General features: G+C 42.9%; 4 protein-coding genes across 5 annotated transcripts; 3 read left to right on the top strand and 1 right to left on the bottom strand.

Annotated features, from left to right (window-relative positions):
* Positions 1-39,131: 39,131 nt before the first annotated feature.
* On the bottom strand, positions 39,132-99,703 carry LOC135546466 (replication protein A 70 kDa DNA-binding subunit-like). The gene is made up of 17 exons (XM_064974902.1): positions 99,569-99,703; positions 99,321-99,371; positions 98,918-98,996; positions 97,365-97,473; positions 97,073-97,161; positions 96,848-96,919; positions 93,460-93,589; positions 93,008-93,110; positions 92,847-92,915; positions 92,334-92,526; positions 83,300-83,436; positions 81,316-81,464; positions 71,785-71,914; positions 64,260-64,436; positions 62,748-62,855; positions 62,349-62,435; positions 39,132-40,011 (listed from the first exon to the last, which is right to left on the bottom strand). Exons 1-17 carry the CDS (start codon positions 99,599-99,601, stop codon positions 39,904-39,906), a joined length of 1,824 nt encoding a protein of 607 aa, XP_064830974.1. The 5' UTR covers positions 99,602-99,703; the 3' UTR covers positions 39,132-39,903.
* A 4,798-nt stretch (positions 99,704-104,501) lies between these two features.
* On the top strand, positions 104,502-122,760 carry LOC135546463 (WD repeat-containing protein 81-like). Its single transcript, XM_064974899.1, is given in 13 exon segments — positions 104,502-104,597; positions 107,773-108,298; positions 108,506-111,646; positions 111,648-112,072; positions 114,963-115,070; positions 115,383-115,585; positions 115,832-116,013; positions 117,375-117,540; positions 117,718-117,883; positions 118,044-118,898; positions 119,089-119,234; positions 119,542-119,724; positions 120,727-122,760. Coding segments are annotated over 12 exon segments (6,255 nt in total). The 5' UTR covers positions 104,502-104,597; positions 107,773-107,945; the 3' UTR covers positions 121,054-122,760.
* A 459-nt stretch (positions 122,761-123,219) lies between these two features.
* Positions 123,220-128,166, top strand: LOC135546465 (alpha-2-antiplasmin-like). 2 transcript variants are annotated; one of them, XM_064974900.1, is made up of 9 exons: positions 123,220-123,459; positions 124,299-124,395; positions 124,490-124,564; positions 124,657-124,963; positions 125,380-125,523; positions 126,254-126,442; positions 126,566-126,708; positions 126,988-127,192; positions 127,414-128,166. In XM_064974900.1, exons 1-9 carry the CDS (start codon positions 123,404-123,406, stop codon positions 127,776-127,778), a joined length of 1,581 nt encoding a protein of 526 aa, XP_064830972.1. In that variant the 5' UTR covers positions 123,220-123,403; the 3' UTR covers positions 127,779-128,166. The 2 variants fall into 2 exon arrangements, with proteins under 2 accessions (XP_064830972.1, XP_064830973.1); XM_064974901.1 differs by having other exon boundaries at positions 123,221-123,459; positions 124,322-124,395.
* Positions 128,167-129,338: 1,172 nt separating this feature from the next.
* LOC135546462 (Na(+)/citrate cotransporter-like) lies at positions 129,339-142,408 on the top strand. The gene is made up of 12 exons (XM_064974898.1): positions 129,339-129,602; positions 131,092-131,220; positions 132,206-132,342; positions 132,733-132,950; positions 133,148-133,322; positions 133,442-133,564; positions 133,699-133,911; positions 135,447-135,553; positions 135,697-135,818; positions 139,361-139,522; positions 141,681-141,818; positions 142,073-142,408. The coding sequence occupies exons 1-12, from the start codon at positions 129,501-129,503 to the stop codon at positions 142,196-142,198; spliced, it is 1,752 nt and encodes a 583-aa protein (XP_064830970.1). The 5' UTR covers positions 129,339-129,500; the 3' UTR covers positions 142,199-142,408.
* Positions 142,409-144,179: the final 1,771 nt, after the last annotated feature.

Genomic DNA, 144,179 nt, shown 5'->3' with positions numbered 1-144,179 from the left:
TTACTAACTTTGCGTCGACTTCAGTGCTTTCGAAGAACAGGAAGTTACCAAAACACAGAAGAAGATGAAAATGTGGTTTTCAGTGATGGCTTTATGGGATAGCTAGCAACGTGTAAACAATTGCCCATTCCTAAGTGAATACTATTTTAATAGTAATGTTAAATATTACACGTTGCCTGTTAAGCCAATTACAGTGCTTTCGGAAAGTATTCAAACCCCTTGACGTATTCCACATTTTGTTGTGTTACAGCCTGAATTCACCCATCTACACACAGTACCCCATAATGACAAAGTGAAAACATGATTTTAGACATTTTTGCAAATATATTGAAAATTAAATACAGAAATATCAAATTTACATACGGTGGAAAGACAAAGTATGTGATCCCTTTGGAATTACCTGGATTTCTGCATAAATTGGTCATAACATTTGATCCGTGCTTCATCTCGGTCACAACAGAGAAACACAGTCTGCTTAAACTAATAACACACAAATAATGATATGTTTTCATGTCTTTATTGAACACACTGTGTAAACATTTAGAGTGCAGGGTGGGAAAAGTATGTGAACCCTTGGATTTAATAACTGGTTGACCCTCCTTTGGCAGCAATAACCGTAACCAAATGTTTTCTGTAGTTGCGGATCAGACCTGCACAGCGGTCAGGAGGAATTTTGGACCATTCCTCTTTACAAAATGGTTTCAGTTCAACAATATTCTTGGGATGTCTGGTGTGAACTGCTCTCTTGAGGTCATGCCACAACATCTCAATCGGGTTGAGGTCAGGACTCTGACTGGGCCACTCCAGAAGGTGTATTTTCTTCTGTTGAAGATATTCTATTGTTGATTTACTTCTGTGTTTTGGGTTGTTGTCCTGTTGCATCACCCAACTTCTGTTGAGCTTCAATTGGCGGACAGCTAGCCAAACATTCTCCTGCAAAATGTCTTGATAAACTTGGGAATTCATTTTTCTGTCAATGGTAGCAAGCTGTCCAGGCCCTGAGGCAGCAAAGCAGCCCCAAACCATGATGCTCCCTCCACCATACTTTACAGTTGGGATGAGGTTTTGATGTTGGTGTGCTGTGCCTTTTTTTCCTCCACACATAGTGTTGTGTGTTCCTTCCAAACTCAACTGTAGTTTCATCTGTCCACAGAATATTTTGCCAGTAGTGCTGTGGAACATCCAGGTGCACTTTGCAAATTTCCGATGTACAGCAATGTTTTTCTTTGGACAGCAGTAGCTCCGTGGTGTCCTCCCATGAACATCTTGTTTAGTGTTTTACGTATCACCTCGTCAACAGAGATGTTAGCATGTTCCAGGGATTTCTGTAAGTCTTTAGCTGACACTAGGATTCTTCTTAAGCTCATTGAGCATTCTGTGCTGTGCTCTTGCAGTCCACTCAAAGGTGTGCTCGTCCACTCATAGGGAGAGTAGCAACAGTGCTGATCTTTCTCCATTTATAGACAATTTGTCTTACCGTGGACTGATGAACATCAAGGCTTTAGAGATACTTTTGTAACCCTTTCCAGCTTTTTGCAAGTCAACAATTCTTACTCTTAGATTTCTGAGATTTCTTTTGTTTGAGGCATGGCTCACATCATGCAATGCTTCTTGTGAATAGCAAACTCAAATTTTGTGAGTGGTTTTTATAGGGCAAGGCAGCTCTAACTAACATCTCCAATCTCGTCTCATTGATTAGACTACAGGATAGCAGACCTCTGACTCCAATTAGCTTTTGGAGAAGTCATTAGCCTAGGGGTTCACATACATTTTCCAACCTACACTGTGAATGTTTAAATGATGTATTCAATTTAGACAAGAAAAATACAATAATTTGTGTTATTAGTTTAAGTACACTATGTGTGTATATTGTTGTGACTTATATGAAGATCAGATCAAATTTGATGACCAATTTATTCAGGAATCCAGGTAATTCCAAAGGGTTCACACACTTTTTCTTGCCACTGTAAGTGTTCACACACGAGTAAATACATGTTAGAATCACCTTTTGCAGCGATTACAGCTGTAAGTCTTTCTGGGTAAGTCTAATAGCTTTGCACACCTGGATCACACAATATTTGCACATTATTGTTATTTTTAGATTTCTTTAAGCTCTGTCAAGTTGGTTGTTGATCATTGCTAGACAGCCCTTTTCAAGTCTTGCAATAGATTTTCAAGACGATTTAAGTCAAAACTATAACTAGGCCACTCAGGAACATTCAATGTCGTCTTGGTAAGCAACTCCAGTGTATATTTGGCCTTGTGTTTTAGGTTATTGTCCTGCTGAAATGTGAATTTGTCTCCCAGTGTCTGTTGGAAAGCAGACAACCAGGTTTTCCTCTAGAATTTTCTGTTTATGACAAAGTTAATTTCTTTGACACATTTTTTTTTTTACATTAGTGCAAACAGGATGCATGTTCTGGAATATTTTTATTCTGTACAGGCCTCCTTCTTTTCACTCTGTCATTTAGATTAGTATTGTGGAATAACTACAATGTTGTTGATCCATCCTCAGCTTTCTCCTATCACAGCCATTAAACTCAACTGACTTTATTTTTTTAAATTAATTTGTAAACATAAAAAAAAAAATATTCCACTTTGACATTATGTGGTATTTTTATTTTTTATTTTATTTTACCTTTATTTAACCAGGCAAGTAAGTTAAGAACAAATTCTTATTTTCAATGACGGCCTAGGAACAGTGGGTTAACTGCCTGTTCAGGGGCAGAACGACAGATTTGTACCTTGTCAGCTCGGGGGTTTGAACTTGCAACCTTCCGGTTACTAGTCCAACGCTCTAACCACTAGGCTACCCTGCCGTATTGTGGGTAGGCCAGTGACACAATATCTCAATGTAATCCATTTTAAATTCAGGCTGTAACACAACAAAATTTGGAAAAAGTCAAGAGGTATGAATACTTTCTGAAGGCTCTGTATATTTATTATATGACTGTTGCCTCCCGTTGACGTTTTTGTGATGGTAATGACGTTTGTTTTTGATGATAGGCGGTCGCTAGCTGTGCTGGTATCTTCAACCTAGCTAAGTGACAAAATGGTGTCGAAGCAGAACACTGGCTCTTCTCTCTCTTCCTTCTCCTCTACTCACCTCTCCCAGTGATGCTGCTGTGGTACTCAGGCATGGCTGCCTCCCACATTAGTGGGCAGATCTGCATTGATTTTGTGACAAGTGCACCAGCTCTGCTCTAATTGGCTAAGTACGTCTGCAGTCCTCCTGGCTAATTGTGCGAGGCTACAGCAGCATTAAGACATGCTGCTGGGACCATCCTCACGCTCCCAGCTACAGCCAGACACATCTGCCTTGATTTTATAACAACTTCTCCAGATCACTCTGCGGTTTCACTAAATGACATCTTTCAGGTCAGTGATAACGGAAAACAAGGAAGGAACAGCTTTGGCATGTCAACAACATGGATGTCCATTACCTACCACAGCTCCGGAGGTCCTTTACTTAACACAGCCCCCCCAAACAATAAAACACAGCCCTGGATGTTCATTACCTAACCCAGCACTGGATGTCCATTACCTAACCCAGCCCTGAATCTTCATTACAATAACATAGCCCTGGATGTCCATTATCTAACACAGCCCTGGTGTGTCCATTACCTACCACAGCCCTGGATGTTCATTACCTATCACAGCCCTAGATGTCCATTACCTAACACAGCCCTGGATGTCATTACAGCAACACAGCCCTGGATGTCCATTACCTAACACAGCCCTGGATGTCATTACAGCAACACAGCCCTGGATGTCATTACAGCAACACAGCCCTGGATGTCATTACAGCAACACAGCCCTGGATGTCCATTACAGTAACACAGCCCTGGATGTTCATTACATCAACACAGTCCTGGATGTCATTACATCAACACAGCCCTGGATGTTCATTACTGTAACACAGCCCTGGATGTTCATTACTGTAACACAGCCCTGGATGTCCATTACATTAAAACAGCCCTTATCTCATGATAAGCTGTAGACCACACTATCTACCAAGAGAGTTAACATCTACATTTTTTATAGCAGTATATTTACCACTAGAAACCGATGTTGGCACTAAGACCGCACTCAACGAGCTGTATAAGTCCATAGGCAGACAAGAAAATGCTCATCCAGAAGCGGCACTCCTAGTGGCCGGGGACTTTAACGCAGGCAAAATTAAATCAGTTTTACCTCATTTCTACCAGCATGTCTTTTGTGCAACCAGAGGGGAAAAAAACTCTAGACCGCCTTTACTCCAAACACCGAGACGCATACAAAGCTCTCCCCCGCCCTCCATTTGCCAAATCTGACTAAAATTCTATCCTCCTGATTCCTGCTTACAAGCAAAAACTAAAGCAGGAAGCATTAGTGACTCGCTATATACGGAAGTGGTCAGATGACACGGATGCTACGCAACAGGACTATTTTGCTAGCACAGACTGGAATATGTTTCGGGATTCATCCAATGGCATTGAGGAGTATATCACCACAGCTCCCCGGCTTCAATAAGTGCATCGACGATGTCCCCACAGTGAACAGTACCAGTCAAACGTTTGGACACACCTAGTTTTTCAAGGGTTTTTCTTAATTTCTTACTATTTTATACATTGTAGAACAATAGCGAAGACATCAAAACAATTAAATAACACTTATGGGATCATGTAGTAACCAAAAAAAGTGTTAAACAAATCAAAATATATTTTATATTTAAGATTCTTCAAAGTGGCGACCCTTTGCCTTGATGACAGCATTGCACACTCTTGGCATTCTCTCAACCAGCTTCATGAGGTAGTCACCTGGAATGGAGGCGTGTCTTGTTAAAAGTTCATTTGTGGCATTTTTGTCCGTATTAATTCATTTAATTTCAGCCGACAGAGATGGCCGCCTCGCTTCGCGTTCCTACTAGGAAACTATGCAGTTTTTTGTTTTTTTTACGTGTTATTTCTTACATTGGTACCCCAGGTCATCTTAGGTTTCATTACATACAGTCGAGAAGAACTACTGAATATAAGAGCAGCGTCAACTCACCATCAGTACGACCAAGAATATGACTTTCCCGGAGCGGATCCTATGTTCTGCCTTCCACCCAGGACAACGGAATGGATCCCAGCCTGCGACCCAAAACAACAACGTCATAAAAGAGGCAAACGAAGCGGTCTTCTGGTCAGGCTCCGGAGACGGGCACATCGCGCGCCACTCCCTAGCATACTACTCGCCAATGTCCAGTCTCTTGACAACAAGGTTGATGAAATCCGAGCAAGGGTAGCATTCCAGAGGGACATCAGGGACTGTAACATTCTTTGCTTCACGGAAACATGGCTCACTCGAGAGACGCTATCGGAGTCGGTGCAGCCAGCTGGTTTCTCCACACATGGCGCCGGCAGAAACAAACATCTTTCTGTTAAGAAGAGGGGTGGGGGCGTATGCTTTATGGTTAATGAGACGTGGTGTGGTCACAACAACATACAGGAACTCAAGTCCTGTTCACCTGATTTAGAATTCCTCACAATCAAATGTCGACCGCATTATCTACCAAGGGAATTCTCTTTGATTATAATCACAGCCGTATATATTCCCCCTCAAGCAGATACATCGATGGCTCTGAACGAACTTTATTTGACTCTTTGCAAACTGGAATCCACACATCCTGAGGCTGCATTCATTGTAGCTGGGGATTTCAACAAGGCTAATCTGAAAACAAGACTCCCTAAAATGTATCAGCATATCGATTGCGCAACCAGGGCTGGTAAAACCTTGGATCATTGCTATTTTAACTTCCGCGATGCATATAAGGCCCTCCCCTGCACTCCTTTCGGAAAAGCTGACCACGACTCCATTTTGTTGCTCCCTGCCTATAGACAGAAGCTAAAACAAGAAGCTCCCACGCTGAGGTATGTTCAACGCTGGTCCGACGAATCTGATTCCACGCTCCAAGACTGCTTCCATCACGTGGACTGGGATATGTTTCGTATTGCGTCAAACAACAACATTGATGAATACGCTGATTCGGTGAGCGAGTTCATTAGAACGTGCGTTGAAGATGTAGTTCCCATAGCAACGATTAAAACATTCCCAAACCAGAAACCGTGGATTGATGGCAGCATTCGCGTGAAACTGAAAGCTCAGACACAAGAGGTATGTGGCCGGGTCTACAGTTAATCACGGAATACAAAAAGTCAACCAGCCCAGTCACGGACCAGGATGCCTTGCTCCCAGGCAGACTAAATAACTTTTTTGCCTGCTTTGAGGACAATACAGTGCCACTGACACGGCCCGCAACCAAAACATGCTGACTCTCCTTCACTGCAGCCGAGGTGAGTAAAACATTTAAACGTGTTAACCCTCGCAAGGCTGCAGGCCCAAACGGCATCCCCAGCCGTGCCCTCAGAGCATGCGCAGACCAGCTGGCTGGTGTGTTTACGGACATTTTCAATCAATCCTTATCCCAGTCTGCTGTTCCCACATGCTTCAAGAGGGCCACCATTGTTCCTGTTCCCAAGAAAGCTAAGGTAACTGAGCTAAACGACTACCGCCCCATAGCACTCACTTCCGTCATCATGAAGTGCTTTGAGAGACTAGTCAAGGACCATATCACCTCCACCCTACCTGACACCCTAGACCCACACCAATTTGCTTACCGCCCAAATAGGTCCACAGACGATGCAACCTCAACCACACTGCCCTAACCCATTTGGACAAGAGGAATACCTATGTGAGAATGCTGTTCATCGACTACAGCTCAGCATTTAACACCATAGTACCATCCAAACTCGTCATCAAGCTCGAGACCCTGGGTCTCGACCACGCCCTGTGCAACTGGGCACTGGACTTCCTGACGGGCCGTCCCCAGGTGGTGAGGGTAGGTAACAACATCTCCACCCCGCTGATCCTCAACAAGGGTGCGTTCTGAGCCCTCTGCTGTACTCCCTGTTCACCCACAACTGCGTGGCCACGCACGCCTCCAACTCAATTATCAAGTTTGCGGACGACACAACAGTGGTAGGCTTGATTACCAACAACAACGAGACGGCCTACAGGGAGGAGGTGAGGGCCCTCGGAGTGTGGTGTCAGGAAAATAACCTCACACTCAACGTCAACAAAACTAAGGAGATGATTGTGGACTTCAGGAAACAGCAGAGGGAACACCCCCCTATCCACATCGATGGAACAGTAGCGGAGAAGGTAGTACGTTTTAAGTTCCTCGGCGTACACATCACAGACAAACTGAATTGGTCCACCCACACGGACAGCATCATGAAGAAGACGCAGCAGCGCCTCTTCAACCTCAGGAGGCTGAAGAAATTCGGCTTGTCACCAAAAGCACTCACAAACTTCTACAGATGCACAATCGAGAGCATCCTGTCGGGCTGTATCACCGTCTGGTACGGCAACTGCTCCGCCCTCAACCGTAAGGCTCTCCAGAGGGTAGGGAGGTCTGCACAACGCATCACCGGGGGCAAACTACCTGCCCTCCAGGACACCTACACCCCCCGATGTCAAAGGAAGGCCATAAAGATCATCAAGGACAACAACCACCCGAGCCACTGCCTGTTCACCCCGCTATCATCCAGAAGGCGAAGTCAGTACAGGTGCATCAAAGCTGGGACCGAGAGACTGAAAAACAGCTTCTATCTCAAGGCCATCAGACTGTTAAACAGCCACCACTAACATTGAGTGGCTGCTGCCAACACACTGACTCAACTCCAGCCACTTGAATAATGGGAATTGATGGGAATTTATGTAAAATATATCACTAGCCCCTTTAAACAATGCTACTTAATATAATGTTTACATACCCTACATTATTTATCTCATATGTATACGTATATACTGTACTCTATATCATCTACTGCATCTTTATGTAATACATGTATCACTAGCCACTTTAAACTATGCCACTTTGTTAACATACTCACCTCATATGTATATACTGTACTTGATACCATCTACTGCATCTTTCCTATGCCGCTCTGTACCATCACTCATTCATATATCTTTATGTACATATTCTTTATCCCTTTACACTTGTGTGTATAAGGTAGTAGTTTTGGAATTGTTAGCGAGATTACTCGTTGGTTATTACTGCATTGTCGGAACGAGAACCACAAGCATTTCGCTACACTCGCATTAACATCTGCTAACCATGTGTATGTGACAAATAACATTTGATTTGATTTGATTTGTGACAAGGCAGGGGTGGAATACAGAATATAGCTGTCTTGGAAATGTCCTCTATTTACCAGATCATGAGAGTAAACCATACACAAGTCAGAGTTAGTTATCACAAAGTCCATCTTTAATTATATGAGCTCTATCACAACCCTGTGACTCTCAGATCAATTCAGTGTATATCAATGAATTCTCTGAGAGTCCCCTACACATTGCAACTGAGATCCTTTAATAGCAAAAGACACACATAGCCAGACAGCATTGGCATAACTTATCGTTCAGCTTTGTCTTCTAAAACTATGCTCTCTTCTCAAACTCAGAACCATAAACAAATCCTCCATATCAACAGCCATATATCAAATCCATTCTATCTTGACAAGATCACAGAGACACACTGACTGGCACACAGACATTGTGGAGCCAAGAGATACACCCTTGACCTCTCCCCTCTCTCCGGCCCAAGCAACTTAGTCTTGACATAGAACAGATACTGCAACCCCGCCATAGTATTATACAAAAATAACATTCTGATGAGTAGTAACTTACAAACATATGATGAATATAAAACATCTTACCTATGTTACCAACCAATTCTGATTATTCCCCAACATAGCCCTATTTGGTAAAAGTCCATATTATGGCAAGAAAAGCTCAAATAAACAAAGATAAATTATAGTCCATCATTACTTTAAGACATGAAGGTCAGGCAAACAGGAACATTTCAAGAACTTTGTGCAGTCACAAAAACCATCAAGTGCTATTATGAAACTGACACACATAAGGACTGCCACAGGAAAGGACGACCCAGAGTTACCTCTGCTGCAGAGGATAAGTTCATTAGAGGTACCAGCCTCAGAAATTGCAGCCCAAATAAATGACGGGTGGAAATCTGTCCTTTAGTCTGATGAGTGTTAATGTGAGATTTTTGGTTCCGTGACCGCTGTGTCTTTGTGACGCAGAGTCGGTGAACAGATGATCTCTGCATGTGTTGTTCTCACTGTGAAGCACAGAGGAGGAGGTGTGATGGTGTGGGGGTTCTCTGCTGGTGACACTATCAGAGATTTATTTAGAATTCAGGTTACACTTAACCAGCATGTCTCCACAGCATTGTGCAGTGATACGCCATCCCATCTGGTTTGCGCTTAGTGGGACTATCATTTGTTTTTCCACAGGACAATGACCCGAAACACACCTCCAGGCTGTGTTTCGGGTCATTGAGCAAGGAGAGTGATGAAGTGCTGCATCAGTTGACCTGGCCTCCACAATCACCCAACCTCAACCCAATTGAGATGGTTTGGGATAAGTTGGACCGCAGAGTGAAGGAAAATCAGCCAACAAGTGCTCAGCATATGCGGGAACTCTTTCTCAATTGTTGGAAAAGCATTCCAGGTGAAGCTGGTTAGAGAATGCCAAGTGTGCCAAGCTGTCATCAAGGCAAAGGGTGGTTACTTTAATGAATCTAACATATATTTGGACTTGTTAAACAATTTATTTGGTTACTACATTATTCTATATGTGTTATTTCATAGTTTTGGTGACTTCACAATTATTCTACAATGTAGAAAATAGTAAAGATAAAGAAAAACCCTTGAATGAGTCGATGCGTCTGGTACTGTACATATCCCAACCAGAGGCCATGGATTACAGGCAACATCCACACTGAGCTAAAGGATAGAGCTGCCGCTTTAAAGGAGCGGGACACTAATCCAGACGCTTATAAGAAATCCCGCTATGCCCTCAGACTAACCATCAAACAGGCAAACCATCAATACAGGACTGACATTGAATCCTACTACACCGGCTCTGATGCACATTGGATGTAGCAGGGTTTGCAAACTATTACGGACTACAAAGGGAAACCCAGCCGCGAGCTGCCCAGTGACGTGAGCCTACCAGTCGAGCTAAATGCCTTTTATGCTCGCTTTGAGGCAAGCAACACTGAAGCATGCATGAGAGCACCAGCTGTTCTAGATGAGTGTATGATCACGCACTCCGATGTGAGCAAGACTTTTAAACAGGTCAACATTACCAGGACGTGAACTTAGAGCATGCGTGGAAACAACCGGCAAGTGTCTTCACTGACATTTTCAACCACTCCCTGACGGAGTCTGTAATCCCTACATGTTTCAAGCAGTCCACCAGTCCCTGTTCGCCTTCTTTGGAAGGTAACTTGCCTAAATGACTACCGCCCTGTTGCACCCACATCGGTAGTCATGAAGTGCTTTGAAAGGTTGGTTATGGCTCACATCATCATCCCGGAAACCCTAGACCCACTCCAATTCACATACTGCCCCAACAGATCACGCAATCTCAATCACACTCCACTCTGCCCTTACCCACCTGGACAAAAGGAACACCTATGTGAGAATGCTGTTCATTGACTACAGCTCAGTGTTCAACACCATAGTGCCCACAAAGCTCATCAATAAGCTAAGGACCCTGGGACTAAACAAACAACACCCTCTGCAACTGGATCCTGGACTTCCTGACAGGCCACACCCAGGTGGTAAGGTTAGGCAACCACACATATGCCACACTGATCCTCAACACAGGGCCCCTTAGGGGCGTGTGCTTAGTCTCCTCCTGTACTCCCTGTTCACCCACGACTACGTGGCCAAACATGACTCCAATACCATCATTAAGTTTGCTGACGACACAACAGTTGTTGGCCTGATCACCGACAACGATGAGACAGCCTATAGGGAGGAAGTCAGAGACCTGGCAGTGTGGTGCTAAGACAACAACCTTTCCCTCAATGTGAGCAAGACAAATGAGCTGATCATGTACTACAGGAATAGGAGGGCCGAACATGGCCCCATTCACATCGACAGGAGCTGTAGTGGAGCGGGTCGAGAGTTTCAAGTTCCTTGGTGTTGACACCACCAACAAACTATCATGGTCCAAATACACCAAGTCAGTCGTGAAGAGGGCACGACAACACCTTTTCCCCATCAGGAGACTGAAAAGATTTGGCTTGGGTCCCCATACTCTCAAAAGGTTATACAGCTGCACCATCGAGAGCATCCTGACTGGTTGGATCCCCGCCTGGTATGGCAACTGCTCGGCATCTGACCAGTAGATGCTACAAAGGGTAGCGCGTATGGCCCAGTACATCACTGGGGCCAAGCTTCCTGCCATCTACTAATACTAGGCGGTTTCAGAGGAAGGCACAAAAAATGGTCAAAGACCCCTGTCATAAACAGTTCTCTCTGATACTGCACGGCAAGCGGTACCAGAGCACCAAGTCTAGGTCCAAAATGCTCCGTAACAGCTTCTACCCCCAAGCCATAAGACTGGGGGTAGAATGGCCAGCTGGATTATGACATCCCCCTTTTGTTTTTACACTCCTGCTACTCAATGTTTATTATCTATGCATAGTCACTTTACCCCTACCTACATGTACAAATTACCTCGACTAACCTGTCCCCCTCACATTGACTCGGTTGCTTAGTTATTATTTTATTGTGTTACTTTTTATGTTATTTTTTACTTTAGTTTATTTAGTAGAAAATGTCTTAACTCTATTTGTTGAACTGCATTGTTGGTTAAGGGCTTGTAAGTAAGCATTTCACAGTACGTTCTATATCTGTTATTTTCAGAACATGTGACAAAAACAATTTGATTTGATTTGGCCAAGAGTAGGCGGGCCTAAATTGCATTAGGCTCCACTCAGAATCACTGATGAGGAACATGGGTGGTGCTAGATAAGGAAAGAGAAGGATTGAGTGAGGGAGCGAGGGAGGGAGAGACAGAGCCAGAGACAGATAGAGAGAAAGAGACATTGGGGAAGAGTGGTGACGAGCCATGAACAGAAGGAGAAAAGTTGTCAGGGAAACATATGTGGAAGGAAGCTAACTTGCATTAACTAGTTGGAAGGAGAAGACTTAAATGAGGTTTCAGAGAGTGTGAGTGACAGATATTATAAATGGGAAGATAGAAGGGAAGATTCAGAAACAGATAGAGAGAAGGAACAAACGAGATGGTTACGAAGATGTATCTTCCATCTGAATGTTATGGCATGGGAAAACATCACATTATCTCGTGGAGGCTAATGAAGGTTCGGAGAACGTATGATAAAAATGGCAAAATAAATGTTCAGACTGTGTCCTTTTCCCCACTTGCTCTCTGAGGGTGTGAGATGGAAATGCAAGTTCCACATCACGTCCCCACAGTGAGGTCACGAGGCGGCAGGAAGAGACCCCAACAAAACAAACATCCTCATCTGTGAGGTGAAAGGCTTATTGAGAGCTCCATGAACATGGTTAGATCTTACATTTTTTGAGGTGCAAAACTCATCAAGGCAAAGGGTGGCAACTTTGAAGTGTCTGAAATATAAAATATATTTTGATTTGTTTTACACTTTTTTTGGTTACTACATGATTCCATATATGCTATTTCATAGTTTTGATGTATTCACTATTATTCTACAATGTAGAAAATGGTAAAAAAATAAAGAAAAACCCTGGATAAGTAGGTGTGTCCAAGCTTTTGACTGATACTGTATGTACTCTTAAAATCGAGAGCTTGGGGCTATAAGGATTAGGCAGCATTTTTGTCAAAACTGAGTTATTGATATATCCTTGTTCTGTTCAATGTTATCTAGCTATATATTATTTTATATCAGGGTTTCAAAAACTCCTGCACGTTTAGATTTTTGCCGTAGCACTACACAGCTGATTCAAATAACCAACTCATCATTTTTATTTCACCTTTATTTAACCAGGTAGGCCAGTTGAGAACAAGTTCTCTCTTACAACTGCGACCTGGCCAAGATAAAGCAAAGTAGTGCGACATAAACAACAACACAGAGTTACACATGGAATTAACAAACGTACAGTCAATAACACAATAGAAAAGTCTATATACAGGTGCAATGAGCTGATGCTTAAAGTTAGTGAGGGAGATATGAGTCTCCAGCTTCAGTTATTTTTGAAATTAATTCCAGTCATTGGCAGCAGAGAACTGGAAGGAAAAGCGGCCAAAGGAGGAATTGGCTGAAATATATCTGCTGGAGCACGTGATGTGGGTGGGTGCTGCCATGGTGACCGGTGAGCCGAGATAAGGTGGGGCTTTACCTAGCAAAGACTTATGGATGACCTGGAGTCAGTGGGTTTGGCGACGAATATGAACCGAGAGCCAGCCAACGAGAGCATACAGGTCGCAGTGGTGGGTAGTATATGGGGTTTTGGTGACAAAATGGATGGCACTGTGATAGACTGCTTCCAGTTTGCTGAGTAGAGTGTTGGAGGCTATTTTGTAAAATCATCAAGCTTTGATTATTGAATCAGCTGTGTAGTGCTTGGACAAAACCCAAAAGGTACACCGAGTTCCAGAAACAACGCTCTAAATATCCCAACCCATTATTACATTCCAAAGAATACAATATAAAAAAACATGACACCATTCAAACCAATGAGGGTTCGGAACGTTAAAGCCAATTATCTCAAAATCATCTTCTAGCAGAGAACCTTACAGGCCCAAGCTCACCAAATGTATTTTCTAAGAACTTTTTCTGGAGGTAAACATCTTATTAACAATGCTCTCCATGTTGTGGTAGTGGGGGCTCTGCCCTGAGGGTGCTCTTTAATACCAGACCAGAGAGAGAGACAAGTCCACACCATGCAAGCAAGGGTGACTTTAAGGTCCTTATGACAACTGGGATTTGCCAATTCTGAACTGAACACAAAACTTTCCCACTTCACACATTCCCTTGTATGCTCTTAGTCTGAACCCACAGTTGGTTAAGATGTGTACCCATAGGCCTACAGAGAGTACTGCTAGCTGCCTCGAAGGTCCAGTCTCCATCTGTGCTCTCCTGTCCTGTGCTACTTGCTGGCCCAGACACTGTCCCTCTGAGGCCCTGAGCAGCAAATGCCACTTTTCTCCCAATGTATGTGTCTATCAACCTGCCTTTGTACCTCACTTTATTCAAAACACAAAGGATGAATAGGGGGACAAAGATGGAATCCATCTCTCTCTCTCTCTCTGCCCTCTCTAGCCCCAACCTAGTCAATTAAATGCAGGCTTGTCAGATCAAACAGACTTAGTCTCCCTGCCACACATGCATAACAACCCCCTCTGGAATGAAGGGGAAGGGCTATGGCTTAAATTCATGGTGAGGAGCGGATCCAGAGAAGAAAGCTGACATTTGAGGACAGGCGAGTGTTCTGCCCATAGATCCAATAACACACACACACACAACCCAGTGCGTCCCACACTGCTGCCCAGCAGTCAATTAGGAGCGTACTCTGTGAAAGCGTTTGATCTGCTTTTAGAAGCCCTGGACAGGGCACTCACACTATGCAAGTGTACACATACACACTCCTGCACGTGTAAACATGTCAACATGAGCGCATGAACACACTATATTGTCCCCAGGGAGATGAAGGATTTTCTGCCTGTTTTATGATAGACAGCACAGCGCGTTTCAATAAGTGCACAGTATCTCTTGGAATGAGTCCATGTGCTTCACACATTTTACTGTAGACCTAGATCTATCCCTTAAAAGCTATAAAGAATCATAAAAACTAGAGGAATTTGACAGCAATATTCACAATGCCAAATGCATACACATTTCATCCTGGGTTACTAAAAGGCTACATTTTTTAAAGTGAATACCCACTGTAACCATCTATTGCAACAAACAGAGTCAAGTATAGGTTGTGTGAAATGCATTATTAAACAAACTGCTTACTAAAGCCAATAGAAATGGCTGTGAACTTAGAGTCCAATCTATTCTTGGACCGTCTGAAGAACAAGAGGGCACACTGATTTCACATAGCAACTGTCCAAAAATGATTTTATGTGAACCATGCAATTAGAAGATTCCAGATGCAGTGGAGTGATTAGTGTCATGATATCCAAGCGGTCGGTTCGTTCTATGGTTCTATGGTTTCCTGGGGATTACAGATTCTCAATGCAGCTCTATCTGTGGAAACCCAGACCTTTTCTCCCAGTTCATCAAGTTAAATCTGTGCAATCCGATGATGTTTATAATGTCCTTACCAAAAGTAGGCTGAAACAAAGAGAAGAATGGGGGCTGTGACGCTTTCTCCTACATCTTAAGTACAAGAAGGCAAACTGCTGACAAAGCCTTTTCCTATGTGTTGCCGATGTCTCTTAAGTCGTAGCTTAACGGAATAATTAGAGTTTGAATGTAGTTGTCTCTTTACATGCGTGATTAGAAAGTAGTTGGAAGTGAACAGGCATATTAGATATCACCCCATAGAGATCCTATAATAGATTATTTTTCTGTGACTGCCTCAAAGTGTTGAACCTAGAAAAGGTTGCACTAGGTGTAAGCCTATTCTCTATGACAAGGTTGACTGATTTTCATGACTATTTTCAAAAAAACATTCTACAGTTTTTTTTGAGTGTCCGAAGGTATACCTCAAAACTGGACAACGCCACAGATTATCCAATTTATTGACCAGATTCTCATGTGGCCGCTCCAACAACGAAAGAAATGTCTTCAAAGATGGAAGGCCGGGAAGCAAGATCAGGTGGGACCATTCTAGCCAATGAGATGGCTGATATGCATGTGAACAGGCACAACTCCGATATAAAGTGTTTTTTTTTCAAAGTTGTCAGGATGTCACGCATCCTAATTATATCAGTACACTCATAACAACCAAATCGTTACCAAACTTCTATTCAATCAAATAAGTCACACCTAGAAAATAAGCCATTAAAAATTTTGTTTATCAAATTCAACACTCTCCCATTGACCTTCATGCAAAAACTCTTCGCTTGGTCAAAACGGGTGAGTATGAGAGAGTATGATTTCAAAAGCCAATGAATCTAAATCAGTACTGATGATGACACAGGTGAAATGAAGCAATTACCCGTCTACATTTTTTATTGTAGCTCACTGATATCATGAGAAGCAGGCAGATGCCCCTTGCATATTTGGAGGCTTAAAAATGAATATTTGTTTTTTTGTCAAACTGGAGTGCAAGTTATAACCACATAATTGGCAGCCAAAACAACGGTAGCTCATCTGAATGGAAAGCTTCTCCTGAAAGTTTATCCTCATACACCCATTTATGATAGCATGGTGGTTGCTTGCATAATGAGTAGCACCTGTGTCGCTTTTTAGCTCAGCCAATCAGAACCTTGGAAATATTCCCAGGAACTCCAGTGGCTGCAGAGCTGTCAGATTGGAGTTAAGTGCCACAGATTGTAGTAGGTGGTGAAATATGAAGAAATGAAACCATGTACTTTAAAAACAATTAACTGAAGTGTCCTTGTTGAATATGTTGAAGAGGATAGCCTAACTCATTATATTTTTATTTTGATGAAAAGCAAAAGAATAGGCTATACCTGTGATTAATTGATAGCAGGTAATTGCATAAACCCAATGAGTATAGCTGGGCAATATGGACAAAAATCCATATTGCGATAAATTGCCTGAGGCATTAACGATAAATAGAACGATAAGTTTAACATTAATGTGCACCAATTTGTTTTTAAATTATCCTTTAAACTACTACTACTAGTTTGATGGTTGTAGCCATCAATTGTCCCATTAACAATCACCCATATTAGCAAACATATTTCATTTCAAACTTCACATTTCTCTAGTATAGGCTCCTTGTCATAATAAACAAAATCAGCAAAATGCCTGCGATAAGTCATTGGTATGGTCCGTGTTGATAATATTCGGTTTGTCGTCCCAGCTCTACCCATGAGTCATACATGTTGTTTACAAGGAGGATACATTTTTCAAATGAGACATTTCCACAGCATTCAAGAACATGTTAAGTGCAAATCTTTAACCCTCTTTTACAAGAGTCCATACTCCCTGTTTGTTGTAGGTGAGGTGTATGTGTATACAAATCATTGCAATGGAAAATCTGTTCTCTCTATGGGTCTTTAACTGTTAAGATCAACACAAAACACCACAAGCTGAATGCATATATGCATCATTGCTACATCAACCAGGGTAGCAAGGCTAACACACATGGGCTAAAATGAGTAGACTCCCTGTGTGTCTGGGTTTATCTCTATTCCTCCCCTCATCTACCTCACCCCGCTCCACCCTCCCCAAAACAGGACATGGGGTCCTTGACATAATGACGCATGGGGATGACATAGGGAGACACCCGGCTTTAAAGACATAATCACCCCACTGCTGTCAGAGATCAGGTCAGAACCCCCCCCCCTCACCCACCTCTACTTCTCCCTCCACACGCCTGCCCGGTCCACTTAGCATTTTGTCGGTGTGTCAGCCCCACACACATTATACATGGCAGAGGGTCGACACTTACACTGCACCCCAGTGACTGCGCTCATCCGCTACCTTCACCCCGGAGGTGGGAGGTCCTCGTTCTGCCATTCACCACAACCCAAAATATGCTGTGACTGTCTTTCTGCCCCTCCAGTAGATAAGAGTTCCAGGGGTCGAGAGGAAGATGGTGGTGCTTCGACACAGGAGTTCAGGCCTAATCAGAGAGAGCTACGAGTGACTGAACCTAAATCAAATCAAAGCAAATGTTATTTGTCACATACACATGGTTAGCAGATGTTAATGCGAGTGTAGCGAAATGCCTGTGCTCCTAGTTCCGACAATGCAGTATTAACCAACAAGTAATCTAACAATTCCAAAACTACTACCTTATACACACAAGTGTAAAGGGATAAAGAATATGTACATAAAGATATATGAATGAGTGATGGTACAGAGCGGCATAGGAAAGATGCAGTAGATGGTATCGAGTACAGTATATACAGTGCCTTGCGAAAGTATTCGGCCCCCTTGAACTTTGCGACCTTTTGCCACATTTCAGGCTTCAAACATAAAGATATAAAACTGTATTTTTTGTGAAGAATCAACAACAAGTGGGACACAATCATGAAGTGGAACGACATTTATTGGATATTTCAAACTTTCTTAACAAATAAAAAACTGAAAAATTGGGCGTGCAAAATTATTCAGCCCATTTACTTTCAGTGCAGCAAACTCTCTCCAGAAGTTCAGTGAGGATCTCTGAATGATCCAATGTTGACCTAAATGACTAATGATGATAAATACAATCCACCTGTGTGTAATAAAGTCTCCGTATAAATGCACCTGCACTGTGATAGTCTCAAAGGTCTGTTAAAAGCGCAGAGAGCATCATGAAGAACAAGGAACACACCAGGCAGGTCCGTGATACTGTTGTGAAGAAGTTTAAAGCCGGATTTGGATACAAAAAGATTTCCCAAGCTTTAAACATCCCAAGGAGCACTGTGCAAGCGATAATATTGAAATGGAAGGAGTATCAGACCACTGCAAATCTACCAAGACCTGGCCGTCCCTCTAAACTTTCAGCTCATACAAGGAGAAGACTGATCAGAGATGCAGCCAAGAGGCCCATGATCACTCTGGATGAACTGCAGAGATCTACAGCTGAGGTGGGAGACTCTGTCCATAGGACAACAATCAGTCGTATATTGCACAAATCTGGCCTTTATGGAAGAGTGGCAAGAAGAAAGCCATTTCTTAAAGATATCCATAAAAAGTGTTGTTTAAAGTTTGCCACAAGCCACCTGGGAGACACACCAAACATGTGGAAGAAGGTGCTCTGGTCAGATGAAACCAAAATTGTACTTTTTGGCAACAATGCAAAACGTTATGTTTGGCGTAAAAGCAACACAGCTCATCACGCTGAACACACCATCCCCACTGTCAAACATGGTGGTGGCAGCATCATGGTTTGGGCCTGCTTTTCTTCAGCAGGGACAGGGAAGATGGTTCAAATTGATGGGAAGATGGATGGAGCCAAATACAGGACCATTCTGGAAGAAAACCTGATGGAGTCTGCAAAAGACCTGAGACTGGGACAGAGATTTGTCTTCCAACAAGACAATGATCCAAAACATAAAGCAAAATCTACAATGGAATGGTTCAAAAATAAACATATCCAGGTGTTAGAATGGCCAAGTCAAAGTCCAGACCTGAATCCAATCGAGAATCTGTGGAAAGAACTGAAAACTGCTGTTCACAAATGCTCTCCATCCAACCTCACTGAACTCGAGCTGTTTTGCAAGGAGGAATGGGAAAAATTTTCAGTCTCCCGATGTGCAAAACTGATAGAGACATACCCCAAGTGACTTACAGCTGTAATCGCAGCAAAAGGTGGCGCTACAAAGTATTAACTTAAGGGGGCTGAATAATTTTGCACGCCCAATTTTTCAGTTTTTGATTTGTTAAAAAAGTTTGAAATATCCAATAAATGTCGTTCCACTTCATGATTGTGTCCCACTTGTTGTTGATTCTTCACAAAAAAAATACAGTTTTATATCTTTATGTTTGAAGCCTGAAATGTGGCAAAAGGTCGCAAAGTTCAAGGGGGCCAAATTCTTTCGCAAGGCACTGTACATATGAGATGTGTAATGTAGGGTATGTAAACAAAGTGGCATAGTTTAAAGTGCCTAGTGATACATTACATAAAGATGCAGTAGATGATATAGAGTACAGTATATACATATACATATGAGATGAGTAATGTAGGGTATGTAAACATTATATTAAGTAGCATTGTTGAAAATGGCTAGTGATATATTTTACATAAATTTCCATCAATTCCCATTATTAAAGTGGCTGGAGTTGAGTCAGTGTGTTGGCAGCAGCCACTCAATGTTAGTGGTGGCTGTATAACAGTCTGATGGCCTTGAGATAGAAGCTATTTTTCAGTCTCTCGGTCCCTGCTTTGATGCACCTGTACTGACCTCGCCTTCTGGATGATAGCGGGGTGGTTTGCCCCCGGTGATGCATTGTGCAGACCTCACTACCCTCTGGAGAGCCTTACCGTTGTGGGCGGAACAGTTGCCGTACCAGGTGGTGATACAGCCCGACAGGATGCTCTCGATTGTGCATCTGTAGAAGTTTGTGAGTGGTTTGGTGAAAAGCCGAATTTCTTCAGCCTCCTGAGGTTGAAGAGGCGCCGCTGCGCCTTCTTCACGATGCTGTCTGTGTGGGTGGACCAATTCAGTTTGTCTGTGATGTGTACGCCGAGGAACTTAAAACTTACTACCCTCTCCACTACTGTCCCATCGATGTGGATAGGGGGGTGCTCCCTCTGCTGTTTCCTGAAGTCCACAATCATCTCCTTAGTTTTGTTGACTTTGATGAGTGTGAGGTTATTTTCCTGACACCACACTCCAAGGGCCCTCACCTCCTCCCTTGAACTGACAGAGCACAGCTAGAAACAAAATGGAGGAGCACAAAGAAGGGGTTACATGAGCCCATATCATTATTCATCACTTTGGCTGTAAAGATGGCAGACTCCAGCCTCAGAACAGAAAGATATGAGTGGGTCAAGGGGATTGTTCAGTCATTTCTATATTACCATATGTCTGTCAGTAGGGGTTCTGCAGATAGCCAGTGAAGCATTCTCCAAAGTTCCTACAGAGTATCAGAGAGACAACTCTCTCTGGACCTCGTGGGCTTTTCAAAGAGGGAGATCAACACAACACAATGAGACTCCAGTACACTCCTCCTTGTCTACCCTTTATTTCATGGACCCCTGACTCCACCAGCACTAGGATTAACATCCTCTGCCCTGCGTTCGGCTAGGGGGAAATTACTTACTCAAAACCACTCCATGTTTCTGCTTTCTTCAAGTCGACAGTGGAAAATGAGCCAAAGATCTTTTGTCGTTTACAAAAGGCTGAAGTAATGTAAGGTTGCAGTGATTCATCTTCAATCTTTAAAGATAATGATGAGAACTCATATTACTATTTAACTATTTAAACAACAGTATACTTGATCAGAGGCAGAAAAAGGGAGCTGAATAGAGACAGTGGGCCTTCAGCAGTTGTTCTGCATGGCTAGGCTCTGCTTCAGGCTATTGACTTTCATGAGAGGAATGTAGTGGGGAGGACATAGGGCATTAGACTAATGAGCAAAGTGGCCAATGTCCCAGAGCACTTCTCCATTCCCCAGGGGGATACAGTCAACATACAGTTCATACCCACTGACCCTCAGCTTCTCTCCCCCTCTCATCTCTAAAAAAACAGATGCTTATTCAACACAGATAAACATACACAGTACACATAGGCACTCACACACATAGAAAATAGCAGAGCCACTTAAAAGCAAATCAGCCAATCAATATTAATGATAAACAGCTATGTGCTATGACAGGCCTTTTCTAATCCAGCCTGGTTAATGAGAGGGCATTTAGAGCACAGACACACATACACACGGCTGGGCATATCCAAACAACCGGCGACTGCCAATAAACAATGCCAGGACCAAAGCAGAATTTTGATCAGCCTGGCATGGTCACACAGTCTCCATACAACAACCCTCTGTAATCAAAGGACCAAAGCCCAGGGGTGAGAAAAGGTTCGGGGGGGACCCTGACGCTGGCACTGGAGCTCCATTCCCATTTAAGAGGACATCAGTGGGTCAGTAAGGTTCAAAACATCCAATCAGGAAGGCAATTACAGTGTTATTACAATGTATTAGTTCCGTTGACACTGTTAGTGGTATGGGCTGTCCTGAATGAAAGCAAACGGGTTCAGAATGATAGGATGGTACTGTGTGTTTTATAGACTTGATGCGGACTCCTTGACAGCGTTGTTGTCTTTATGTCAACACAGTGTTCGAAAAGGCTTTTCTATCTCTGTCTTGTTCTTATCTACAGTGAGCCATCACTGTCTTTTTTGTTTACCCTGCCCTCGTCTTTCAACCTTTAACATCTCTCCGACTCTCCGACTCGGTTCATCCAAAATTGACTCCACCCACCCACTCTCTCTCTCCTTCTCCTCCCCCGCTCAAACCTAACAACCCATACTTCATCTTCATCACTATTTCTCCTTAGCCCATAATCCATTGAAAAGCCATTTTAAGACATAATCAATTACAGACAGATCAATAATTGTTGTCAGAGGAGAGGATCTGGTGACAGGGGTCTCATTGAATTGTCAGTTAGACTGGCTGTTCGGTCCTCTCAGGCCACGCACTCAGACAGGGAAAGATCTCTGTAGTACAGCCATCAACAATAACAAGCAAACACTACACACACGTATCTATTAAAGTGTTTTTCTGAAATAACTGTATTCATCTTCCAAATGTTGACTTGTAGGCTTACCACCACTAAAGCTGTTTTGAATAATTCTCACTTTACAGCTCCACTACACATAAAGGTTTATTTCTAAAGGTTAATTTCTTACAGCCACAACAATTTTTTAGGATTGTAATTAAATCATATTTACACTTGTTGTCAGAGAGAAGTGTTACCATGGTGAATAGGAATAGATATATTTTTTAAAGAACGTAGCTCTCGTTAGTCAGCATGGCCTTTTGGTGTTTTGAGCAATTATATTCCATTGTAGTTCATTTTTCAGTAGTGTGTTTGTTGCAATGTCCCACGCCTGCCTGGCAGACAAAGGGGAAGTAAACATAGTTGAAATTCTACTTTTATTTTCTATACCTACAGGTAATTGTTTATCATGCAGTGGAAGTTTACATACACTTAGATTGGAGTAATTAAAATTCTTAAAATAAAGTGGTGATCCTAACTGACCTAAGACAAGGAATTTTTACAAGGATTAAATATCAAGAATTGTGAAAAACTGAGTTTAAATGTATTTATCACCGCAGCATTCCATGGAATGACAAATGATGTGGTTCTGGGGCAGTGTGATTTAAGTAGGAACTTTGGCTAGAGGCTGGAAGCTAGCGAGGTGTCTGCTCCAGATAATTGCCTGATGTCTTTCAGGAGAACCAGGATGGCATCTAACGTCCTGCAGCTTGACAACCTGTCAACTCCCATTCACAGGGAACCAACATATCTCCAGGTTGTCGTTTCTAATAGAAAAGGAGAAGTACAACAAAAAGGTCTGTTCTCCTACAGACCTGCAGCCCACCTGGTTAAGTGGCATTACTCAGTGGCTCGCTGTCCCGGACTCCTTCAGAGGAATGCACAATGTGGATTGTTTGGAGATGGAATGGAATCCCAGCAGAGCTGAGGGACAGTATTAAAGATTCAACATGCTGTCAACTGTGCCAATGTTTGTGTAAGGCTCAGTCTCTAAGAAGTCATGGGGGCTTTTATCCAAATAGACATTGACAACCCCTATTGACTATTCTGAGTATATCTATCCAACTCTGAGAAGGGCTGATTATTGATTTATACAGAATCCAGAGACTGTAGCTTCACATGACGGTCATGCTACATTACACCTCTCATCCTGATTCTAGGAAGATATCAAAGGAGGGGAGTTGAAAGCCCCTGAATAGAGTTAGAAGTTTGATATAATGTATGGCATGCCATCAAAAGACACTAGATGATGATTGGCACCTTTGAAGGCCTGTACGTGTTACAGGCTACAAACCCTACATCTCTATCTGAAGGCTTAATGAGGTTCAACATAATCGCTATGTCTTTTTAAATCTCCAGTGGCAAAGTGCTCAGTTTACCTCAGGCCTTTTAAATTGTACCGGAAGCTCAGAAATATATATATTTGTATTCCTCTCAGAAACACACGGTCACTCTCTCTTCCACTGTTCTATTTCTTCACTGCAGTAGAAAAACAGGCATATCTAATCCTGGGAGGTTGAAGTATTGCCCTCAGTGTCACACATCCTTGGCTGCTCTTCTGTCTTGTCTCTATCTGTCAGGGTACGGTGCTCGACTGGGGACACAGTCACCCCTCCACATCCATCGGAGCGTCCGGTGGGAGGGGGGCTGTCCAAGGCACCAGCGCTGAGAGGCACGAAAGGGGGATTTAGATGTCGCCACACCCGCTGTTCCAGTGGGCTTTAAAAGCCCCTGAGTCAGACCTGGCGTTACATTGCCCTTCCGGCCGGTTCACCGAGGTAAAGTCCCCAGCACGCCTCCGCTTAAAAGACATCCTCACGATCAAAGGTGACATATCTGCCTCTCGCTCGTGTTGCATTCCAGGGTCTCAGAGTCTTAGTGATGTGGGGCTTGTGGCTATACACCACGCTTCAGTAATCTACAGACATCCCCCACGCAAGCATGAATGCACACGGGCACACATACACGTACCCTCACCTCACACACACACACACACACACCACCCGCATGCAGGCAAAAATCCACACACTCCCCCCACACACACACACATCCTACAGGCGCTTCATTAGCACACATCAAAGACCTGCCTGAATACACTGGGGTCACTAATGGTCCAAACAGGGACTTCAATTAAGCAATTCCAATGGGGGGCTAGCTAGCCTGGCGTAGACCAGTGGAGGCTTCAGGGGACAGAGTCCTCCCATGCTGCTTTGCAGTGTTATCTATGTCTATACAGACCTGCATGCAGCGCCTAAAGCCCCTCCGAAGGATAGTTCTGACATCGCATAGCATCCTCTCTTTGTAATTATAGCACTTCAGAGTTTATGATACTACATATTAGCTACATTTTTCCTCCTTAATGTTTGTCACAAAAGCATTCCTCCCTTTGCTTCTCTCCCTTCCTTATTATATGCCCTGAGTTTGTTGTTTTTACTAGGGAAATGTGAGGCACAATGGTTGGTAATTAATGATCTAGAATCATGGCTGTAGGGTAAATATAATCTGCCTAGCGAGAGCAATTGACTTGGCTGAGTTAAAGAGGCATCTGGGTGGTGGGTTTGCTCTACTGCACCAGTTACTGTAGTCTCTGTAGGTTTTCTTCTCTCTCCTCTCTTTGAGTAGCAATAAAATGGTAGTCATTTAGAACGGTGGGGAGGAATAATTATTTAATGACTCCATATAAGCCTATGGCATCTCGGTAATAACTTGAGATGAGGTTATATCAGTGTGGGGAAGTACCGTTTCAAAATGGCAGAACATTAATAGAGGGAGTGGAACCTCCTAGCTTCTGTGTAAATACTTTTAGGAGGATTTGTTTAATTGAAAATCTCCGTCCTTCAGTCTCCACCTGCCTGCCTGTCTTGCCTCCCCCCTCACACACACATGAAGGACTACAGGACTTCTTCACATTCAGCCGTGTCTTCAAGGGTCTGTAGAAAGATGTCAAAATAAAATCTGCAGCAGGGCTTGTGTAAAGCTAGATGTGCAGGCACTCTGTCAGCCCTGAACACCCAGACTGCCATTTTCTTCATTTCATTGCAGAAAAGGTTGCACTGACAGTGAGTAAATAAGCAAAATGGGTGTGTGTATTGTAGAAGGCAGCAGGAGAAATTACCCACAGGAGCACCAGGAAGCCAAGATCACTAAAGACAAGTCAAGGAGCACCAGGAAGCCCAGATAACTAAAGACAGGGCAAGGAGCACCAGGAAGCCCAGATCACTAAAGACAGTGCAAGGAGCACCAGGAAGCCAAGATCACTAAAGACAGGGCAAGGAGCACCAGGAAGCCAAGATCACTAAAGACAGGGCAAGGAGCACCAGGAGGCCCAGATCACTAAAGACAGGGCAAGGAGCACCAGGAGGCCCAGATCACTAAAGACAGGGCAAGGAGTACCAGGAAGCCCAGATCACTAAAGACAGGGCAAGGAGCACCAGGAAGCCCAGATCACTAAAGACAGGGTAAGGAGCACCAGGAAGCCAAGGTCACTAAAGACAGGGCAATGAGCACCAGGAAGCCAAGATCACTAAAGCCAGGACAAGGAGCACCAGGACGCCAAGATTACTAAAGCCAGGGCAAGGAGCACCAGGAAGCCAAGATCACTAAAGCCAGGGCAAGGAGCACCAGGAAGCCCAGATCACTAAAGCCAGGGCAAGGAGCACCAGGAAGCCAAGATCACTAAAGACAGGGCAAGGAGCACCAGGAACCAAGATCACTAAAGCCAAGGCATGGAGCACTAGGAAGTCCAGATCACTAAAGACAGTGTAAGGAGCACCAGGAACCAAGATCACTAAAGACAGGGCAAGGAGCACTAGGAAGTCCAGATCACTTAAGACAGGGCAAGTAGCACCAGGAAGCCCAGATCACTAAAGACAAGGCAAGGAGCACCAGGAAGCCCAGATCACTAAAGACAGGGCAAGGCCTGTGGCACCCAGATTGCTGCATCTCTAATGGAACCCTATTTCATATATAATAGCCTTGCCCTATGGGCCTTGGACAAAATAAGTGCAATATATAGGGAATTCGGTGCAATTTGGGATGCACCCAGAGACAGGGTAAGGCCTCTAGCTCTCCCCAGGGCCGGCAGAGTTTCAGGGGGTGAACCTGGCCTGCTTGACATGGAAATAAGAACAGACCAGCATCCTGGAGACATACAGACAAATGCGCTCCTTTTCTGAGGCTAAGTCCCAAATGGCACCCTATTCCCTTCTACACAGTGCACTACTTTTGACCAGAGCACTATGGGTCCTGGTAAAAAGTAGTGCACTAGGAATAGGGTGCCATTTGGGATGCACGTCAAGACTTTATTGGTACATAAATCAAACAAATCAGTATGACTAGATGAGCTTCTGATCAGTTCCCATAATACTGTGTAGACTAGAGAGACTGTGTAGGGACAGACTCAAGCCATTGAATCTGTGCAAATAGAAAAAGGTTGGCAAAGCCAGCAAATGTTCTGCAAATGTACTATTCTGTCTCTGAAGCCCACATGAATAAACTCAGCCATAGTCTCTTCCAGTCTCCCAGGACCAGCAGGCTAACCCTCATAACTAGAATAACATTGCAGGGAAAAACCCTTAGAAAAAACAAAACTACAATGTGTGAGAGAGACAGAGGGCAGGGATGGAGAGGGTTGTGAGAGAAAGGGGGATCTGTATTGATGTGGAACAGCTTTCTATCCAGTTGTGGTGTCCTCCCTACGCACGCACATCCATGTCCCAAAGGCTCACACACTCTTTGGGCGGGAGGGGAACCCACTAGCACCACCAAACAATGAAAGGCCCTCAAACAGTGAGAGGGAAAGAGAGGAAGGAGAGGAGAGAAAGAAAGAAGGGCAGCCAGCCACAGAGGCAGCATGAGAGCAGGGCCTTGTTATAAAACCAGTCAGCCTGTCCTAACCTCCCCCAGAGGGACCTAAAAATACCTGTTGTTAGACAGAGGGAGGGGTGTGTTGTGTCTTTACTATCATTAACTGAAGACCGATAGTTTTTATCAAAGATTCTCTGTAATTAATTATTAATCATGTAACTGTAATTACTAGGAAGTCGGGGCACCAAGGAAAAATATTCAGATTACAAAGTTATCATTTCCTAAAATAATTGTTCAGATATTTTATCTGATCAATTAGTCTTCGAATTAATTAATTATTTACTTTACCTCACGTTAGTCTCATTCCAAATGTCGTAAATTGTTGGTTATCTGCACGAACCCAGTCTTCACTATGAGTCATCCATACATCAATTGTCTTAAATAATTTATTTATTACTAACTCAGTAATTCACAGAAATGCATAAACGAACAAACAAACAAGGTAAATGTGGTTACATGAAATTAGAATGTGCCCTAGTGGGCTAAACCGGCATGGTGGCTTGTTAGACAAAAGGGGAAGTGGGGGTCGACTAAGAAGTCACTACAAAGTGATAATTGAAACAATTGAAATGCTAATCCTTTGCACATGAACTCTCACTCATTCGGGAACAATTGCAATCAATATATATATTTACGCTCAGTGTGTCGTCTTGATCGCTGGTGAAAAGTTAATTTATTTTGTAGAATTGTCCGTCTCTCTCCCTCTCTGTCGTGGTTATACTGGATAGTTCCGAGTGACATTAATTTATTTTGTTATAGATTGGGTGTTTCGGCGGTTGTCGTTCTTCACGTTCAATGATACCGAATTCCTAGCTGCAGATTAGGAATTAATATCAAAGACTTGTTCTTATTCTGTCGATGTCGATAGTCAAAGAGTTTAACCATGTGGTATGGTTAAAAGATTCAGCAATGGTCTACAACCTTTGTCCTCCTAATGGAGAAAAACATGGTCTGCAACCTGTAGCCATCTCGCAATTGAGGTAAGCTCGGTCTGCTGATCGAAAACCCGAGTGGGGGTTTTATTCGGAAGGGCCGAAAAGGGCTGTCCCAGGATGTCTGACCCTAGCTGGGCTCAGGGGCATTCCTCTGATTTAGTTCAAATCAAAAGGCAATTGTATCTTTCTTCATTAAACAGTCCAAAATCATGTTACACAATTATACAAACAGTATCATACTCACTTATTCATATTATACAACAATTAGATGTTAACCTCATATCTGAGGCTATTATATAAACAGCGTTATGGTAATGTGGCCACACTGTCTCCCATGAGCTTCCCCAAGTTGTAACAAACGGACCAGTTCGTAGCTGGATTCTTCACCGATCTTTTATACTTTCTCCGGAACATGAAATTTGTTCGTACCTCAAGTTCTGTGAGGTGGAAGGAATTCCTTTGTTCTCTCTCTATAGTGTGTGTCCATGAGGAGATTCTCAGGAATTTACGACGGCTCTCTGACCACAGTAACCTAGTTGAAGGAGGCAAGGGGGAGGCAGGGAGAGGGGGATGGGCTTGCTATACCCAAAGAGGCCAACGTCATGACAGGTGTGAAGAGGAGAATGGTGCAAACTCTGAAGCAGACAGGCAGGTTGGGAGGGAGGGATGGAGGGAGACAAGCAGGGAGGTAGACAAGCAGAAAGTAAGACAAGCAGGGAGGGAGAGAGGGATGGATGGAGAGAAGGTGGTGGAGTTGGTGTGAGTGTCTAAGAATAGTAGTCATTGGTGGGGTACTGGTGCACTTTTCCAAGTCATTTAACATTAACGGCAGTAAGAGGGAAGGTGAAAATAGATACACATCAGGTGGTACGACTCGCTGTTCTTCATCCTCCCTGTTACATCAGGGAAAAGAGAGACATTTCAGAGGAAAGCAGGAGAGTGGGTGTATGTCTAATATTCCTCTACATGTCAATGAACTCTGACAGACCAAAGCAGTATTCACACCATGACCTTCCTGCTGTCTAATCACCTGTTATCTTGACACTTCAATGAGCTGACAGACCAAAGCAGTATTGACACCATGACCTTCCTGCTGTCTAATCACCTGTTATCTTGACACTTCAAAGAGCTCTGACAGACCAAAGCAGTATTCACACCATGACCTTCCTGCTGTCTAATCACCTGTTATCTTGACACTTCAGTGAGCTCTGACAGACCAAAGCAGTATTCACACCATGACCTTCCTGCTGTCTAATCACCTGTTATCTTGACACTTCAGTGAGCTCTGACAGACCAAAGCAGTATTCACACCATGACCTTCCTGCTGTCTAATCACCTGTTATCTTGACACTTCAATGAGCTCTGACAGACCAAAGCAGTATTCACACCATGACCTTCCTGCTGTCTAATCACCTGTTATCTTGACACTTCAATGAGCTCTGACAGACCAAAGCAGTATTCACACCATGACCTTTCTGCTGTCTAATCACCTGTTATCTTGACACTTCAATTAGCTGACAGACCAAAGCATTATTCACACCATGACCTTTCTGCTGTCTAATCACATGTGTCATGTCTTTGGCATCATTAAACTGAAGATTAATCTTTATCAAATGACTCTCTAATTATTATTATGTGATTAAACTGATTAATTATGTAACTGTAATTAACTATGAAGTCGGGGCGCCAAGGAAAATATTCAGATTACAAAGTTATAATTTTCCTAATATAACTTTTCAGATATTTTCATATCTGATCAATAGTCTTCTGATTAATGAATTTTGCTTTACCTCACGTTAGTCTCATTCCAAACATCGTAAATTGTCGGTTATCTGCACGAACCCAGTCTTCACTATGAGTCATCCATACATCAATTGTCTTAAATCACTTATTTATTAACTAACTAAACAATCACAGAAGTGCACACACAAACAAAGTAAATATGGTTACATCTACTCAAACCTTGGCCCTCTCGTTATCGAGGTAAGCTGGTTTGCAACCTTTGTCCTCTCGTAATTGAGGGAAACATGGTCTGTTGAGAAATTCTCAAAGGGGGGATTTTATTCAGGAGTTGCAGAAAAGGGCCTGTCCCAGGATGCCCGACCCTAACTGGGCTCATGGGCGGTCCTCTGATTTAGTTAAACTCAAAAGGGAATTGGAGTTTCCTTCATTAAACAGTCCAGAATCACATTACACAATTTTACAAACAGTATCATCCTCACTCATTCATCTTATACAACAATTTGATGTAAACCTCATATCTGAGGTTGTTATATAAACAGCATTAAGGTAATGTAGCCTTATTGCCTCCCATGAGTGTCAAAATTGTACCAAACGGACCAGTTCGTAGCTGGATTCTTCACCGATCTCTTATACCTTCTCCAGAACATAAATGTTGTTCGGACCTCAAGTTCTGTGAGGTGGAAGAAATTCCTTTGTTCTATATAAAAATTCACTCTGTCTCTATACTGTAGCCATGAGGAGATAATCTCCTCCAGGAATGTATGACCTCTCTCTGACCACAGCAGCCTGAGAGGGGGATGGGGCTTGCTGTACCCAAAGAGTGCAAAGTCATGACACCTGTTATCTTGACACTTCAATGAACTCTGAGATGATATCACACCTCAGTATTCATTGATGAGCTGCTCCTTATTCAACGCAATGGGTCATCCAATTAAAAGAAGCCCAGACAAGGTCAGCTACACCTGTACACCCAGAAATACACCACATTGGTTTTCAAAGGGCCTTGTGTCAGATTCAACAAAAGAGCAACATGAAACTTCAGTTATTTTGAAATGCGAAGCCTTATCAGGCATAGCAGTTAAACTGATGTGCCAGACCTTTGATGTCCTCCCATTTGTTCTACAATTTTTTCTTTGTGATGCATGATTTATTGTGCATCTCAAAAATCTGCCTGCGCCATCCAAAAGCACTCTCTGACCATGTTCCTGTAACAGCCAATAGTTGTTGACAGGATCAGGATCCAAACACTGCATCTGTTAAACACAAGCTTGCACACACACACACAACAGCTTGTGATGTTTTAATCTATAAAACAGGGATGACCAAATATGATCTCGACCAGACTGGAGCTGAACAATAGACAGCCATGTGTTCTCCCTCTTAACTCTGGGTAAACATTTACCTCCAGTACCTCGCAACCCGGTAAGTGCATTCTGTTCATCACAGCACACACACATACATACACCCATTAACACACACCACCCATTTAGAAAAAGGAGACTCATGCTTTTGACTTCTTTTCCAGACGTTTGTTTATTATTTGAACCCACTTTAAAACATGTTAAGACAAATATTTTTGATGACTAATAGAATCAAACATGCCACCTACTCAACCTGATGTGTGGATAGTATACTTAGCCTGTCGGTCTGTTCATCGCCTGGAAATTGCTATGAGTCATATCAGTGGCTCCTGGAGACAAGCCAGCCAATTGTATTTTAGGTGATGTTGATGAATATCTCGTCTTAAGTCTTTGTGACTTTACCTTCAGTATATATAGACCCTCTACTGGAAGCAAAGGAGACAATCAAGAGAGGGAGTGAGGAAGAGTCATTGTGATTGAATCCAAAGAAAATGTATTTTTTAAGAATACTAGCACCGGGGAAAAAATGACAGGCAGGGAAACAGGCAGCAGAGAAAAATTACAACAGCAACTCTCTCCATCGCTATCAGCATGTTTTATTCATTGGCATGGCCTTATAATCTAGTGCTTGAGAAAAGCAGACAAAAAGCCCCTATCTATAACCAAATCCAATTAAAGTGGAAACAGGATAGGAGCCAGAGACACATTTCTATTTACAGATTCAATCTACAGCGCCTTTGACAAGCTACAATGGATTATTACTTTATTTGACCACAACAATAATTGCGAATATCGGCTTTCCACCTGCCAGACATTTGATTGTCAGAGAAATGTTCTGCACTCACTTGAGGAAGCAGGCAGGCAAGTAGGTAGAGATTATGCCAACTATCTTTCTTCTCTCTAAACACAGGCCTTGGCTGGGCAGCCTTTCTAGTGTTGAGCTGAAGCCAGTGCAGCAGAAATAGATCCCAGCGCTGAAACATACAACACTGCTTTTTGACTGTAACACCTGTAACACCAACCACTTATGTAATAGTAGAGAAATTGACATACTTGGTATTCATATCCCTAAAGATATAAATTAACTTCCAAGACTAATTTCAATAGTAAGTTATCCAAAATAGACAAGATCTTGCAACCATGGAGAGGTAAATACCTGTCTATTTATGGAAAAATCACACTGATTAACTCTTTAATCATGTCACAGTTTGCCCATTTACTTATGGTGCTGCCTACTCCAAAGAACTTGTCTTTCAAATTAGATGACAAAATATACTTACATTTATTTGGAATGGTAAACCAGACAAAATTAAATGTGCATGTTTATATAATGAACATGAGTCTGGGAGGCTGAAATGATTAAATATAAAAGCATTGAACCTCTCACTAAAATCTTCACTCGTACAAAAGTTATACTTAAACCCAAAATGGTTCTCCAGTAGATTATTAAGAATGGTTTATCCTCTGTTTAAAAATAGCCTTTTCAGTTATAATTTCAAGTTCAACTCAAATATACATGTACACTACTGTTCAAAAGTTTTCGGGCACTTAGAAATGATCTCGTCCTTTAAAGAAAAGCAAACATTTCTGTCCATTAAAAGAACATCAAATTGATCAGAAATACCGTGTAGACATTGTTAATATTGTAAATAACTATTGCAGCTGGAAACGGCAGATTTTTTATGGAATATCTACATAGGCGTACAGAGGCCCATTATCAGCAACAATCACTCCTGTGTTCCAATGGCACGTTGTGTTATCAAATCCGAGTTGATAATTTTAAAAGGCTAATTGATCATTAGAAAACCCTTTTGCAATTATGTTAGCACAGATGAAAACTGTTGTTCTAATTTAAGAAGCATTAAAAAAAAAACTTGCCTTCTTTAGACTAGTTGAGTATCTGGAGCATCAGCAATTGTGGGTTCGATTACAGGCTCAAAATGGCCAGAAACAAAGATGTTTCTTTCTTCTGAAACTCGTCAGTCTATTCTTGTTCTGAGAAATTAAGACTATTCCATGCGAGAAATTACCAAGAAACTGAAGATCTCGTACAAAGCTGTGTACCACTCCCTTCACAGAACAGCACAAACTGGCGCTAACCAGAATAGAAAGAGGAGTGGGAGGCCACGGTGCACAACTGAGCAAGAGGACAAGTACATTAGTGTGTCTAGTTTAAGAAACAGACGCCTCACAAGTCCTCAACTGGCAGCTTCATTAAATAGTACCCGCAAAACACCAGTCTCAACGTCAACAGTGAAGAGGCGACTCCGGGATGCTGGCCTACTAGGCAGAGTTCCTCTGTCCAGTGTCTGTTCTTTTGCCCATCTTAATATTTTCTTTTTATTGGCCAGTCTGAGATATGGCTTCTTCTTTGCAACTCTGCCTAGAAGGCCAGCATCCCGGAGTCGCCTCTTCACTGTTGACGTTGAGACTGGTGTTTTGCGGGTACTGTGTGTAATTTCATAGTTTTAATGTCTTCTACTTTCCCACAATATAGAAAATAGTCAAATAAAGAAAAACCCTGAAATTAGTAAGTCTGTCCAAACTTTTGACTGGTACTGTACTGTACTGTACTGTACTGTACGTACGTACGTATGTATGTATGTATGTATGTATGTATGTGTGTGTGTGTGTGTGTGTGCACACATCCCTGTGGTTCCTACCGATGGCGCATTTCCCTAAAGGATTTACCACGGTGTAAAATATATATATATATATATATATATATTACACCGTGGTAAATCCTTTAGGGAAATGCGCCATCGGTAGGAACCACAGGGATGTGTGCACACACACACCCAGGTACTAGTGACTGGGCACCAGCCAGGGTCATGAATCTTGAGAGATAAACACAGCGCTCCATCCATTACAATTACAGCAGCACCCCAAAGGGCCTCCAGCCCAACGGTCTCCATGGTGTCAGGGCCATACTGGGGCCTGTGGGCCTTAACGCTCTGTTTCCTCAGCTCAGCACAGCATGCATTACCAACCCACTGGGGCTCACCATGCACAAGCTTAGCCAGAGGAGAGGACACATGGAGCATCACAACAAACAAGGACTGGGGCTGTGTCCCCCAAATGGTAAACAGAGAGCTTCACAACGTGCAATTACTGCCAAAACAATGTTAGCCATCAGCTGACTCATACTCACTCATACATACACTGCACTAAAAGTTACACTGTTAGTCTATTATCATTAGACTACTTTATTTCACCATTTCAGGGTCTCAATTAGAGACCCATTTTAAGATGAGACTGATAGATGATCAGATTAGATGTATTGGGGTCTTGGACTCAGTGATCAGATTTCCCATCCAGTTCAGTGCAGAGTGGACAGTCAGTCATGGAGCAGATTGTATTTCTCTAATGGCCCCCATTACAACAGTTTCTATGAATATATTTAATTGACTCCACGGAGAGTTAACAGTTTCTTACCCAGCATGAATGCCGAAGTGCTCGTCTTAGAAACAGACCATTCTTTCCCCTGAGTCAAATACAAACGTCTACACATGAATGCACACACATCAGCACACAATTTTTTTCTTCTTCACGTTCTCCACCCACTTGGTCCAGTGTGACACTCTGCATGTGTAAAACTGTTTCAGCAGTCAACCCTTAGCTACGTGAACACATGGACCCCCCTCAGTGACTGGTATAGTTTACATAAATGACAATACTGTTCCCCTCATCCAACATGTTGGTAAAATGTCACCATTACTTAACACCAGCTAAAAGAAGGCAAAAAACAAGCGTAAACCTACAAGCAATATATTTGTAAATGCTCCAGGGGTAACCAGGTTCATACGGTTCACAGTGCTCCATCTATTGCATGGAAAATCAGCGGATCAACTGATTTCTCCAGTGTAAGTGTCCTCTACAGGTGCAGAACACAAATCTGAATATTTACAATTCATCTCACAAATCAAAATCCTCAATAAGAACAGAGACTCATCAAATTCCTAACCATCGGAGTGAAACAGATGAGCAGCACCAGCGTTGGCAGTCAAAGGTTCTCACCAAGCAGCTGTTGATAACAGACAGTGTGCAGCACTGCTCTACAACTCTATCGTATCCACCCATCACAGTATGCTTAGCCAGGCTGGGAGCACTGCACACACTATCTATAAAAGTCAGCCTTGTCACAGTTAGGAGGGCAGAACGGTACATGCCTTCAAGATAATCGGAGCAGTTTGCCATAGCAAAGGCTGTTTGAGGTCTTAACCAGGTTAAGATAGATGTCCTCTCTAATCTGAACCCTGTGAATGGAGGGTAGGGGAGGCCATGTCCCAGGCAGCCAGACAGACAGAAGCAGCCATTTTGGTGCTATACAGGTCCCACTCCACCATTCTGTCTGTTCTGTTCCACGGAGACTTGATGTCTTAGCAGAGATACAGTGCCTTCAGAAAGCTTTCAGACCGCTTGACTTTTTCCACATTTTATTACGTTACAGCCTTTTTCTAAAATGGATTAAATAAAAACATTTCCTCAGCAATCTACACTAAATACCCCATAATGACAAAGTGAAAACAGGTTTTTAGAAATACCTTATTTACATACGTAAGTATTCAGACACTACGAGACATGAAATTGAGCTCAGGTGCATCCTGTTTCCATTGATCATCCTTGAGATGTTTCTACAACTTGTTTGGGGTCCACCTGTGGTAAATTCAATTTATTGGACATGATTTGGAGCCAGAGCAAAAACCAAGCCATGAGGTCGAAGGAATTGTCCGTAGAGCTCCGAGACAGATGTGTCAAGGTACAGATGTGGGGAACGGTACCAAAACATTTCTGAAGCATTGAAGAGTCTTGGTGGTTCCAAACTTCTTCCATTTAAGAATGATGAAGGCCACTGTGTTCTTGGGCCACTGTGTTCTTGGGTCCCCAAGAACACAGCGGCCTTCATCATTCTTAAATGGAAGAAGTTTGGAGCAACCAAGACTCTTCCTGTCTGATGAAACCAAGATTGAACTCTTTGGCCTAAATGCCAAGCATCACGTCTGCAGGAAACCTGTCACCATCCCTACGGTGAAGCATGGTGGGGCAGTATCATGCTGTGGGGATTTTATTCAGCGGCAGGGACTGGGAGACTAGTCAGGATCGAGGAAAAGATTAATGGAGCAAAGTACAGAGAGATCCTTGATGAAAACCTGCTCCAGAGAGCTCAGGGCCTCAGACTTGGGCGAAGGTTCATCTTCCAACTGGACAACGACCCTAACCACACAGCCAAGACAACGAAAGGAGTGGCTTCGGGACAAGTCTCTGAATGTCCTTGAGTGGCCCAGCCAGAGCACGGACTTGAACCCGATCTAACGTCAATGGAGAGACCTGAAAATAGCTGTACAGGTGTGCCAAGCTTGTAGCGTCATACCCAAGAAGACTTGAGACTAATCACTGCCAGGGGCTTCAACAAAGTACTGAGTAAAGGGTCTCAATACTTATGTAAATGTTATATTTCAGTTTTCTTTTTCTTTTATTTATACATATGCAAACATTTCTAAAAATCTGTTTTTGCTTTGTCATTATTGGGTATTGTGTGTTGATTGATAGGCAAATAAACAATCAAATCAATTTTAGAATAAGGCTGTAACATAACAAAATGTGGAAAAGTCAAGGGGTTTGAACACTTTCTGAATGCACTGTAGTTTAACAGTAGTGTACCATATGGGAGCATATTATAGATTAAGAAGATCCTCTACTGTACTATTCAGACATCTGCTTTCAGGGAAAGATCTAGGAATGTCCTCTGATCCCAAGTCTGATGCTTGTCTGTATTGTCCCTGTATGTGTCTGATTCTGATGACAATCTAACTCCTTCCTATAGGCTTCAATATAGTTTTCATTTATACATTAATTCAATTGTAATACTGATTTTGTTGGGTTACAAAGTCAGATTGAAATAGATGTGATTTTTTTTGTCATTGACCTACACAATATATTCCATAATGACAAAGTGAAATGAAAATTCTAGACATTACAGATACAAATGAAATAACTAACATATAGTCACTGCATAAGTATTCATCCCCTTTGTTTTAGCAAACCTAAATGAGTTAATGAGTCAAATTTGGCTCAACAAATCACATAGTAGACTCATTCTGTGTGAAATAATAGGGGTTCACATGATTTTTGAATGACTACCCCCTCTGTCCCCCATACATACATCTGTAAGGTCCCTCAGTAAAGTACTGAATTTCAAGCACAGATTCAACTACAAAGACCAGGGAGCTTTTCGAAAGCCTCATAAAGGACAGTGATTGGTAGATGGGTAACAATAACACACCAGACATCGAATATCTCTTTAAGTATGGTCTAGTTAATAATGATGCTGTGGTTGATGTATAAATCACCCTGACGCATCAAAGATAGTCATCCTTGTGAACTGAGCTGCAAGACAGGAAGGAAACTGCACAGGAATGTCACAATGAAGCATTTGGTAACTTTAAAAGAGTACAATGGCTGTGATTGGGGAAAACTGAGGATGGAATACTTAGCTATTGAAAAGGTATATTAGTATTATATTTTTCATTAATCGTAAAAAAATGTTTTTACTTCTTCTTTGAGAGTATTTTGTGTAGATCACTGACCAAATGTTTAATTAAATCCCACTTTGTAACACAAAATGTGAAGAAATCCAAGGGGGGGTGAATACTTATTATAATATCCACTGCAGCTCACCTGCCAACCCCCAGGTCCCCATCTGTAACGCCCATCTGTTGTCAAGGTAATAGTTCAGTGGGAACTACTTCGGAATATTACACAGAAATGTAATTCAGTTTAATTGAATGGCAGTCGGCCAATGTGTGTCATGCTAACAAGTGTAAAATCTATTCTAAAAGTGCATTAATATCTAATTTTCTATCTAATTGGAAGTCTGCATGGCATAATGGAAATTGGAATGAAATAATCTAGCTAGGTGTAAACGGCTGGCATCTTGTGACGACTCCTCAGGGTAAGCTTGAATGAAGTGAATTATTCGTTCACCATGTTTTAAATTAGTAGTCTACATGCAGGATGTAAGAGCTATTTATAATGTGATAGACTTGACTCCCCAAAGTCGTCAAAATGTGCTTTGGTTTAATAGTCGGAGTGCCTCCCTCTCAGCTGAGTGTGAGTGCGTCACGAAATGAAGTGTTTTCGCTCAACGACAATCACGGGCTCACCACTCACCGAGCCCAGAGGCTGTATCCATGGTTACATGTGTGACTGACAGGCCGGGAGTCGGGGGGGATTCACAAAGAGATCCGCTCTGCTTTGACACTAGTTAACTTTGGAACCAAAAGACAACAGCCATCCCAGCCAACAAATGACAACGGTGTTACATGGAGAAAACCTCTAGGAATTCTTCCTAGGGGAAAACCACCACATAAAGAAGCAGAGGGTGTCAGTTTGAGAGGTGGGGGGAGGAAGAGGGGAACGAAGACAAGATCCAGCGATATGAGGCACAGCTAAAAAAATAAACATTTTAACAGTGGGAAGACTGCTTTAATCCATCTACACACAAGGGGCCGAAGACTCAGGGTTCAGCGGAAACGCGATGGTTATCAGAAGAAAAACGGGGAAGAGCTTTATTGATGTTCTGCTTTAATACAACATGGAAGTCAAGACTGCAGGAGGGAATCTGAGGCACATCTGAGCTCCACCCCTGGAGATCGAAGTGAGTCCCAAATGGCACCCTATTCCCTACATAGTACACTACTTTGGACCAGAGCCTTATGGACCCAGGTCAAAAGTAGCACAAGGTAAAGGGAATAGGGTGCCATTTGGGATATACCCAGAGAGCCAGATACGGAATACATCTTTTAAAATGCAGCAACAAAGAAGCAGGCTCCAGACACGCCCCACGGCCTCCACCACACGCCCTTCTCTTTAAATGGGCTGAGACATGGTTAACCCGCCTGCTGTACATGGTTATTCAGACATAGTGCATTCTAACACATCACATTAACCTGGACCCTTTATTCATATCTGCAAAAGAAAAAGCTGAAAATATTCATTTAAAAACACACCTGACGACTGCATCGCGTTTGATTACAAACAGGTTTATTTTTATGCAATCAACTGACCAAATAGATGTAAAGAAAAATGTCCAAAATATTTTAACTTAAGAGATAATGAAGAAATGTCAAAAGGTCAACCATGCATCTACATAAATACAGTGAAGAGCATCTCCCAGGCTGCCTGCTCTGTGAGTGAGAGTGAATGGGCAGGTCCAGGCCAGGCATAGTGACAGTGGGAGCTAGCTACAGCACAGACCCCCCCCTCTACTTATACAATACACACGTCCGACTTACGACAGACCACACAACGATGATTTCTGTGGTTAAGACCGTCCCATCTGCGTCTCCAGCCCTCCTCCTCCTCCAAAATCCCTCTGTGGTTCCATTTTATCCACCAACCAAAACATCAGCGGTTTCAGAAGTTACCCCCCCACACACACAACACCATAACACAGACGGATATAATACTGCCCCAGCAGCACTCTCTCTAGATTACTGGTTGGTCCAAGAAAACAAAGTACCAGTACATTAAGCATAAAAATAAAAAAAATCAAAGTTCGGTACATGGACACAGCTAAATAAAAAAATAAAAAATTATAGAAGAGTGACATTTTAGGTTGCGTCTGAAATGGCACGCAATTCCCCGTGTAGTGCACTACTACATACGGGATAGGGTGCCATTTGGGATGGAACGTAAGACTGGTTCACAGTCAGCCTGGCAGGTTAGGAAGAGCTGCAGCTGCAGATCAGAGGAAAGAGCTCGTATGTCGCCGAGGGGGCAAAGAGACCGTTCTTATTGGGTGGCAGCCATCTTCCTGATGTTCATGATGAGTCTCTTGCTGTACTCCTTGTGGTCCACAGGTTTCACCTCCATCACCGTGGCCTTGATCCGGGACTCGTCCTAAAGAGACAGGGGAACACATAGAATAGATGGAACATGGTGTCACCCTCCGTGGCCTTTCCTACACTAGCTACCTCTTAATGATCTCTCCTTCCTCCCATAGTGTTAAATCAGTGAAGGGAAGTGAGTAAGTTAAAACTAAATGACTGGTCCAAGAAATGTGGTGGAAATTCCCTATAGCCCATATGCCTACACCAATCCAATGCTTTAACCTCTTGAAACTCTGGGGGCGCTATTTCATTTTTGGATGAAAAACGTTCCTGTTTTAAACAAGATATTTTGTCACAAAAAGATGCTCGACTATGCATATAATTGATAGCTTTGGAAAGAAAACACTGACGTTTCCAGAACTGCAAAGATATTCTCTGTGCGTGCCCTAGAACGGGAGCTACAGGCAAAACCAAGATGAAACGGCATCCAGGAAACCAGCAGGATTTTTGAGGCTCCGTTTTCCATTGTCTCCTTATATGGCTGTGAATGCGAGAGGAATGAGCCTGCCCTTTCTGTCGTTTCCCCAAGGTGTCTGCAGCATTGTGACGCATTTGTAGGCATATCATTGGAAGATTGACCATAAGAGACTACATTTTCCAGGTGTCCGCCCGGTGTCCTCCGTCGAAATTGGTGCGTCTTTTTCAGCTGCTGGTATTTTTCCATGCGATTCTGAGGGGGAAGCAGGCTTCCACGAACTGCATATCAATGAAGAGATATGTGAAAAAACACCTTGAGGATTGATTCCAAACAACGTTTGCCATGTTTCGGTCGATATTATGGAGTTAATTCGGAAAAAGTTTGACGTTTTGGTGACTGAATTTTCGGTTCGTTAGCCAAATGTGATGTACAAAACGGAGCGATTTCTCCTAAACAAAGATTATTTCAGGAAAAACTGAACATTTGCTATGTAACTGAGAGTCTCCTCATTGAAAACATCCGAAGCTCTTCAAAGGTAAATGATTTTATTTATTTGGTTATCTGGTTTTTGTGTAAATGTTGCGTGCTAAATGCTACTCAAAATGCTAAGCTAGCTTAGCATACTCACACAAATTAGTGAATTGCTATGGTTCAAAAGCATATTTTGAAAATCTGAGATGACAGTGTTGTTAAGAAAAGGCTAAGCTTGAGAGTAGGCATTATTTTCATTTTATTTGCAATTTTTAGAAATCGTTAACGTTGCGTTATGCTAATGAGCCTGAGGCTTTATTCACGATCCCGGATGGGATATGTGGGAAGTAGTATATTATTGGGAAGCACCCACTGTGTTCGAGATAAGACGGACCAACACAAACCATGGCCATGTGCAATAGATAACCTGCTGGGTATAGGCGAACAGTGGCCAGTCAACTATTACAATCGTTGGGAAATTAACAGAAAAACATGGCTGATGTTCTGTGGTGAGAGGAGATAGCAGCCTGGTACCAGAGAGATTAGCCTACTTCTCTAACACATTAGAAGAGTTGATATTTTAATAGCCTGTATTTAAAATCATCAACTAAAATCTGCTGTCTGGCATTTAGATGGATGCAACCTCCCTGCACTGCGACGGATTTTAAATGTTTTCACCACCTCCGCATCCGTCTAGACTAGAGAAGGTCATCCACCTGGTCCATCACTCTTTAAAACAGGCGGCTACAGTCACCTGCTCATCGCAAATGGCACCCTCTTACCCTACATAGTGCACTACTTTTGATCAGAGCCACATCGCTCCTGGTCAAAAGTCGTGCACTATGTAGGGAAAAGGGTGCCATTTGGGACGTAGTCAGTCACTTTGTCTCCATTAATCGCTCTGGAACCACTAGAGATGATCTGGAAGACATGTTCCTGTCAATTGACTCTCACTCCTATTAGAGCCTAACAAGAAATCCCATCCTTCTAGCAGCCCTTACATAACACAGGGTCATATTCATAAGCGCACACTGGAGTAAAACGTTTTCCAACGGAAAGCTAATATGTGCGACAGACAGACAGACTCTCTCTCTCTCTCCATGCATGGGTATTTCTATTTAACTAGGCAAGTCAGTTAAGAACAAATTCTTATTTACAATGACGGCCTACCCCGCCCAAACCCGGATAACGCTGGGCCAATTGTGCACTATGCTATGGAACTCCCAATCACGGCCGGTTGTGATACAGCCTGGAATCATAGCTATGCTGCTGCTAAAATGCTAATTGTACACAGCGGACACAAAAGATCAAAATTCTGCAATCAATTGCCAATATAGAATTCTCAGAGAAGAAATGCCCATTTCCTGTGCGGAGTGAGCACTGTTCTAGACTGCTAATGTATGTGCAGGTGGCAGGGCGCAAAGCGGGGCGAGGGAGTGTCATAGGGTGCGTGACAGAAGGAAATGAGGAATGTTGAGACTGCGGGCAGTGAGTCAGGCCCACACAGCCATCCAGACACGAACGAATAAGACAAAAACACACCACAGGCTTAGTAGCCTGGACTGCCTGGCCCTAAATCACTAACAGTTCTGCTAGAGTACAGCAGCTACAACAGTCAGCCTCAACAGACCCACAGCACTGTGATTAACATCTGGCTAAAACTTTAGAGAGCGTCTGCTACTTGGGGCTTGGCAGTCTGAGGAAGAAGAGAGGTGTTGTAGCACCTCTCTCTCACATGGGCTTGGAAAAACTTATGAAAAAAAGGACTCTCTGTGCTGTTATATGCCCTATGGTTACGTCTCACTCCATTGGGTTCAGCTAAAAAGATAGTTATGCAGTCTGGATGTCAGTGTATTCATACTGGCCTGTCTGCCTTCTCTAACCAGGGCAAGATAGAACACTTGAGAAAGTATACAGTAACCTTATGGTTTAGTGGATGACATTTTATGAACAATGGTTTGAATTGTGGATGCAGTGGATATCTTCTCATTTCTACAGCAAGAAACAAGAATGACATAACCATGGTTGCATTGTCTGTTAACTTCTTGGTGACAGGGGGCAGTATTTTCACGTCCGGATGAAATGCATGCCCAAATTCAACTGCCTGCTACTCTAAGATAGATAGAGATAGAGATATATATATATACACACACACACACATACAGTTGAAGTCGCTTAGGTTGGAGTCATTAAAACTAGTTTTTCAACCACACCACAACTGTCGTTAGCAAACTACAGTTTTGGCAAGTCAGTTAGGACATCTACTTTGTGCATGACAAGACATTTTTCAAACAATTGTTTACTGACAGATTATTTCACTGTATCACAATTCCAGTGGGTCAGAAGTTTACATACACCATGTTGACTGTGCCTTTAAACAGCTTGGAAATTTCCCAAAAATGACATCATGGCTTTAAAAAACTCTGATAGGCTAATTGACATGATTTGAGTCAATTGGAGGTGTACCTGTGGATGTATTTCAAGGCCTACCTTTAAACTCAGTGTCTCTTTGCTTGACATCATGGGAAAATCAAAAGAAATCAGCCAAGACCTTAGGAAAAAAAATTGTAGACCTTCACAAGTCTGGTTAATCCGTGGGAGCAATTTCCAAACGGCTGAAGGTATCATGTTCATCTGTACAAACAATAGTACACAAGTATAAACACCATGGGACCACGCAGCCGTCATACCGCTCTGGAAGGAGATGCCTTCTGTCTCCTTGAGAAAAACGTACTTTGGTGCGAAAAGTGCAAATCAATCACCAGAAGAGCAGCACCTTGTGAAGATGCTGGAGGAAACAGGTACAAAAGTATCTATATCCATAGTAAAACGAGACCTATATCGACATAACCTGAAAGGCCTCTCAGCAAGGAAGAAACCACTGCTCCAAAACCGCCATAAAAAAGACAGACTACGGTTTGCAACTGCACATGGGGACAAAGATTGTACTTTTTGGAGAAATGTCCTCTGGTCTGATGAAACAAAAATAGAACTGTTTGGCCATAATGACCATTGTTATGTTTGGAGGAAAAGGGGGAGGCTTGCAAGCTGAAGAACATCATCCCAACCGTGAAGCACGGGGGTGGCAGCATCATGTTGTGGGCGTGCTATGCTGCAAGAGGGACTGGTGCACTTCACAAAATAGATGGCATCATTAGGGAGGAAAATTATGTGGATATATTGAAGCAACATCTCAAGACATCAGTCAGGAAGTTAAAGCTTGGTCGCAAATGGGTCTTTCAAATGGACAATGACCCCAAGCATACTTCCAAAGTTGTGGCAAAATGGCTTAAGAACAACAAAGTCAAGGTATTGGAGTGGCCATCACAAAGCCCTGACCTCAGTCCCACAGAAAATTTGTGGGCAGAACTGAAAAAGTGTGTGCGAGCAAAGAGGCCTACAAACCTGACTCAATTACACCAGCAGTCAGAAGGAATGGGCCAAAAGTCACAAACTTATTGTGGGAAGCTTGTGGAAGGCTACCCAAAACGTTTGACCCAAGTTAAACAATTTAAAGGCGATGCTACCAAATACTAATTGAGTGTATGTAAATGTCTGACACACTGGGAATGTGATGAAATAAATAAAAAGCTGAAATAAATCCCTCTACTACTATTCTGACAATTCACATTCTTAAATTAAAAGTGGTGATCCTAACTGACATAAGACAGGGAATTTATACTAGGATTAAATGTCAGAAATTGTGAAAAACTGAGTTTAAATCTATTTGGCTAAGTATGTAAACTAATATATATAGCTATTTTTGTGTTGCTCTTTTCGTTTTGCTCTTTTCGTTATATCCAATTGGTAGTTACAGTCTTGTCTCATTGTTGCAACTCCCGTACGGACACGGGAGAGGAGAAGATCGAGAACCGTGCATCCTCCGAAACACGACCCCGCCAAGCCCATTGCTTCTTGACACAATGCCCGCTTAACGCGGAAGCCGGCCGCATCAATGTGTCGGAGGAAACACCGTACACCTGGGGGCCGTGTCTGCATGCTTTGCACACGGCTCGCCACCGGTGTCGCTAGAGCGTAATGGGACAAGAACAACCCGGCTGGCCAAACCATCCCCTAACGACGCTGGGCCAATTATGCGCCGCCTCATGGGTATCCCAGTTGCGGCCGTCTGCGACACAGCCTGAGATCGAACCAGGATCTGTAGTGACGCAGTGCCTTAGACCGCTGTGCCCCTCGGGAGGCCCCCTTTCTGTAATAGTCCTAAATGTGCCAGTGTTGCTATCTATGGTAGATAGTTGGGGCAGAAACCTGACTAACCCAATCACACATGAAAAGGGCATCAGGCGGCAGGGTAGCCTAGTGGTTAGAGCGTTGGACTAATAACTGGAAGGTTGCAAGTTCAAATCCCCAAGCTGACAAGATACAAATCTGTCGTTCTGCCCCTGAACAGGCAGTTAACCCACTGTTCCTAGGCCGTCATTGAAAATAAGAATTTGTTCTTAACTGACTTACCTAGTAAGATGCAGCAGAGATGAAGGGTGGTCTAGAAATGGTCTCTCCTCATTCTCTACCGTCTAATGAGTGACTCCCTCAGGACTCTGCTCTAGACCCCCAACGAACTCAGCCTCACCTCCTCTTCCTCCCCCTAGCACACACGGCTCTCTCAGGCTCACACGCACTGCAGTTCCACAAGGGAGTGTGACAGTGTTTGTCAAGCGATTAGTGTTGGTCACATCTTGCCAGAAAGGCAGAATTTGTGGGCAAAGCGAGGCGAATCAGGCTGCCGCTTGCTATGCAAATCCACAGCACTCCTTGCGTAGTACTACTGCACTGGGCCCACCATGGGTGGGATTTGGATGGAAGGCAGACTTCTATGAGAGCTTGACATGGTTTTATGTCCGATGTGCCCTCTTTACTAGTCACCCAGACAGAAAACCAGCGGACACCCAGACAGACAACCAGTTACAAGGACTAGGCTGTCTGGGCCAAGAGAGGAAGGTGAGAGGTAGGGGGGGAATAAGAGCACTGTACGACGTTATAGCTGGATTACGATCACATATAGACCAATCGTACTTAATTATTATAACTTGAAACAAAAGTCTGACTACACTTCTCTCGCCTGATTCCCCAAACAATGATCAAATATATTGTCAGCAGACACGGCTGAGCTGCATCTCTTCTATCAACACAAAATCATGTCTCTGCTAGTCTGTCTGTAGTCAGTACAGCAGGTAGGTAGCCTCTGGAAGCGCTGAAAGGGATTTTGTATAATGAATCCAGTACCTTCGGAAAGTATTCAGACCCCTTGACTTTTTCCATATTTTGTTACATTCCAGCCTTATTCTAAAACGGTAATCTACACACAATACTCCCATAATGACAATGCCAAAACAGGTTTTTGGAAATGTTTGCAAAAAATAACTTATTTACAAAAGTATTCAGACCCTGTGCTATGAGACACGAAATTGAGCACAGGTACATCCTGTGTCCATTGATCATCCTTGAGATGTTTCTACAACTTGATCAGAGTCCACCTGTGATAAATTTAATTGATTGGACATGATTTGAAAAGGCACACACCCGTCTACATAAGGTCCCACCATTGACAGTGCATGTAAGACCAAAAACCAAGCCATGAGGTCGAAGGACTTGTCCATAGTGCGCCGAGACATGATTGTGTCGACGCACAGATCTGGGGAAGGGTACCAAAACATTTCTGCAGCATTGAAGGTCCCCAAGAACAGTGGCCTCCATCATTCTTAAATTGAAGAAGTTTGGAACCACCAAGACTCTTCCTAGAGCTGGCCGCTCTAGGCTAACTGAGCAATCGGGGAAAAGGGCCTTGGTCATGGAGGTGACCAAGAATCCTATGGCCCCTGTGACAGAGCTCTAGAGTTCCTCTGTGGAGATAGAAGAACCTTCCAGAAGGACAACCATCTCTGCAGCACTCCACCAATCAGGCATTTATGGTAGACTGGCCAGACAGAAGCCAGTCCTCAGTAAAAGGCACGAGAGCCCGCTTGAAGTTTGCCAAAAGGCACCTAAAGACTCAGACTGAGAAACAAGAGAGACTCTGGTCTGATGAAACCAAGAATGAATTCCTTGGCCTGAATGCCATGCGTCACATCTGGAGGAAACCTGGTACCATCCCTACGGGGAAGCATGGTGGTGGCAGCAGCAGCATGCTGTGGGGATGTTATTCAGACTGGGAGACTAGTCAGGATCGAGGGAAAAATGAACGGAGCAAAGTACAGAGAGATCCGTGATGAAAACCTGCTCCCGAGCGCTCAGGACCTCAGACTGGGGCAAAGGTTCACTTTCCAACAGGACAACGACCCCAAGCACACAGCCAAGACAACGCAGGAGTGGCTTCAAGACAAGTCTCTGCATGTCCTTGAGTGGCCCAGCCAGAGTCCGGACTTGAACCCCATCTAACATTTCTGGACCTGACAATAGTTGGGCAGCAACACTCCCCATCCAACCTGACAGAGCTTGAGAGGATCTGCAGAGAAGAATGGGAGAAATTCCCCAAATCCATGTGTGCCAAGCGTGTGGCATCATAACCAAGAAGACCCAAGGCTGTAATTGCTGCCAAAGGTGCTTCAACAAAGTACTGAGTAAAGGGTCTGTATACTTATGCAAATGTTATCTTTATTTTTTTATAAATCTGCAAATATATTGAAAAAACTGTTTTTGCTTTGTCATTATGGGGAAAAACAATTAAATCAATTTTAGAATAAGGCCGTAACCTAACAAAATGTGGAAAAAGTCAAGTGGTCTAAATACTTTCCGGAGGCACTGTCATTAGATGAGAAAAATATCTCCAATAACTGATGCAAACTGCTGCTTGAGAAAAAAAAAGAAAAGAAAAGCTGCCAGTAATTTCCCCTGTCCAACACTGCTGCTCTCATGATGCTAAAGTACTGATGCTCGAGTAGTGCTGGTAGGAGTCATTAACCATGGCAACCAAGAAACAAAAACATGGGCTTTTTGTCAATTAGTGATGGGGGGTGGGGGTAATCGATAGTTACCTATGGATATTATTTGAAGATATATATTATCGTTTTGACAATATTGCAATATCATTTTTGCACCGGCTGTACTTGTACCAAAACTCCTTCTTAGCTTGTTCTCCATCTTTTTAAATAGGGGAACAATTTGTTTTCAGCACTTTTATTCCCATGACTGAGTCTGGGTCTCTTGTCCCTCTACAGCAGACATATGGTGAGCAATATGCTTGGAACATTGAGTCACAATAAAATCACAGAACCGAAATGCATATAGAATTGTGAGTACAACAATACATATGGTTTCGGCACCAAAGTATCATTATGCTATCGTATTGTGACAATTCCCAATCCTAATGTCAATACGAGACCCTTACATTGATCATCCTACATTTATTTTTTATTTAACCTTTATTTAACTAGGAAAGTCAGTTAAGAATAAATTCTTATTTACTATGACGGCCTACCAAAAGGCAAAAGGCCTGCAGGGACGGGGGGCTGGGATACATAAAAAAATGAAAAATAGGACAACACACACATCACGACAAGAAAGACAACACAACATAAAGAGACCTAAGACGACAACGTAGCAAGGCAGGAACACATGACAACAGTGTCATGACGCTGGCCTGGGGGTAGGTTTATGACAGTCATAAATACCCCCCCCCCCTTTCCTCTCTCTACCCTACTGATGTGACTATTGAAAATCCCTTGGTTAACATAGAGATTCTGGGAACATCAGAAGGTGGGGGGAAATTAACCATATTTTGATTAATCCAACCAGTTGAACACATGCGTTGGTACTTAATGAATATGTCAGTTCGGTTGGCATCTGAGACATTCTCATCAATGAAAGGATGACATAAACGGTACAGTGGAAAGTCTACACATTATAGTTATCAGATTCACATGGAATTCTTGTGCAATTTAAATGTTTGAATATGAAAATATTTATGAGATGAAATGTGATTTTAGCCTCCAAAATGTGAGAATTGGGTTTTCATGAGTGAATGAGGCTTGTCTCAGTGGCCCTCCCACGGGAAGAGACATGGGTTATAAAACTATGAAAACACACCCTTCTCCCTCAACTTTATAAGCCCTTGACGAAAATATAACTTCCTGTTCCGAGGACAACGGTCCATGCGTTAAAAAGGACTAACATGTGCAACCACAGAACGAAGCCAACCTCAGCGTGAGCTTTGGTTGTGAATGGTATGAACTGTGAACTCTTATTCACTAAAGTAGTGAGACATCCTAGCCGTTGAGTTAGCAACAGCAGCTGTCAACATGGGCTAGGAAAGGACAGACAGAGTATCCCGTCCACCACACAACGACGACACTGCAACGTATCCCGTTCACAACCAGAGACACTCTTCAAAGGACACACAGCCTTCCATCTTCCACCAACCTATTGAAGCGCAGTTCAGAGTAAATATTTATTGCATTTTCCTTTTCCAAATGGGTAGAAATTTAGAATGCATAGGATATTGTATTTACAATAGCACAGCTTCTCCCTTTGTTCCTCAGTCTTCCCGCTCTTTCACTCAAACCCAATCCACTTTCCTTTGTGTTGTCATATCTGCTCCTTCCGCTAGGGACATTTTCCTTTATGACACCATTTCTAACCAAGGTATGATTAATTCTGTGTATATGTAATTCTGTGTGCTTAGTTAGGTATTTAGTAAATAAATAATTAAACCCAATTTTGTATTGCTGATTGAACTTGTTAGCCAGGGTTCGTGAAGATAACCAAGAATTTACAACTTTCAGATGAGACTGAAATAAGGTGACAATTAATATTGACTGCTATTGATGTAAAATATTACTAGGTCTTTAAGAGTTTATTCGGAACAGCTCTATAAATATTATTTTGTGGTGCCCCGACTTTCTAGTTAATTACATTTACATGATTAGCTCAATCAGGTAATATTAATTACAGAGAAAGGATTTTATAGAATAGCATGTCGTATCACTTAATCCACTTAAGACACGACAACAGCATGGTAGCAACACAACATGACAACAACATGGTAGCAACACAACATGGAAGCAGCACAAAACAAAGTACAAACATTATTGGGCACAGACAACAGCAGAAAGGGCAATATATCACGCAAAGCAGCTACAAGTGTCCATGATTGAGTCTTTGAGATAAAACTTCACAGTTTGAGTGTTAGTTGCAGCTCGTTTCAGTCGCTAGCTGCAGCGAACTGAAAAGACGAGCGACCCAGGGATTGGGTACTTAAACAGAATGTGACTGGCAAAACGGGTGTTGTATGTGGAGGATGAGGGCTGCAGTAGGTATCTCAGATAGGGGGACATGAGGCCTAAGAGGGTTTTATAAATAAGCATCAACCAGTGGGTCTTGCAAAGCGTATCCAGAGATTACCAGTTTACAGAGGAGCATAGAGTGCAGGGATGTGTCCTATAAGGAGCATTGGTGACAAATCTGATGGCCGAATGGTAAAGAACACCTAGCCGCTCGAGAGCACCCTTACCCGCCGATCTATAAATTACATCTTCGTAATCTAGCACAGGTAGGACGGTCATCTGAATCAGGGTTAGTTTGGCAGCTGGGGTGAAAGAGGAGCAATTACGATAGAGGAAACCAAGCCTAGATTTAACATTAGCCTGCAGCTCTGATCTGTTCTGAGAGAAGGACAGAGTATTGTTGAGCTATACTCCCAAGTACTTGTATGAGGTGACAACCTCAAGCTCTAAATCCTCAGAGGTAGTAATCACACAGGTAGGGAGAGGGGTATTCTTCTTACCAAACCCCATTACCTTTGTTTTGGAGGTGTTTTGGAGGGTAGAGAAAGCTTGTTGGACACCACGAAAGCTTTGTTATAGAGCATTTAACACAAAATCTGGGCAGGGGCCAGCTAAGTATAAGACTATCATCTGCATAAAAATGGATGAGAGCTTCCTACTGCCTGAGCTGTTGTTGTTGATGTAAATTGAGAAGAGAGTGGGGCCTATGATTGTGCCTCGGGGTACTCCCTTGGTGACAGGCAGTGGCTGTGATTTTCTGACTTTATACACTGCACTCTTTGAGGTAGTTAGCAAACCAGGCCAAAGACCACTCAGAGACACCAATACTCATTAGTCGGCCCACAAGTATGGAATGGTCTACCGTATCAAAAGCTTTGGCCAAGCCAATAAAAATAGCAGCACAACATTGCATAGAATCACGGGCAATGGTGATATCATTGAGGACCTTTAACCTCTTGAAGCTTGGGGGCACTATTTTTATGTTTGGAAAAATAACGTTCCCAAAGTAAATGGCCTATTTCTCAGGACCAGATGCTAGAACAGACATGGGCAAACTACGGCCCGCGGGCCACATACGGCCCGTTAGGCTTTTTAATCCGGCCCGCCGAACTTGTCCAAATTATAGTAAAAACCTCCTTTTTTCCCCTTTCCCTGCAATGCCCACGTTTCCCCAATAGATGGCGCACTCAAAACACATTGACCGTTGTTGGAGTGGCGCGTATTTCTCTTTAATTTTCACTTCGTTTCACGTCACCATTAAGCCCTTCTGTGAAAATGAGCGGACCAAAGAGAAGGAAAGTGGACAGCGAATGCCGAGTGTTTAATAAGGAGTGGACAACAAAATACTTCTTCACTGAAGTCCGATCAACGGCTGTATGTCTGATATGCCAAGAAGCTGTTGCGGTTTTCAAAGAGTACAATATCAGCCGTCACTTTGCCACGAAGCATGCAAACTATGCTAGCAAGCAGTCAACACAAGAACGGGCGGCTACTGCTCAGAGGTTGGCAGCTAATTTACAGAGTCAACAGAACTTTTTCACCGACAAACTGCAATTCAAGAGTCAAGTACCAAGGCAAGTTATTTGCTGGCATTCAAATTAGCAAAGGCTAGCAAGCCTTTCTCCGAAGGCGAGTTTTTGAAAGAGTGCATGGTAGAGACAGCAGGTCTCTTGTGTCCGGAGAGCAAAGCCAAGTTTGAAAAAATCAGTTTAGCACGCAGGACAGTGACTCGCCGCGTGGAACTGATTGACGAAGATATAGTCAGCGAGTTAAACAAAAAGGCGGAGTCCTTTAAGTTATATTCACTAGCACTGGATGAAAGTAACGACATAAAAGACACTGCTCAGCTCCTAATTTTTATCCGAGGGATTAACGACAGTTTTGAGATAACGGAGGAGCTTTTGAGCATGGAATCACTGAAAGGGAAAACGCGAGGAGAGGACTTATATGAACAGGTGTCTGCTGTCATCGAGAGAATGAAGCTACCTTGGAGTAAACTTGCCAATGTCACCACGGATGGATCGCCAAATTTAACTGGAAAAAACATCGGGCTGCTGAAAAGAATCCAGGATAAAGTGAAAGAAGAAAACCCTGACCAGGATGTTATTTTACTTCACTGCATCATTCATCAGGAGTCTCTGTGTAAGTCTGTATTGCAGCTTAATCACGTCGTGGATCCAGTTGTAAAACTTGTTAACTTCATACGAGCAAGGGGACTTAATCATCGTCAGTTCATTACGTTCCTGGAGGAAACTAATGCGGATCACCAGGACCTACTTTACCACTCTCGCGTCCGCTGGTTAAGTTTGGGGAAAGTGTTTCAACGAGTCTGGGAGCTCAAAGACGAGATTCGCTCATTTTTTAATATAATGGGAAATCCGAAGAATTCCCGAGCTGAGCGACACAAACTGGCTTTGTGACTTTGCGTTTGCTGTGGACATATTTTCACACATGAATGAGCTGAACGTGAAGCTACAGGGGAAAGATCAGTTTGCGCACGACATGTACACAAATGTGAGAGCCTTCAAATCCAAGCTGGTTTTATTCTCCAGGCAAATGTCAAACAAATCTTTCGCACATTTCCCCACACTAGCCGTGCAGAAAGAGGCCGCCCGAAATGCGAAGAAATACTGCAAATCACTGGACGATCTGCACAGAGAATTTTGCAGTCCGTTCTGTGATTTTGAAAAAATTGACAAGTCACTTCAACTGGTGTCCTGTCCCCTGTCACAAGACCCCGAATCAGCACCGCAGGAGCTGCAATTGGAACTGATCGATCTTCAGTCTGACTCCGTCTCAAAGGAAAAGTTCAAGTCTCTTAAACTGAATGACTTTTACGCTTCACTTAACGAGACCGCGTTTCCAAACCTCCGGAGGACGGCGCAGAAGATGCTGGTGTTGTTTGGCTCGACCTACGTGTGTGAGCAGACGTTTAGCGTCATGAAAATCAACAAAGCCCATCACAGATCCAAGTTAACTGACCAACACCTCAGATCTGTCCTGAGAATTGCCACAACAAAACTAGCTCCAGACTTTGATGCACTGGCAAAAAAGGGAGACCAACAACACTGTTCCCACTGAAATGGTGAGTTTTTCTGCTGCGTTATGAAAAAACGCTTATGGAAAGTTTGGAAGTGCGTCTTTTAATTAAGAGCAATGCGCATTTACGCACAGCAGCGGTACAGTAGCTTAATTAACACGCCGCACATCGCTCTTAATTTAAATTTTCAGCTGATATTTAATACAGCCTATTTCTGTGTGCTTGGCAACGATACACGTGTACTGTTTGCGCGTGAAGGCGAGGGCATCCGTGGCGAGTTTGTAGAGCGCGCGGTCAGGACAATCCATCCATGATTTTGCGGAGTTTAACACAAGTAGATATTATTGAGCTTGAGTATTTCGTTGTGTAATAATATGTTTTGAATGTTGAAAGTGATTCCATTTTTCAATAAATGTTGATTTCTTTAACTTTGCACCTTCGATTGAAACTTATTAAAAACAGACGCAATCTTGATAAATCACAGTGCGTATGTTATTTTAATCTATTTACATTTCCTCCTCCCAGTATCTCCGAAATAGTATGTAAATGCCATATCTTGCATATTCCTTGAGACAAATTTATTAACTGATAAGGGCTATTTTTCACATTTGAAAGACAGTTAATAAATTGGGTTGTAGTGTTCTTACTGTGCTATGAGGTTTGCACACACTACATTTAATGCTTTAGTATATCCGGCCCAAACACTCCCTCCAAATGCTCCTGGCCCGGCCCCTCTGTCAAATTTTAGAACCCATTGTGGCCCGCGAGTCAAAAAGTTTGCCCACCTCTGTGCTAGAATATGCATATAATTGACAGCTTAGGATAGAAAACACTCTAAAGTTTCCAAAACTGTAAAAATATTGTCTGTTGAGTATAACAGAACTGATATTGCAGGTGAAAGCCTGAGAAAAATCCAATCAGGAAGTGACTCTTATTTTGAAACCTGTGTTCCTATGCATCCCTATTGACCATTGAAATGATATCAACCAGATTCCATTTTCTATGGCTTCCCTAAGGGGTCTACAGCCTTTAGACATAGTTTGAGGCCTTTATTTTGAAGAATGAGCGTGAACGACCACATTACGCATGTGGTCAGGTGGGGGCTATCAGAGTGATTTTTGCGCAAAAGAGAGGCGGCCATTGTGAAAAGCCAACTGTTCCGGTTGATATATTATCGAATAGATATTTGAAAAACACCTTGAGGATTGATTATAAAAAACGTTTGCCATGTTTCTGTCGACATTATGGATATAATTTGAAATTTTTGTCTGCGTTGTCGTGACCACTATTTCCGGTGGATTCCTGGGCATAATGCACCAAACTAACGGAGGTATTGGATATAAAAAAATATCTTTATGGAACATTTGCTGTCTAACTGGGAGTCTTGTGAGTGAAAACATCCGAAGATCAAAGATCAACAGTTAATTTGATTGCTTTTCTGATTTTCGTGACCAAGCTTCCTGATGCTAAGTGTACATAATGCTATGCTAGGCTATCGATAAACTTACACAAAAGCTTGTATTGCTTTCGCTGTAAAGCATAATTTCAAAATCTGAGACGACAGGTTGATTAACAAAAGGCTAAGCTGTGTTTCGCTATATTTCACTTGTGATTTCATGAATATGAATATTTTCTAGTAATATTTTTTGACTGTTGCGCTATGCTATTCAGCGGTTGCTGATGACAAATATACCGGATCCGGGATGGGTAGTTCTAAGAGGTAAAAGGTTGCAGTGACACATCCATAACCTGAGCGGAAACCAGATTGCATACCATAGAAAATACTATAGACATCAAGAAAGCCAGTCAGTTGCTTATTGACAAGCTTTTCCAACACTTTTGATCAACAGGGCAAAATAGAAATAGGCCTATAACAGTTAGGATCAGCTTGATATCCCCCTTTAAATAAAGGACGACCCGTGGCTGCCTTCCAAGCAATGGGAACCTCCCCAGAAAGGAGAGTCAGGTTAAAAATGTTGGAGATAGGCTTGGTGATGATCGGGGCAGCAACCTTAAAGAAGAAAGGGTCTAAACCATCTGACACAGGGGGGGGTTCAAGTTTCAAGTTTCAGGATCTCCTCTAGCAACTCGGGACTCAGTGACTGCCTGCATGGAGAAACTTTGTAGCGGGGCAGGGGGAAAAGAGGGAGAAGCATCGGGGATAGTTGCATTAGAAGGGGTGGGAGATGAGAATGTTGGACGGGCAAGGAGGAATGGCTGAGCCAAATAGGAATCCTGACTTAATAAAGTGGTGATTAAAGAGCTCAGCCATGTGCTTCTTGTCAGTAACAACCACATCATCAACTTTAAGGGACATGGGCAGCTGTGAGGAGGAGGGCTTATTCTCCAGGTCTTTTAACCATTTTCCAGAACTTCTTGGGGTTAGACCCACAGAGAGAGGACTGCTCCTTAAACTAACTTTGGCCTGATTATTTGTGAGGATAACATCTTCTGGGTGTTTGGGAGTCATACCTTGTGGGATTGGTAATAATCTGAGAAAGATTTAGAGAGTCCCATTGCTTTAGGACTTGGTCAGGTGGTTTAAGCATGTCCCAGTTTAGGTCACCTAGCAGGACAAATTCAAACTTGGTGTAAGGGGCCAGGAGAGAGCTTAGAGCAGGTAGGGTACAGGCCGGTGCTGATGGAGGACAATTAGCACCCAGCAACAGTCAACAAAGAGATATTGGAAAGTTTAATTCTTAAAACCATAAAATCTAATTGACTGGGGACAGACTTAGAGACAACCAAGCTACATCAGAAAACATTCTCTACAACCTAGCTACACAACTCAACGTAAAAACAAACATTGAAAAAAAAAAAAAATACTTCCTTTTCTTTTTCTTTGGAAGAAAAATCCGCAGATGTGTTTTAAAACTTCTTGGCGCACTCATCCCATTTGCGGGATCATTTTCGTCAACATCCGCTGAATTGCAGAGCACCAAATTCAAATTAAATCACAAAAAATATTTAACTTTCATGAAATCACAAGTGCAATATAGCAACACAGTTTAGCTTGTTGTCAATCAGATTTCAAAAAAGCTGTTACAGCTAAAGCAAACTAAGAGTTTATGTAAGGACATCTCTCTCAGCAGACAAAACATTACAAACAGCAAAGTAGATTGGTCACGAAAGTCAGAAAAGCAATAAAATGAATCTCTTACCTTTGATGATCTTCGGATGTTTGCACTCACGAGACTCCCAGTTACACAGTAAATGTTCCTTTTGTTGCATAAAGATTCTTTTTTACATCCCAAAAAACTCCATTTGGTTGGCACGTTTTGTTCAGAAATCCACAGGCTCGAGCGGTCACGATGGGGCAGGCGGAAATTCCAAATAGTATCCGTAAAGTTCGTAGAAACATGACAAACGTTTATTTTTATTTTTTATAATCAATCCTCAGGTTGTTTTTACAATAAATTATCGATAATATTTCAACCGGACCGTTTCTTTTTTTTTTTCATTTTTCAGAATAAAAGGCTGAAACTATGTCTAAAGACTGTTGACACCATGTGGAAGCCATAGGGAAAGGAATCTGGTTGATATCCCTTTAAATGGAGGGAAGGCATGCAATGGAACAGGGAGCTTTCAAAATAAAAGGCACTTCCTATTTGGATTTTCCTCAGGTTTTCATCTGCAATATCAGTTCTGTTATACTCACAGACAAGATTGACAGTTTTGTAAACTTTAGAGTGTTTTCTATCCTAATCTGACAAATATATGCATATTAGAGCTTCTATGCCTGAGAAATAGGAAGTTTCATTTGGGTACGTTTTTCATCCAAACATCAAAATACTGCTCCCTATAGTCAACAGGTTAAGGAGACATTGGGTTGAGGCAATGGTCAGGACATCCTTGAAACAGCAGAATCCTGTAAACTGCCGAGGCTGAGCTGGCTGTGTCGTGTTCGCTCTCTCCCCAGCACAGCAATGGTGTGACAGATTGTGGTCTCGACTCTTCTGTTGTTAATGGGCCTCCCTGGCAAAGCTCCAACTCTCCCTGCTCACAGTCCCAACCCAATCAATTATTTTATGCTGTGCCCTCAAAACAAGGTTCCATCTGTGTAGTTTCCAGAAGAGGGTGACCACAAGTAATCTGTGTGCACCTTTCACATAGCCCCTGAAAACGAGCCGTCTAAAGAAAACACTGTCTGTTCTGTGGGCTCTTTCTACAGACGAACGGATGGAAGGAGAGTGCAAGACGAGGTAAAGGGGAAGAGGCTGTAATACAAACAATGTAAGGAGAAATGTCACAGCCAACTGATAATATTTGTCAGGCCAACTGGAATATCAATGTCAAACAGGTGAACATACTGTACAATACCAGTCAAAAGTTTGGATAAACCTACTCATGCAAGGGCAGCGGAGTCAATCACCACCTTCCGGAGACACCTGAAACCCCACCTCTTCAAGGAATACCTAGGATAGGATAAGTAATCCTTCTCACCACCCCCCCCCTTAATGATTTAGATGCACTATTGTAAAGTGGCTGTTCCACTGGATGTCAGAAGGTGAATTCACCAATTTGTAAGTCGCTCTGGATAAGAGCGTCTGCTAAATGACTTAAATGTAAATGTAAGGGTTTTTCTTTATTTTTGATTATTTTCTACATTGTAGAATAATGGTGAAGACATCAAAACTATGAAATAACAAATATGGAATCATGTAGTTACAAAAAAAGTGTAAAACAACTAAATATATTCTATATTTGAGATTCTTCAAAGTAGCCACCCTTTGCCTTGGCAGATTTACACTCTTGGCATTCTCTCAACCAGCTCCATAAAGTAGTCACCTGGAACACATTCAATTAACAGGTGTACCTTGTTAAAAGTTAATTTGTGGAATTTATTTCCTTCTTAATGCGCTTGAGCCAATCAGTTGTGTTGTGACAAGGTAGGAGTGGTATACAGAATACAGGCCTATCTGGTAAAAGACCAAGTCCATATTATGGCAAGAACAGCTCAAATAAGCACCGAAAAACGACAGTCCGTGATTATTTTAAGACATTAAGGTCAGTCAATAAATGTTCACTTTTTTTCCCCAGTGCAGTCGCAAAAACCATCAAGCGCTATGATGAAACTGTCTCACGAGGACCACCACAGGAAAGGAAGATCCAAAGTTACCTCTGCTGCAGAGGATAAGTTCGTTGCTTGGGGTGGCAGGTAGCATAGTGGTTAGTGTTGGGGCATTTACCGAAAGGTTGCAAGATCGACTCCCCGAGCTGACAAGGTAAAAAGCCGTTCTGCCCCTGAACAAGGCAGTTAACCTACTCTTCCTAGGCCGTCATTGTAAATAAGAATTTGTTCTTAACTGATTTGCCTAGTTAAATAAAAAAATAAAAATATACAGTTACCAGCCTCAGAAATTACAGCCCAAATAAATGCTTCATGGAGTTCAAGTAAGAGACACATCTCAACTAGAGGTCGACCGATTATGATTTTTCAACGCCGATACAGATTATTGGAGGACCAAAAAAGCAGATAACGAATAATCGGCCATTTAAAAAAAAATATTTCTAATAATGACAATTACAACCATCCTGAATGAACAGTTATTTTAACTTCATATAATACATCAATAAAATCAATTTAGCCTCAAATAAATAATGAAACATGTTCAATTTGGTTTAAATAATTCAAAAACAAAGTGTTGGAGAAGAAAGTAAAAGTGCAATATGTGCCATGTAAGAAAGCTAACGTTTAAGTTCCTTACTCAGAACATATGAAAGCTGGTGGTTCCTTTTAACATGAGTCTTCAATATTCCCAGGTCATAAGTTTTAGGTTGTAGTTATTATATGAATTATAGGACTATTTCCCTCTATACCATTTGTATTTCATTAACCTGAATCCAATCGAGAATCTGTGGAAAGAACTGAAAACTGCTGTTCACAAATGCTCTCCATCCAATCTCACTGAGCTCGAGCTGTTTTGCAAGGAGGAATGGGAAAAAAATTCAGTCTCTCGATGTGCAAAACTGATAGAGACATACCCCAAGCGACTTACAGCTGTAATCGCAGCAAAAGGTGGCGCTACAAAGTATTAACTTAAGAGGGCTGAATAATTTTGCACGCCCAATTTTTCAGTTTTTGATTTGTTAAAAAAGCTTGAAATATCCAATAAATGTTGTTCCACTTCAAGATTGTGTCCCACTTGTTGTTGATTCTTCACAAAAAAATACAGTTTTATATCTTTATGTTTGAAGCCTGAAATGTGGCAAAATGTCGCAAAGTTCAAGGGGGCCGAATACTTTCGCAAGGCACTGTAACTAGTGATTATGATTGAGTTTAATGCTAGCTAGCAACTTACCTTGGCTTACTGCATTCGCGTAACAGGCAGTCTCCTTGTGGAGTGCAACAAGAGGCAGGATGTTATTGCGTTGGACTAGTTAACTGTAAGGTTGCAAGATTGGATCCCCCGAGCTGACAAGGTGAAAATCTATCGTTCTGCCCCTGAAAGAGGCATTTAACCCACCGCTCCTAGGCCACCATTGAAAATAAGAATGTGTTAACCGACTTGCCTAGTTAAATAAAGGTGTCCAAAAATACCGATTTCCGATTGTTATGAAAACTTGAAATCGGCCCTAATTAATATCGGCCATTCCGATTAATGGGTCAACCTATAATCTCAACATCAATTGTTCAGAGGAGACTGCGTGAATCAGGCCTTCATTGTTAAATTGCTGCAAAGAAAACACTACTGAAGGATACCAATAAGAAGAGACTTGCTTGGGCCAAGAAACACCAGCAATGGACATTAGACCAAGATTTTTGGTTCCAACCACCGTGTCTTTGAGAGATGCAGAGTAGGTGAACGGATGATTTCCGCATGTGTGGTTCCCACCGTGAAGAATGGAGGTGTGATGGTCCTTTGCTGGTGACACTGTCAGTGATTTATTTTGAATTCAAGGCACACTTAACCAGCATGGCTACCACAGCATTCTGCAGTGATATGCCATCTCATCTTGCTTGCGCTTAGTGGGACTAATCACTTGTTTTTCAACAGGACAATGACCCAACAACTCCAGGCTGTGTACGGGCTATTTGACCAAGGAGAGTGACGGAGTGCTGCATCAGATGGCCTGGCCTCCACAATCACCCGACCCCAACCCAGATGGTTTGGGATGAGTTGGACCGCAGATTGATGGGAAAGCAGCCAATAAGTGCTCAGTGTATGTGGGAACTCCTTCAAGACTGTTGGAAAAGCATTCCAAGTGAAGCTGGTGGAGAGAATGCAAAGAGTGTGCAAAGCTGTCATCAAGGCAAAGGGTGCCTTCTTTAACACTATTTTTGGTTACTACATGATTCCATGTGTGTTATTTCATAGTTTTGCTGTCTTCACGATTATTCTACAATGTAGAAAATTGTAAAAAGAAACTATTGAATGAGTAGGTGTGTCCAAACTTGACTGGTACTGTATAAAGAAGCGGCTTACATGCAAATTTCAATAAATTGGCATTCTGTAAAACCTCTGAACAAGATGTGTGTGTGTGTTCTTTTTCCTCCCATCTAGACGACTGGAATCGAACCAGACAACCTGGTATGAAGTAAAAAAAATGTCTTTTGGGCTTGGGAGGTATACTGGGGCCGTTGGAAAAAGCCACAGGATGGTATTTTAATACCGTCAATAGCGTTGAGACTTTTTCTTTTATGTTTTTTTTTTTTTAATACTTGTCGCTACTTTAAGTAAATACCTTCAGTCAATTTGTGCAATACGTTAGGAGATATAGAACATTGCGTTCTTCATTTCACCTGTCACATTATGAAGCTTACGGTAGTCCCCAGTCACATGGTGTTTGTATACAGCATGTGCCAGGTGATCTAATTACATGGAATTCACAACAGTTGTGCATTTGGTTTGCTAATTTAGTATCTGGTTAGCTATCTAGCTAAGTGGTTAGCTTCTTATAAAATCAAGCATTCACTTGGTAACAGCAGAGAAACCCTTCCTGAATAAACAGCCTTGCTGGCTAATATTTTTTTGTGCATACAGCAAACAGTGTAGCATTTTTTTGTTACTTGTATAGTTTAGGTCAGAAAATGTACAAAATGTTTGCAATGTGCTCATTAGCATTTGGTTAGCATTCTCTATGGGATTTTACATGTACTTGTTAGCATTGGATTACAGAGTATTAGTGGGGTTTGAAAACAGCACCTCGTGTGTTCAGTGTCGGTATTACTGAATATTCCGGAATGGTATGACAATCTGGATACTGCCAAAGTCTAATGTCTATTGGTTGATAAATAAATAAATATATATATATAAATAAATATATATAAAAAAATTAAATCAGGTGATACTGATCATAGCAATCTTTACACCACCGTTATCGATAAATAATAAACAAAATAAATTATGCTAATCTGAGCACTTCAATTTCTTTAAATTATTTTCATTTTTCAAATGTATGCAATTACATTTTAAATTGTCTTTGAAGAGACGTTTTCACTTGGAGCAAAATTTGTGTGTTAAGGGAATTTTTATCAATGATGACTAATTATGTATACATTTCAATCAGGACTGACTAATCAGAATACTATTATGTTACTGTATATGTACTAATCAGAATACTATTATGTTACTGTATATGTATGAATTTTCTTTCTTAATCCTAGTACTGAATATAATGTGTGTAAATATAATCAAGAATTAGAACAATGACTGTCTGTTCCTTGGTATAAATGAATGAACTATATCTTCAGACTGGCTAGAATGCTTATCTACACATGAAGACCTTGGCTCAGTCATAAATTATATTAAATTGGTAGGGAGACGATGTGGGAAGGCTTGAGATACTGCCTTTGTACCAGGGTGGGAGAAGAGATGGGACAGTTCGAAAACTAATGATGTCATTTTTAGTTTATAACCTGTGGTAAACTGTATCGTGTTCAGTACTCTCCTTTAGACTGGGCTCTGTCCATTTCTATAAAATAAGGGTCATACAAATCCTTATGAATTGACAGAGTGTTTAATTTGAATTGGGTATTAAAACAGAGGAATTCAATTCCTGTAACATTGTGATATTTGTTTTTGAAAATAAATAAATAATAATATTTTTTTATTTAAATTTTTACATCTCATATCTGAAAAACAATGCGTCAGCCAATAAATTGCAACCAGTGTAGCCTCCCAAATATAAGTATTGTATCAGACCCAAAAATCCCATATATGTCAAGCGATACTTACATTGTAGGTCTCCAGCTTGACTCTGTTGCGGAAGATGAACGTGTGGAAGTTGGCCTGCTGAAAGATCTCCTCGAAGGCAGCTTCATTCTGCATGAAAATTAACAAAATGTGATCAATTTAACTTTAATGACATTTCAAAAACTTGGCTTGTTTCCATTAAAAAGCCATTGTTTTAATCAAGATGGCGGGCCCTAAATCAATGCCTCTTCCCATCTTTTTTCAAATGTATTTTTTCCATGTAGGCTATATGAGAGCCTACAGAGACCACAGGGCACAGCAGCCTGTTCATGCAGAGCAGAGGTAGCTGGAGCTGGTCGCTAGACAGTGCCTGGGGTTCAGCACCTCCCCAGGCCCTTTCCCCAGACCAGGGAGGCAGACGGGTGGGAGAGTAAGGCTCACCGAGTCTTTGAGTTGCCCTAGGTAAGCAGCGTTCTGTCCCAGGATGGCTTCAGCACTCTCCTGGAAGCAGGTCACCCACTGGTTGTCCCCGTAGTCTGCTATGTTGGCCTGCAGGACGAGAGGAGGAACATAGAAACAGACACATGGTAGGAGTGAGTACTGGGGAAAGTCAAAGGGAGAGGGAAAGGTCATCTGGGCTTTATTGATCATAGGTTGCAACACACATGGCACCTATTTCCCTTTATAGTGCACCTACTTTTGACAAGAGTGCAATGGGCCCTGGTCAAAAGAAGTGCGCTGCATAGGGTGCCATTTGGACGCAGGCAGAGTCTATTTAAAAGGTAGGCTTCTCAGGGATTTGGTACTTTGGTTTATTGTTGTGTATGATGTCACGTTGCTACTGAATAATCAATGTATTGTCAATTACACAAGTTTATATTGCTGGGAAAATCATTATTATAGAACTCTTCTGTTCTATACATTTGACAGGCAGGGACTTCAAACACCAGAAGATCCAAGGTGTATGTGTGATGCGAGCTGCGCACAATGGTAGCATATTCACAGCTTATGTTCCAGCTCTGTGGAGAAAAGCAATATGCTGACTGGCGAGAGGTGCAAAACAAAAGGCACTTATTTTAGATGTCTGGCTGCAAGAGCTTGTTTGCTGACTAAATGAGGTAGTATTTGAATGCTGCTATTTTAAACAAGCAGAGACAAAATGCCTCAGCATCGAGCAACAGCGTTGAGGGGAAAATAGAGCAATTAACGCAACATAATCCTGACTTACACCCAACAAAACAAATCAAAATGAATCCTAAATAGCCAGCCACTATTTGACGCTTGCAGCAGCGACAGCAGAATGGATTAAATAATAATCTTCTTCAAACATGACTGTAAAGAGATCTGATGGAGAGTTAGTTAAGCACCGTGAGAGAAGAAGTACCATAAGGGAGACTGGCTGGAGGCCTATGAGAAAGAGAAGAGCAAAAGAAAGGAGAAGGAGCGAAAGGGAAAGAGCACACGAAAGAGAGCAAGAAAGAACAAGCGAAAGGAGGGGTGAATGAGAGCGCAAGAGTGAAAGGAAGAACAAAGACAGAAAGCAAATGTGTGCGTGCCAGAGAGAGAAAGAGAGAGAAAGAGAGAGCGAAAGGGAAAGAGCACACGAAAGAGAGCAAGAAAGAACGAGCGAAAGAAAGGAGGGGTGAAAGAGAGAGAGAGAAAGAGAGAGTCAATAGAAGCAGTAGATGAGTCCCCCAGAGAAAACCCTCAGCCACAGCCAAACCCATAACCACAGCAGCCACAGCCCCCACCCCCAGGGACCTGTGAGGATAGGAGAGAATGAAAAGAGGCCTAGGGGACGGGGTCAGGAGAGGGCAGGTACCCTGTAACTGTGAGGATGAATGGGGTGGCAGAGTGGGACTCAGCGTGTGTGTGCATGCGCACGTGTGTGTGTGTGTCCTCTTTGTGACTGTGAGGCCAGAGGGTTTAGACAGACAGAGGTAAGTCACTCACAGAGAGGATGAGTCGGTACTTGAAGTTGGGGAACTCTTTGTCACACTTCTCACAGCGGAACATGCCGTTCTGCTGGTCCACCACCTTCTTACTGCAGTCCTGACTAGGGCACGCCTGGTACAGACAGTTCTCCTTACGGATGTACACTATGGTGGCGATGCAGCTGAAGTAGTCTGCCTGGAGGGACAAACACACAACATTCCTGAACATACTTCTTAGTTGTTTTAATAATGTGTACACCAGATGTTTTGTGGAAGACCATATTGCAATACATGAAGCTGAAGTAGTCTTCCTGGACACAAACACAAAACACAACAGAATTCTTCTGTCAATCGTTCTGAAACGTAGATATTTTGTGGCAGGCAATATTGTAATGGACAATATGTGCAGACTTGGTCCATGATTTCTATGTAAAGGTTGATGCCATTACATCACACGGCGCAGAACTAACAACTGAGAAGCATAAAGAGCAGATCTGAGAGAACATCAACAAAAATATTCAAACTGTATTAAAGAGAAACATTACTGCAGTGGGATGAAAAAATTACACATCAACTGCAATCTGCATAGCATAGCTCCAAACACAAATGCAAAACAGCAAAGGCAGGCTGCCTACTTTCAACCAGGGCTTATAGGCAATACCACATGGTAATATCTCATTATGTAAACACACGAGAACCTCTGAGGCCAAGCGCCTTCATCAGTCAGTCATTATGATTCATCCAGAGGACAAAACAGGGTGTGCTCTTTAAAAAAAATCATAACACTTCCTTACACCCCAGGAAGAGTTGCTGCTGTCTTGGCAGCAGCGAATGGGGATCCATAATAATACAAAATAAAGACCTACATCCTGACTCATATTCATGGAGGGGAACATTGCCTGGCGTACCGAAAGGAAAGTAGGGGACAGGAAACAGGACATTTCTGCATGGTGCACTTCATTGTTCACAATCTAGATGGAGGCCCCAGGCAAAATCTTAACCTCCAGTTTTTGAAGGAAATAAATAGAAAAACAAAAGGGAACGTTTCTGCCGTAATTGATCCCCCCCCCCTCTCTCTACAAGCTAACTGCTGGCCTCTTTAAAACTAGCACATTTTCCCCCAACATCAGACAACCCCTAACTTCGGACACTAGTGGTTGGAGGATTAAATCACTTCGAACTCAACATTTAAATGTCCTGGAAAATAGTGGTACATTTTGCAACTAAAGACAACCTAGCTAGCTGACCACCAATTCTAATTTATGTAAGTTAGGTTCAGAGTTTTCCAAAAAGAGATATATATGATAACTATACACACACACACGTCTTTTCAGTTCACTGCAGCTAGCAACTGGAACGAGCTGCAACAAACACTCAAACTGGACAGTTTTGTCTCAATCTCTTCAAAGACTCAATCATGGACACTCTTACTGACAGTTACGGCTGCTTTGCATGATGTATCGTTGTCTCTACCTTCTTTCCCTTTGTGCTGTTGTCTGTGTCCAATAATGTTTGTACCATGTTTTGTGCTGCTACTATGTTCTCATGTAGCTACCATGCTGTGTTGTCATGTGTTGCTGCCTTAGGTCTCTCTTAATGTAATGTCTCGTCGTGATGTGTGTTTTGTCAGAGATTATCTATCTAGAGAGATATATATTAATATATATATTATCCCAGCCCCCGTCCCTGCAGGAGGTTTTTTGCCTTTTGGTAGGCAATCATTGTAAATAAGAATTTGTTCTTAACTGACTTGCCTAGTAGAATAAAGGTTAAATGAATAAAAATAAATACAAATTTTGTGGGACAAGCTGTATATTATAACAGACCACACATCATTAAATATCCAACTTTTACCTAAATTATTCATACTCGTGTATATGTTAGTATTACATTTATATACTTTCTCAAAACACAAGATTAATCTGTAAAACAATTAATCAAGTTAATACCTCTGAAATTAACGAGTCACTCACCACAGAGACAGAGAGAGAGAGAGAGAGAGAGAGAGATGAGACCGATGAAAAATGTTTCTCCTGATTTCCCCCCCTCCTGTCTTTGTCACAAGGCTTTACATACGCAGGCAGTGTCAAGGAATCGGGAGGGAGCGGGCTGTGGACGGGGTTAGCCATTTGCTGTCGAGAGGGCAAGCCGGTGTTGTGGAAATTTGAGATTGTGACAGAGACTTTGTGACAGGGACAATTAATTGCTGCTGACTTGCGGAGGGCCTTCAGAGGGCCGACCTTGTGACCCTGTGTCTCCACGGGCTGAGCAGGAGCGGTACCAGGAGAGCACAGACTGTGCTTGAGTCAGCTCCTCATTTCAGACACTACAGGCTGAACTAGAGCCCTGGGTCACACCTCTACCTTCCTCTCTCCTAGTGCCAAGAGAAATTGCCTTAACCCAACAGGATAGTCTGGAGGACTCTAATGAAGGTCAAGGGAACTAGTGAATCAGCAATACTAATACTGGTTAGCATAATGCCAACAGCCTACTCTACAATGAGATGGTGAGTACGTTTACATGCACACTAATAATTCTATATTAAACCGATCATGGCAGTAGGCAGAGTATTGAAACAGTAATGTAAACACCTTACTCTGCTTATCTTAAAAATCGACAGAAGGCCAAAATCGAAGTAAAGCATACGGCAATTAAAATACTTGGATTTCTGAACAATCTTGCAAATGATTAAGACATGTAAATGGCTTAATTGGCGTTCCAGTGGTGTATTTGATCTGTGCCAGCACCGGTAGCACAAGCCTCCCTCTTATGTGCGAGTGAAGTGAGTTCAGAAAAAACTGAAAGCATGCATCTTAGAAATAGTTCTCACATACAAACGTTACATGTTCGAACTCGGAACCAAAAAGACGTGGTCCCTGTGGTAGAATATTTATTTCATTGCCGATTTCCCGAATTTATCAAAAGTCCCATCAGGAAGCCTGATGTCAGAAGGGTCCATGTAAACAGGATTATTAGGGAAATTGTTATTCTTGTAAGTAAACGTTTTAAACTATTATATTAATCTGACTTACCACAATAATGGCATTACTGCAGTGCATGTAACCTACAGAATCTACTTTACAATGTGAGGGGAGTGTCAAGTAACTGGTTAGCCTATATAGGTGTCCATACACTTTACAATGTGAGGGGAGTGTCAAGTAACTGGTTAGCCTCAAGTAACTGGTTAGCCTATATAGGTGTCCATACACTTTACAATGTGAGGGGAGTGTCAAGTAACTGGTTAGCCTATATAGGTGTCCATACACTCTACAATGTGAGGGGAGTGTCAAGTAACTGGTTAGCCTATATAGGTGTCCATACACTTTACAATGTGAGGGGAGTGTCAAGTAACTGGTTAGCCTCAAGTAACTGGTTAGCCTATATAGGTGTCCATACACTTTACAATGTGAGGGGAGTGTCAAGTAACTGGTTAGCCTATATAGGTGTCCATACACTTTACAATGTGAGGGGAGTGTCAAGTAACTGGTTAGCCTCAAGTAACTGGTTAGCCTATATAGGTGTCCATACACTTTACAATGTGAGGGGAGTGTCAAGTAACTGGTTAGCCTATATAGGTGTCCATACACTCTACAATGTGAGGGGAGTGACAAGTAACTGGTTAGCCTATATAGGTGTCCATACACTCTACAATGTGAGGGGAGTGTCAAGTAACTGGTTAGCCTATATAGGTGTCCATACACTCTACAATGTGAGGGGAGTGTCAAGTAACTGGTTAGCCTATATAGGTGTCCATACACTACAATGTGAGGGGAGTGTCAAGTAACTGGTTAGCCTATATAGGTGTCCATACACTCTACAATGTGAGGGGAGTGTCAAGTAACTGGTTAGCCTATATAGGTGTCCATACACTCTACAATGTGAGGGGAGTATCAAGTAACTGGTTAGCCTATATAGGTGTCCATACACTCTACAATGTGAGGGGAGTGTCAAGTAACTGGTTAGCCTATATAGGTGTCCATACACTCTACAATGTGAGACAAGTAACTTAGTATATAGGGTGTCCATACACTTTACAATGGGAGTGTCAAGTAACTGGTTAGCCTATATAGGTGTCCATACACTTTACAATGTGAGGGGAGTGTCAAGTAACTGGTTAGCCTCAAGTAACTGGTTAGCCTATATAGGTGTCCATACACTTTACAATGTGAGGGGAGTGTCAAGTAACTGGTTAGCCTCAAGTAACTGGTTAGCCTATATAGGTGTCCATACACTCTACAATGTGAGGGGAGTGACAAGTAACTGGTTAGCCTATATAGGTGTCCATACACTCTACAATGTGAGGGGAGTGTCGCTCTGGATAAGAGCGTCTGCTAAATGACTTAAATGTAAATGTAAGTAACTGGTTAGCCTATATAGGTGTCCATACACTTTACAATGTGAGGGGAGTGTCAAGTAACTGGTTAGCCTCAAGTAACTGGTTAGCCTATATAGGTGTCCATACACTTTATAATGTGAGGGGAGTGTCAAGTAACTGGTTAGCCTATATAGGTGTCCATACACTCTACAATGTGAGGGGAGTGTCAAGTAACTGGTTAGACTATATAGGTGTCCATATACTCTACAATGTGAGGGGAGTGTCAAGTAACTGGTTAGACTATATAGGTGTCCATACACTTTACAATGTGAGGGGAGTGTCAAGTAACTGATTAGCCTAAATTAAATCAAATCAAATTTTACTAAACCAACAATGCAGTTCAAGAAACAGAGTTGAGAAAATATTGACTAAAACTAAAGTAAAAAAGAATATAAAAAGTAACAGAAAATACCAATAACGAGGCTAGATACAGGGGCTACCGGGACACCGAGTCAGTGTGCGGGGGTACAGGTTAGTTGAGGTAATTTGTCTAGGTAGGGGTAAAATTAATATGCATAGATAATAAACAGTGACTATCAGCAACGTAAAAACAAAGGAGGGGGTCAACCAAATGCATGCTCTTCAACCGTTTGTTGCCCGCACATGCCCGCCCGACTAGCATCACTATTCTGGAAGGTTCTGACTTAGAATATGTGGACAACTACAAATACCTAGGTGTCTGGATAGACTGTAAACTCTCCTTCCAAACTCATATTAAACATCTCCAATCCAAAATTAAATCTTGAATCAGCTTCCTATTTCGCAACAAAGCATCCTTCACTCATGCCGCCTAAAACTGACTAGTCTACCGATCCTCGACGATGTAATTTACAAAATGACTTCCAATACTCTACTAAGCAAACTGGATGCAGTCTATCTCACTGCCATCCGTTTTGTCACCAAAGCCCCTTACACCACCCACCACTTCGACCTGTATGCTCTAGTTGGCTGGCCCTTGCTAAATATTCATCGCCAGACCCACTGGCTCCAGGTCATCTATAAGTCTATGCTAGGTAAAGCTCTGCCTTACCCCAGCTCACTGGTCACGATAACAACACCCACCCGTAGCACGCGCTCCAGCAGGTATATTGCACTGGTCGTCCCCAAAGCGAATTGCAAAAATCGCTGAAGCTGGAGACATATATTTCCCTCACTAAATTTAAACATCAGCTATCTGAGCAGCTAACCGATCGCTGCAGTTGTACATAGCCCACCCAATCTATCTACCTCATCCCCATATTTTTTAAATTTACTTTTCTGCTCCTTTGCACACCAGTGTTTCTACTTGCACATCATCATCTGCTCATCTATCAGTCCAGTGTTAATTTGCTAAACTGTAACTACTTTGCTACTATGGCCTATTTATTGCCTTACCTCCTCACGTCACTTGCACACACTGTATATTTTCTTTTTTTTCTTCTATTGTGTTATTGACTGTACGCTTGTTTATTCCATGTGTAACTCTGTGTTGTTGTTTGTGTCGCACTGCTTTGCTTTATCTTGGCCAGGTAGCAGTTGTAAATTTGAACTTGTTCTCAACTAGCTTACCTGGTTAAATGAAGGTGAAATAAAAATTATTTCGACAGGGTAGGAACCAAAGTGATGTTCCGTGTTTCCTAGGTGGACCCTATATTCTTTGGCTACATTAAATCTTTATTCATATAGAAAACATATTCATGCTTCGCCTATTCCTCTTTGATTTAGAAGACGGTTAGCTAGCCAGCGATTAGCATTAGTGGCTAACACGATTTAGGTTAACTTGCTAAGAAAATACAAACTAGCTGTTCGCAGATCTAAGAAACACAAACTAATATTGTAATTATAGAACGCTTGTGGATTTATATTAAAATCAAAGTGGAAACAACATCGTTGTCATCAACATTGTTGCATGTGCTGCATTGACCATGCAGACTGAACTCAAGTGTCTCGTGGTCAAGCAAATGCCCTCCCTTGAATGACAGGGGGTGGGACTAGGTCTGTGGAAAGCAGCGTGGAGAGAGAGCGGAGAGGGATGACTCAAGTAGCTGAGTCAACTATACAAATGTACATTACACACGGCGTATCACATTTAACAAACCAAACAAATATCGTTATAGAAGGTCAATTAAAAACCCAAACCGGTCCGTGCATCAATACCGGTATATAGTAAAATACGGTATAGCTTCCCAGCCCCATCCTACCTCTGTCCTGGGCTTGCACACTATCCTTTCTCCATCCTCACCTCCCTCCCAGTTCTGTTCTAACCCAAGGACTCTCCTCAGACAACGTCAGTCAAATAAACCTAATTCAAAATCCTCTCATCCCTCTTACTTACTCCAATACGGAGGTTAAAAATCAAGGCCCAGGATAAATTACTATAGCTTTATATTCCAAATATCAAAGGAAAAATCAGTTTCCATAACCATAGATTAATTATCCACCTTTTCACCCTTCCTCCATTTCCATAAAATGTAAATAAGAAGCTGAAATTACAAGCACATTTATTACTTGACTTATCTGAGTGCAACCACTTCATTACCAAGCTGAATGAATTGAGCCCTTCTCTTCACAATCAATATGGGAGACAAATGTGACTTCACATTAAGCATATACCTAGGTAGGGAGAGGGATGCAGACGACACCTAATGTTGGTGATTAATGATGGAGAACATCAGAACACCATAGGGTTGCATCCCAAATGGCACCCAACTCCTTATTCAGCACTCTACTTTTGACCACGTCCCATATGGCAGAGTGCCATTGGGCCCTGGACTAAAGTAGAGCACTATATAGGGAACATGGTCACATTTTGGACACAAACAAGCCAGCATTCTGCTTTAAAAACAAACTCGGGAAACAGCAACGCAGTCATTTAATGAGTCGCTCTGATTACAAATATTTAACATAATGACTGTCAGCCAAGACAAGAGAATCCTGCTCCATAGTGACTGAGATGCTGTATGGTATGCTGTCTGCTGTCTGTTGGATCCACAATGCAGGTTGGTCTACATCACACTTTTAAAATAAATGATGGCTTGTATTCAATATTGTCTTTCAGGTTGTCTTTGAATATTCTTGCTTCGAATCAAGTCAACAAAGAAAAGCATGTAGGACCTTATTATATTTGACAATATTTGGATGTACATGTGTTTATCTACGTGCGTGCCGTATGTGTGCGTGCGTATCAAACCTTGTCTCCGTGTCCGAGGTGCTCCGTCTTGATGTCAGTCAGGGTCTTCCAGTTGGTGTTCCCTCCTCCTCCACCTGTCCTCGCCTCCGTCAGAGACTGGCCATCCATAGAGTGGCCCTCCTTGTCATACCTGGACGAACACACACACAACCCCCCCCACCCTTGGTCAACATCAAATCTAAATTTATTTATAAACCCCCCCCCTTTTTTTTTTACATCAGCAGATGTCAAAGTGCTGTACAGAAACCCAGCCTAAAACCACAAACATGTCACTGCAGAAACAACCCCATCAATCACAATAGAAGAGACAAAGTGTAATACATAGAGGTGCCCCGCGGACCGCTGCCTTGTAGCCTCGGGCCCCGCGGACCGCTGCCTTGTAGCCTCGGGCCCCGCGGACCGCTGCCTTGTAGCCTCGGGCCCCGCGGACCGCTGCCTTGTAGCCTCGGGCCCCGCTGCCTTGTAGCCTCGGGCCCTGCAGACCACTGACCACTGCCTTGTCAGTTGTCTAGTAGGGGTTTAATAAAATCCATCCTGGCCAACATAGCCTTCCCTGTTTGACAAAGCTGAGATAGGTTGCATCCTAAAAGGGAACTCTATTCCCTATATAGTGCAATAAATAAGGAATATGGTGCCATTTGGGATACAGATATAGTCTGTGAAGAGAGCAAAGCAGGCTGAGTGGCAGTGAAATGAATCTACAGCAGTGATGGCGGAATCAGAAACCAATTTTCACTCAGCGTTACCTCCAGGTGATTCACACAAGACAAGTGGGAAGGAGAGAGGGATGGTGAGTAGGGGGGGGGGGGTAATAAGGGAAAAACTATAGAACACTCAAGTTAGAATGGTGCAAGAGATCAATAGCGCTTACTATTCTATTGCTAGCAGGTATTGTGTAACACTGGGGGGGGGGGGGGCAGTAAATACAGGGAGCCGGGCCTTGCTCTAAGAAGCATGACTAATTGAAAATATCCCCATTAATGGCCTGTGAGCATGTGGCCCGGCCACTATGGCCTCTGCCAATTTCCCCTCCACTGAAAAATGTGAGTAATTCTTTCCTGTGGCACCTATTCCCTCATCTCTGCACTAGCATCCCTGCTTTGTTTTAATTGTACCGGTGTTCGTGCAGATAGGGGGTATCAACAAAAACACCTGGCTGATGATGCATTAAAAACAACATCAACCTAGTTCTGAAATCCACCTGAAAATACTTATTTGTTTCTGATGAACAATAACTCCTTTCATGAAGCTGCTGGTGTTTCGCCAAGAGAAATAGGCTGGAATAGAATGAAAGGAATTAAACATTTGTGGCGTTTTCAGATCCAGACAGGGCCGACTCCTGGTAGGTAGGCAGATTATCATTAATGTATATCTTATTTCTCAAGACGTTCTTTTTGAGTTACAAAATGCTAAACAAGATACCCTGGAGACTATGTAACGCAGACTATAAAGGCAGACAAACAGAAGATTTTTCTGTAGGAAGCCCCTACAACAGGCAGAGTACAGTAAGTCAGTGGTCTTGATGGAGGAGACAAAAGGAGGACAAATTGGAGCTGGCAGAAGATGTGCAACAGTGGTCTGACAGACAAGCATGGAAGCTCCGAGCGTGGATGAAGTGAGACTAACCGACTGGAAGAGAGACGACAACGACAAGAAGAAGGGAAGGGAAAAGAACAGATTCATGTGCATAGCATGGCACCGTCACAACGAGCCATACAGCCAAGTAGAGGACAGGACAGGCAGGACAGCAGGGCGACATGACAGTGAGCATGTGACAGAGGGAAGCAGATAGAGCAGCTGAGCATTACAGAAGGGTTTCTGTAAGCACTGTTTTGTTCCTTCCCTGCCTCCAGCTATGGCTCTCATGGTGCGTCTGACTGGCGGACAACATACAACAAATATGACTAGTCATCCATGAGGTCTGCTCAAGAAACCAGTCCCTGTAGTTGTGGAGTTGAACAACGCAGTACATGAGGTCATTTTCAATAGGAATGTGGTTGTAAATGTGACTACGCATTCTATTCCAACATAACATTTCCAAATTGTCAATCTCAAAACAGTTTTTGATTTCACAAAAGGACATGCGCCAGGCGGGAACTAAGGTGGGACAAACTACTGACAACAACAAGAGGGAATAAGAGGAGAGAGATCAAGTAGAATAGCCACATAGTTAAGCTACTTGTTTAACTAAAAAATATTAAGTGTTATTTTGGAACACTGAGACTCAGTCGGAATGAATGAGAGAAATAAAGTAGTGGACAGCAGCACAATCAAGGCACAACTACTGGACTGGAGAGCAGCAGCACAACTAGTGGAGAGCAGCAGCACAACTAGTGGATTGGAGAGCAGCAGCACAACTAGTGGAGAGCAGCAGCACAACTAGTGGAGAGCAGCAGCACAACTAGTGGAGAGCAGCGCAGCAACTACTGGACTGGAGAGCAGCAGCACAACTAGTGGAGAGCAGCAGCACAACTAGTGGACTGGAGAGCAGCAGCACAACTAGTGGAGAGCAGCAGCACAACTAGTGGAGAGCAGCAGCACAACTAGTGGAGAGCAGCAGCACAACTAGTGGAGAGCAGCAGCACAACTAGTGGAGAGCAGCGCAGCAACTACTGGACTGGAGAGCAGCAGCACAACTAGTGGAGAGCAGCGCAGCAACTACTGGACTGGAGAACAGCAGCACAACAAGTGGAGAGCAGCAGCACAACTACTGGACTGGAGAGCAGCGCAGCAACTACTGGACTGGAGAGCAGCAGCACAACTAGTGGAGAGCAGCGCAGCAACTACTGGACTGGAGAACAGCAGCACAACTAGTGGAGAGCAGCAGCACAACTACTGGACTGGAGAGCAGCGCAGCAACTACTGGACTGGAGAGCAGCAGCACAACTAGTGGTAGAGCAGCTCAGCAACTACTGGACTGGAGAACAGCAGCACAACTAGTGGAGAGCAGCAGCACAACTACTGGACAGCAACAGCACAATTCCAGCATGTGAGCGGAGGAGGGCAATGAAAAGGTTCTTGAAATCACTAACTGGCGTGCTGCTTCATTACTAGAGGGTCCGCACGCAAAAGGTTTATGCTATTTTATTAATTGGGGTAAAAAGTTATTTTTTTTGCTGTGAGCAGAGCAGCCCCACTAGTGGGTAACAGTGTGTCCACTTACCAAATGGCACCCTATTCCCTATATAGTGCACTACTTTTGACAAGGGAAGGGAATAGGGTGCCATTTGGGACACATTCCAGTCTGTATGTAGTGTGTAAGGGAGGTCAGATGACTCAGCGAGGAGGACTGCAGGAAAACAACACTGAACAGAAAGAGTGAGAGTGGCCAAGTGTCACGAAGTGAGAGACAGCAATAGGACTGAGGACAACAAGAGGAAAGGAACAAGAGGTTGTGTCAGGAAGGGGAGGAATGACAAGAAGATGGAGAGACAGACACAGTTGTCCAGTCAGCTAGGAGAGCGGGAGGGAGGACAGGAGCCACTCCAGATGTGTCTGATGATGCCATCTAATGGACAAAGGCTGCTACTGTAAGGACCAGGTGGATCAAAATTAAACATTTTACGTTTGCTTATGAAACAAATTAGCACAAAATGAGATAAACAAATTAGATTTTATTTTATGTGGATTTGATCTAAATCGTCCCAAATAGCAACTGAGCAGGCAGGCATTTTCAGGGTACGTTACTAAACTCAGCAAAAAACCCTTTAAACCCTTTATCAGGACCCTGTCTTTCAAAAATAATTCGTAAAAATCCAAATAACTTCACAGATCTTCATTATAAACGGTTTAAACACGGTTTCCCATGCTTGTTCAATGAACCATAAACAATTCATGAAAATGCACCTGTGGAACGGTCGTTAAGATACTACCAGCTTACAGACGGTAGGCAATTAAGGTCACAGTTATGAAAACTTAGAGGACACGAAAGAGGCCTTTCTACTGACTCTGAAAAACACCAAAAGAAAATAGCCCAGCGTCCCTGCTCATCTGCGTGAACGTGCCTTAGGCATGCTGCAAGGAGGCATGAGGACTGCAGATGTGGCCAGGGCAATAAATTGCAATGTCCGTTCTGTGAGACACCTAAGACAGAGCTACAGGGAGACAGGACGGACAGCTGATCGTCCTTGCGGTGGCAGACCATGTGTAACAACACCTGCACAGGATCGGTACATCCAAACATCACACCTGCGGGACAGGTACAGGATGGCAACAACAACTGCCTGGGTTACACCAGGAATGCACAATCCCTCCATCAGTGCTCAGACTGTCCACAATAGGGCGAGAGAGGCTGGACTGAGGGCTTGTTGACTTGTTGTCAGGCAGGTCCTCACCAGACAACACCAGCAACAATGTCGCCTATGGGCACAAACCCACCGTCGCTGGACCAGACAGGACTGGCAAAAAGTGCTCTTCACTGACAAGTCATGGTTTTGTCTCACCACGGGTGATGTTCGTATTCACGTTTATTGTCAAAGGAATGAGCGTGACAATGAGGCCTGTACTCTGGAGCCGGATCGATTTGGAGGTGGAGGGTCCGTCATGGTCTGGGGCAGTGTGTCACAGCATCACCGGACTGAGCTTGTAGTCATTGCAGGCAATCTCAACGCTGTGCGTTACAGGGAAGACATCCTCCTTCCTCATGTGGTACCCTTCGTGCAGGCTCATCCTGACATGACCCTCCAGCATGACAATGCCACCAGCCATACTGCTCATTCTGTGCGTGATTTCCTGCAAGACAGAAATGTCAGTGTTCTGCCATGGCCAGCAAAGAGCCCGGATCGCAATCCCATTGAGCACGTCTGGGACCTGTTGGATCGGAGGGTGAGGACTAGGGTCATTCCGCTCAGAAATGTCTGGGAACTTGCAGGTGCCTTGGTGGAAAAGTGGGGTAAAATCTCACAGCAAGAACTGGCAAATCTGGTGCAGTTCATGAGGAAGAGATGCACTGCAGTACTTAATGTAGCTCGTGGCCACACCAGATACTGACTGTTACTTTTGACCCTCCCCCCACTTTGTTCAGGGACACATTATTACATTTCTGTAGGCACATGTCTGTGGAACTTGTTCAGTTTATGTCTCAGTTGCTGAATCTCGTTATGTTCATACAAATATTTACACATGTTAAGTTTGTTGAAAATAAACGCAGTTGACAGTGAGAGGACGTTTCTTTTTTTGCTGAGTTTATATACTGGGGAAGAGCAGGGTAATTTACTAGATTAAGCTATAATTAAGTAGATGTGCTTTATGATAAGGTAAATAAATTATTGTTAAGCATCTTTTAAATGCCTAAATAATGAGGGCAACAAACGAGCATGTACCAAAGTTGCAGAAAGCAAAGGTAAAAGCAGCGCCAGTTGAGTAAGGAACCCTTAATTAATCGAGCTAAATTCATCTTTAAGCATTTAAATTATGCAAGGGGCTAAGACAGTGCTCTAAATTACTGCAGCACCACAGAAATCGCATTTGATGCTCTCCATAAAGACAAATCCATGTTTCTTTCATGCACAGTAGTTCATATTCCCAATTCTCCCCAAAAAAGAACACTGATTTCATGGCAATCTGTAGAAGTCTATTTCAAAGACAAAAAGGGAATCATATAATATATATTATGGAGCTCAGAACCAAATCAGGGCTCAAGATAATTGCTGCGTAGTGCGGCATACTTGTTTGAGGAAATTAAACACTTTCTCTCCATAAGATTAATTAGATTGACATTAAAGGGATAGAAATGTTTTTTTTTTCAGTCCAGCACACACAGGGATAGGCTGAGCGGAACCCCTGATCCACTGCATGGCTTTCAGTCAACAGCTTACCCAGGGTAGGATAGATACTTACGGAAATCCAAAGAGTCTGCAGTAAAAATCATCAAATTAAGATACCTGCACTTTGCAAAATTATGCTTTTCAAGAGCTTGGCTCTGACAGAAGGCTCTCAGAGCTCGACTTCATTTTCAGTTGTAAATAGGCTCTGGGTTTTCTATGCTTGCAAGATGAAACGATCACATAAAAGACCTCATTTGTGGACAGATCGGTTATATCCCAAATGGAATCCTATTCCCTATAGAGTGCACTACTCTTGAGCAGAGCCCCATGGACCACTATATTTGGAATAGGGTAAAATATGCAATGCAGACTCAGACTGCTAAAAGCATGGCTCACTGATGATCAACATCCTTCTCTCCCAGAGAACTGAATGTACTCAACAAGCACTGATGTGCTAGGCCTAAAATCACTAAATCATTCACTACTAACCTAGTTTTAAATCAACATATTGCTCCGTACTACTTGAAAAGAAAATATACATTTGTTCTCCATACAACCTTTTACTTCCTTACAATACATGAGTCTTCCATATTTAGACAGTAGACCGTCATGTACAGTAGGGCTGGGAATTACCAGGGACCTCATGATATGATATTATCACGATACTTAGGTGCCGATACGATACATATTGTGATTCTCTATGTATTGCGATTCAATACAGGGTGACAGGTAGCCTAGTGTTTAGAGCTTTGGGCTAGTAACCAAAAGTTTGCTGGATCGAATCACCGAGCTGACATTGCAAAAATCTGTTGTCCTGCCCCTAAACAAGGCAGTTCACCCACTGTTCCCCGGTAGGCCGTCATTGTAAATAAGAATTTGTTCTTGACTGATCAACCTAGCTATATAAAAGTTAAATAAAAAATAAACTGCAATTTGAGGTCTCAAACATATTGCTCACTATATGTCTGCTGCAGAGACAAGAGAGCATGACAAAATTAGTTTTGATCAGTCAGGAAAATAAAAGTGCTGAAAACATGTTGGCTCATTATATAAAAAGAAGACGGATTACAAGCTATGAAGGAAAAATACTGAAGTTTTGGTGTAGGTACAGCAGACTAGTGGTAGCTAACACTACCTATATTAGCAAAAAAGGCTATACTTTGAGTCAATCAATACATACACTGAACAAAAATATACACATAAAAAATTTGACTGCGTTACAGTTTATACAAGGAAATCAGTCACTTGAAATATATTAATTAGGCACTAATCTATGGATTTCACATGACTGGGCAGGGATGAGCAGCCATGAGAAGTACCCAGCACAAGGTGCACCTGTGTAATGATCATGCTGTTTCACCAGCATCTTGATATTCCACACCTGTCAGGTGGATGGATTATCTTGGTAAAGGAGAAATGCTCACCAACAGGGATGTAGACAACGTTGTGCACAAAATCTTGCAAGAAATACGCTTTTTGTGCGTATGGAAAAGTTTCCAGGTCTTTTATTTCAGCTCATGAAAAATGGGACTAATAATTTCCATGTTGCGTTTATATTTTTGTTCAGTATAATATCATCCCAAAATATTATAATGTGCTGTTTGGGTCACTGCCACACGCAAAACAGAAGTGTTATATAGGACTTAGTGCACCACTGCCTGAGACTAATGGCTGAGGTCAGGACTCATATCAGCAACCTCTGAACTGTTTGCTTAATTGATGGATGCCTGCGAACCTGCAGGAGCCCACTGGTCCTTGAGGACCTGCATAATCCCATGGCAGCCAGGCTCTGCACTGGAAAACATATCAACACTTAGTCACTTCTCACATGGACAACCAGAGATAACGAGGCTGAGTGTCTGCATCCCAAATGGCACCCTATTCCCTATGTAGTAGACTACTTTCGACCAGGGCCCATAAGGTTCTGGTCAAAAGTAGTGCACTATATAGGAATAGGGAGTCATTGAGACGCATGCGATAAAGTGAAGGAAGCTCCCACAGCTCAGAGGGTGTGGAACACCTGTGTTGTTGAAGTGAGCAGGTGGAAGATTCACGTAGAGTCTCTCCACTCCATCCACATCATTATCCAAAGCCATATTGGTAAACAAGCTATATGATTTAATGCAAAATGCTTGAGACAGGCTACCACTCAGACAATGGTCGAGAAGCATTTAACACTCCTACCACATTATGTTTTGAAAATGACCTCTTTGTAATTGCCAAATATCATTCAAAATACCCAACTGGTCCTAATTCTGTAAAGAAATCACCCCAGCCAAGACACCCAGTGAAGTGGCAGAAATTAGGATAGTGTGTGGACTTGCCACCCCTCTCTCCCTCCTGCTATGTAGTCACATTTCACTTCTCTCATTATGCAGACCAAGGCTTCTGATCAGCTCAAAAATAATTACAGTGGCCCAACTTTTTTTCAAGGCACAGGAAAGTGGAATTTGAGCACATGTCAAGACACACAGGACGTGCCAGAATATAAATTGGAATTGTTACTGGGTCCTTTTCCCTTTCATTCCTCAGCCTCCTTTCATCTTATTTCCCTGTGGAGTGTGGGGCCGGTGTTGCTGTTGGAAGGTAAATAAAATAAAGCACCTTGGGTGAGAATCGATTGGATCTCCACTTTTGAGACATTTTGCCTTAAATTTCTGACTGGGAGGCCTGGTCTGTTGTCAGAGTGGAGCAGAAGAGGAGAGGACGTAGAAGATGGAGGGACAGATCAATCAAGGTGCCAGAAAGCTGAGGTAAAGGTTAAATAGGAGCAATGACTGTCCCTTCAGTCCCTATGATCACCCCACCTCCTCAATCAATCCCTTTGAATTACAAGATTCAATTTTATGCTTCTACCCAGCCATTAACAAGACTTGGCTTTGATATAAACTAACAAAACTGCTGCCTAGTTTCCAAACTAGATATGGAATTGGAAAAGCAGAGTATTTATTTTGGGATATGGTACAGAGTGAATAACATTATTTAGGTAATGAATAACGGGAATTGGCAAGACAACGCAAAGAAAAGATGAAAGCATGAGTCATAGTAACTGTTTTCCCATTGCTTTGCTGGAGCAGCCAATAGGGTATCTTCAAGGGATAACAGCCTGTTCCTCTGTGTATGCCATCTTAAACCACTGCATGTGGATGTGCTAACTACCTCTTTACCCAAACAACTACTCTCACATACTAAATCTGGGCCTACATTCACTATATTTGTTCCAATAAAATATAGGCTTTAGGTTTACTTACAAATATTTTTTCCATGTAGTTGTTATTGTCATTAATATAAACAAATGTATGTTCTGTCCATCAACGTGCTAAAAACACAAATGCTCCCAACACCACAATCAAACTCTGTGGTCTGGAGAGCTGCACCCGTTATTTGTTGCTTCTTTGAAGGGCAGATTAGAAGGAGAAAAAGGGCATTTTCTGCAGGTAAAGAATGATTAGCATTCATATGTAATGCTTAATTGAAGTAACCTCCTCCCACATCTTCACTAATGGGAGATAATCTTGACGAACCAAGCTGGAGCACGCACCCTCACCGAGTTTGGGGATCTGATATTTAACATTCAAATTCCTTTAAGTCCTTTAGAATTCTCTCAACGGTGGAGCAGAGGATGTGAGAGATTCACTCCAGGTCTTGGAACCCAAAATATGACCTAATAGCAGCACCATACATATACAAGAACAGCCTGGGTAACACAGTTACGGAGGCCTTTAGCACCTAAAGCTATGTGGCTCCAGACAAGAGAGACACTTACCAGCCCCGCAGCTTGTATGCCTCAGGGATGTCGGGGTTGACCATGACGGTGCTGCTGAACGAAGCAGACAGAGATCTTCCCCCATAGTCCGACAGCTTGGCCCCCTTGATGGCCAAGATGGGCTGCCCAGATCCATCAAAGTTCTCTGCCTGCAAATAGAACAGATAGGTTGACTGAGAATACCAACGAGATACACTTTATATGCAAAACTACATGGCCAAATGTATGTGGACACCCTTTCAAATTTGTGGATTTTTCAGCCACACCTGTATTTCAGTCACACCCGTTGCTGACAGGTGTATAAAATCACACACAGCCATGCAATCTCCATAGACAAACATTGTCAGTAGAATGGCCTTACTGAAGAGCTCAGTGACTTTCAGTGGCACCGTCATTGGATGCTACCTTTCCAACAAGTCAGTTCTTCAAATTTCAGCCTTGCTAGAGCTGCCCTGGTCAACTGTAAGTGCTGTTACTGTGAAGTGGAAATGTCTAGGAGCAACAATGGCTCAGCGACAAAGTGGTTGGCCACACAAGCTCACAAAACGGACCGCCGAGTGCTAAAGCGCGCAAAACATGCACACACAAAAAAAAGCACCTGTCCTTGTAACACTCACAAGCCAGTTCAAAACTGCCTCGAGGCAACGTCAGCACAAAAACGGTCCGTCGGGAGCTTCATGAAATGGGTTACCATGGCCGAGCAGCAGCACACAAGCTTAAGATCGCCCTGGCAAGCGTTGGCTGGAGTGGTGTAAAGCTTGCGTTCTCTGGTGTGGAAACGCGTTCTCTGGAGTGTTGAATCACGCTTCACCATCTGGCAGTCCAACTGACAAATCTAGGTTTGGCGGATTCCAGAACAACTTGCACCAATACATAGTGCCAACTGTAAAGTTTGGTGGAGGAATAATGTTTTGGGGCTATTTTTCATGGTTTGAACTAGGCCCCTTAATCCCTTCACTGGAACTGCCCCTTAATCCCTTCACTGGAACTGCCCCTTAATCCCTTCACTGGAACTGCCCCTTAATCCCTTCACTGGAACTGCCCCTTAATCCCTTCACTGGAACTATCTTAATGCTACAGCATAAAATTACATTCTAGACTATTCTGTGCGTCTAACTTTGTTGTAACAGTTTGGGGAAGGCCTTTTCCTGTTTCTGCACGACAATGCCCCCGTGCACAAAGCGAGGTCCATACAGAAATGGTTTGTCAAGACCGGTGTAGAAGAACTTGTCCTCACTAATGCTCGTGGCTGAACGGAGTCCCTGCAGCATTTTCCAACATCTAGTGGAAAGCCTTCCCAGAAGATTGGAGGCTGTTATAACAGCAAAGGGGGAGGACCAACTGCATATTAATGACCATGATTTTGGAATGAGATGTTCGACGAGCAGCTGTCCACATACACTACATGGCCAAAAGTATCAGCAGCGGGGAAGAAAAACAAAGTGAAAAATATTAAATGCAATTTTGCATTTACTAAAGCTTATTGTTCTTTATGAACTATACATGTTGTGTACCTCTGCAAGTCCCCCTGGATAGGGGATATCTGCAGAACAAATAAAGAGGGAACATTGTGTTGTAGTTGTCAGAATGAAAGAAATGGTGGCAAACTAAGCATAGCCACAGCCACGTATAAAATCAAATGCTGGAGCTGGGTTCTTTCACCATGTGACATGGTATTTACTGTGACTTCAACCACATCAGCTTCTATTAAACCCACAGAGAGAGCCCACTGCTCAAATCTCCTCTGCCTATTCAAATTGCTGAACAGACATTTCCAAACATGAGGCATACGGCTCATAACACCTTTTCAATTAGGAGAGGTGTACTGTACCCCTTCCTGGGACGCTGGCTGACAGGACAAAGGGACACAAATCATGAGCGAAAGTGACTTTCATCCTCTCTTTATCAAGCAGGACTGTCCCCTTGTGTCCAGATGCATATAGACTATCTATATGGCTGTGCTGGTCTTTCCCCCAGTCCTCACCTCCTCTCCCCACAGGGTGACCTCCACCAGTTTACCAGACTGGTCCATCAGGTTGAGTGTCCTCTTGGAGACCTCACGGTTGTTCTTGGTGGTGAGGCGGGTCACGTCAGCCACGCTCTTACACACTCCAATCACATCTGGAAAACACACACGGTCAACTTATTAGCATAGTAGACTATGAGCAGCATTACTATGGAGAACCTTGAATGACCCAGGAGAAAAAAACAGACTTATATTATAAGTATTGATCACATATGTGGAATGTCCATAGATAGTTGAATACATTTTCAACACAGGTGACATCATGAGTACAGTACAGATTTTACAATCCATTGAAGTCAGACACACTGACTGATCTAAGTCACTATACATCCTAAATAATTATCCTCATGGGGCAGCAGGGAGCCTAGAGGTTAAGAGCGTTGGGCGTTTAATTCCCCAAGCTGACTATGTGAAAAATCTGTCAATGTGCCCTTGAGCAAGGCACTTAATCCAAATTGCGCCTGTAAGTAACTCTGAATGGAAGCTCAAATATAAATCAGTCAGTGTGATGCTCTCTAACACAGCCTCTCATCACTCTCCCAGCCTGACGGATGTAGCCTATTCATTGTTAATATGATCACTGTCTGAAGATTTTTTACATAAAGGAGAGTTGACTGCTTTTAGTTTATGTACTCAACAGAACTCAGTGTATTTTTGTAGAACCCTTAAAGGGGAAGTGTAAAGACAAAATTACAAAGTGCTAAATAATATCACATTGAAGTAACGGAATAACTTGCGTTACGGGTGTGAAGGAAAAGGACAGTCATTTTTGGGAGAACAGACACATAGGAAAAAGTCAGAATCTCAAAGTCTTACGGTAAAATACAAACAGACACTTTGAAAGGAAGGCTTGGCTACGCACAAAAACACAGATGAAAATATTAACATTATCATATATACAGTACCAGTCAAACATTTGGACACCTACATCCAGAGTTTCTTTATTTTTACTATTTTCTACATTGTAGAATAATAGTGAAGACAACAAAACTATGAAAGAACACATATGGAATCATGTAGGAATGAACAATAGTGTCAAATCAAAATATATTTGAGATTCTTCAAAACAGCCACACTTTATCTTGACAGCTTTGCACACTTGGCATTCCCTCAACCAGAATCACCTGGAATACTTATCCAACAGTCTTGAAGGAGTTCCCACATGCTGAGCACTTGTTGGCTGCTTTTCCTTCACTCCAACACATCCCAAACCATCTCAATTGGGTTGAGGTTATCTGATGCAGCACTACATCAAATAGCCCTTACACAGCATGGAGGTGTGTTGGGTCATTGTCCTGTTGAAAAACAAATGATAGTCCCACTAAGTGCAAACCAGATGGGATGGTGTATTGCTGCAGAGTACTGTGGACACCTTACTGGTTAAATGTGCCTTGAATTCTAAATAAATCACTGACAGTGTCACCAGCAAAGCACCACCACACCTCCTCCATGCGTCACGGTGGGAACCACATACGCGGAGATCATCCGTTCACCTACTCCACGTCTCACAAAGACATGGTGGTTGGAACCAAAAATCTCTAATTTGGACTCTTCACACCAAATGACAGATTTCCACCGGTTTAATGTCCATTGCTCGTGTTTTTTGGCCCAAGCGAGGCTCTTCTTATTGGTGTCCTTTAGTAGTGGTTTCTTTGCAGCACTTCAACCATGAAGGCCTGATTTCACGCAGTCTCCTCTAAACAGTTGATGTTGAGATATCTCTGTTACTTGAACTCCGCGAAACATTTATTTGGGCTGCAATTTCTGAGGCTGCTAATTCAAATGAACTTATCCTCTGCATCAGACTTTGGGTCTTCCTTTCCTGTGTCGGTCCTCATGAAAACCAGTTTCATCATAGTGCTTGATAGTTTTTGCAACTTTTTTTAAATTTAACCCACCCCCCCGCGACCTGGCCAAGATAAAGCAGAGCAGTGCGACAAAAACAACAACGTACAGTCAATAACACAATAGACAAATCTATATACAGTATGCAAATGTAGTAAGATTAGCGAGGTAAGGCAATAAAAATTGGCCATAATGGCGAAATATTTACAATTTAGCATTAACACTGGAGTGATAGATGTGCAAGTAGAGATACTGGGGTGCAAAATAGCATAACAATAACATGGGGATGGGGTAGTTGGGTGGGTGGGCTATTTACAGATGGGCTGTGTACAGGTGCAATGAGGTGATATAAGTCTCCAGCTTCAGTGACTTGCGCAATTCGTTTGTCATTGGCAGCAGAGAACTGGAAGGAAAGGCGGCTAAAGGTGATGTTGGCTTTGGGGATGACGAGTGAAATATACCTGCTGGAGCGTACTATGGGTGGGTGTTGCTATGGTGACCAGTGAGCTGAGATAAGGCAGGGCTTTACCTAGCAAAGACTTAGATAACTTGGAGCCAGTGGGTCTGGCGACAGATATGTAGCGAGTGCCAGCCAATGAGAGCACACAGGTTGCAGTGGTGGGTAGTTTATGGGGCTTTGGTGACAAAACGGATGGCACTGTGATAGACTACATCCAATTTGCTGAGAAGAGTGATGGAGGCTATTTTGTAAATGTCATTGCTGAAATCAAGGATCGGTAGTATAGTCGGTTTTACAAGGGTATGTTTGGCAGCATGAGTGAAGGAGGCTTTGTTACGAAATAGGAAGCCGATTCTAGATTTCATTTTGGATTGTAGATGCTTGATGTGAGTCTGGAAGGAGCGTTTACAGTCCAACCAGACACCCAGGTATTTGTAGTTGTCCACATATTCTAAGTCAGAAACATCCATAGTAGTGATGCTAGTCGGGCAGGCGTGGGCAGCGGCCATTTGAAGAGCATGCATTTAGTTATACTTGCATTTAAGAGCAGTTGAAGGCCACGGAAGGAGTGTTGTATGGCATTGAAGCTCTTTGGAGGTTTGTTAACTTCGGTATAGGGGGCAGCATTTTCACTTTTGGATAAATAGCGTGCCCAATTTCAACTTCCTGCTACTCATGCCAAGAATATAAGATATGCATATTATTATTATTAGATTTGGATAGAAAACACTCTGAAGTTTCTAAAACTGTTTGAATCATGTCTGTGAGTGTAACATAACTTATGTAGCAGGCAAAACCCAGAGGACAACCCTTCAGAATATTTTTTTTTGAGGTCTCTGTTGTTCAGTGAGTTCTAATTGGGAAACAATATTTCTTAGGCACTTGTTTTCAGTTCCTACCACTTCCACTGGATGTCACCAGTCTTTGGAATTTGGTTGAGGTTATTCATTTGAGCAATGAAGAAGTTGGGCCATCCTGGAAAAGGGTAAAGCTGTTGAGAGTGGCGCAAGACTTCAAAAGTAGCTTTAGTTTCCTCTCGTCCTTTATTGAAAACAGATAATCTGTTAATCTGTTAAACAGATAGTGGTCTAACATTTAAAAATACCTAAAGTTGTATTACAAAAGTAGTTTGAAATATTTTGGCAAAGTTTATAGGCAACTTTTGAAATATTTTGTAGTGATTTTGGAAAAATGAAATTTTGGATATATATGGACGGAATTAATCGAACAAAAGGACCAATTGTGATGTTTATGGGATATATTGGAGTGCCAACAAAAGAAGTTCAAAGGTAAGGCATGTTTTATATTTTATTTCTGCGTTTTGTGTAGCGCCTGCAGGGTTGAACTATGCTACCCTCTTTGTTTACTGTTGTGCTATCATCAGATAATAGCTTCTTATGCTTTCGCCGAAAAGCCCTTTTAAAATCTGACATGTTGGCTGGATTCACAATGAATGTAGCTTTAATTGAGTATCTTACATGTGTAATTTAATGAAAGATTTTTATATTGATTTATTTTAATTTGCCGCACTGCATTTTCCCTGGTTTTTGGCCAAGTGGGACGCAAGCGTCCCCTATACCATAAGAAGTTAAGAGTGTCCAAAAGAAGGGCCAGCTGTACACAGAATGCTGTCGTCTGCGTAGAGGTGGATCAGAGAATCACCAACAGCAAGAGCGACATCATTGATGTATACAGAGAAAAGAGTCGGCCCGAGATTTGAACTCTGTGGCACCCCCATAGAGACTGCCAGAGGTCCGGACAACAGGCCCTCAAACTTGACACACTGATCTCTGAGTAGTTGGTGAACCAGGCGAGGCAGTCATTTGAGAAACCAAGGCTATTGAGTCTGCCGATACGAATACGGTGATTGACAGAGTCGAAAGCCTTGGCCAGGTCGATAAAGACTGCTGCACAGTACTGTCTTTTGTCGATGGCGGTTATGATATCGTTTAGGACCTTGAGCGTGGCTGAGGTCTGTAAGAGTTTGGGTCTAGCCCAGCTGATGTGTAGGGGTCCACATTTTGCAGCACTTTCAGAACATCAGCTATCTGGATTTGGGTGAAGGAGAAGCAGGGGGGGCAGAGCTGTTGGCCGGGGTAGGGTTAGCCAGGTGGAAAGCATGGCCGGCCGTAGAAAAAAATGCTTATTGAAATTCTCGACCACCGTAGATTTATCGACTGCACTTGAACGAACTTTCAAAGTTCTTGTAATTTTCCAGAATGACTGACCCTCATATCTTAATTAACTTTTAACAAGGCACACCTGTTAATTGAAATGCATTCCAGGGTACTGCCTCATGAAGCTGGTTGAGAGAATGCTAAGAGAGTGTAAAGCTGTCATCAAGGCAAAAGGGTGGCTATTTGAAGACTCAAATATAAACTATATTTTGATTTGTTTAACCCTTTTTTGGTTACTACATGTGTGTAATTTCATAGTTTTGATGTCTTACATACAATCATACTCGAAACCATCTACAATAACCTTTCTTCAAAAACATTACGATGTGACACTTCCTTTCCACATATAAATATTGATCGTGTGTGAGTCTCCTGGGTCACTCATGGTCCTACAGCTCTCCACAACACATTCACTCAGGGAAATGGGGCAATTTATCCTGTTCAGATTAAGTGTGAGGTCACTGCCTATCCAGCATCTCCTGGTCACTTGGCACATGCATTACTAATGTTTATCATGATGCATGTATTGGAATGGGAAACAAAAATAAAACAAATTTGACATTGCTGCTAATTTATCCTGAGTATAGATTCATGTTAACCTGCTATCAGGGTGAGCTGATGCATAGCCATGTATCCCTGCCAGGGTGACAAAGCCAATGAGATGTTATCGGTGACATTACAATTTTATGGCTTCGTCCCAAATGGTTCCTGGATTCTTCCGATGGCATTGAGTACACCACATTAGTCATTAGCTTAATCAATAAGTGCACGTTTACAGGCAACATCCGCACTGAGCTAAAGCGTAGAGCTGCCGCTTTCAAGGAGCAGGAATCTAACCCGGACGCTTATAACAAATCCCGCTATACCCTCCGACCAACCATCAAACAGGGAAAGCGTCAATACAGGAAGGACTAGGGATGAAACGGTTACCGGTTTCACAATAAAATTCCCTAAGATTAGTATTACCATTTCAAATTTGAATTATCATTAAAACCGTGTTTGATTACCACGGTTTGAAAAACCCACAGTAAATACTGTCCAGCATCAACCAAAATTAGCAACAGTCTGACGCAGGCGCAGCATGGAACTTAAGTTGTTGTGTGTGAAAACATTGTGGAAGGCAGTGACAGCGCTCGGGAGATTTTTCAGCCTTCTAAGAGGACCAAATTAGAAGGGTGGTCGTATTTTGGGTTTTACAAGAGTGCAGAGGGAAACTTAATCGAAGATGGTCACCCCGTCTGCAGAACACACAAAAACAAATAATAATCGCTGCGAAAGGGGGCAACACTTCCCACTATTTTATAGCGAATGCCACGCAAGTTAACTTTCAGCTCAATGCATGATGTGGGGACTTCGGAACGGGGGAAAATGTCATGGTTTGTCTGTCTAACTTGCTAATAGCTTGTCAATAACGTAAACTGAAGCTTTCAGTGTTAACTACTCTTGTAAAAACTACAAGTTGTTATGCTGCTGTATGCAGACTATTCGCCCATTGCACACGATAACACGTTATGTAGTTTAATCACCCAACCAACATATTTTGTTCATTTAAAATCCGACAGACTTGGTTGTAAGTGCTCCAACGAGAGAAACACAATAGACTCCTACACAAGTCAAATTGTTGTGCTCATTGCAATTACTATCACGGTCTTCTTGAGACTAATTTGCATTTATGTCAATTGTGCATGGGGTCATTGCATATACTCAAATGCAACACAGAAGATAGACTGTGTGAATAATAATAAAACATTTGCTATTCCCTTGTTTACAGTGTGGGCATGCAGCAGGCAAACCCAGTGATGCTACCGGTCCCTCCTCGTCTACAGTTGTGACAGACACTGAGCAAGCATTTAAAAAGGCAGGCTGCTTATGCACCCACATCAAAAAATGTCAAGACCTCACTGCAGCCCTTTCATATATCATTGGACAAAGGACATGATGTCATTTCATATTGGTGAGAGGCCTGTCTTTCTGAGGCAGATGGTTGCCGTGCCTCACTACAAAGTGAGTGCTGCTAATTGTATTTGTTGTTTGTTTATTTGATTTGCTTACTTAAGGTTATGTTAACTTAAACCTGCACGAGGAAAACATTTACCTCTCATGGCCACATGGTGCCATCTTTAATGTTAATGCTATTATTTTAATGATTAGCCACACAAAAAGTGCATAGTGCTGCTAATTGTATTTGTTGGTTTTCAATATAAAACTTGGTACATTTTAAACATCTCCAGCACGTTTTAACAACAGGGCGATAATACTGATAACCGTGATCATGTCTATAATCGTGATATGAAATGTTCATACTGTTTCATCTCCATACAGGACAAAGATTGAAGCCTACTACACTGGCTCCGTTGCTCGTCGGATGTGCCACGGCTTGCAAACTATTATGGACTACAAAAGGGAAACACAACCGCGAGCTGCACAGTGACACGAGCCTACCAGACGAGCTAAATGACTTCTTGGCACACTTCGAGGCAAGCAACACTGAAGCATGCGTGAGGTTACAAGCTGTTCCATACGACTGTGTGATCACACTCTCCATAGCCAATGTGAGTAATACCTTCAAAAACATGTCAACATTCACAAGGCCAGAGGATTACCAGGATGTGTACTCCGAGCATGTGCTAACCAACTAGCAAGTGTCTTCCCTGACATTTTCAACCTCTCCTTGACCGAGTCTGTAATACCAACATGTTTCAAGCAGACCACCATAGTCCCTGTGCCCAAGAACACCAAGGTAACCTGCCTAAATGACTACTGGCCCATACCACTCATGTCTGTAGTCATGAAGTGCTTTGAAAGGCTGGTCATGGCTCACATCAACACCATTATAGCAGAAACCCTAGACCCACTACAATTTGCATACCACCCTAACCGCTACTGCCTTCCAGACTGCCCTATCCAACCTGGACAAAAGTAACATCTATGTGCTCATTGACTACAGCTCAGCATTCAACACCATAGTGCCCTCAAAGCTCATCACTAAGCTTCGGACCCTGGGATTAAGCACCTCCCTCTGCAACTGGATCCTGGACTTCCAAACGGGTCACCCCTCCCAGGTGCTAAGGGTAAGTAACAACACATCTGCCACACTGACCCTCAATATGGAGGCCCCTCAGGGGTACATGCTGTCCCCTCCTGTACTCCCTGTTCACACATGACTGCATGGCCAAGCACGACTCCAACACCATCATTACGTTTGCTGACAACACAACAGTGCCTGATCACTGACAACGATGGGACAGCCTACAGGGAGAAGATCAGAGAACTGGCAGTGTGGTGCCAGGATAACAACCTCTCCCTCAACGTGATCAAGGGGGGATGATCGTCAACCACAGGAAAAGGTAGGCCGAACATGCCCCCATTCTCATCGACGGGGCTGTAGTGTAGCTGGTTGAGAGCTTCAAGTTCCTTGGTGCCCACATCACCAACGAACTGTCATGCTCCAAACACAACAAGACAGTTGTGAAGAGGGCACGACAACAACTATTCTCCCTCAAGAGACTGAAAAGATTTGGCATGGGTCCTCAGTTCCTCAAAAAGTTCTACATTTGCACCACTGGTTGCATCACTGCCTGGTATGGCAACTGCTCAGCCTCCGACCGCAAGGCACACCAGAGGGTAGTGCGTACGGCCCAGCACATCACCGGGGCCAAGCTTCCTGCCATCTCGGACCTCTATACCAGATGGTGTCAGAGGAAGGTCCTAAAAATTGCCAAAGACTCCAGTCACAGAGTGTTCTCTCTGCTACTGCATGGCAAGCGGTACCGGAGTGCCAAGTCTAGGTCCAAGAGGGTTCCCCTAAGCCATAAGTCTCCTGAACAGCAAACCAAATGACTACCCGGACTATTTGCATTGACCCCCCCCCCCCATTGTACGCTGCTGCAACTCTGTTTATTATCACTTTACCTCTACCTACATATTACCTCGACTAACCTTTGCCCCTGCACCCTATATAGTAGTGCACTATATAGAGAATAGGGTGTCATTTGGGAGCTACCTATTCTTTCTGCCATCTTAATTCATTCAGTCTTTGTTAGGTTACAACTAATTTAAGCATGATTAAGAAGATATCTTCAACATCACAGGGCTGGCTGGGCTGACGCCTGGTGATAGCATCATTACAACTAGGAATGAGTCCAAATGGCATCCCATTCTCTACATAGTGCACTACTTTTGACCGGAGCCATATAGTTCACAGGTAGTGCACTGCCATTTGGGATGCTGTCTATGGCTTCTTATTCTCCCTCCTCTCCTCACCGGGATCCGCCATAGGGCCCAAAGTCAATCTGCGCCACAGGACACTACTGTCATCAGCATTATTAATGACTTTTATCCCTGCTCTTATAATTACCTAAACCACCCCAGCACAACCCCCTGCTACCGTAGCATCCATCCCTATGATAGGATAATAATAAGCTAAGTGTGTTGACGGTTATCACGCCCCGCCAGCCCTGCCTGGACCACCCTTCCTCTTTGCTCCTCCCTTGCTACACCTGCACCTTACCCAAAATGGTGTCCTTTTCTCGGGCCTCCAGGTCAGCGATAGAGATGAAGTTGCACTGCACCATGGGTACGTCCTGGGTGTCCTCACAGGGGATGATGGTGGATTCTCCATTTAGGGTCATCTCATAGTCATTCTTCAGGGACGAGTACTGCTTGTTGGCGATCTTCAGTGATCCCTTGGATATGTAGAACACCTGGGCATGAATAAAAGTAGGTTTAAATCTAAAGTGGATTTGGGCACAGGATTCATTTCAGCTGAATATTGATGTAGGAACTAAATCAAGCCTGGCAGAGGATCTGTAGCAGAGGATCATTTTGCTACTGTCCTTTGACTCAATTTGGAGAGAATCATTCATCATCTCATTACACCAAATCATATCCAATTCAGCACATTTTGATTTGTACAAAGTATTGGCAATAACACATTGAGATGAATTACTCAGTTGCCCCAAATCTGTGAAAGTGACAAGCATATGGTAGATAAGCATCCTTAATAGGAGGCAGTTCCTCTCACCTTGCCAGTCTCGATGATGCTGTAGAACTTGTCCACCTCCTGGGTAAAGGCAGTCACTCTGATCTCTCCCTGCATCAACACACAACACAGTCAGCAATGGACTAGCTCCACACGATCCAATACGGCAACATGAGAAAATGCAAACAGAAAGGGTTACTCACACTTTCATCCACAATCTCCATAGAGAACAGCTTGCCGTCCCCACGAGAGTTGCTCCAGGTGCGGATGCCGCTCTTGTTGGTGACACGTGCTCGGATGGTCCACCTGAGAGAAAATAACCAGTTTATGTTGCTGTTGGATGGACCTCTATTCCTTGAAAATACCTTGACCAACTATCTATGGAATAAATCACAAAAACATCCCCAAATACAAATCAAACAAACAGTCATTATTCCATTCTATGACTAAAGAGTATGGAATAAGAGGATTATCATGACTTAAGAATAAACATTTGGGCAAGAGATCATGTTGTTTGAGATGTTCGCCAAAGTGATAGGATGCATCCCAAAAGGCACCCATTCCCTATATAGTGCACTACTTTAAAGTAGTGCTATTTGGGACGCAACAAGCTATTTGGGACGCAACAATAGACGGGTATAAGAAGACTACTCACTTTGACTGGTAGGGGTTGAGGCTGGCAATGGGCACAACTTTGGAGGATCCCCCAGGAGTGCTGGGCATTGCAGACAGAGGCATGGCCTTCTTCCCCCCAAACTCTCTGCTGGGACCTTTGTTCATGGTGCCTAATGATAGATAGGGAAATTAGAGAACAGAGAGCTATTAGTGCATATAGAGAGCAGTGAGAGTGGCAAACTCAACTAAATAGACATCCATAACTTATCAGGGCTGAAACTCCCTGATCACTGTAATTCTCACTTCATGAGAGTAGTCTCACGTAACAGAAAAACTTATATCAGGAAGAGTAGCCAATTTATTGCGGTAGATTTGGGATAGTAGGAGAGAGGAGACAACACCCCAAGACCAACTAAGTTCTGAGTTTGTGAGATGGTGTTTTAGTGAGAGATGATTTGTGTATCACAGACTCAAAGCAGACAGAAGTGTGAAACAACAAACCAAAGCTGCTCTTCCCACACAAGATTGGTGCATACAGCCTGACTGAGGGTTCTCTGTTCGGACAAGCACTAACTGCACATTTGATTTGTGTGCGTCTCACACTATGGATTACAGTTCAAAGTGTCAACTTCGCCAACAACTGCATTTCCTGTAATTAAGCCCCCAGATCCAGCAGCACAGCAGAGCCACACAACTGAACAATAACAACTGTGCTGATGAGGAGGATGAAGCTCACCATTGCTACTTCAATTCCCTAACACCAGATTAGTGGGATGAATACCTAGACCAGACCAGAAAATAAGCTCCTGAAGTCATAGATTGGGCTAAGAGTTCATCGGACGTGGTTCACAAAATGCCCTATGATACTGTAGGTTAGCACTAAGAAACCATTCCTTTAGCCATGCATATTTTCATGAAATCCCTGCTTAAACACTTGTACTATGTAATGTTTAGAAATGTTTATGTCACGAGAGATGATTAACATTTATTTAGTTACCTGCACCCTTCTTCTTTTAACTATTTAGGGAGAATATGTATTTAAAAAATCCCATTTAAAAAAATGTAAAAGCAAAATTCAAGTAGAATAACTAAATACACAGTACCAGTCTGATGTTTAGGCATACCTACTCATTCAAGGGTTTTTCTTTATTTATACTATTTTCAACATTGTAGAATAATAGTGAAGACATCAAAACTATTAATTAACACATATGGAATCATGTAATAACCACAAAAAAGTTTCACAAATATAAAACATAATTTTGTTTTTCTTATTATGGCAAGAACAGCTCAAATAAGCAAAGAGAATTGACAGTCCATCATTACTTGAAGACATGAAGGTCAGTCAATCCAGAACATTTCAAGACCTTTGAAAGTTTCTTCAAGTGCAGTCGCAAAAATCATCATGCACTCCGACACTGGCTCTAATGAGGACCACCACAGGAAAGGAAGACCCAGAGTTACCTCTGCTGCAGAGGATAAGTTCTTTACTTGGGGCGGCAGGTAGCCGAGTGGTTAGAGTATTGGGGCATTAATCGAAAGGTTGCTAGATCGAATCCCCGAGCTGACAAGGTAAAAATCTGCCGTTCTGCCACTGAACAAGGCAGTTTACCTACTCTTTGTAAATAAGAATTTGTTCTTAACTGACTTGCCTAGTGAAAAACAAAAATACAGTTACCAGCCTCAGAAATAGCAGCCCAAATAAATGCTTCACAGAGTTCAAGTAACAGACATCTCCAAAATAAACTGTTCAGAGGCGACTGTGTGAAAATCAGGCCTACGTGGCCGAATTGCAGCAAAGAAGCCACTACTAAAAAGGACACCAATAAGAAGAGACATTGGACCGGTGGAAATCTGTCCTTTGGTCTGATGAGATTTTTGATCTTTGTGAGACATAGAGTAGGTTTACAGATGATCTCCGCATGTGTGGTTCCCACCGTGAAGCATGGAGATGGTGGTGGTGTGGGGGTGCTTTGCTGGTGACACTGTCAGTGATATATTTAGAATTCAAAGCATACGTAACCAGCACGGCTACCACAGCATTCTGCAGTGACCTGTGATCCCATCTGGTTTGCGCTTAGTGGGAATATCATTTGTTTTTCAACAGGACAATGACCAAAAACACATCTCCAGGCTGTGTAAGGGCTATTTGACCAAGAAGGAGAGTGATGGGGTGCTGCATCAGATGACCTGGCCTCCACAATCACCGACCACAACCCAATTGAGATGGTTTGGAATGAGTTGGACCGCAGAGTGAAGGAAAAGCAGCCAACAAGTGCTCAGCATAAATGTGGGAACTCGTTCAAGACTGTTGGAAAAGTATTCCAAGTGAAGCTGGTTGAGAGAATGCCAAGAGTGTGCAAAGTTGTCAACAAGGCAAAGAGTGGCTACGTTGAAGAACATAAAATATATTTTGATTTGTTTAACACTTTTTTTGGTTACTTCATTATTCCATGTGTGTTATTTACAAGGTAGAAAATAGTAAAAAATTAAGAAAAACCCTTGAATGATACTATATGTATATTTTGGAATCAATGTCAGTAGCATATTATCTCTCATGGCATGATTACCATTTTAATCTGGTACTAATTATAACTAAGTGCTTAGCTAATTACTTGATGAAAAGGGAACTGTCGAAGTTAAGATTAAGTTAGTGTAGCTCAGTTGATAAGAGCATGGCGCATGCACCAGGGTTGTGGGTTCGATTCCCATGGGGGACCCATATGAAAATAGTATGAAAATGCATGCACTCACTACTGTAAGTTGCTCTGGATAAGAGAGTCTGCAAAATGAAACATGTAAGGAGCTGAAACATATCAGTCAATAGTACTGTATATTCAGATCATATCCAATTCAAAACCAGATTTATAGTCTGACTGATGAGCACATCAGGACTACTAAATAACCAGTGTGGCGTACAGATGGTTCACCCGCAGCATGTCTGTTTTATACATTCTCTCGAAGACTGATTTTAATACCTTATTTGCAAAAAAGAGGAGACAATATATACCTAGTATTTTGTGTTTAACAGCATCACATTGGTCAACCACCATCTTATCTTAGTAAGATCAGTAGAACGTTACAGATGACAATATACCCAAGAGGCAAATGTTTTTTTAACTAAGCATTCTGACAAAAACAGTAGCAGTGTCATATGTTCAGTAGATCTGAGGATTTTAACCAAGATTTGTCCATTTTGCATAAATGTTGCCATCTACTGGAAACAAACTAAATTACCTATCCAATAACCTATATTGAAGTGTTTTGCAACCTTCAAACCCACTAGGAATTAATATAGCTGCAAAACATTAGGAATTTATCTTGAGAATACAGTCCATTAATGACCCAATCTCTCAATTCAAATCCTGCTACAGGATGTGAAAAGGCATTAGATTTAAAAGCACAGTGGGTGATCTGGAATTGTTTACCATAATTTCCATTCTGGGGCTGCAGGTGGTGGACTGAGGGATTGGGGGCTGACTGTGGGGCTTTACTCTGACCTGCAAGGGAGGTGAGGGAGTGAAAGGTAAAAACTCAAGTAAGCTGCACATTCAACATTGTAGGTTATATGCATGTCTGGATTCAAACATTTGTTCATCTTCACTCCCCCTAAGCCTTATGATATGGTGATGGAGTATGGGATGAAGACTCGCCTTCCACGTAAGGCGTGGGCTCTCCGATCTTTCCAGCCACCTCATCAGCAGACTTCACCACCTCCATGTCTAATATGACCACCACATGCCTGAACAGAAGAACAGCAATAAACAGATTAACAATTGCATTGTAAATTATATTCCAAAGACTAAACACATGGTTGATAAACAACAAAAAGTGTGTCTGTGCATATCCATTGTGTGTCCATACTGACAGCTCTTAAAGTATAAAAATGGAGAGAAAAGGGTTTGTCATTCTGTAGGAAAACATCAAAAGATAGAAGCAACATACCGTCCATCCTTTAGGACATTGGTCACATTCCTCTTCAGCTGACAGATACAGTTTGGGGCCAGTCGGTTGTCCTCAGCCATTGGGTTGAGTTGGGTGGAGAGCATGAACGCTATAGGAGGGATTGGGAGAGGATAGGAGATGTTAGGGACAAGATAGACCAACAAGCACATGGCCAGTGCAGTAGAGAACAGCCAAGTGCTGCACATCCACTGCACATGGCCATTGCGTGTGCTTGTCTGTCTTGTCTATGAGATGATGATATGCATCTCCAAACAACATGCCATCCTTGTTAATAAACATGGAAGAGCCAAATGCAGCCCAGTTTAGTCTGGGATGAGGATCAATTTAGATCCCAAAAATATGTTTCTAAATATGTCTTAAAATATACTATTTTTTATGACTTTGTATGGTATCACAACACTTCTTCAACTTCGTCAAATTAAAAGGAATAAATTGACCATTTTTCTTTGATGATTTCCAGCTCTCTATTCATTTTACTGAATCCTGACTACCTCCTGCTGGTCAGCCCCAGGCAATCCACAGCATAAAAACACATCCACAGCATAAAAACACATCCACAGCATAAAAACACATCCACAGCATAAAAACACATCCACAGCATAAAACACTCCAAGTGCCCCGTTGCTAAAGTGCCCCGTTGTTCAAGTGCCCCGTTGCTAAGGTCAGCTATTTACCTTGATATTTTCTGGGTGAGACTATGGAGAAGGACTAAAACAACTTTTAATTAGCCCTGTTGTCTTTTTAGTCTACCTCCTGGTGTAATTCAGATTACGACTATTGCACGCAATATGGATTTAAAACAATGGGGTGCAGTTTCTCAAAAGCTTAATTTGGCAGGTCTAACATCTCTATTATGAATATCCTTGACTTTTAATTTAAACTGATACCTTGAGCATCCTGACTGGTTGCATCACTGCTTGGTATGACAACTGCTCAGCAACTGATCGCAAGGTGCTACAGATGGTAGTGCGTATGGCCCAGTACTTCACTGGGGCCCAGCATACAGCCATCCAGGACCTCTATACCAGGCAGCGTCAGAGGAAGGCCCTAAAAATTGTCAAAGACTCCAGACACCCTGTTCTCTCAGCAAGCGGTACCGGAGCGCCAAGTCTAGGTCCAAGAGGCTTCTAAACAGCTTCTACCCATAAGCCATAAGCCTGCTAAACAGTTAATCAAATGACTACACCGACTATTTGCATTCACCCCACCCCACTTCATTTTTTAAATTTATATTTTTAACACTGCTGCTTCTCTGTTTATTAACTATGCATAGTCACTTTACCCTAACACTATATTACCTCAATTTGATATTTACTGTGTGTGTGTGTAAAAATACTGTTGTAACCTTGCATTAATTTAAAATACTGCCATATATTATCCAAATATTACACTTTTGTTTTCTTTACATGCCACTTCTACAAAGCAATGCTATGCATTTGCTACCGGTCATGGTCACCTGCCTCGTGCCATACAACCATTTCTGTGTGTACTTTGAACAGGTGGTGGAGTGGATTTGGAATAGTTCTACTCACAGGACATTGAGTGCTGTCCATCACTCATCATCAGACGAAAGCGGGCTGGTCCACTGCCTCCATCAATTTTACGGATGTTCTGAAAGAATATGATTTTTTTTCTCACCTTTATTTAACCAGGTAGGCTAGTTGAGAACAAGTTCTCATTTGCAACTGCGACCTGGCAGGAGTGCAGTAGACATCATATTGGTCTATTTCGACAAATGTAGCAGTGGTCCAAATCCGTATTGCCATCTTGGTGAATATCCTTGTCTTAAATGTTGGTCTCTAAAACATGGGTGGATACTGTCCCAAGTTAGCTAGCTAACTGTTGACCAGGCCAGTAGCCATTCTTCTACAGTTGGCCTACAGTAACTTGGCCAACTAATTCGCTACTTCCACAAGAACATACACTCATACTCACCACTAATTGAAGAATGGGGTTCGGTAAATCATTAGAGCCTTTGGTTAGATCCTGTTGAAAAAGCAGAAAACAGCTTGAGACAGATGGCAAATATATCTAGTTAGCTAGCATTGTGGCTGGCTAACTAACGCAACAAAGCATTCAGCAGCAGGAGCACTCCGTGCAGTCCCTGTCCGAAACCATCTTTCTCGATGCTTGGTAAACTTTGTTTACATGCTTTCTGGGATGTCATAAAATGCCCCACCTACCTCTATCGCTCCCTTTGTCAGCATGTTATTCATGTTGAAGTTGAGTTTATAGCTATGTAGAGTGAAAATGTACGTTTTAAAGCGAACTCAGAGTGACAGCGCTTCCTCCGTGTTGTGTCTGTGGCGCCAAATGTATCCCTGAACGCGCGAACGGTTCACAACGTCATCGCGTAATTTACTGCTGAGCCTTCCGGTTTCTCTTATAGATCTAGGATCATTTTACACTCGCAAAAACCCACCGTTAGCAACAGGGGGTAAAACGTGAAACTGACCTTAGACCAGGTTGCCGAGCCAACGTGCCTCTATGGAACGTGCTTGGTTATGGAACGTGCCATTGGTTAAACGTGTAAATAAAAAAAGTGTTTATATAGTCGGCGATACAATGTCTAAAATTGCTTTATAAGAAGACACAAAATAAGTGTTGTATGAATAGCTGCTCCTTTTATTAGATGTCCTGCAAAGTCTGCAACATTTATGAACAACATTTATTATCCTTTTTTTTTTTACATTTATGAACAACATCTTTGTTGAAGAAAAACGAGCGGATTTAAAGGCGCTTCATGGTCAGTCTGACCTCTGCATTGGCTATGCAGTATTTACGGTGATACGGTTCTGCATAAGTCAGGGCATTCCTACTTCTTACGCATTGCGGACAACGCAGAGCGCGTCTTTTTTTCCCCCAACGCAGTTAAGCCAAAACCACGCCCCGTTATTCAGAGGGCGGTCTACAAGTCCGGAAGTGAATATCACGTAGCGCGAAATTTCAGTCACTGATTAATAATGTTTGCCGTTATATTTCAACTTTAACAATTTTATAGAAATTATTAGCTAATAAATATTTCACAAATTATAAATAATAAGCATGTGCTTTTACCTGATAATAGACAACTAATGATAACATAACAACTTTACATACCGAGCTAGTAACATTAACTAGCCTAGGTTAACTTAGCTGGCCTTCAATTGAGGGAATTCAGCAGAGTTCTCTGAGACATTTTTACAACTCATTGAAACTCTGAAAATAAATAAATGGACAAATGTGGTGTTGTGTGTTCGTCCATGTCTCTCAACAGGCTGTGAGGCAAAAGTTGCCGTGAGCAAAAAAACGCTAGCCAATGGAAAGCGTAGTAGAACGCCCTTCTGAATACCGGGGCGTTCTACTATGCTTTCCATTGGCTAGCGTTCGTTTGCTGGTTCTGGCTTAACGACGTTGGGAAAAAGAAAGACGTGCCGGCACCAAAGCTGTTGAGCAGAGCTGTTGTGAAGGAAGTTGTCAAGGAAGTGAGTTTGTGTTTATACAGGACCTTCAACCAATCATGTCAATGCAGAGCTATATGAAGCCCTCCGCATTGTTACAACATGTGGAATGTGCGCATCATGCGGTATAGTGCTCAATTTGGCCTCTGCATGCCTCTGGAGGCTCACACATTTCAGATCATGCAATTGTCTTTTAGTGATTTGGAGGCCCCTGCCCATGTATTTTTAGTTAGTTACTTTACACCACTGTGGTTTTGTCACAGTCCATTCTAAAGTGTCCTGCATTGCTTATGAGCATTGTAGGAAAATAGAAGACATGTTTGTGTCCCTAAGAGTATTCGCTTTCAGGCATGGGGTCATAATAGTCCCAACCGTTCAAAAGCTAGCGCCAAATTCGGAGGGAGAAAACAGAAACAGATCTATAATCCACATCAGAGATTACTCACGAGAGGAGGAGGGCCTCAAGCAGAAGAGGAAGACAAGATAACAGAAATAATGTATTATTAAACATAATTATACCAAGTTCACGAGGCCCCCTGATGGTGTGAGGCCCCAGGCAATTGCCTTAGTTGCCTAATGGTAACTCAGCCACCGTTCACAAGCTGCTGCTACGGTATGCTTGCACTCCTTATTAAAACATGGAGACCATATTTTCTTTACGTTGATTGGAGTCAATGCAATGCAAAGCAGGAATTTGCTCTGAACTTATTGTTGAGTTTTAAAGGTATCCTACCTTTCTCCCCATCCAACAAATAGCGTCATATATGATAGAAATGTATAGAGATCTCACACCAAAGGGACACTGTACGGAGATCGTGACCGGCGGTTAAATGGAATCCCTTGAGAAGGCAATAACAAGATGTATGTCAGGGGAAATGCTATATTATCATAAGGAGACGTATACCTGGAATACGGAGGAGGAATGGAGGGAAAAGGAGAGGCAGAGGAGGTCTAAGAGAGAGAGGGAGGAAGAGGGTGAGCTTGAGTCGGTTAAAAATGATGGGGAAAAGGGAGATGGTTTGTTAAAGAAAAATGGTACAAAGTGCAAGCAGAATGAGTTGAAGACAGGAGAAGAAATGGAAGTGAATGAGGGCGAAGTATCTGATGGTTGTGTTTCTTCTGATCAGAAGGAGCATGTGCTCTGCGTTAAACGAATAAGGGGCAAGATATGTGAATTATTTTGATTCAAGAAAAGGGTGCCATTGAAAGGAGTGATTACTGGGGTAGATGTAAATGTGAAAGCTGACCAACTGAAGGGGAAGATTCCCGGTGTTTGTGATGCTCGTCGTTTGGTGCAACGCAGACAGGGTTGTGTGAGTGGTGAAACAGAAGAGTCTTTGTCTGTTCTTTTGAGTTTTGATGTTGAGTCTTTGCCCAACATAGATGTTAGGATATATCAATTAGAGGTTGACCAATTCGGATTTTTCAACGCCGATACCGATACTGATTATTGGAGGACCAAAAAAAGCAGATACCGATTAATCATCCGATTTGATATATATGTATATATTGTATATATATATATATATATATATATATATATATATATATATATATATATATATATATATATATATATATATATATATATATATTTGTAATAATGACAATTACAACAACACTGAATGCACACTTTTATTTTAATTTAATATAATACATAAATAAAATCTATTTAGTCTCAAATAAATATTGAAACATGCTCAATTTGGTTTAGATAATGCAAAAACAGTGTTGGAGAAGAAAGTAAAAGTGCAATATTAGGTGTCATGTAAAAAAGCTAACGTTTAAGTTCCTTGCTCAGAACATATGAAAGCTGGTGGTTCAATATTCCAAGTTAAGTAGTTTTAGGCTGTAGTTATTATAGGAATTATGACGCGTCAACTATTTCTCTCTATACCATTTGTATTTCATAGACCTTTGACTATTGGATGTTCTAATAGGCACTTTAGTATTGCCAGCCTAATCTCAGGAGTTGATAGGCTTGAAGTCATAAACAGCGCTGTGCTTCAAGCATTGCAAAGAGCTGCTGGGAAATGCAGTAAAGTTTGAATGAATGCTTAAGAGCGTGTTGCTGCCTACCACCGCTCAGTCAGACTGCTCTTTCACGTCATAGACTTAATTATAATATAATAACACACACAGAAATACAAGCCTTTGGTCATTAATATGGTAATATGGTCGAAGCCGGAAACATTTTGAAAAACAAAACATTATTCTTTCAGTGAAGTATAGAACCATTACGTATTTTATCGAACAGGTGGCATCCCTAAGTCTAAATATTTATGTTACATTGCACATCCTTCAATGTTATGTCATAATTATGTAAAATTCTGGCAAATTAGTTCGCAACGAGCCAGGCGGCCCAAACTGTTGCATATACCCTGACTCTGCGTGCAATGAACGCAAGAGAAGTGACACAATTTCCCAAGTTAATATTGCCTGCTAACATGAATTTCTTTTAACTAAATATGCAGGTTTAAAATATATACTTCTGTGTATTGATTTTAAGAAAAGCATTGATATTTATGGTTAGGTACATTCATGCAACTATTGTGCTTTAGTTAAATCATCACCTGTTTGGCGAAGTAGGCTGTGATTCGATGATAAATTAACAGGCACCACATTGATTATGTACAACGCAGGACAAGCTAGTTAACCTAGTAATATCATCAACCATGTGTAGTTAACTAGTGATTATGTGAAGATTGATTGTTTTTTATAAGATAAGTTTAATGCTAGCTAGCAACTACCTTGGCTCCTTGCTGCACTCGAGTAACAGGTGCTCAGCCTGCCACACAGTTTCCTTGTGGAATGCAATGTAATAGACCATATTCGGCGTCCAAAAATGCTGATTACAGATTGTTAGAAAAACTTGAAATCGGCCCTAATTAATCAGCCATGCTGATAAATCAGTTGACCTCTAATAAAAGTTATCCTGTCCAAGCGTTTGTGCCAAATACATTATGTTGTTACAGGTGTCAAGCTTATGGGCATGTGGCAGAAATGTGTAGGTGATGTTCCTAGGTGTGAGAAGTGTACGGAAGGGCATGAGACAAAGAAATGTGTAGCATTGTGGAAATTAGTGGTATGTATTCATTTTAGGGGTACCGATGGTGCTGGGGTTCAGAAATGTCCAGTGCGAAAGAGGCAGGTTAAGGTTTCCAGGGTTAGAGTAGTGTAGAAGTTGTCATATGCTGAGGCAGTGAAGAAAGTAGAGGAAGATGGGGGAGGGATCCTGAAAGGAGTGATGTGAGTAGTAGATCTGTACCAGTACAGAGGGATAAACCAACAAGTGGTATATGTTTCAGTAATATTGGATTATTTTGCATTCATAGCAATGGCTATTAACTGTACTGTAGGGATGGAAAAGTAAGTCACAGAAAATGTAGGTTGTGGTGGCAGCTGCAGAGTTATTTGGGTGTGCGAGACTTGACGTCAGAAGAGCTACAGGGTGTGTTAAGTGGTGGTGTCCCATCCTTTCAGACTATTTAAATAGTGGCGTATGTTTTTTTTGTGAGTGTAGTGTTAGATGGTAGGGTATTTATTTATTTTCAAGTAAAGTATAGGGGAGTTATACTCCAGTGTAGTAGGTGGTGGTAATGCAACGTTTTATTGGATGCCAACTGCCGTTAAATTGTATCGAAGAAGAAGAAGGAATCACATGAGCGCGCACGGAATAGGGAAGGGGGTCATGTGAGTTATCGGATTCAAAACATCCTCGGCTGGCTACTTCTTTCCTGTTACCCAATTAACCGAAGTTGCTTCTGAAAGAGTGAGTACACTTGTGCATCCATTCAAATAGAACATACGAATTTATTTGGGACTCAGTATGGAACCAGACGTTTTATAAGTTACTGTCACAGGTACGTGAGGAGCTCATACAAGCTAAGTTAGCTAGCAAAATAAATAGGGAGCTAAGTTAGGTAGACAGCTTGCAGCTAGCTAATGAAATTGCTAGCAATCTTTTATGTCTTGTATTTTAATTTAGCTAGCGAGTGTCTCGCTGAATGCATTTCAGTTTGTGTATGCATTATTATAAAGTTTCGTAGGACTCGGAGACTGAAATGGAATAGTTTTAGTTAGTTAGCTCACTAGCTAGTTACAACACTGACATTGCTAGTACTATACCAAAGATGGTGGATACATGAAGGTAGTTAATTAAGGCTATTTACCATGGATAAAAACTATGGAAAAAAACTATGTATCACAGACACTAAAGCAATGGCACCTGAGTATTGTCTACTTAGCTATTTATTTACTTTCATTGAACTAGAAAAAAACAGCGAGTGGTGTCTCGCTTCCTCTTCTGTCTCTGGTAGCAGTCACGTTTAGTAATGTCTATGCAAGACTGGTTACTACTACATGCAGCGCAAACTGCCTTTGGCCCACACTCCAGTACATTAGTTGGCGGTAACGTAATGCACCAACGTTGAATGCCAACCGCCGAAAAACCCCACCAAAGAAGGATTTTAACTTTAACATAACTACTGGAAAGCAGTGCTCGGCAGGCGGGGCAAACAACACTGGCAGTCTCCTAGCTCAAGGTTTCTCTAAACTCGTTTCGGGGGGCCCCTCTAGGTGCACGTTGTTTTTTTTCCTAATACTAGACAGCTGATTGAAACAATCCAAGCTTGATGATGAGTTAGTTATTTAAATCTGTTGTATATTGCTTGGGCAAAAACCGAAAGGTGCGCCTAGGGAGGGGCTCCAGGACCTAGTTTGGGAGACCGTGTCCTAGCTAGCTAGCGGTCTCAATGGGAGACCCTGTCCTAGCTTGCTAGCCGTCTCAATGGGAGACCCTGTCCTAGCTAGCTAGCAGTCTCAATTAGAGGTCGACCGATTTATGATTTTTCAACGCCGATACCGATTATTGGAGGACCAAAAAAGCAGATACAGATTAATCGGCCCGATTTATTATTTATTTGTAATAATGACAATTACAACAATACTGAATTAACACTTATTTTAACTAAATATAATACACCAATAGCTTCAAATAAATATTGAAACATGTTCAATTTGGTTTAAATAATGCAAAAACAAAGTGTTGGAGAAGAAAGTAGAAGTGCAATATGTGCCCTGTAGGAAAGCTAACGCGTGCACCCCGCCAACTAGCTAGCCATTTCCCATCGGTTACACCAGCCTAATCTCGAGAGTTGATAGACTTGAATTCATAAACAGCTCAATGTTTGAAGCATTGCGAAGAGCTGCTGGCAAAACTCACGAAAGTGCTGTTTGAATGAATGCTTACGAGCCTGCTGGTGCCTACCATCGCTCAGACTGCTCGATCAAATCATAGACTTAATTATAACACACAGAAATACGAGTCTTCCGTCATTAATATGGTCGAATCCGGAAACTATCATTTCCAAAACAAAACGTTTATTCTTTCAGTGAAATACGGAACCGTTCCGTATTTCATCTAACGGGTGGCATCCATCAGTCTAAATATTGCTGTGACATTGCACAACCTTCAATGTTATGTCATAATTACATAAAATTCTGACAAATTGGTTTGCAATAAGCCAGGCGGCCCAAACTGTTGCATATACCCTGACTCTGCGTGCAATGAACGCAAGAGAAGTGACACAATTTCACCTGGTTAATATTGCCTGCTAACCTTTCTTTTAGCTAAATAGGCAGGTTTAAAAATATATACTTCTGTGTATTGATTTTAAGTTAGGCATTGAGGTTTATGATTAGGTACACATTGGAGCAACGACAGTCCTTTGTTGCGAATGCGCACCGCATCGATTACATGCAACTCAAGACACGCTAGATAAACTAGTAATATCATCAACCATGTGTAATTATAACTAGTGGTTATGATTGATTGTTTTTTTATAAGTTTAATGCTAGCTAGCAACTTACCTTGGCTACTTACTGCATTCGCGTAACAGGCAGGCTCCTCATGAGGCAGGTGGTTAGAGCGTTGGACAAGTTAACCTTAAGGTTGCAAGATTGAATCCCTGAGCTGACAAGATAAAAATCTGTCGTTCTGCTCCTGAACAAGGCAGTTAACCCACCGTTCCTAGGCCGTCATTGAAAATAAGAATGTGGTCTTAACTGACTTGCCTCGTTAAATAAAGTAAAAAAAAAAATAAATGTTTTAATCGGCATCCAAAAATACCGATTTCCGATAGTTATCAAAACTTGAAATCGGCCCTAATAAATTGTCCATTCCGATAAATCGGTCGACCTCTAGTCTCAATGGGAGACCCTGTCCTAGCTAGCTGGGAGTCTCAATGGCCGTAGTAAGTGATGCGTGGCATGTAGACAGTTCTCGTCTTATTTGGCTAAGCTCTGCTCACATGACTCTACTACTGCTTATCCAATGGCTCAGTGGGAGATGAAGTATAATAATAACTAGCAGCTGTCACTTCATATTCCTTCATTTTCCACTGAGCTTTCACTTGCTGCACTTGGGTTGATTAGCTGCCTGGATCAATTTATTTCCTTGAAAAGCCATTAGATAGGCAGTAGGAGAGTCACTTGAGTAGAGCTTAGCCTAACGAGTGAAGTTGACAACCTCGCAGCTCAAATTTTATTTGTCACATGCTTTGTAAACAACTGGTGTAGACTAACATTGAAATGCTTACGGTCCCTTTCCAACAATGCAGAGAGAAAGATAACACAAGGAATAAATACACAATGAGTAACGCTAACTTTATACAGTACCAGTACCGAGTCGATGTGCAGGGGTACGAGGTCATTGAGGTAGATATGTACATATGGGTAGGGGCCAAGTGACTAGGCAACAGGATAGATAATAAGCAGTAGCAGCTTAGCTATCATTCATGTCAGCAGCACCACCCCTGGACAAGCTCACTCGTTAGTTTTACTGTATAATGAAGTATATTTTTATATGCAGATTTTTATTTAAACCATTAAAACCAGGTCCATCTTACCAAAATTCTGTTTATATTCTGTTTCAAATGTCTTCACAGGAAACCTTGTCAGTCACAACCCTGCTCCTACAGGTCAGCGCTTATGCCTTCCATGGAAGGGTGAGAGAGAGGCATCCTCTGGGCTGATAGTGAGGAGGGAGTGGGACGACAGCAGGACAGTGTGACTCCCCTGTCTGTCACTCCTGTCTGTCAGGTCTGAAGAGTAGGTCACCATGGAGTGGCTAGTGTCGGCTGTAGAGAAGGACCTAGGGGTGGACCGTCGGCAGCTAGGTCCAGGGCCCCGGCCTCAAGAGCTGGTGGCCCTGGTCCCCACCCGCTGGGTGATGGGCCTAAGGGAGAGGAGGGTCATCCGTTGTGCCCGTTCAGAGAGCGCTAGTGAAGCAGAGATTCGCACTTACCTCCAGTGCTCCCTTGTGAAGCTGCCTCCTGGCTGGACCCGAGTGTGCATCCAGGGCCTAAGGAAGATCAAGCTGAGCTACAGGCTGACAAGGGACCCAGGCTGCCAACTAGTCTCCCAGTCTTCTTTCATGAAGACCATGCAGGGTGTATCACAACGTAATTTCAGGTATTTTTCCAATTTTAATGGCATAAATACTTTAATTGTGAAATGTTATACAGTATTTTAAGAATTTCAATATAAGTTCTAATGTTAAACTCCTAATAAATTAATTGTAAAATGTGACCCTCAAAATGTAATACATTTATGGATATGTCTAATAAAACATGATTGAGAGTCTCTACTGTACTCATATCTGTTTTGGTCCTTTCACAGAAATCTGTGGTGCGATGCTCATCACAGCCACGTGCAGCCCTATTCAGGGGCTACAGAGCAGATGCATGTAGCAGCCATAGATGCAGTGCGCCAAGCGCTGCAGAAGCTCTTCTGCTCAACATTTGTCTCCATACCCGTGTCGCCATCCCTCTCCCCTGCCAGAGATAAGGACAAAGACAACCCATTATCCCCAAGCAGCTCCTCCTCTAAGCACCCCTCAGACCAACTGTGTCCTAATGTCCTCCCTGCTGAGTGCCTACTAGAGTCAGCAGAGATGCTCTACGTGGTTCTCCCATACACCCAGTACTCACTCCATGACATCGTCACCTACAGCCCAGCCAAGCTGGCCAACAGCCATGCCAAAGTGCTGTTCATCCTCTACCAATTACTGATCGCGTTGCGGGCCTGTCAGGCATCAGGGCTGTCCTGTGGAGAGCTCTCCCTGCAGGACATAGCGGTGGACGAACAGCTCTGCAGCCGCCTCAAGGTCACCCTGGCCCATTATGAAGTGCTGGGGGAAGACAGAGAGGCTGAATGCTATGTTACTGAGGGACAAGTGCCAAGAAGCATCAAGGCGAGGGACCAGGGCCAAGGTGTGTACAGTGACTGTGATAAGAGGCTGTGCAGAGATTGTTTTGATGAGCTCAAGTCCTTGGTCCTGGACTGGGTCCATGGTAGAGTCAGCAACTTCCGCTACCTGATGGAGCTGAACCGGTTAGCTGGACGGAGGGAGGGAGACCCTAACTACCACCCGGTCCTGCCCTGGGTGGTGGACTTCACTGTGCCATATGGGAGGTTCCGTGACCTCAGGCGGTCCAAGTTCAGGCTGAATAAAGGAGACAAACAGCTGGACTTTACCTATGAGATGACCAAAGAAGCCCTTGCAGCAGCGGTGGCTAATGGAGGTGGGGCAGTCAGTATTATAGGAGACCTGGGTCTGGGTGGATCTGTAGGTGCCGGTGGTTCAGGGCAGTCTGAACACCTACACGTGCCCCATCACATCTCAGACGTGTTGTCAGACATCACCTACTATGTCTACAGGGCTCGGCAGACACCCAAGTCAGTGCTGTGCAGCCACGTCAGGTCTCAGTGGGAACCGAACGAATACCCAGCCAGTATGGAACGCATCCAGAGCTGGACCCCGGATGAGTGTATCCCAGAGTTCTACACAGATCCCTCCATATTCCGTTCCATCCACCCTGACATGCCAGATCTGGAAGTTCCCCCGTGGTGTAACTCCTGTGAGGAGTTCATTGAGGTTCACAGATGCCTACTGGAGAGCCGAGAGGTGTCTCAGCAGCTGCACTACTGGATAGATCTGACGTTCGGCTACAAGCTCTCCGGTAAAGAAGCCGTCAAGGCCAAGAATGTGTGCCTGCACCTGGTGGACAACCACACCCATCTGACCAGCTACGGGGTGGTCCAGCTGTTTGACCAGCCCCACCCGCCCCGCCTTGCACCTTACCAGTACTCGCCACCTGAACCCCCTCTCCTGGGCCCCGCAACTCTCAATGTGCCACCTCTACAGACCCCACCGCTAGATGCCATGGTGGACGGAATGGTCCCAGAGGCCATGGGGTGTGAGTCCAGTGGCTGGACCATGGTGGACCGAGATGAAGAACTAGAACAAGGTATGGAGGCTCTGGACTCACTCAGTGGAGGGATCTCTACTGGCACCTCCACTACCACCTCTATTCCTCTACCTCTCATCAGCACCGCAAGGTCTGGGGGGAAGACTGGAGGAGAGCACCCAGCCATGGTGGTGTCCCAGTCTCCCAGCTCTTTCCCTGGGGAGGGGACAGCAGGTAATGCCACCAGTGCCCTGGGCTCTGGCATACGCAGTGCCATGCTACAGAGAGGGGGCATCATAAACAAGAAGCATGGAGAAGGGAGTTTGAGTGGTGCCACCAACACAGAGGACTTGAAGATCACCCTGCCTGAGGGCTTCAGCCCCCTTCAACCTCTGGAAGAGCTGGAGAAACTTGACAACTTCCTGGTGAAGAGCCTGCATGCACAAGTCTGGCACCAGTCTGACTCCAGGAAGGAGAGGACCGGACCTCCACAATGTCTCCCCTCGCTAGCAGTACTCTACCAGAGGGACATGCAGGCTCTTGGTGTCCTCATAGCCGAGATCTTCTACTCGTCTAAACTGCGGGGTGTGAAACCAGGCACTCCCCTGAGTGAGCGCTTCCAGGCTGTGATAAAGCTATGTTCGGCCAGCCTGCGTGACGTGCCCTTGCCACTGCATCATGCTCTGGAGACACTGCTACATCTACGCCAGCACTCCTCCAAAGCCAAAGTAGAGAAACCATGTGGTCCTCGACCTCTTCTTTTTAAATACGACCCCATTTATGAGGGTCTCCCGCCCCCAAACCCCTGTCAGTTACTGAGCCCCATCCTCTCCCCATTGCCTTTCCCCACATATTTCCCTGCCCTGCACCATTTCATCTACTCCTACCATTCCAAGATGGAGACCACATGCAGCCTTCAAGGTCGCGATGTGGTCTTCCACCTATGGCAGCAGCTGGAGACACTGTTACAGGGAGTCATCACAGCTGAGGGGTTGGAGATCCTCCTGCCCTTTGTGCTGGCGCTCATGCTAGAGGAGTCCACTGCTGTGTATGCTGCCTGGTACCTGTTTGAGCCCATCTCTAGGGTACTCGGGCCTCGAAACGCAGCCAAGTATCTCCTGAAGCCCTTGGTCAGTGTGTATGAGAACCCGCGGTGTCTCAGAGGTCGCTTCTACCTCTACACAGACTGCTTTGTTCTGCAGTTGATCGTCAGACTGGGTCTGCAGGCCTTCCTGTCCAGCCTCCTGCCACACGTGCTCCAGATCATATCTGGCTTTGAGAGCTGCAGCTCGGGCTCTGAGCCCCAATGGGAGGCCAGCAAAGGCCTGAGGGGAGGGGCATGTGACCTAGGAGAGGAGGAGGAGGACTACCAGGAAGGCAGGCCGTCCTCAGGCTCTGTGAGTGGGAAGGTGGGAGGGGGCAATGGAGGGGCTGGGGGTGTAGGAGTGGGGGGAGACCCAGGGCTGGTGGACTACTCCTCAGGTATCAGCCTCAATGACCAGGTGTTCCTCTCAGAGGGGGAGGACTTCCAGAATGGCTTCTATGTCAACAATGGAGCAGGGGGAGCCACTGGGGAAACTGCAGAGCCAGAACTCAACAGCAGGAGGCAATGAGCAGGACCAGGAGTCTTTGAGCGTGGGGAGACTGAGTGACAAGAGCAGCACTAGCGAGGTCTCTATCGGAGACGCCGACTCCACTCGGGACCGAGCCAGTCTGAAGTCAGCTGACAGCAGCCAGGACCTGAAGCAGGCCAGTGAGGGAGAGGAGGGAGGGGAGCTGGAGGAGGAGACTGAGGAGGGGAAGGAGAGGGGGACAGGGGAAGGCAGTGGTCCCAGCCTAGAACTGACTCTATCTGGCTGCACAGAGGAGACAGTGGCCACCCTGCAGGGAGAGTTTGTCAATGGCATGGAGCTGGAGGACGCACAGAAAGACATGGTGGAGGATGAGCATGACTCTTCAGAGGATTCGGAGGAGAAAGAGCACAAGATCCTTCTAGGTGAGATTCTACTGACATACCATAACCACACTGTGTGGTGTCTCAGACACTGGAGCTTCCTGCCAGGGATGTTGGACTCATTGTCTTGCTGGCCACTGTGGACCACAGGATGTTGGTGGCACCTTAATTGGGGAGGATGGAATTGTGGTAATGGCTTGAGTGGAATGGTATCAAACACATGGTTTCCATGTATTTGATTCCATTCGCTCCTTTCCAGCCATTATTATGAGCTAACCTCCCCTCAGCAGCCTCCACTGCTGTGAACATGTAGGTTGGTGTGTAAGCACTGAAGACACTACCTGTGGTTTGGTTGTAGCCCTTGCCAATGTTTGATGATGGTTTTGTAGACTAATGTGGCTTCACTGTTGAAGGGTCTGACATGCATTGCTCCCGAGTTAGACAGAGGTATAGAATGCCACCTTGGGTCTGCCTGCTCAGCGGACACAGGAGAGGACACAACATGAACAATTGTAACTATTGTTCAATTCATCCTGTTTGTTCAATAAATCATGTTGAATGGGATTTATTAAACAATAGTTAATTGTTTGCGTAAAATTTGTGTTAAATTCACATCTGTTTTACCTGCATTCTGTCTTCAGATCCCATACCTGGCTCTCACTGGTTGTCATTCTGGCATCCAAGGATAAAATGACAAAGAAAAAAGGCATTCAATTTTGAGAAGCAATTAGGCCGATTTGCTCCAAAGTGCACTTGAAAGACATTCCACTGTCGCAGTCTGAAATATACCTTACCCCTTAATGTTTGTAGCAAATATCAGATGTATGAATGCCTAGACTGTTACTACAGATCTTTTTACTCTACCATCAAAGTAGTCTTGCTATAGTGTCACCCCAAAAGTAGTCTTGCTATAGTGTCACCCCAAAAGTAGTCTTGCTATAGTGTCACCCCAAAAGTAGTCTTGCTATAGTGTCACCCCAAAAGTAGTCTTGCTATAGTGTCACCCCAAAAGTAGTCTTGCTATAGTGTCACCCCAAAAGTAGTCTTGCTATAGTGTCACCCCAAAAGTAGTCTTGCTATAGTGTCACCCCAAAAGTTGTCTTGCTATAGTGTCACCCCAAAAGTTGTTTTTTTTTTAAAATTATATTAAATAGACCTAATGTTCCATTGTTCACAATTTCAACTTCTAACGAGAGTTCCAGTAAAATAATCTTTGCCGTTTGTGTGGGGATAAAAAGGTTTTCGGACTGACAGTAAACAGTCATATGATATCAACCCAATCTGTGGGTGAAAATGCTCGTTGGCCATGAAGTTTCACTTCTTTATGTTTATAAAATACATGTTTCCTAGAAAAATAGGATTCTTCATGTTCTGGATCGTTCAGTGCGGTGTTGCTCTAACACATCATTAACATATCAGTTGAGACAGCTGTTGAGGATTTTGCATTTTGTGGTAATCTTCAAAGTTGTTTTCTGCGGGTCGCAAAAAGATAAGTTATCATGACACAATCTGAATAAAATATAAAAGGCTTTGAAAATATAACGCTTGTTATGCACTCCGTTGACAGATCAGAGATACGCTTGTTATGCACTCCGTTGACAGATCAGAGATACGCTTGTTATGCACTCCGTTGACAGATCAGAGATACGCTTGTTATGCACTCTGATATTTCAGAGATACGCTTGTTATGCACGCCGTTGACAGATCAGAGATACGCTTGTTATGCACTCCGTTGACAGATCAGAGATACGCTTGTTATGCACTCTGATATTTCAGAGATACGCTTGTTATGCACTCTGTTGACATTTCAGAGATACGCTTGTTTTTGTGAAATCTTCTAAAAAGAACAGGAATTTCAAATGAACATAAAGCATAAACTAAAATATGAAAATACTACATGTAATGCCTAAACATAAATATCAATTTTACCTCCTTTTAATTTTTATGCTCTGCTGATTGGAGAAGAAAGATGAGTTCAATGGGAAAGTGAGTCTGTCCGGTAGCCACTAGCTGAAATTCTTGCACAGAATCCAACTTAGCTGATGCGACGCAATTTCCCTGAATTATTATAATTTTTGGGGGATTGATTTAGTCACAAATTCTGGCCCTCCTACTATAGATTATCTTAACATCTACAACTGTTTTATGTTGATGTTCTCTCACGTCACTCCTTGACTACAATAGATGCATCATACACTGCCGATGATAAGCACCTTTTGGTTTGCAGTAGTGCTCCCTTCAGTGTACGTCCTATGGTAACAGATTACCTGTGTTCTCTCTTCAGCTCCTCCACCTGTTTCTCACTGTCCCTCAATTTAGCCTCCATGTTTCTCAGCTCCGGCCAGATGTCAGGGCTGGTACTTTCAGTCCCTTTCACCCTCCCTCCACGATCCCCCTGACCCCATGCCCCAGACAGACCAGCAACACCAACAGAGTTACAGCGGCACCCTTCATTCTTAAACAATGCCTTGTCATGACATCTCTACAGTAGTTTACTGAGTGAAATGCTTTATACACATTCAGAAAAGACCATGTTGAATGCTACAGTGCTGGACTTTGCCCTGGACAAATGTAGCCTGAATTCCAGACTTATTGTTTTGCTAACAATATGCTCCTTCTATTCTTTTAAGCCGAGTGGAATGTTTTCACAAACACTTAAACCCAGGCTATGAAAAATGAGTGCTGAACTGAACTTTACCCCACATGAACAGGCATGGCAGCAGAGTTCAATTTTTAGTTGCTCAGTGTGTTTTGATATCTCATCCCCCACTGGGAATGGGCTTTGGCAGAGGCGATGGGGATTTTGTTAGGAGAGATTGGAAATCTTTTTCCTCCAGAACTCAAATCGATGAGCAAGAGATTTGGTTCTGGGTGATGAGAATATCAATTGTCAATATTGTGTTGACTGTATTTAACTGATTTCTCTCTACAGATACGGTCTGCAAGACAGTTAGATGGCTGTCTGCAAAGCTTGGACCAACAGTGACGTCTCGCTATGTGGCCAGGAATCTGCTCCGGCTGCTCACCACCTGCTACATTGGTGAGTAACTGATCAAGAGTCGGCACTGAAACTACAGGATTTTAAAATACTGAGGAGTTTGCTGTAACGGGTCATACATACTATATTACAGAAAACACCAAGTCACAGCACTCTATTGTCCTGGTTGAGTTATGACACAATCAGCCAGTTCACACTTGAAAATAAATGTGATTGTGTATACTACAGAGATCCTTATCAGTTAAGATATCCATATTAAATCAGAGATTGTCATTCTGTAGTGCCTACTGATGGAAATGGCTGTGTTTTTCCCCTCAAGTGTATGCACTCTCTCGTTTCCCTCTAACCAATCAGGCCCGGAGAAGCACCAGTTTGTGGCTCCGGTGGTGTCGGAGGAGAGCAGCCTGGAGAGTGTTGGGATGGGCAGTGTGTATGAGAAGAAGCCTGTGGTTGGAGACCAGACAGCAGGACCAGTTCTGGACTGTCTCATCTACATCGCACACCTCTATGGAGAGCCTGTACTCACCTACCAGTACCTGCCCTACATTGGATACCTGGTAATACTGTCTTTTATTTCATTGCCCTCGCTATGGGTGCATCCTAAATGGCTCCCTATTTCCTTTTTGCCTGACTATTTTTGACCAGTGGCTGATGCCATTTGAGACGCAATCTATATATACTTAGTTTTTTATGGTAATAAGCTTCAGTATTTCCTGAGAGCTCTACACAGTCTCACTACTCTCGAGGTCATTCCTCTATATTGGCTCACAGTTGTAACCCTGTATGGCATGTTTTCCCCCCAGGTGTCTCCCCCTGTGTCCTGTCGTCTGAACACCCGTAAGGAGGCAGGTCTGCTGGGTGCCGTGGTTCTGACCCAGAAGATCATTGTGTTTCTGTCGGACTCCACCCTCATGGACATGCTGATGAAGATCAACCAGGATGTTCTGCTGCCCCTGCTGGACCTGCTCACCTCACCCAGGATGGGGTGGGTAAACCGCATGCACACTAACAACTCAACAAGATCTTATAGCTTCCCTTGGGAATTCAACGTATTCTGGATGAACGTCTCTGTTTTCTGATGCATTATTTCCACATGGTCACAGGGTTAAGTTTAGGTATTCATTCTGAGTGGTTATGACTATGGTTTGGGGAAGGCTTAAAACCAAATCATTAAAACAACGCGCTATTAACATCATGTATCGCGTATTCTCACGGCTTGCGAGAGCATTGTGAACTGCACTAGTCAAAGCAGTGTGCTCTGGCTTGGAGCACAATGAGTTCGCTGCTGGTGCCTGGCAATCGTTTTTTAGAAGGCACATAAAAACATTCTAGGAATTGAGGTCTTTCTAGTGGTCAGGTTGGACAACTAACCCTATGGAACGGCTCACCTAGCCCAGGATGGTTAACCTCATGCACCTTAATGCACCTCACAACACTCTAAAGGCACTTTTTACTGTAGTTTCCATTTATATACCAGAAGTTTAATGTACACTTAACAAAAATATAAATGCAAAAATGTCAGACTTTACTGAGTTACAGTTCATATAATGAAATCATTCAATTTAAATGAATTCATTAGTCCCTAATATATGGATTTCACATGACTGGGAATACAGAGACCTTAAAAAAAAGGTAGTCTGTATCTAAAAAAAAAAAAAAGTCTATCTAGTGTAACCACCATTTGCCTCATGCAGTGCAACACATCACCTTCACATAGCTTTGATCAGGCTGCTGATAGTGGCCTCCCACTCCTCTTCAATGGCTGTGCGACGTTGCTGGATATTGGCAGGAACGAACACACTGTCGTATGTCAATCCAATGTCAATCCAGAGCATCCCAAACATGCTCAATGGGTAACATGTCTGAGTATGCAAGCCATGGTATAACTCTAACATTTTAGATGCCGTTGGAGGTGGCTTATGGCAGAGAAATTAACATTTAATTATCTGGCAAAAGCTCTAGTGGACATTCCTACAATCAGCATGCCAATTGCACGCTCCCTCAACTTAGAGACATCTGTGGCATTGTTGTGTGACAACTTTTTGATATGCCACACTAGGTAGATGGATTATCTTGACAAAAGAGAAATTCTCACTAACAGGGATGTAAACAAAAAACATTTTCGAGAAATAAGCTTATTGTGAGTGGAAAATTCTGTGATCTTTTATTTCAGCTCATGAAACATGGGACCAACACTTCATATGTTGTTTATAATTTTTGTTCAGTGTTACATTGGACCTTGGAGACGGAAAATTATTTCCCCACATAAATTCACATAGTGTTACATTGAGCTGAAATAGACAATATGAAACAGTTCTATTGAATCTGCCACTGTTCTGTCCTCAGGTTCCCCAGTGGAGTGCAGACACGTTCGGCTGTGTGTCTGAAGACCCTCAGCCTGATGGCACTCATTTGTCTGCGCATCGGCAGGGAGATGGTGCAGCAACACATGGTAGAAACCCTGAAACGCTTCTTCACAGTCTTCTCCCTGCTGCAGTGCCTACAGGGACAGGTATACACTTCCCTTACTGGAAAACAGGCAAAAATGTTTCAGTGAAGTTAGGCTGGTTAAAAGCCAGAAAATTCAAATGTATTAGTTTTGATATGTGAGCTCGATCTTTTAGCATATGTTAAATGGTGAGACTTTTATTTCATTCCATTGTTTTGTCCTCTCCTCTGTGTGGTGTAGATGGAGAGTGCCCCCCGCAGGGAGGTGGGAGAATACATCTTGTTGGATGTGCGTACGCCGGACGGGTCAGAGGTGACGTGTGAGCTGGGGGTTCTGGAGGAACTGCAGGCCGTGTTTAATCCTGAGATGGCATACGCCTCCTACATCCCCTTCTACTGCCTCATAGGTGACACACACACACACACACACACATACACAGACAGGTAGACACACACACACACAAACCAGTTTATAAATACATACAATCCATCTTAAAATCTGAATTCTACATGTTCCTTAGATGTCCTTAATGGTACTCAAAGCATTGTGTCCTTTGGCCCTTCAAGGCGATGTAGCGATCCGTAAGCTGGTTTCCAACCATGAGCTGGTCTGGAGTTTGGCCCAGTCCTACCACTCCAAGGTGAGCCCTGGCAGTCCTAATGCCAACCCCCCAGCAGGTTCCAAGGACAGGGTAGAAATGCCCCCCACCACCTGCTCCATTGGCCCCTCCTCAGGTCTGGGACGCCATGTGGGCCGCAGCCCCTTCCCTGCCCCCTACAGCTCCTCTACACCCCTGGGCTCAGACACCCTTCCAGAGTCAGGCACCTTCGGCAGCCATCTGGTGGGCAATCGCATCCAGGTGGCCCGTGACTCTGAGCCAGGTTGTGGGAGCCCCAACCTGGGCTCGTTAGACAACTGGGGACACCCCCGGCCTAGTCATACTCAGCCTGTCATCACATCTGCCTCCACTTTCACCACTCCATCCCTGGGCCCCTCCTTCTCCTCTTACTCCTGGATGGTGGGTCCTACCCCCGAGGACAGTGCTCTGAAGCAAGAGCTCCCTCGCAGTGGCCGTTCCCTGCAGGGCAACTGGCTGGCCTACTGGCAGTATGAGATCGGTCTCAATCAGCAGGATCCCCACTTCCACTTCCACCAGATCCGCCTGCAGAGCTTCCTGGGCCATTCGGGCGCGGCTAAGTGTTTGGCACCACTGGCTGGAGAGGACTACTTTCTGTCTGGCAGCAAGGACAAGACGGTGAAGCTGTGGCCCCTCTATAACCACGGCGATGGGACACGGGAGGTGGAGCCAAGGCTGACCTACACGGATCATAAGAAGTCTGTGTTCTATGTTGGCCAACTGGAGGCGCTCCAGGAGGTGGTCAGCTGTGACGGCACCGTGCACCTCTGGGACCAGTTCACAGGTCAGTGGGGAGGAGACCTGTTGAGTTGAATCTCTGATTCTGTTCTGTTGAAGTACACAATGTTTTCTATTTAACAGAGTGATTTTTATTTTAATACCACTACATATTTAATAAGAAATTAGGTAAATAAAATGTGAAAGCTTCTGAACATACAGTATTGGGAAATAAAGCCCTTTCTGTGTGTGTCCAGGTAAACAGATCCGCTCCTATGAGGCCCTGGATGGAAAGAACCCCATCACAGCAGTGACCACCATGCCTGCTCCTCACTGTAGTGTGGTGTTTGGCAGTGCAGACTCTGTCCTCCGCTTCATCGACCCACGCAAACCAGGCCTGCAGGTACCTACCAAACCCAGCTGGAGAATAACTACCCTGCTCACTTCTTCCCTGTTTATTCTCCATCCTTTTTATGTTAATCTCCTGGTCTGGTCAAAGTAGTGCACGATCTAGGGGATAGTGTCATTTGGGATGGATCCATGATTTTCTTTCTATCCCATGTTATTGATCAGTGTAATGGAATATAATAGCTTTTGCCTATTGCTACTTCTCTGCCTATTCTTGGCCTGCCAAAGACTATAGAGCACTCTTATTTATACACTTATTCTTATATTGTCTATGGCTTTCCCTGTGTGCTCCCTTTGGACAGCATGAGTTCCGGCTGGCGTACAACAACGTGAGTGCCGGTCTGATCCGCTATCTGGCCGTAAGCCCTGGAGGGCGCACCGTGGCTGCAGGCTTCTCCTCTGGCTTCATCGTGCTGCTAGATGCACGCACAGGCCTGGTGCTGAGAGGCTGGCCCGCTCACGAGGGAGACATCCTGCAGATTAAGGTGGGTGTAGGTGTCTGTGTGTATTGGTAATTTCAGTGACTATGGCTAGAGCAATGGTTCCAAATAAATGCACATTCATGTTCCTGTTGAATAGTGATTATTTTTTACTGCGGTTAGCTATTGGATTTCACCAGCGGCATAAACAAAGAGTATTGAGAGATATAAAGTGGACCTTGTCTCCTACCACTGACTGCTCCCACTCTCACAGTCAGTTATTTGGCCTGCGGGGCTTTGGTACGTAATGGGCCTTTTCCCATCAACATGTTTCTGCTGCTAGACATGCTGTCTGCGTCCCAAATGGCACTATTCTCTCCCTTTGGGCCCTGGTCAACAGTAGTGCACTACACAGGGAATGGGATGCCATTTCAGACGCAGGCACTATCTCTGGCCAGTCAGTCCTTCACATGCTCCTCAGGGAGTATGTAGGGCTATGAAATGTTCAGTGGTCAGTCAGCTGATATAAACAAGAGGCAGAGTTGCAGCTTACTCTTTTATTCTGCTTTTGCATATTGGCGGGGGTGGTGAAATTTTAACATGAGTCAAGTGACAGTTGTACCCAGAGGGTTTGTTCAGAAGCAGTCAACAAAGCACTAGAGCTGAGCAAACTTGATTTAGCCCTGATTGGTGGGGTCAAGGATTCTCTGGCTTTAGAGGCTCAAGTTCAGGTAAATATGGACAGGAGTTATTCATTAAAAATTCTATACTGAGTCTCACTGGTCCATCCAGAGCTGCCCCTTACTCCTCATTGCTGTAATATTTATGTATTACTCTCAGTACTCCCATATTTGAGGTGCGCCTTTGGCGGGGAAACTCTTCCATCTAACACACCTCAATAGCACTGATGCTAGAAATGTCCTGGCAAAGAATATTAGGACACACGTGCTCTTTGTCTTCTAGTTATGTAAGTGTGGGTGTGAGCGTGGCTTGGTGTTTGTGTAAACACACACGATGCCCTGTTGTCTCTGGCTGTGGTATCTGACTATGGACCTGTGTATTTTGCAGGCTGCTGGGGGAAATCTGATCATCAGTTCGTCCACTGACCACACTCTGACCGTGTGGAAGGATCTGGAGCACAAGCCCCTCCACCAGTACAAGTGTCCCTCTGACCCGGTCCATGCATTCGACCTGTACGGGGCAGAGATCGTGGCAGGTACCTTGGCCAACAAGATAGGGGTGTACTCCATGATGAACATCTCTGCCAGCCCGGCCAGCAGCACCAAGCTTAGCTCAGAGAATTTCCGTGGGACTCTCACCAGCCTGGCTGTGCTGCCCACCAAGAGGCTCCTGCTGCTGGGTTCAGAGAACGGGGCCATCAGGCTGCTAGCTTAGGGGCTAACGCATAACGCACTGGCTCAGCTAGCTATAGATTCTGCTGTTGACTTTTGCTGAAGGTGTCCTATTCCTAAAGCCTGTATCCTGAGCCTCTCAGGTCCTCCCTGTGTGGGATCGAGGCTAGACCCACTGAGGCAAGTGGTGGGGGTCCTCAACGTCCTTTTACAAGGGTGAGGGAGAGAGGAGCACCAAGACAGTAGTTATGAGCCTCTAACTGAGAGCACTTTGCTTGTCTTCTCTGCTGTAGTCAACGACCAAAATAAAGATTACGTGTTATGTCACTGTCGAGGATAGATCTACCGTACGGGGCAACGAAACACTTGATTATGACCATCTATAGATCTTATATTATGAAGAAGATTCTTATCTGTGACTAGGTCAATATTCTGTTCAAAAGAATGGATCTGAGGAACTGCTCAGGAAGGTGGAGCCTAAAATGACTCTGATGTAGTGTTTGCCCTTTCCAAATAGATGCATACCTACCAACCAAAAAGACTGACATTTCACACACCCAAACATACCATCATTCTCTCCCTGACATTAGATCGCACCAGATGCACTGAATAACTATGCAGTATTCGTAGATAAAATAAATAAAAATGTAAGTCTGTTTGCCATGTCTTTCTAAAGAAGTAATGCTTTCTCTCACCTTTTATTTAATTTAGAAAAAAATGTAAACCTACACAAGACCTTTTCATTTGACAGTGTGCATCTTCTCCAGCTTAAGGCTTGACGAGCGGGACGGCGGTCACAATGTGATTCAACCTGTTATTGCTGTGTGCCAAGGTCACATGGTCAAATCCTACTGCACAATAAGGAGCTCCATTATCAAGCTATTCTCATATATCACATTTTAAGATTATTTTACAATGAATCAGTTGTTTAATATTAGTGTTATTTCTTCTGAAAAATCCTAAACCATGTTTGCCGAAAGATTAAACTGTTGATAGAAATAATCAGTTTGTGTGATATAGGCCTAATTAAAGAATGTTGATTTGATCTAATGTATCATGATGAAACCAACTCAGACATTAAGCAAGCAATGTGTTTGGACTCTTGTCCATAACATAGACTAATGAGCATAGCCAAGACACAATTTACTTTTATAATGTAATAAATATGCCTTGTATGTAATCACAAATTGGCAGTGTAAGAAAAGAATGGCAAGAAAAAGCCATGAAAAAATCTGTATATTAATTTGTGATCAAAACTAACTCCTGATGTATTTTCAGTACTTAGGCGGAGGCATTTGTTATCTGACCGAATTTTGTATGTACCTTTGTTATCCTGTTGCCAATGTTTTCACTCTTGTTCTTGGTCAACCTTCAAGACAGTCTACTCTGCTCACAAGGGTGTCTATGCTCTTCTTCACTTTTATGACGTGCATTACCATCCTTGACCTCAACACAGTCCTATGGTTGATTTTAGGAGAGAAAGGTCAACCTTGACTCATCCATTTGTTTAACAGGCCACAAGTGTCACCATGTTCCCACGATGCTCGCTCACTCAGATTGTTTTTATTTTATGTTTCCTGTGACTTTTCTATTCTAATCATAAAACATGTACTTTGTTTTCAAAAGGAATCAAGTACCACCTTGACATTCAGAAAAAGGTCAAACTGATGTCCATTACAACATTTTGATGAGAAGTACACAAAGTTCTTATTTTATTTAACAGGTTTAATAAAATATTACCTACACAATGTGCTTGTTTCAGGTTAAATCAAAAATGTCTGTTCAATGTCAGTCTTCACCAAATCTTACTCTCTCATTATTCTCTCTGTTTCAAGTGACTGAGTGAGCAATATTCTTGGTTTTTATTGGACAAAGTCCCCTCTTGATTTTTGTAGAAAAATGCCTGTCAGCTCAGCTGCAGTCATGTGATCTGATAACACCTACTGTTTATGTTGAGTGGTAAAAAGATTTGCCTTATGCAGTGGAGCAACATTAGATTTGATCAGGTTTGGAGTTGCTCCATACCCAGATGGCTACTTCTTGTACGTACACTTGGGAATCAGCGATTCCATCCACATGACTTTTTATCTGCTTTTATTTATTGTCCCACACACACTGTGACAACTCACTAATGTAATCAAGCCATATGACGTGTTGCATCACACCTCGTCCTAGTGTTTCAGTCTGCAGATTTGCCAGTATGCTTTGATTCTCAAAGTGTCCGGCTCTGTCAGGCTCACTGTTTGACCCCTGAATCGGTCTCAATATTTACATTTACAAACAAGTAGTGACATATATGAAGCACAGATCAATGAAAGTTGAAATTTAACAGCCTGCTGAGCAACTGGCAGTATTTTGCAAATGAGAATTCTGCCATTGCACGTTTAGTGTGTATGTCGCTCTCTCTTTTTAGACAGGATAGCAGGTCTCCCATCTTCATTTTGTCAAGGTAAGATCAAACATTTGGGAATTTATGTTATGGCTTATGATTTATCTGACTTACACTTTCATTTATTCAAGTCTTAATGTTTCAGCTAAACCTTTGCCTCAGTGTAATAGTAGTAGGCCTAATAGTAAGAGATAGTTATAGTAATAGAGTAACACTTGAGGTTGCCCCTTGATTGTGTGTTCATCTAAACCAAATATCACCTAATTTTCCGTTCAATTGCCAACAGTTAACATTTTGTTTTCCTGTTTTTGGTCTGTTATAAATAAATAGCAAGTAGTTCATGTACTTGGTCATAAAGTATTAAAGTAAATCCCCTCAATGTGTATTTGTGGCAAGGCTTGCCATTATGTAGATACGCAGCTAGCTGGTGTTCTCAACTAACCAGATTTACCAGCTGCTGGTCTTGCTAACCATCTTTACCAGAACAAGAAAGCCCAAAATGTTACTGTTTGTACTGAGTCACCATCTTTCAGGTGGTCTCTTTAAATTAAGAATCCAGGTGCCATATAGAGAGGGAGAGATGGGATTATGTACTTCTAAATTAAATGTGCATCACAATTTATTTTTTTATTTTTTTCTGTTTAACTACAAGTGTGAATGTTTTGTATGATATACCTTAGTAAATACATGTTTTCTTCAAGGGAATAGTCTGTTTTGTAATGTTTTCTATTTTAAAAGGAGATACACTGCTGTACCATACTAAAGAAGTTGATACAACAGTTTTTTGTTTGTCATTGCGAAAGACTATTATCTATCCTAAATGTCAGTTTCCTGTCGTCCTTCAACTGTGATTCGTTCCATTGACAGGAATTGAATAGGCCAGCCTTATTGGGTAATAGCTTGTTACCCTCTGTTGTTTCAGGCTGGCTGTTCATGGACATGGACCTTCGTCTACTATCACTCCTGTTGTTCTGTGTCTGCAGACAAGGACTAACTGTAAAGCACTGAAACTAATCATCCACATCAATCGTGACTGCTTTTTCTGAAAGATGTGCAACATTCTCATATCCCTGTTTTTCCCTTCAAGCAGAATGGAGAAGTGTCAAATGATGCTCCAATCCCTCTGGTCCCTCTCATCCCATTGATGCCCAGCCACCCTAAAGAGGTCTGTTGCCAAAGCAGAATACACAGCTTGCATACCCTTCATGTGCCGTTTCACTCTATATTCTCTTAACCCAACACAATCCACTCTTCCAGGAATCAGGGACTTCAGCCCCTAGTACACAGGAGCCTCCAAACACAAGTCCCACCTCATATACGTGCACCCCACCTCCCCTCGTAACGACCAGTGCCCCAGGTGGGAGCTCGTCTGAGGAGGATAATCAGCAGCAGGATGGGGGTTGTAGGGCCCAGGCCCGCAGGCCAAAATCCAGGCAGGCCTTAGCTGGTGCCATTCAGAGGCTGGGCATGAAGCTCTTGGGCCAGATGAAGACAGGACCTGAGCAGCCCAATGTCATCATATCCCCCCTCAGCATTTCCCTGGCACTCTCCCAGCTGGCTCTGGGTATATAACATGTTCTGTTTTTGGTGTTTTTGTAGGAGTGATTAAAACGTTTTAGAAATGTAGGTGTTGTGCATCTATGCTCTTTCAGTATCAACTGTACTTGGCATGGTTTACAGTACCAGCATCACAACCTCTTTTGCTCTGTCCCAAATGGTACTCTATTTCCTATATAGTATGCTACTTTAGACCAGAGGACAATTAGACTCAACATAACCTGTTAGGTACTTGTTTGCTGTAAATGTTGAGAGCTCAAGTCAAATTGGATTCATCACGTGTACAGTTTAGAGCAGGAGTAAAAGGTGCAGCTAAATGCTTGTATGCTAACTCCTCAACGTTGCAGTCCAATAATCAATAACACAATCAATAAGCTGCAGCATGTTGCATCATAATCATGTCTATCTATGTATGCCTCTCAGGAGCCATGAATGAGACAGAGGAACTGTTGATGCATCATCTCCATGGTGACACTCTGCCCTGCTACCACATGTCTCTACACAACTTCCTGGAACGCCTCCGCAAGAGCGACCTGCAAGTGGCTACACGCCTCTACCTGCAACCAGGTCAGTGTTCACTGCTTCAGGGTTGGGGTCAATTCCATTTCAATTTCAGTCAATTCAGCAAGTACACTGAAATTGCAATTCTCTTAAATGCTTTTCATAGAGGAACATTTGGAATTAGAATTGTTTATTTCTTAATAACTGCGGTGGGCTGGATCAGGATCTTAAACAAATCTACTTTGAAACAAAAGTATCCACCTCACACATGATGAGGAGCTTAATAAAGAAGACGACACCTGTACCATGTCAGATATGGAGTTGAAATGTCATTTTGAGTTTGCGTCCCAATATTACACTTCATATACATCACAGAAGAGTGAAGTATAACAAAATCACATGGAAACACCGGATTTTCAACGTTTTCGACAAAATAATGTGCATTGATTATGAAATTATAAAAAATATGATTAACATTCCACCCATGAGGCCACCAGAGTGCGATTTGGTCATTTGACTGCCGATAAGGGGTTGAAATGGAATTGACCCCAACACTTCACTGCTTACTTGAGTAAGAGGGTTAGGAAGTTAATGGAACATAAAGGAAACGGACCTGGAAATGGAAGGAAGATAAAGACAATAGACACATATTAGGCTTGAGTGTACAGAAGTTCAAACAAGTGACATTGAATGAAACAGTACTTCAAATGGCCAGATATAAGAAAGTACTGATGTGTTACTGATTTTATGACTTCACAATAACATTATTGAAAGAGTCTTTTGATGTCTATTTCAGGGTTTGAGCCCAAACCAGAGTTTGTTCATCAGTCTCAGGATGTATATGACTCAGAGCCAGTGACCTTGGAAGGGCTGGCTGAGGTCAACGAGTGGGTAGAGAGGGCCACTAATGGAAAAGTGACCGACTTCCTGACCAGTCTGCCACCCAATCTGCTTCTCATGCTCATCAATGCTGTTCACTTCAAAGGTTTGTCATAGTATCTATATACTCAATTCACAATTATATTTCATGTCTGGCATTATCAGTATGTCTTTCCTTAAATGCTTTTTTCTAATATTATCTCCATAATCACCCATTTGTCCTAAACAGGAGAATGGAAGGCTCGCTTCGACCCACGATTTACCTCCAAAGATGTATTTTACGTTGACGACAAGCACATGGTCAATGTTGACATGATGATGGGGCCCAAATACCCCTTGAGTCTGCTCATTGATAATGATCTGGAGGCTCAGGTAAGACTCTCACTCCCTCTTGTCCCCTCCTGCTTGACCATTTATGTTTTTCATACTTTCACCACCCATCACTCTCTACATGTAGTACATACCTGTATGCTATATTATATTTAAGATATGACTCCCAAATGGTATTTGCCTCCTTTTTTATGACATATTGTCTTCCTTTTGTCCTTTCTCTCTTGGAATTTCTCTATTCACCCTCCTATTTTCCTGAGTCACAAAATTGTTGCACACTATATTACCTCACTTCATAATTGTCCTCATCTTCCTGTGCAGGTGGCTCGCTTCCCCTTCAAGAATCAGATGAGCCTGCTGATAGTGATGCCCATGAATGGCCAGGTGAACGTGTCAGCCCTCACAGCAAAGCTCAACATCTCTGACCTGTACAACCGCCTGCCCAGAGAGAGACCCATGCAGGTCAAGCTGCCCAAATTTAAACTGGACTACAGCCAGGACCTGCAGGAGGCTCTGACCAACATTGGTAAGTAGTAGAGGATCCATAAGCAGACGAGATGAATATGTGAGGTAGGTATACTAGTGAAAACATTCATACTGTAGATAATAAGGCTTGAAGCACAAGAAAAGGTGAGATAAAGATTTTTTTAAACAATTGTCCATCTTATTCTTCAACAAAACTGTTGAAAACTTGAGAACTGACACTCTTTCTCGTATACCTAAGTGTGTGATTTGTTCTATTCTCAGGTATGGGGGAGTTGTTTTCTAGTCCCAACCTGGCTGCCATAGCTGAGGGCCCTCTGCTGGTGTCCAGTGTGCAGCACAAGTCCAGTATGGAGATCACTGAGGAGGGAGCAGAGGCTGCTGCAGCTACCAGCCTGGTCATCTCACGGTCCAACCCCTCTTTTAGCCTCAACCAGCCATTCTTCTTTGGCCTCATGGACGATAAGACACAAGCACCAGTCTTCCTGGGCGTCATCACCAACCCTAACCCTGGAGCTCCTGCTATGCAGAGTAGTGGAGGGTCTGCCAACCTAGATAAAGTACACTACCCCATTGATGACAAGAATGACAAGCATTATAGTCACTCTTTTGGTGGGCCACCCAAGTAAGCCGAAACCTCATTCAATGAGGGGAGAGGTAATGGTCTTATCTATTGACCTTGAACTGTACTGCTGTCTGTCAGAGAGGAAGCAAATCCAGATGAGCAACTCAGATGTATGACAACAGCCCAAGTTATCCAAATGGTCAGCTGGATTGAAATGTAACCATTTTTCAAAATGTGAAACTTTTTTTTTTTAAATACAAATACTTTTTTATTTTTTCTTTATTTTTATTTTAAATACACAACACACTGAGGTGCCCCACATTCTCTAATGAAGTTTACTGCTGATTAAAAATACTAGTATTTCTATCTGATGTTTTGGATTAAATGTATCATGCAAATGCAATATTGTGTATTAGGCTACATGATAAGACATTAAACATGTCAAAATCCTATGTGAGTTTTGGACATTTTTGCCCTGATTCATACTTTTTTCATAATTTATGAGTGATAAACATGTCCTATCAATGATTTAGGTCAACTCTGTAGTGATTTTGTATGTCTAAATTAGAAGAAACCAACAAATGGATATGAACAAATGATCATTTCATGTCCAGCTTATTCTGTCCAAACTTAGGTCAAGCAGTCAGCCAGTGGTTGTAGACTAGAGACATACACAATAATCCTCACAAACATTACAAAGTGCTTATTCCCTTATATTTACTGTTAAATTCTGGTATTTTCAGAATTCAAATCATGCCACGCAAATCCAGGTACGCAAACAAATGACCTAATGATCACTGAACTGCAGCTAATCAGAAAACCCACAAGGTGGCGATATAAGATCCTTTGAGATCAGCTCAGGGTTCGTCAGTGATCCTGGATCCTATGGGTCTTATGTGGTGGGAAAAAATATGTATAATTTGTAACTAATAAAACACTGATTGGAATAAAGTATTGCACCGGACAGATACAATTACCTCATATATCTCATATAGTTTGTCTATAGAGCTAGTTCGCTCTAAAACAGTAGGCTATCTTCTGCATGTTCTGTTGTGCCTCTCGCAATCTCAATGAGCTACTACTAAGATAAAGTTTAATCTTGAGAATGACACATATGGTACACTCCATATGTTTTAATGTTATAAGGGCAATGACTAAGCACAAAAAAATAGAATCTTGTCCAAATAGTTATGGCATTTACTGTAATAACATGTAAGAATTGGCTTCAAAAGAAGCAGAAATGTGACTGGGCATGATAGTGGAAAGGCCATATACTGGGTCATAACCCACAGAGCTTTGGAGACCAAAGGGAACATTATCATTACTGCTGTCTGTGTAGACCCAGAGGACTGTACAGCTCACTGAACAGCATGACACTTCATGGCTCATCAGGCATAATTGCAAACACTATCAATTTTAGGGAAGTAAAGAAAGTTAAGTTTATAATTTTTGTTAATTTTTGTGCTCATACTTTAAAAAATATATATATTAGGTGTCCTGCTAGGACAGGGTTTCATTTCTCTCTCAGAATTTTTTTTTTAATTGATGTTTATTGAAAACGTTGTGGTAAAGGTATTCAGGATCCCACCACCGTTAAATCTAGGTTTAGCCTTCTCTCTCTCCATCTTTCTCCCATCATTATATGTTTGCGAGCTCTCTTCCCTCTCCTATTATCAGCTGCGGGACTCCCCCTTTCACTTCCTCCCCTCCCCCGACCTGCTCGAAGTAAAACTACCGTCCCTAGTGCTCCAACTTTCTTTGCCTCTGCATCTCCTAAAGTCATAGGATGGCAGCATTTCTGAAATCCCTTCGGAATCTGAAGAATGAGATCGTTCTATTCTCTACCCCGTTACTTCTTCTCCCGCTGCCTTTAGTCATTGGAACAAAGGTATGTCAATTGTCACATTTGTTTTGCACAGATTCATACACACGTTTTTATGTTTCAAATATATTTTATGTATCTTGAAAGCGGTTTTATATTGTTGTTTAATTATATTGTTTGATTTGTAAAATGCAAAAGTGGTTGGTAATTTATGAATACTTTACTTTATTACAAACATGTTTGTATAATTAAATTGATCCTAAACCTTCAATTAGACACTTTTTGGAAAATGTATTGAAGCAGGTCTAATCTGTGGTTGAGAGACATTTAGTCATTGTATAAGTTTTGTTCAGCCTTGCACCTGTTGATGCAGCCTGAACAGTGAGTTGCAGCATGGCAGCAGCTATGTAGAACCATTTTTATATTTGTTTAGCAGACACTCTTATCCAGAGCGACTTACAGGAGCAATTAGGGTTAAGTGCCTTGCTCAAGGGCACATTGACAGATTGTTCACCTAGTCAGCTCAGGGATTTGAACAAGTGACCTTTCGGTTACTTGTCCAACGCTCCTAAACACTAGGTTTCTTGCCGCCCATCATCCCTGTGCCCTGAAACGTTGTTTTAACAATATATGGCAGGTCATTTCCAGCGTGGGAACACTGATTACACTGAATCCTCCTGTCATAGGTTCTTAGCTCCTAGTCTAAAGTAGTGCACTACATAGGGAATAGGGTGCCATTTGGAACATAGACTTTACATGCCACCGAAGTGGAGACTCGGTCCTAGTGTTGCCACCACTGCATCATGTATTCTCACCCATAAGGCTATAAGCATGTTATCTTTGTCTAATTCTTGGTGTGTAGTTTCAGTGTATCAGAATCAATACTAACTACGTCATCATACCTAATCTGTCATGCACACACACACACGCGCACACACACACACACACACACACACACACACACACACACACACACACACACACACACACACATGCATCATAGAGGTCTGCTGAGTAATACGTGTGGACTGATCAGTGTACAGTAGAGACTAGCAGGTGCTGCCATAGACTACAACACAAAGTGATCTTTAACCCCAATCAACATATCTCAGTACCAATCAACTATAATCTCTCCAATTTAGGATTATATAATGTAACTTTTGTGTCATATAATTTTCCTGTCACTAACAGCAGTACAGATCTGCTATCTAAATTTGATCACACTGTTGTTGCAGAGAATATTCCTGCGCAGAAGGAAATGCAAATTGTAGTATATTCAAGGCTTGAAAAAGCTTCTAAGGTTTGTCATTTCCATTTTGAAATGTCAGACTTGCCCTAACAAAAAATGTATCCACCCCTAAAAAAAATATATGAATTATAATTTAGAAATAATTAACATTTCCTGTCTGCAGGATTATTTTCCTGCAGTGAGAAGCAGGGTCAAATTAAGATATTGCATCTGTATGAGCCAGCAGTATTCATTCCCAGGTACTGTGGTGTGTTGGATGTTCTGACCTGTTGGTGACCTGTTAGATCTTATGTATGTGTTGTGCAGGAGGCAGCATGTGCCTATGTGATCATCCTGATGGCAGTGTACTGGTGTACAGAGGCCTTACCTCTGGCTGTCACTGCCCTGCTCCCTGCTGTCCTCTTCCCCATGTTTGGCATCATGCAGTCCAAAGATGTAAGACAGCCTCTATTTCAAGCCATCTTTCAATAACATGATGAATGAAACTACTATAAAACTGTCTAATGAAACTGTACTATAATAGCCTACTAATATTAAATATATACTGAACAAAAATATGAACGCAACATGTAAAGTATTGGTCTCATGTTTCATGAGCTGAAATAAAAGGTCACAGAAATTTTCCATAAGCACAAAAAGGATATTTCTCTCAAATATTGGGCACAAATTTGTTTACATCCCTGTTAGTGAGCATTTCTCCTTTGCCAAGATAATCCATACACCTGACATGTGTGGCATATCAAGAAACTGAATAAACCGCATGAATTACATAGGTGCACCTTCTGCCGGGGACAATAAAAGGCCACTTTAAAATGTGCAGTTTTGTCATACAACACAATCTCACAGATGTCTCAAATTTTGAAGGAGCATGCAATTAGCATGCTGACTGCAGGAATGTCCACCAGAGCTGTACCAAGAGAATTGTATGTTAATTTCTCTACCATAAGCCGCCTCCAACGTTGTTTTAGAGAATTTGGCAATACGTCCAACCTGCCACAGAACCTCAGACCACGTTTAACCATGCCAGCCCAGGACCCCCACATCCGGCTTCTTCACCTGCGGGATCGTCTGATACCAGCCACCCAGACAGCTGATGAAACTGAGGAGTATTTATGTCTGTAATAAAGCCCTTTTGTGGGGAAAAACTAATTCTGATTGGCTGGGCCTGGCTCCCATAGCTGCGCCCCTGCCCAGTCATGTGAAATCCATAAATTAGGGCCTAATGTATTTATTTCAATTTACTGATTTCCTTATATGAATTGTAGCTCAGTAGAATCATTGAAATTGTTGTGTTTATATTTGTGTTCAGTATACTTCACAATGGTGGCTGCACATTGTTTACAGTATTGGTAGATGTTTGCATATGCTTACTCAAATACACTATGGACCCATGAGTCACTTGTCTATGTGTGTCTGCCAGGTTTGTATGCAGTACCTGAAGGACACCAACATGTTGTTTGTGGGAGGACTGATGGTGGCGGTGGCAGTGGAGCACTGGAACCTGCACAAACGCATTGCCCTCCGAGTGCTACTCTTTGTAGGGGTGCGCCCCGCTCTGTGAGTGACCCTCAACTAACTAACTGACCGAACGAACGAACAAACTAGATAACTAACTAACTAACCCATCAATACACATCCCTTGCTATTCTTGGGACTATATCTATCTCTAGAGAAGGGAAATCAGTTCATCTGTATGACTATCTACAGATATATAATATTGTATTGACCTTGCCGTTATACATGGTGAGGACATATTACCTAACATTTCACTCTCTTTGTGTCAGAGTGTATTTAGCCTTTTAAACTGATCTTTTTTTGTCTTATGACCTTCTAAAAGCTCATACATGCTTATAACAAGTTATAAAGCATTTAACCTGTATGCTATGCCTTAAGTAAAGTGTTACAGAATGTTCTTATTCCACATTCTATGGTTTCCTGTCTCTCCAGTCTGATGCTGGGCTTCATGGGGGTGACAGCCTTCCTGTCCATGTGGATCAGTAACACAGCCACCACAGCCATGATGGTGCCCATCGTCCAGGCTGTTCTGGAGCAGCTCAACAACTACACAGAGACTGAGATGCCTGTGATCCTCAGCACTGAGGAGGACACCCAGCCTCAGGAACTCACTGACCGCAAACAGATGGAGAAACAGGCAGAGGGACATGGTGAGCACTGAGCAGAGAAGGACTAATTAATGAACAGTTCATTTGTGTGTTTAATGAAAGAGTTTATTATCCGTTGAATGAGCTCGGGGACCATGTAAGCTTATTATGGAGCATATATATGAGAAGTGTGCATTGCAAATGTTTGCTTTGAGACTATTTATGCTGTTAACGTTCCTAGTTGGACAATGTTTGTCCAGTTGTGGTGACCTGTTTAGACCCGTTTGTGGAGGCTATCCGGCGTAAGGAGGCTGCAGACAAGAAGAAGATGTGTAAGGGCATGACGCTGTGTGTGTGCTACGCCGCCAGCATCGGGGGCACTGCCACCCTCACAGGGACTGGCCCCAACCTGGTGCTCAAGGGACAGATGAACCAGTGGGTACCTTCAGCTATGGATAGTGTCCTCAGTGTATTTCAGTACTTTCAAGTCATGTATCTTTCAAATAATCTTTTCTTTATGTGTTAATGTTAATAATATTTTATGTTTCCCTCAGGCTGTTTCCTAACAATGGCGATGTCATCAATTTTGCGTCCTGGTTCGGCTTTGCTTTCCCCAACATGATCCTGATGCTGACCCTGGCTTGGCTCTGGCTGCAGTTTGTCTTTATGGGATTCAAGTGAGTTTCAGATCAAAATATGATGTTTTATCTTTCAGTCAGAGATCATCCTCATTTGAATCACTCTACTGAATTCAATTTAATACTGAAGTCACCCGTTAAGTCTTAACCCCTTTCTCTCCCTCCATTCCCAGTTTTAAGAAGACGTGGGGCTGTGGGGTAGTAAAGACAGAGAAAGAAATAGCTGTGTACAATGTGATCAAGGAGCAGCATCGTCAGCTGGGCTCCATGTCTTTTGGAGAGCTGAGTGTGTTGGGTCTCTTCAGTTGTCTGGTGGTTCTGTGGTTCACCAGAGATCCTGGCTTCGTGGCAGGCTGGGCCACATACATCTTCAATGCTGACGCAGAGTACGGCCCTTTACTACTGTTCATGCATACTACACTGTACATACACAGCATATTTCACAGGCCTAGTATGCTTTTCAAATGGCATTCTATTCCCTTTATAGTTCACTACTTTTGACCAGGGGCCATATTGCTCTGGTCAAATGAGCCATTAAGGGAATATGGTGCCATTTAAGATGCAGCCCTAATCAAAACAAAGAAGACTTGAGACCGTTACAAATAACATTACATTGACCAATTAATTATACACTATATATACAAAACTATGTGGACACCCATTCAATTAGTGGATTCGGCTATTTCAGCCACACCCGTTGCTGACAGGTGTATAAAATTGAGCACACATCCCTGCAATCTCCATAGACAAACATTGGCAGTAGAATGGCCTTACTGAAGAGCTCAGTGACTATCAACGTGATACTGTCATATGCCACCTTTCCAGCAAGTCAGTTCGTAAAATTTCTGCCCTGCTTGAGCTGCCTTGGTCAGCTGTAAGTGCTGCTATTTGTAAGTGCTGTTATTTTGAAGTGGAAATATCAAGGAGCTACAACGGCTCAGCTGCGAAGGGGTAGGCCACAAAAGCTCACAGAACGGGTCACTTCACTACCGAGTTTCAAACTGCCTCTGGAAGCAACATCAGCACAAGAACTGTCGATCTGGAGGTTCATGAAATTGGTTTCCATGGCTGAGCAGCCGCACACAAGCCTAAGATCGCCGTGTGCAATGCCAAGCGTCGACTGGAGTGGTGTAAAGCTCACTGCCTTTGGACTCTGGAGCAGTGGAAATGCATTCTCTGGAGTGATGAATCATGCTTCACCATCTGGCAGTCCGGTGGATGAATCTGGGTTTAGCAGATGCCAGGAGAACGCTACCTGCCCCAATGCATAGTGCCTACTGTAAGGTTTGGTGGAGGAGGAATAATGGTCTGGAGCTGTTTTTCATGGTTCAGGCTAGGCCCCTTAGTTCCAGTGAAGGGAAATCTTAATGCAACAGCATATAATCACATTCTTTCAACTTGGTGGCAACAGTTTGGGGAAGGCCCTTTCCTGTTTCAGCATAACAATGTCCCCGTGCACAAAGCGAGGTGCATACAGAAATGGTTTGTTGAGATTGGTGTGGAAGAACTTGACTGGCCTGCACAGAGCCCTGACCTCAACCCTATCGAACACCTTTGGGATGAATTGGAATGCCGACTGTGAGCCAGGTGTAATCGCACAACATCATTGCCCAACCTCACTAATGCTCTTGTAGATGGATGGAAGCAAGTCCCTGTAGCAATGTTCCAACATCTAGTGGAAATCCTTCACAGAAGAGTGGAGGCTGTTATTGCAGCAAAGTGGGGACCAACTTCATATTAATGCCCATGATTGTGGAATGAGATGTTTGACAAGCAGGTGTCCACATACTTTTGGTAATGTGGTGTATCTCACTTCCCATATGCTTCAATAATTCACAAGAAAAAATAAGCAAGAAAACATTAATTGTATGTCTGAATGCTGACAGATAACCACCCTATCTTTATCCATTCTTCCCTCCAGGTATGTAACTGATGCCACAGTGGCAGTGTTCATCGCTGTCCTTCTCTTCGTCCTACCTTCCAAGCCCCCGCGCTTCTGTTGCAGGAGGTCCCAAAGCTTTGACACTGGTAAACCATGTTTTAAAACAACACAAAATGTAACAAGCACAGTACCTGCTATTGAGTATGCTACTTTAGTATCTAAGGATATAAAGACTTGAAGACCATTACAATAGCATATCTGTAACAGTGATTCGTTAACCCCTCTACAGAGCACCAACACCCAGCTGACCCCACACCAGCTCTGCTGACCTGGAAGGTGGCCCAGAAGAAGTTACCCTGGAGCATCGTTCTCCTCTTGGGGGGAGGGTTCGCCCTGGCCAAGGGCAGCGAGGTGAGAGACAGGGGCCAGTATGTACATACAGATGTAGGATCTGTTGCAGGGGAACTTTCCTGACATCCTGGCAATGTAAAACTTGTAGTGTATTTGAGGTTTATTCATTAATTATAATCAAATCAAATGTATTTATATAGCCCTTCGTACATCCGCTGATATTTCAAAGTGCTGTACAGAAACCCAGCCTAAAACCCCAAACAGCAGGTGTTGAAGCACGTTGGCTAGGAAAAACTCCCTAGAAAGGCCAAAACCTAGGAAGAAACCTAGAGAGGAACCAGGCTATGAGGGGTGGCCAGTCCTCTTCTTGCTGTGCCAGGTGGAGATTATAATAGAACATGGCCAAGATGTTCAAAAATAACCAGCATAGTCAAATAATAGGTTTGGGACAGGTAGCACGTCCGGTGAACAGGTCAGGATTCCATAGCCGCAGGCAGAACAGTCGAAACTGGAGCAGCAGCACAGCCAGGTGGACTGGGGACAGCAAGGAGTCATCATGCCAGGTAGTCCTGAGGCATGGTCCTAGGGCTCAGGTCCTCCGAGAGAGAGAATTAGAGAGGGCACACTTAAAATTCACACAGGACACCGGATAAGACAGGAGAAGTACTCCAGATATAACAAACTGACCCTAGCCCCCCGACACAAACTACTGCAGCATAAATACTGGAGGCTGAGATAGGAGGGGCCCCATCCGATGATACCGCCGGACAGGGACAAACAGGAAGGATATTACCCCACCCACTTTGCCAAAGCACAGCCCCCACACCACTAGAGGGATGTCTTCAACCACCAACTTACCATCCTGAGACAAGGCCGAGTAAAGCCCACAAAGATCTCCGCCATGGCACAACCCAGGGGTGGGGGGGTGTGACTCAACCCACTCAAGTGACACACCCCTCCTAGGGACAGCATGAATGAGCACCAGTAAGCCAGTGACTCAGCCCCTGTAATAGATTTAGAGGCAGAGAATCCCGGTGGAAAGAGGGGAACCGGCCAGGCAGAGAAAGCAAGGGTGGTTCGCTGCTCCAGAGCCTGTAAGATGTGTAAGGGTTTTCCTACTCTTCATCTGAAGAGTGTAGCGAGGATCGGACCAAGATGCGGCGTGGTAAGTGTTCATGGTTGTTTATTTAAAAACATAAACTGAACACTCAATGAATACAAAACAATAAACGTGAACAAAACCGAAACAGTACCATGTGGCGAACAGACACAGAAACAATCACCCACAAAACAACAGTGAAACCCAGGCTACCTAAGTATAATTCTCAATCAGAGACAACTAACGACACCTGCCTCTGATTGAGAACCATACTAGGCCGAACACAGAAAAACAACCTAGAAACACAAAACATAGAATGCCCACCCAACTCACGTCCTGACCAACTAAAACAAACAAATAACACAAAAACTAGGGTCAGAACGTGACAAGATGAGTCTTCAGTAAAGACTTAAAGGTTGAGACCAAGTTTGCGTCTCTCACATGGGTAGGCAGAACGTTCCATAAAAATGGAGCTCTATAGGAGAAAGCCCTGCCTCCAGCTGTTTGCTTAGAAATTCTAGGGGCAATTAGGAGGCCTGCTTCTTGTGACCGTAGCGTACGTGTAGGTATGTACGGAAGGACCAAATCAGAGAGATAGGTAGGAGCAAGCCCATGTAATGCTTTGTAGGTTAGCAGTAAAACCTTGAAAACAGCCCTTGCCTTGACAGGAAGCCAGTGTAGGGAGGCTAGCACTGGAGTAATATGTAATATGATCACATTTTTTGGTTCTAGTCAGGATTCTTGCAGCCGTATTTAGCACTAACTGAAGTTTATTTAGTGCTTTATCCGGGTAGCTGGAAAGTAGAGCATTGCAGTAGTCTAACCTAGAAGTAACAAAGGCATGGATTAATTTTCTGATTTTTGCAATGTTACGTAGATGGAAAAAAGCTGTCCTTGAAACAGTCTTGATATGTTCGTCAAAAGAGAGATCAGCGTAGAGAGTAACGCCGAGGTCCTTCACAGTTTTATTTGAGACGATGGTACAACCATTAAGATTAATTGTCAGATTCAACAGAAGATCTCTTTGTTTCATGGGACCTAGAACAAGCATCTCTGTTTGGTCCCAGTTTAAAAGTAGAAAGTTTGCAGCCATCCACTTCCCTATGTCTTAAACACAGGCTTCTAGCAAGGGCAATTTTGGGGCTTCACCATGTTTCATTTAAATGTACAGCTGTGTGTCTTCCGCATAGCAGTGAAAGTTAACATTACGTTTTCGAATGACATCCCCAAGAGGTAAAATATATGGTGAGACAATAGTGGTCCTTAAACGGAACCTTGAGGAACACCAGAAATGTACAGTTGATTTGTCAGAGGACAAGTCATTCACAGAGACAAACTGATATCTTTCCAACAGATAAGATCTAAACCAGGCCAGAACTTGTCCATGTAGACCAATTTGGGTTTCCAATCTCTCCAAAAGAATGTGGTGATCGATGGTATCAAAAGAGGCACTAAGGTCTAGGAGCACGAGGACAGATGCAGAGCCTCGGTCTGATGCCATTAAAAGGTCATTTACCACCTTCACCTTCATAATCCACATCATAATTAATTTCCTGTTGCTGCAGGATTATTTTCCTGCTGTAGCAAACTGGCTCACATTAAAATTCTATATCTCTACAGTATAATCTTTGTTCGCTTTCCACAGAAACTTTTTAACCAAAAAAAGTCAGATCCTCACAGAACTGAATCATCCCATATTTCGTCAGGATCAATGTGACAAAGGGACATTTTTGATTAGTCAACACAGCTCCACCCTGTTCACTTACCAAGTACGATGAAACGTAGGGCATATAATGTGGGATGATACAGGTAACATATTTGCTGCTTACTTTGCTACTAAAGTAGACTAAAATCAACCTTTCTGTTTTTGAAAAACTGTACACAGTATGTACAGGTAACTGCCAAAATAAAGGAAACAAAACACCATCATAAAGTGTCTTAATAGGGCTTTAGGTCACCAAGAGCACAATGTGCCTTGGCATAGTTTCTACTATTGTCTGGAACTCTATTGGAGGGATGCGACACCATTCTTCCACAAGAAATTCCATTATTTGGTGTTTTGTTGATGGTGGTGGAAACACCGTCTCTGGCGCCACTCCAGAATCTCCCATAAGTGTTCAATTGGGTTGAGGTCCGGCGACTGAGACACATACATACACAAATATACACACACAAACAATTTAAAACCCCTTATGCCACTTTGAAACCTCTCTTTCAAAGTCACTGAGATCTCTTCTTCTAGCCATGGTAGCCAAAATAATGGACAACTGGACATTTTTAAACATGACCCTAAGCATGATGGGATGTTAATTGCTTACTTAATTCAGGAACCAAATCTGTGTTGAAGCACCTGCTTAATTTACTCAAGTGTTTCTTTTATTTTGGTAGTTACAGTGCCTGTACATGTGTAGATGTATGTGAGTCTGGTTATGTATCCGACACTAAAAGAAGAGTGCCATGGTTGTTTGAGACTGATTGCATGGTTTTGTACATGCCCCTGCAGGAGTCAGGTCTGTCTATGTGGATGGGGGACCAGATGACTCCCCTCCACACCATCCCACCCTGGGCCATCGCTGTCATCCTGTGTCTGCTGATCGCCATCTTCACAGAGTGCACCAGTAATGTGGCCACTGCTACTCTCTTCCTACCTGTCCTCGCCTCAATGGTAAGACTCAACACACAGCTCTGTAATAATAACACAATACTAGGCCCTTGTTACATGGAGTGGAACAGGGGAACCCAAGAGCAGATTCAGATGAGGAGACTGAGATGAAGTAACCAAGGTATTAATTGAAACACAGGGGGAAGATGGAGTGCAGGTCAGGGGAAGCTCGGGCAGGTTGCAGGAAACCAGGTGCGGAGGCTGAGGCTGGAGCGAGAGGGGCTGGGACAGGGTAAGCAGGTCCGTTGGGGAATCCAAGGGAGTAGTAGAGTGGGGAATACAGGACAGAGTAGCAGGATGAAGAGACGTGGGACTGGAGACAGGGACCAGAGTCCGAGCGGGCTGAACTGTAGCGGAGAGGAAAACAGCATCAGGCAAGGAAAACAGGCACAACAAGATAACAGGATCTAAATAGTAACAAACGGCTAGAAGCGTAGACTGACTGAGCAGAGATTACGATCTGGCAGTGTGGAAGTGGCAGGACTGAGTATTTGTCGAGGTCTTGATTATGGAATAGGTTGCAGCTGGTGGCGATCGGCTCTGACTCCAGCACACCTGTCTTTGCCCACACAATCACACAGAGAGCGAGAGAGGGAGAGAGCACTGGGGGAGTGGCGGCAGGTCAAGGAGACACAGGATGAGCAGTAGAGGGCGTGGCAGAAGCAGATGTAACAGCCCTACTACACAATACCACACCACTACACAATACTACACAATACTTCACAATACTACACTACTGCACAATACTACACCCTACTACAATCCTACACAATACTACATTACAATACTACAAAATACTGTACTACTATACAATAGTACACAATACTACACCACTACACAATACTGTTCAATACTACACAATATTACAATACTCCACAATACTGCACAATACTACACTACTACACAATACTACACAATATTACAGTATTACACAACTGGAAGCTGGAATACAATAGCTATCCAGTCTGGTAAAGTGCTCTGACACACGGATACGTATAGTACATGCAGCAGCAATACTTTCAATAGCCTGAACACTGTAGCTCCTTGATGTGAAGTACAGTGCTTACCAGTGTAAGCCCATTCAGAAATCTCCCCTATAGGAGTGCAGCATTGAAACTACTCCCCGTGGAAGCGGGCCTACATGTCCTTGTTTGGCTGCCCTGGCCTGTGTTGTTAGTCATTTGAGATGAATATATTTGGTCCCCTTCCCTGGGCCCCTCCTTCTATAGCCACCCTGCCAAACACACCAATTAAGCTCTGTGACTTGTCCTGGTGCCCACCCCCATCTACACTGATGAATGGTATCACTGTGCCCAGTGCCCAAGCACTCAGAGAGGACCCAAGCTGGGCCATGCCGGAATGTGCCAAGCTTGGGTATAGAGAGAAGGATTTATTGAGGTCAAAGCCAACAGGAGTGCATGAAGATGACATAAGTATAGAAAAGGGTGAGTGAAAGAGGGGAAGGAGAGGAAGAAAAATGGGGTTAGTGAACCAACTACTAGTTACAGTGAAGTCTGGGAAAGAGAGGATGCTAGGATGTGTGATTTTGTGTCTAGCTGCTTGTTTTATGTCTGTGTTGTCTTTCCAGACTGCTACAAAAATGAATCCAACTAAATGATATAACATCCATTATATCTGTTGAGGAAGGTCCTGATGGAGGAACTAATTACTGTCGTGTGAATTTTTGGGGGATAATATTCAACGCTACCGAGGCTTACATTCTCATCTATGTTTTGCTATTACAATGTGGTTCTACACCGTTCTGGATGCGTCTCTGTGGTGCGTTTCCATTTTGCCTGCCATGACTCAGACCACAAACAACATAGCATGTATAAGAATTACTTCTTAATTACACACGCCTAATGGATGATTTTGAACCCTAGAATTACAAACACTAAAATCAGAGATAGTGTTATGAGCCAGTGATTACGGTGCAGAAAAGCACCAAAGTAGACTTGAGTGTTGTCATTAGGGATGCGTCCCAAATGGCACCCTATTCCCTATATAGTGCACTACTTTTGACTAGGGTGCATGGCTTCCGGTCAAAAGTAGTTCACTATGTAGGGAAAACGTGTGCCATTTGGGACTCATAGTAAGAGTGTCCTCCTCAGCCTAGGCTCAGACAGCTAAAGATGTGTGTCTGTCTGTGTGTTTATTTCAGTCCCAGTCCATTGGAATGAATCCTCTGTACGTCATGGTGCCTTGTACTCTCAGTGCTTCCTTTGCCTTCATGCTACCTGTGGCCACACCGCCCAATGCTATCGTCTTCTCATACGGCTACCTCAAGGTTTCGGACATGGTGAGTTACAGTACATCATTTTATAAAGATAATATAATCTAGTGAATTGTCTATCTTATTATTCATTAACAAAAATAAATAATAGCAAACAAATTCTAAATCAATTTAGGAAATGTCTTAACGTGCCACTTACAAATAATTTGAGGACAATTGTCCTGGGCTACAGATCACTTGATTGCCTTCTCCTGTTTGAATGATTGCTAACAGAACTTGAAATTCATTGCACCTCATTTTACTTCCCTGCTCTCTCCCAGGCTAGGACAGGTATAGTGATGAACATCATCGGCATCCTGTGCATCACTCTGGCCATCAACAGCTGGGGCAGGGCCATGTTCCACCTAGACACCTTCCCTACTTGGGCCAACACTACTGGGGTTTGAGGGCACCGAGGGGCCACGGTCCACACCATGAGGAATGCACATAGAGGGCCCTTAATGTGCCATGGACCTCTGGCGAGAAAGGCACCAACGTGACTGGTCGTAATAGGTTGTTGGGAGAAAAGCCACATGGCTTCCATTACAAAGGACACTTGAATAACCCTGTGGAAAGAGAGGATGGATGGATGGATGGATGAATGGATGGATGGATGGGTGGATGAGTGGGTGGGTGGGTGGTCAGGTGGGTGGGGGGATTGGAGGCTGAGTTTAACTGGAGAGAAGAATGAGGTTAAAAGTAGCACTACTGTACTTTTAATGCTGTAATGTGTTATACAGAGTATGTCCAGTTCCATTTAAAATGCCCAAGTATTATCTCCATCAAATTATCATGTTCTCAACTTCTCACGCCTCGTATTTTTTGGTCTGTTTATATCTCAAGACCCATAGTTCAAATCCATTTGGGGTTTAAGATTTTTGATAAATTGTTAATTTGCACAAAATAGCTTCTGAACTATGTTCCCATGACCAAATAATGTATGCCATCTTCTATTTTTGCAAATCTATAGTCATATATTAACTTGTTTTCATTTTGCTCGTAGTCAATGGTGAAACATGGTGCATTGTACTTCCGACCCCATTTGAACTTTGAATACTGTATGACTGTATAACTTGAGATCCCACTGTACACACTTTTCTAAACTTGAATCATTGGGGCTGGAAAATGCAAACATATTGAAAACTCAGATATGTGAATACACTGTACAATGGATACTGTGTGCGGACACTGACGTTTCTCCTTTATTATAACAGTAATATAATATGTAATTCAATACTTTTTATTGAATTATTGGTATGTTATCTTGATCAAAAGTTGTTTATTCATGAGATGTAATATAGTTTATATATATAGTTTATTGTATATGGTGCTTGCTATTGCACCCTCTGAAATTGACAACATGTCAAAGGTAATGTCTGGGCTGCTTGCATGTACAGTCAGAGATGGGCAAAGATTACAAGATACAATTATAGAATACAATTACAGAATACAATTACAGAATACAATTACAGAATACCATAAAGATCAATGTATCAAAATAAACTACAAAATACTTGTATTTTGAAATGTATTTAATTAAATGACATGTATTTTGTATTTTAAAATACAGAAATAGATTTGCAAGTTGCTGGCCCGAACTGCAACAACATTCTCAGTAATGGTTACAGAAATGTTTTACTTGCTATGACTGTGATATGTTGTTGTTGTTTATCTACCTTAGGTGAATGCACTGACTGCATATGTGAAAATGAACATACCAAACTGAACTGCAAAGAACACTGTGTATTATTATTGGCCTTGTTTCAGGGTCATGTCTAGAATGGATACAGCTTAACCTCATTTTCTAACCTGCTAAGTTAATTCTCCTAACCTACTGCGTAAGTCCTCCTAAACCTGCTATGAAAAGTCAATTTTGACAAAGCTGTGTCGCTTTTACACAAAACCTTGTTTCGGGGCAGAGCTCATTAGAATAATACTCTGCTTGCTTTTCAACTGTCCATTTTTACATACACATTTATGTTTAGTTCATTTAGCAGACCACACCATAGTGCTGTTAGACTTCTGATACCAATGCAAGGTGAAAGGGAGCCACAAAATGGTGAACCGCTATACAAAATGAAAATACGAATTACTGTATAGCTCTTGAAAGTATCTTGTTACAAAATACATTGGAGTGTAGTTCAGCCCAGTGTAATACAAATGACAAAATACATCTCTGTACAGTTTCATATAGGAAAATAAAATATGTAATCATCTTAACGGACCAAATATGTATTTTTTTCCCATAATTGTTATGTGTATATAAAACAATCACTTTCACACAAAAAACAGTACATTTTGTTAGTTTTGCCTGGGAAGCATAATGTTACCTAACCTAAATTGCTCCTAATAACTTCATTCATCCATGTGCCATTAGTTACATAATGA

The sequence above is a fragment of the Oncorhynchus masou genome, chromosome 9 (genome assembly GCF_036934945.1).
Source record: "Oncorhynchus masou masou isolate Uvic2021 chromosome 9, UVic_Omas_1.1, whole genome shotgun sequence".
Taxonomy (NCBI): domain Eukaryota; kingdom Metazoa; phylum Chordata; class Actinopteri; order Salmoniformes; family Salmonidae; genus Oncorhynchus; species Oncorhynchus masou.
The sequence above is the reverse complement of the archived record's forward strand: the minus strand, read 5'-3'. Positions and strand labels throughout refer to the sequence as shown.

What these genes read in the sequence shown, in the direction of transcription:
- LOC135546465 (XM_064974900.1), top strand. Translation starts at nt 123,404, where the DNA reads ATGTCGCTCTCTCTTTTTAGACAGGATAGCAGGTCTCCCATCTTCATT. An exon ending in TGCCCAGCCACCCTAAAGAG is followed by an intron (nt 124,565 to 124,656) that starts GTCTGTTGCCAA and finishes CCACTCTTCCAG; the next exon opens with GAATCAGGGACTTCAGCCCC. An exon ending in ACTCTCCCAGCTGGCTCTGG is followed by an intron (nt 124,964 to 125,379) that starts GTATATAACATG and finishes TATGCCTCTCAG; the next exon opens with GAGCCATGAATGAGACAGAG.
- LOC135546462 (XM_064974898.1), top strand. Translation starts at nt 129,501, where the DNA reads ATGGCAGCATTTCTGAAATCCCTTCGGAATCTGAAGAATGAGATCGTT. An exon ending in TTTGTCTTTATGGGATTCAA is followed by an intron (nt 133,565 to 133,698) that starts GTGAGTTTCAGA and finishes CTCCATTCCCAG; the next exon opens with TTTTAAGAAGACGTGGGGCT. An exon ending in GTCCCAAAGCTTTGACACTG is followed by an intron (nt 135,554 to 135,696) that starts GTAAACCATGTT and finishes ACCCCTCTACAG; the next exon opens with AGCACCAACACCCAGCTGAC.
- LOC135546466 (XM_064974902.1), bottom strand. Translation starts at nt 99,601, where the DNA reads ATGAATAACATGCTGACAAAGGGAGCGATAGAG. An exon ending in CTCAACCCCTACCAGTCAAA is followed by an intron (nt 93,111 to 93,459) that starts GTGAGTAGTCTT and finishes ATTTTCTCTCAG; the next exon opens with GTGGACCATCCGAGCACGTG. An exon ending in AGAAAAGGACACCATTTTGG is followed by an intron (nt 83,437 to 92,333) that starts GTAAGGTGCAGG and finishes TGTGTTTTCCAG; the next exon opens with ATGTGATTGGAGTGTGTAAG.